Source organism: Juglans regia, chromosome 2 (assembly GCF_001411555.2).
Source record: "Juglans regia cultivar Chandler chromosome 2, Walnut 2.0, whole genome shotgun sequence".
Taxonomy (NCBI): Eukaryota; Viridiplantae; Streptophyta; class Magnoliopsida; order Fagales; family Juglandaceae; genus Juglans; species Juglans regia.
The window spans coordinates 35,618,489-35,760,587 of record NC_049902.1 but is presented as its reverse complement, the minus strand read 5'-3'; the positions used below and the strand labels follow the sequence as shown (position 1 = coordinate 35,760,587).

Sequence of the window (142,099 nt, the reverse complement as noted above, 5' to 3'; positions counted from 1 at the left end):
TCTCCTCTCTTTTCATCCTCAAGAGATCAAAGCTTCATCTCCCCTTATCCAAGCCGTGCGACCCACAAGCAAGAGAGGAAATGGTATCCTTCCTTCCTAACCGAATGATGCTCATTTGTCTTTACCCATTTTCAGTTTATTTCCAAGTTTAAATCCAAGGTTTTGTTCACATCTTTTCAAAGGGAAATCCTTGAAGGTAAGACCCTTTTGATTCACTTTTTATTATAGTTTTGAAAGGGTTTCGATTTTCTCCAAGTAACGTTACCTATTGATTTTCGGTTTAGCATTTTTTTTTTCATGCTATTTGAGTTCTTTTTTTGTGTGTTGTCAGTACATCGGTTTGTTGCTTCTCTCCCTCTCTCCTAAACTGCGAGCAAATCGGAAGATTTCCTTACTGAAGTTATGAAAATCAGAAGATTTTATTCATTGTGATTGGGTTTTTTTTGGTGTGATGTATATCCGTATGGATTTATTTGATTTTGTTGCGGTTATTTTCTGTGAAGTACTAATCTACTTGATCAGATGTGAATATGCAAATATGGTTTTAATTTTGTTTGGGTTTTTTTTTTTTGTCATGTATATGCGTATGATGTGATTATAGCGTAAGAAATTCACTCTGCAACACTGAGAGAAGAAAGAATAGGAAGCATACCTAGCATTGCCGAGATTCAGAAGAAGAGCAATTCGAAATACATAGAGATTTTTGTTTTTTTAAAGAAAGCGAGAATAGAGAGAGCACAAACAGATAACAATATTTGAGTCAGTTTTAGTCTGTGGAATGGATAAGATCGTAAAGGTAAAAAGATTATAATATTTAGGCGGTGAAGCAAAATGAGAAATAGAAGTTGTAATTTAAGAATACAAAGAAAGACAAAATTAGAAACAAAAATATTAGACTAAAGTAACTCGGCAAACAAATTCAAAGGAAGAAGAGTAGAAAATTGAAAAATTGGAAATAAACCGAGGGATAAAAACGTAAAAATAGCAATAAATGAAAACAAATGAGAGATAAAGACAAAAAAGTTATCGGCAAAAGAGAAGGGTAATACTGTAAAAATACAAACAAGATAACAGAAATCAAGGACAGGAATGGAAAATAAATATAAAAGTAGGGGTAAAATTGAAAACAAATATATTAGACGAAAATACTGTTCATCCAGCATTCGCACTTTATATATAAGTAGATAGATATATAGTCCTCTTCACGTGTTTATTAAAAAATAAAAATATATATTTGAAGTAAAAAGATGTCCAAAAACACAAAAATATGAAAGACTGAAATTCGAAGTTTCGTTTGTCACTTTTGTAGTTGTATCAATTCTCTAGCAGAAATCCTCCAACATATTTGAAAAGCACCCCCGTCACCTGGGTGGAGCAGGCAACGCCGCCCACCCATGCGGGTGATGGTGACCCCTGCCCCACAAGGGAAACAAAGGCGAGCTAGGCATGTATATATATATATATAGAGCTCTTCTACCTACAAGCGGATTCACGAACTAATCTATGCACCAATGTTGACGTAGACTATAAATGTTTATTTTCAAATCCACACCGTTTCATTAAAGTCTACCTTTCCACTTAGCATTGGTGCACAAATCCACTGACAACCAAATTTTTTCATATATATATAAAAATAAAAATAATTTCGTTGTCAAAACGACATCGTTTAGAGGCATTCAATTTAACCATAGCCCTCTCTTCCCAAATCTCTATACTTTCCCTTACTCTCAACCTCGTTGCGGCCCATGATGCCTTCTCTCTCCCAATCTCTCCCTGCCACAATGTCGTCTCTCCCTTAGTCTCTTCCTCTCTCAACTTTCTCCCTATGAGGCTCTGTCCCTCACTCTCAACTCTCAGTCCCTCTCTCTCTCTCTATTTAATTATTTTTTGTGGGTTGATTGTAGATATGTTATGAATTTTTTATAGCAAGAATTCATTCGAGGAATGGTATAGGGGACCTCACCTCCACTGTGTGGGGCTGGGTTTCGAAGGGGGCTAACCCGTCTCATAGGGTGCGGGTAGAACCCCTAATACCCCACGCTTTGGAAGCATGGAACAAGTGTTAAAATAATAATAAAAAATCTGAACAAATGATCAGATGGTCCTTGTGATTTTGTTTTGAGATCAAATGATGATCAGTCTTTGGCGCCCAAGAGAAGGAAAAATGGGCTCAAGTGCTTCCCTTTTTCTCAATGTCTCTTTTTCCGTTTCTTTTTTTTTTTAATTTCCCAATTGCTTGATATATTTAGCCCCGTTTAGATGTATAAATGGGCTCAACTCATTTTATCATTAAAAATTTTTTAAATTTTCACATAAAATATAATAAATAGTTTAACTTCTTCAAATTCTAAAACAATAATAATATTAAAAAATAATATTTTAATAATATTTTGTTCAACTTTCAATTTTCATCTAAAACTATTTCATCTCATCTCACGATCCAAACGAGCCTTAATCACATTTTGTTATTTATAGTCCGAGTGCAAGAAAAGTAATTAGATCACCTAGTTAAATTTGTTTAATATAGACCTTAAAATCTAAGACAGGGTTCTCAAATACTGTAAGGTATCGTTTAGATTGAGAAATGATCTCAACTCATCTCATCAGAGTATGTTTAGATCATCAACTTATCTCAACTCATCACTACAACTTTATCAATTTTTCACATAAAATATAATAAAAAATTAACTTTTTCAAATCTCAAAACAATAATAATATTAAAAAATAATATTCTAAAAATATTTTATTTAACTTTCAATTTTCATCTCAACTTATCTCATCTCAATTCTCAATTTAAACTGGGCTAAGTTACGTGGTATTTAAACACTACGCATCGAGTTCTAATTGGTTATCATGTAGCAAATTAATCTCGTTATTAGACAAACTCCTTATCAACGCTCTCATCAATGTCATCATCCAATTCCATAATTAAAACTAGAAGAAAATTCGGACGGTGATAGATGTGAGACCCCTCCGATTTTTATTTTAAATCTTGATAAGCAGTCCCTTCAAAATTTTAAAAAGGCTGCGGTACGCATTCTCATTTTTATTATTTTTTAATAGAAAAATTATATTCTTAAATTAATATGTAGAGCATAAATAATAATAAATTTAAAATTTAAAATTTAAAATTTAAATCTTATAAATTATTTATAGGATATGAAATATATGTTACACCACTGATAATATAATAAATTATTTTTAATATAAGAAAAACAAGTATTAAGTTGTGTTTGAATGTTGTAGTGAGTTGAGTTAAATTGAGATGATAAAATATTATTAGAATATTATTTTTTAATATTATTATTATTTTAAAATTTAAAAAAATTAAATTTTTTATTATATTTTATGTTAAAATTTAAAAAAATTATAATAATGAGTTGAAATGAATCGAGAGAAATTAAAAAACCAAACGAAACCTTAATGTCTAAAAACTACCTTAATTATACAAATTATCAAAAGAAGAAATCAGCAAAAAACGGTGGCGTCACTGCGCGAGATTTGTTTGGCTCTTACCTGAGCACTCAGATTTACTGTGTTTACGTAGAGAGACGGAGAGAGACCAAACAAGCCTATTCGCTCCCCCAACCTCCAACAGATCTGTTGTGCCCTTGTATTCTGGGCTTTAAGCTTCTTTCTTTCTCTCTCGTTCTATTGCTCTCCCTCTCTTCTGCAAATCTAAAATTTGCCACCATGATTTCCGCCAAGAAGATCAAGTCCGTCGACTTTTACAGGTCAGATCTCTCTCACACTTATATTCAATTCCACATTTCCTTCACTTTTCTTTGTACTTTTTCATTTTTGCAAAATCTCTGCTACAAATGATAACTGTTTTTCTGTCTATCGTGTGTGCATGGGCTTGGGTTTTTTGTATTGTATTAATACGAAGAAACACTCGTACATGCATCTATGTATGCATATTTCGATGAATTATATATATATAATGCTCAGAACGTTGTGAATAATGACTGGATCGGGTCGATTGAGCAATTGAGATATGAGCCGGTTAATTTTGTTTTGTAGTGTTCTCAACCTCTTGGATTAATGAAATCAGTGTGTTTTTGTTGGTATATTGAGAGTTGTGTTTTTTGTAATTTTAGTGTTTGTCATATCTGCATATGTCGGCATGTACGCATTGGTATGACTTGTGTAGAATTATCAGAACTTTGGCTGGCTCTGTGGAGAAAGAATTTGCTGTTGTAAGGTTTTCTAGGGTTGGGAGTTTTGGCTTTTGTGAATGAGCTTAAAGATGTAATTGGTACTAACTTCGGTTCTAAGTAGTGAAAGCCCGAAGTCCCATGTTAATCACTCCCCATATCTATTAGCTATTAGTCATGTCTATAAATATTCAATTGCTTGTTGGGCCATCACCAGACTCACTACACTACAGCATAGTGAAAGCGTTGAGGTGGAACTGCTGGTCTCTTTTCCTTTCTGCTTTACAAGTTGCATAAAAGTTTGTATACATTATTCCCTCTGCGAGTCAGTGTGATTTTATGGAGTTATTATGCCACTTATTCTTTACCCTCTACAGGAAAATTCCAAGAGATTTGACAGAAGCATCATTATCAGGTGCAGGATTATCCATAGTAGCCGCTCTGTCCATGATGTTTTTATTTGGAATGGTAGGTACCTCCTCAGCTGGTTATTTATGGGCTTGATATGCAGATGATACAATATTCGTCACTTTTTGAGGTTGATCATTAATCCATCTTATACAGATACTAGTTTCATCTATTTTGGGTGTTCATTTTAAGTTTTTAACTTTTTAGACAGCAGTAAACCTATTTTTTCCATTTTTTGTTTTTTTATTTGTGCCAATCTTTTATTTAAATAGTTTGCCTTTACTGGTAACTTTCGTTTCTTGACGTGAATCACAATGTTCACTTTACAGGAATTGAATAATTACTTGACTGTCAGTACATCTACAGCTGTGATTGTCGACAAAAGTTCTGATGGAGACTTCTTACGCATTGATTTTAATATCAGGTAAAGCGCTATGGAATTGGTTTTTTTTTGGTTTATGAAATTTGTACAAGTGATCTTGAGATTATAGATGTATGCATGTAGGGCTCAAGACGTGCACACACACACACACTATGGTTGTGTTTGGATGTTGAAGTGAGTTGAGTTGAGTTGAGTTGAGATGATAAAATATTGTTAGAATATTATTTTTTAATATTATTATTATTTTGAAATTTGAAAAAGTTGAATTGTTTATTATATTTTGTATTGGGATTTAAAAAAGTTATAATGATGAATTGAGATGAGTTGAGATGAGTTTGGGATCCAAACTCACCCTATATCTCTGCTGTTGGTGTCATAGCTTTTTTTAGACCATTTCTGAAATATAACACGTCTTTATGCGTGAATGCATAGATTATAGATGAGTTGTTGTTGATGAGATACTGGGATCGTTTACTTGTATACAAAAACTTATGGTGAGGGGTATTGACATCATAAGAAGATGTGCAATGAATTTAAACATACGAAGGTATGGGCAGGTGAAGCTAAAGTCTCTTGTTCATGATGTATCTGAGTTTGGGAGAGCTTCTAATAGATTAAGGTTCCAGTTCGTTAAGCTTGTAATAGATTTAAGTTTCATGATGTTTTCCTACAACGTTGCCAGCCATGTTATATGTCCGTCTTAGTTTCTTGGCTCCTAATGATGTCTACTAGTATGGGGAACTTCTGTGCTTGCATGCGTGCATGTCTCATTAATTTGGTTTACTCATTTCTCCTCAATTGTCTTGTAGTTTTCCTGCCCTTTCATGTGAATTTGCATCAGTAGACGTGAGTGATATCTTGGGAACAGTAAGTTTCTATTATTCAATTCAATTCAATTCAATTCATCGATTACTTCTGTAAATGAAACTTTATTTACAGTTATCTAATTTTTTTTTCAAACAATTTATTTAATCAAGATGTAGTTATCACTCTTATCTTATAATCTACTAACTTGTTTAACTTTGTTCTTTTACACATGCTTTTATACCTCTGATGTTCTATTGTTATCCATGTAGAATCTTTTCATAAAAAAGGAGCAAACATTTTCTTCTTTCACTAAGGAATAAAATTAGAAACTGGAGGAAATAATTAGTTTTCATACAAGATTAGTGTTATTTAGGGGCATTATATGTTGATAGTCACCAATTGTTAATCAAAATCACAATTCATAATGACTTTGAAAGTTGAGGCAATTTGAGGAGAGTTTTTATAGGAAGGGCTTTGCACTCTTTGCGGTAGATATTATTTATGGTTTAGCATGCTCAAGTAGTCCAGTCATAATGCACTACTTCAGCTAATAGTTCAGTTATGATATGCTACACTGGCTAACTTGAACCAAAATATAGTACTAAGATTGCATAAACTGGTTTGCACCTTGACTTCAAAATTTATTTTCAATGTAAAATTCTTTTTTGTGTGGCTGTGACAGTGTTGAGATCTCAATATCATGTATACTTTGTTCTAACTTCTCTATTCAGGGACTGCCCTTCTATATATTTCCTCTTTCCTCAGGTTACATTACACTCTTTAGGACTCAGTTGCTCTTTTTAGGTATCGATTAATTCTCTAAAGGAATTTAGCCATCCGTTTCTGCTCCAAATTGCTCCTTCTTGGGTCTTTTTATTTTATTAATCTATTTTTATTTTCTTAATATGGTATAATCGGTCTGATTCTGTGGGCTTTACTTTCAGAACAGGTTGAATATAACAAAAACGATTCGCAAGTTCTCTATAGATCCCCATTTAAGACCCACTGGTGCTGAGTTTCACTCAGGAACAATTTCACATCACATTAAGCATGGGGATGAAGTTGATGAAGAACCTGTTGAAGGCTCTGTTCCACTAACAGCTCAGAGTTTTGATACATATACTCATGTGTAAGTGGGTCAATTCTGAGTTTCAGACCTGTAATTCTTTTTCGTTTTAATTTTCTGATTTTTGTAGAATCTCCTTGTACCAACTATGGCAGTGCCACCACTTAATTTGCCCGCAACAATTCATCTGCAGGTATCCAATTTTGGTTGTCAATTTCTACGCTCCTTGGTGCTACTGGAGCAATCGCCTGGTATCATACTTAAATTTCTCAGCTTTTATCTTGAAAAGTTGTGATTACTTCAGTGGTGCTTAATTAACAATTGCTGCCGTGTAATAGTGGAGAATTTAGAACCCCATTAATGGTGCCTTTTCGAAGGTTTGGACCCTTAAGTATGTTACAGTGGTGCTTACAGAGGGCTGAGTTGCCTCAGGCATATCTTATCTGTCACCAAATATATAGTTTCATGAGCCTAAGGGAAAGAATAACTAGAATTGAGGGACCTAATGTTAGTCAACTCCCCCAAATAGCTAGTTCTTAATAGACCATGTTATCCATCTCCTTCCTCTACAGGAACATAAAACAACCATACCTCTTTCTTGAAATTTGTGGTTTCTTATGTCAACATTGGAAGAGAACAAGCAATGGAGAATGCATGATCATATACCAGTTACAGCAAATACTAGTTGAGATGTGTCTGTCTTGGTGGGTTGTTGGCAGTTGTACCTCCTGACTGGAGCACTTCCACCTAAAATTTCCTCCAAGAAGCTTGTTTTGCTTTCATTTTCCTTGTTAATCACTCTGGACACATGGTTTTGCATCATTGTATGTGCAATTGGGATGTTGTAATATGTTGAACATCTGTGGGAATTGTGAAACAAGAAAATTGTAAAATATCAATTGTATGTTGTAACCAATGCTCTCCCCTCTCGTAATTCTCGGTAAAATTCTCACTTGTCTAATAGACATTTGTAGTTTGTCAATTGTTTGCTTGTCAGATCTGATTAATTTATCTTGTTATTGCTCTCCCTTTTTAATTGATGTCTTCAATAGTTGCATGCCTCATTTTACTTCTTTCTGTTCAGAAACCAGCATGGGAAAAGGCAGCTAAAGCTATAAGGGAAAGGTTTTTCACTCTTCAGCTTATATTGTTCCTATAGTTTTGATGAATTTTGCTTATAATACCGTCATCTCATCCATGACATTGGTCTAGTAGCCTTGTTTTCACTCCATGGTACCCAGAATCTCATGTGTGCACTTATTTATTCAGATATGATCCAGAGTTGGATGGACGGATTCTTTTGGGAAAGGTAGATTGCACTGAACAACCTGACTTGTGTAGGAGGTACTTTCTAGATTTACATTTTCTTCTTTGCAGGTTCTTTGTTGCTGGTGTTTTTATTTAGTTTTGGCTGCATACAGATTCATTACAGAACCTTTTTTTTTTTTTTATCAAAATTAAATTATGTTAGAATAATAACTCTTTTGGACGGTTCTGCATACTATCATGATCAGAATATTTGTTACCCATGCTATAATTGCTATCAAAATTCTCCATTGCTTCTTACTAATAACAATGCTTTTGATGAATGATTATTTTGATACTTTTTCAAAAAATATTTTAATTCCTCTTTTTGTAAAAAAAAAAACTTGGGGGTGCGGTTGTGGGTGGTTTTGAGGATTAATTCGTTAGTAGGTTTTCAATGCACGTTTATTCCAGACATTAGGGTCAATTGCTTAATTTTCATTGGTCTTACCTAAAAAAAAGAATTCATAGGTTTGATTGCTTTTGGTTTTAGTGATCCCATATTTTTGTGCCCTTTTTGTTTCCCTCTAGTACCTTATCTTAAGTACCATAAGCACAATATGCACAAAGACATGGCAACTTCAGTTGTGATCGTCTCACCTAGGGTTTCTAGGTTAATTCTAGTAAGATGGAGGGTTTTTCCTTGTATCTCCAATGTAAGTATAGTGGTGATTTCTATACTTCAAAAAACAAAGTGGTGACTTCCAAATACTCCTGCTGTTCACAGTGCCACATTAGAATAAAACTTTGTTTATTTCTGTCTTTTCCTTCGAATAGTTTGTCTGTTATCATCTTTTTGCTAACTTCACCTTCATTGTTCAGGAACCACATACAAGGGTATCCATCTATTCGTATTTTTCGGAAAGGAAGTGATGTTAGGTAAATAGCTTATCTTTTTTGTTTGTGTCCAGCATTCTCAACTGATGTTCTTCAGTGATTTTTATATCTTGAATAACTTTGCACATTTTACTCCGTGCTTTCATCTGCTTCATATCTACGTCCATTATGAGTGAAATTAATCAAATGATTATCACTGCATCTTCCTCCTGAAATAAAAATGGGTTGGAGATTGTTTAGCTTTGCAATGAGAAAAACAATGATCATAGCATGTTATTTAACTTACCAATGAAAGAAAAAACAACAATAATAAAAGATTGTGTACCTTTTCATTTTTCTTTCTTTCTTTCCTTTTTTTTTTTTTGGGGGGGGGGCGGGGGCGGGGAAGGAGTTGTTCTACCTGTCTCCTGCAATTCTTGCTTCCTTGTTATTTGATTTTTATTTTTTTGTCACAGGGATAACCATGGACACCATGACCATGAATCTTATTATGGAAATCGAGATGCAGATAGCTTGATTAAGGTACAGAAGATTCAAGGAGTTTAATCCAACTTTCCTGCAGTTAATACCCATTAAGGGTGCAACAAGGCCTGATGCTAAGTTTCCTCCCTTGCAGACAATGGAAGCTTTGGCTGCACCTATTCCATCGGAGTCTCAGAAGCTAGCTTTGGAGGGCAAGTCTGAAAATACGACAGAGAATATGAAAAGGCCAGCACCGTCAGCAGGAGGATGCAGAATTGAAGGGCACGTGCGTGTGAAAAAGGTAAGTCCTATAAAGTGGAGTTAGTATTTCTTGAATCTTCTAAGTGCTCTATAAACAACTGTTGTTGGCAAGAACACACACAAGCGATAACATTGGCGATACAGGGTCTCTTTTTACATTCTCACAATATGTTGGAAATTTCTTTGACCTGTAAATCGTGCATAAAGGGAATACTTTGCTTTTTTCTCTTCGATGTTAAGTTTCAAACAAAAGTTGTCTTGTTCTCTGCAGGTTCCCGGAAACCTTATCATCTCAGCTCATTCTGGAGCCCATTCCTTTGATACTACTCAAATGAATATGTCACATGTCGTAAACCATCTTTCGTTTGGTCGGAAGATAGCGCCTAGGGTGATGAGTGATGTGAAGCGCCTTATACCTTATCTTGGTGGAAGCCATGACAGGTTGAACGGGCGATCATTTATTAATCATCGCGATTTAGGTGCAAATGTTACTGTAAGTTTTTAAAGTTTATCCGATCCTTCCATCTTATTTATTTCATCTTTGCTTCACTAATGTTCTTCACATGCCAAAATTAGTGGATAATTATTCCATTTGATAATGTAAAACAGATTTGCATCGTCTTGCGCTCACAGGGAGAATAGGCATAGACTTGAAGAATATGCCAAGCACATTGATGGCAATAAATTTTTACTTATAAAAAAAATTATATATATATGTTTATATGTGCCAAGCACCGAGAACATAAAATTTATAATTTCCAATATATTGTACATATCAGTTATGTGGAAATTGGTGGATGAAGATGGTTTGCACCCCTTGTTTAAATTAACATTGAAGTTACAATGTTTTCTAGGACTGGAACCAGTTTGAATCAGTTTGATCTACATATATCATTCGAAATACTTATTGGCTCTCATCTAGTAGAAGTTACCTTACTAGAAATACTTCCCGTCTCTGATCATCAAAACGTCCTTTTTTTTTGGCCTACAAGTGGATAAAATGTTTAATGAACTGTACGAGCTATAAATGTGGAGAATATTGTGATGTTCAAACTCTATATAGATGCATATTTATCAGTTGATTTCGTTTTCAGATAGAGCATTATCTTCAAGTAGTCAAAACAGAGGTGATGATAAGGGGATCCCATAAATTAATTGAGGAGTATGAGTACACAGCCCACAGCAGCTTGGCACAGAGCATATACATACCCGTTGCAAAATTCCATTTTGAGCTTTCTCCAATGCAGGTTTAGTATCAAACTATATGCTTTCATGTATTGAGAGTTTTTTCCCTGCTTCTGATTTTCCATTTTGTCTTCTCTCTTCTTTCTGTCAGGTTTTAGTAACTGAGAATCCAAAGTCCTTTTCACATTTTATCACAAATGTCTGCGCGATCATCGGTGGTGTTTTCACGGTTGGTATCCATTGCTTGTTTTTTTAATGCTCACATCTCAATGGTGGTTATCACCCAAAAAGCAAAAATGGCTGGCTATTGTTGACTGTACTTCATTTGCGTTTCAGGTTGCCGGAATCTTGGATTCCATTCTGTACAACACCATTAAAATGATGAAGAAGGTAGAATTAGGAAAAAATTTTTGATAGATAGGTCAAATTTTTATGCCTTTAAGAAATTCTGATTTATCCAAGACTCCCACTTACTAGTGAGGACCAATTGCAAATTATTCCTTTATATATATATGCAGTGAAGCATGAAAGCTGTTAGTTATTGTAGTTGCTATAACATTAAATGATTTTAGAAAAAGGAATCTGAGCTTTATGGTTGCTTGAAATGTTGAGCCTCATTATTTTTTCTTGTTGCTTTCTTTCCCCCCCAATCAAATAAAATAATTGGATAGTAGGATAAGTTGATGGTCTAGACTGTGAAAATCAAGATTCCTAATTCTCATCACCTAAAGAATAAAACAAGGAACAAAAAAAAAAAAAGGATTTAAAAACCGAAAGAAAACAAGGTTATGTTGGACTAAACATCATCTGCACACAGTATAAAAATCCATTTTATTTCTTTGCTTACGTACAGTTGTTTTTTTTAAATAAAAAATAAGCACACCAAATAGCATGCCAATATCAGCTTATTGCTCAACTATGTAACAAGCCATTCCACCTTTGAAAACCCAGTTGCACTGAGCACAAAGGTCTGTACGAAGATTAGTGGTGACAACCAAAAAAAAAAAAAAAAGGAGCGGGAATCAAACTCGAATGATGCAAACACAAACGCATCAATGCTTAAAATAGTAGAACAAGAGATGCAGCAATGAACACTCCAAGGGAATTAATAGAGCCGATTATCGAGACCGAAGAAGCTCCACTTGGAGGAGGAGGAGAAGGTTCACTGACAGGAGCTGGTGTCGGGTTTATCTCCACAGTATCAACAGGCGGTGGCGATGGAGACTCTCCATTGGCAGGTGCTGGAGCTGGAGTTATCTCTGTTGAACCTGAAGGTGGAGGAGAATCTGTGCCTGTTTTGTTGCTTCTATCTGCCAACACAATCACCACCAACTTTTCATTTTTGAGACAGTGGTCTTTGTTGCCACTTATGAAGTAGAAAGACCCAGATTGTTTCAGGTTGAAGACAGTATGACCATCGGAGAATTTCTCGATAGGAGATTCAGTATTGCAATTGGTGTAGTCTTCCTGGGTTACATGAAGCAACGAGTCTTGGTCGGGTGGATAGACGAACACTGCAAAATGTAAAACAGTAAAGTAGAACTCATGTAAGTTATTTAAGAGGATAGATCAAATGCTATATTTGTTCCCTTTTTTTTTTTCTTCAAAAGATAAGCTTCATTAATAAACTGTCCTTAGTACATATAGTCCTTAGTATATATATACATGCAAATAAAACAAAAACTAGATATATGAATCTTTCTCATTGTGAAAGTTCAAAAGACATTGTGGAATTTTGATCAAGAGTATGCTATCATACAAGTTGTTGGATACTGTCTATTGTGTAATAGAATGCACGTATCGATTATGAGAATGATGTATTTTTACTGCTTGACATCGCTCTCAAAGCTTTGTAGCAATATTTTTAAATTGGAAAAAAAAAAAAAAAAAAAAAAAAGGAACAAAAACATACCCAGGGAGTCTCCTATTTGAAACCTGTGATTTTCTGCCCATTGATTGTAGTGGACTTCCTTAGGATCAGTTGGAACAGTCCAGCCCTTAGAGCCTCCAATTGTAAACTCAGTAGCACCTCCCTCATGCATCAATAGCATGAGACAGACGAGCCACACTGAATGCAATGTTTTCTTTTGGTGATTTGACAGAAAATTGTTTTTAGCCATTGCAAAAGGGAAAAATAGTTTTGATTTTGCCTGCCAAAGAAGAGAAATCTCTTAAACTTAAGGAGAGATTAGTTGGGTGATGAGAATGGCTTGGTGATAGGGGGGGGTTTTTGTAGGCCGAAGTTTAGAAATTGTGGCAGGGAAGCTTTTGTAACTTTTTCATATTCTCATTTCTTGGGAGTTTCTTGACTTCTGGTGCATAGCATATGTGCACCTTTATGCATGGTTCTCACGCACTTTTTTTTTTTTTTAAATAAAAATAAAAACAAAATAATAATAACTTGGGTGTATGGATTTATACTTTGCTTGACCATTATCAGGAATATTCATGTCTTGTGCCCTCGGTTAAGATTAACATTTCATTTCAAGAACAGTATCCACGCAAAAACCTGTCTTGGCATGATCACTCTCACCGCGAGAGCTACAAATTTGCACGTAGAAATAGGGTTCGTTTAGTAATACAACTGTTCTAAATTCTTCTAAAATGTTTTCTTTCTAAATATCACTTAAATGTAAAATACTTTCAATTTCAAAATTTTAATTTTTCCATCTAATCGTTATTTAATCATTACAACTTTAACAAATTTTCAAACAAAACATACAAAAATAATACAAAATTTTAAATTTTAAAATAAAAATTATATTAAAAAAAAAATTGAAATAATTTTTTTTAACTTTATAATATTTTATTCAATATTTTTTCTATAATTTTTTAAAACTTAATCAAATATTTTAATTTAAACTATTTTATGTATCCAAACGGCCATAATCTTGACTCTCGATTAAAAAAACAAAAAAACAAAACTAGCCGGAATTCATATATCATTGATGGGCTTCCATCAGAAGGCCCTTTATATTTCTTTGATGGGCTTCAATCTGTCACTCACTTATATTTTGGGCTGCAAATGAATAGAGCAGATTGTGACCAACTCGAGCTTCTCTTGTATATACCCGATTCGAACTTGGTTAATTTAATAAATCAGATGTTTGTAAATACTAATATAGGTTTGAATATTAAACGAATAAAATTCGTATTAACTTGGCTCGACTCAATTTAGACTTGTAAACAAAACTTGTATAAGCTCAACTTGACTCGTTTGAACTTATTTTAAAGCTCGTAATATGTTTTATATATGTATGTGTTATATATATATATGTTATGTTCCCAAAATGTGTATAGGATAATTTGTATAATAATATATCATACAACTACAATTATTGATTTATTATATTATATATATGTATTAAATAGTTTAGTTTATTACATTTATTTTGTGTATTATTCTTTTAATTTATAACTCTAAGTTATTTTTATAAAAAAGTTATACCATAAGAATTTTGAATCAAAATTATTTGGTTGAATAGTTAAATGGTTTGAGTTTTTTTTTTTAATTTAAAAATATTTTATTAATCAAAAGATATTCAAAATAAAAAATTGAGTTCAAGTCGTTTGTTTATTTTTAGTCGAACTCGAGTTGAATTCGAACAATATTAATGGTTAATGAACCTAGTTTGAATAAGGATATTCGAGTTCGAATGAGCAAACATGTTAATAGTGCTCGAATACTCTTGTTTGAATTCGACTCACTCGGTTCGTTTGCAGCTCTACTTATATCCATCTAAAATGTAAATTTTATCTAGATATTAAAAATATATCAGATTATCTGTGAATAGTAATAAAATCGTTTATAAATAATAGTGAAATATTACTGAATAGTTTATTATTAATAATAAATTGTGAGTGAATAATAATGTGAAATTAGTTATATTTCCCAGCTCTGCTACGTACAGTCACGAATGGGAGTCGGCGTGCAATCGTCTGACGCAGGTGTCATGTCAATATTAATGAAAAATTAAAAAAAAAAAACAAGAAGAAGATTGAAGAAGAATTTGAAAACCCACTTCGCAGATCTCTCCCGCGGGTTCGTAATCTACAAATCTCTCAAACCCAATTTCAGTTCTTAATCAAGTCCTCTCCATTGTCTTCTTCTTAGTTTCAAGTCAAGATCGAACCCGACAATGGTGTCTCTTTTTCCCTCAAGGCATAAAAGCTTGAGCCAGATATCACCAAAGATGTCAACTGCTTCCAAATTGCGGTCTTTCTCTCTTTCAAGATTGGCAACCAGATTGGTGTCTCCGTTGAGGAGCAGAAAAGTTATACAGAAGAGTGGTGGGCTAATAAGTGGATTGAGAAATCGACCAACTTTATCATCAATGTGATTCTAAACTCAAGTGGTATATAAGGGAAACTTGTTTGAAAGCTATTGATTTCTTTTGAAGTGTTTGGTTTGTGTTATTGATACACTTTATTCCTGTCCATAGTTATATTTTTCTTTTTCCTTCTTTGTGTGGTGTGAGTTTGTCCAGTCCAGTTTGATGTTCTTGTACAAATTTGCAAAAAGAGTTATCAAGATCTCAATAAATCGTTGATTCTCTCTCTCAAGAAAAAAAAATGAGATAGTCGAGTTCACATTGATCTAGATGCTGAGGGAAAGAGAGAGAGGTTGGAGGAGAAGGGGAGAGGGGGCATATATGGAGAGAGATGGGCCACGATTGCACCACGGTTGCATAGGGCGATTATATTTAACTTTTTTCTATATTTCCAAATACAATCTAAAGGCTTGATTGGAAAAAGTTTCCATCATAAAATTCTTATCTCATTTCATCTTATCCTATCACATTTCTTTTCTAAATATCACTCAAATACAAATATTTTCAAACTAATCATTACAATTTTTCAAACTTTCAAACAAAAAATAAAAAATAATGCAAACTTTTTCAAATCTCCAAATAAAATTAATATAAAAAATTATATTTTAACAATATTTTAAATTTATCATTTTTTTATTCATTTTTTTTCTTATTTATCAAAATTTCATAAAATATTAACTTAAATTATTTTATTACTATTCACAAACTATATTATTACTATTTATAAAATTATTATATCATTTTCATCTCATTTTCAACTTGTCCTAAAACTCTATTGACAGTAGACCAGTACGACGATCTCATCCTTTTATTTCCTCAATGCCAATGCCGGCTGCCGATGGCCTCCCTCCTCTTGTTCTAGTAGAGCTATAGAGCAGTCTACTGTAGTAAATTAGTTATAGCACACGGCGTTTTTTCTTTTTTGAAATGTGTTGTGTATTAATCGGAAAGTACAGCACACCTCATGAATATTTATTTTTATTTTTATTTTGTTTGAAAAAATCTTTTTCACACTCTACGGTTGGTAGAGGCCCCAGCACACCTAATGTGCTGAGTTGAAAAAAAAAATATATATACGAGATGTGTGGAGAGTGTAAAATACAGTAAATTGATGTCTAATATTTCTTTTTTTTTTATTCATTTTTTACTCAGTGTTGGGTGTATAGAGACTTCAGGCTGATATGTATATATATTATTTTTTTCATCACATTAATTTACTGTAGCACATCAGCCTGTCCACACGTCAGGTGTGTTGCGACTGCAGCGAAGGCTGATGTACAGATTTTATTCATTCCGAAATCGAACTTGTCAAGTTGAATGCCCGATCATTGGTCCCACGTGAGTTTAGCTTTCTTCCTCCACCATCCAATCAAATCCGAGTTAAATGCATCACTCTCAATTGATATTTATTATTTAAGAACCTTTTTATCTATTATAAACCAGAAATAAAAAAAAATACCAACTATATTTTTTGATAAGTCTTTCTTTTATATTTTTGAAAAATGTTTTGACTACAAGATTTTTATTATAAAATAAATCTAGACTTGACACGATATATTATATTATAAATTATTTTTATTATAAATTATATTTAATATATGACATAAATTTATAAACTTATTTTTATAAAATTCTTTGCATATCACTTCCCTTTATTATTATATTTTGGTTAAAAGGAATATTTAACTGATTAGATTAAAATAAACGTGAAAGAAACACAACATAAGGTACAGAAACAAAAATGAAAACGATTTTTTTTTCCTAAATAGTTAGATTATTTGGGAATAAGTTTAATCTCATCTCAATTTATTTTTAAGGAAAATACTTTAGTCAAAAAGAGTATAAAAAAATAAGCAAATAAACTGATGTAACTTGATATGGTAGGTCAGATTGTAAAATTATTTTTATTATAAAGTAAACCTAACAGATTCTATGAAGCCACGTCAGTTTGTGAGTTTACTTTATGTAATTTCTTTGTATTTGTAATAGTTTTCTTTTCAAATATTACTCAAGTATAAATACTTAACAATTTCAAATTTTTAACTCTTTTATCTAATTATTATAATTTTTATAAAATACAAACAATTTAAATATTTTTAAATCTTAAAATAAAAAATTATATTATAATAATATTTTAAATTTATAATATATCGGATGTGGATGTGTCTCAACATCTTTGAACCTTTTCCACTATTCTTATTGCATGTTGGGAGTGGTTGGAAGTGCGGAATACGTCCACGACAATATTTATTTAATTTTTTTTATCTGATTTTTCAAAATTTAATAAAATATGATAGTTAAAACTATTCTATTAATATTTACAATTTCACTATTGTTTATAAATTTATCGTTTCATATTTTGTAAGCATCCCGGAAATGTTCGAAACTAGAGGAACGTTAAAATAACGCATTAAACGGCCCACTCATTAATGTCTGTGAGGTGGGAAACCACCTCATGAAACCCTCCTACTTTGACAGAGTAATACAACGTGACCGTGTCCATGTCTCAAACCACCACAACTGCCCCCACAACTCCAAATTTAAAGGGGAAAAAACTGAAAAATAAAAACCGAAACGGATTTTGTCCACTTTTTTGTTCTTTCGTCTCTTTTTATTATTTTTGGCTTTGATTTGGTCTTTTCGTGCTGGTCTTGCCCAGCTCCTGATTGGGTCCCCTTGAACCTTCCGCCCATGAGCCTGGGAGAAATATAACTTTTCTGGGTTTTCCTTAGGTTTTTGAAGGGTTCAGCTTCTGGGTTTTGGTGGTGGTTGCTATTTCTTGGTTTCGAAGGCAAAGAAAGTTCTTTGAGTTTCTGGTTTTTTTTTTGTGTGGTGTTACTGGAAATGTGGAGGGGCCCCGGAGCTCCTGCTGATTCTTTCTACCAGGTCCGCCCCGAGTGCACCGATGTTCCCAAAACCCACTTCAGGATCAAGGTCCAGCGATTCTTTGTGATTTTTATTTTTAGTATTTTAGACACCCTTTTGAATTTTTTGGATACCCATTATCTTGATTTGGATAATTTTTCTTTGAATAATCGATGTATTGTGAAATGTGCTTTCAAAAGTAAATGATATTGATTTTTTCACCAAGAATATGCGTCAATGTTGACTCCGATCATAATTTGGAGTGCGTGCATTATGCTGTAATTTGGAGATTCGTGAACAAGAACAAAGATTGTAAATAGTTCTATGTTTGAAGGCGTGTATGATAATGTAATTAAGGTTCGTTCGGTTGGTGACCTCGTGCTCATTTAATTCTCATTAAAAAACTAATATTTTATGAAAATTTCTCATTTAACCCCATCCTTTTGACACGCAAATAGAAATTTCCTTGTGAGGCTAATGCCTTATCGTTATTATTGGCCAGAAGTTGATGCTGTTATTCGAACAACTTTCTTGCTTCCAGTTTGGAGAATATTTTATATTTTTATTATATTTTCCTTATGAATGGTGTGGATGAGAGTCTTTGTAAGAACTGAGCAGTCGAAAAAAAGCTTGTCACATGCATTTACCAGTCTATCAATCTTGGTACTTTGTGATGGATTGCAATGGAGATCTAAGGATACATCTTTTCTATTTCTTTGCTTCCCACCAAAATTTAGTGACGTTTCCTGCTACCATAAAGACGTGCTGTATGTAAGAAGAAGCCCTATTTATGAATTCGCACAGAGTAATACATATTGAATGAAATTACCAATTCATAATGAGTCTGTGTGCTTTCAATGTGTAATCCTAAACCTTCTACTTGTAATCTGCTTATGCAGGCCGGTAAAACTTTAAGTGTAAGAAGATGGCATGCTGCATTTACTCCAGAAGGGTATCTGGATATAGGCAAGACTCTAAGTCGAATCCATCGTGGGGTAAGTGCCTCTTCATTGTTCACAACATGCCAAAAAGTATGTTTAAGTTCATTGTTATGTCATGAAAATTAGATTGCACATCAGCATGGCTGTCGGTCTTGTTTTGTTGATATCTATAGTTTGAGATTTACAGGAAATCTCCATTCTTATAATTTAGTTTTCACTGTTGACCTGAAGAATTAAATCACTGATTTTGTAAACACGACTCACAGAACCTTACAGAATAGCCAATTCCTTATAATGCAGTTCCTTATGTCGGAGATGCCATTTGATCCAAAGATCATTGCATTGGATAATATGAACACCTCAAAGCTTAATGTTGCTTCTCCTATCATATTTTGCTATCCTGCTGCACACTCATGACTATGAAGAATTCAGCAATCTGGCTTACTAGTTCAACATAGAACTAGAGAGACTATCTAATGAAGTTAGTATAGTTATCAAGTAGTTTTACACATCATGACAATTATGCTTCCTTTTGGACTTCTGAATACTAACTTGAGATAGATGTTATGAATACGAACTTCAACTTGTAAGGGCTGATATTTAGTGGTATTCTTCTATTATTTGCCAAATTAGGGGATCCATCCATCAATTAGAGGAGAAGTATGGGAGTTTCTACTTGGTTGTTATGATCCTGGGTGTACATTTGATGAACGAGAGCAGATACGGCAACGCCGGAGGTAATAGACTTCTCCTCTTTCATGAAATATAAAAATTTCATGCATCAAGGTTGTAATGAGTAGCACATAGGGAATAAATGGTGAAGGGTTAAGCAGAGATTTAGGTTGGTTGTTACTTGAAGAGATCAAATGATTGATTATCCTCACTATTATTTTTCTCCAGTTACTTGTCCTTGTCTTTTAATGAGCTCAATGATCAATATGTTCTCTTATTCCTATACATGTGAAAATATAACCACCAATTCATGTTTAAGATAACTTGTCTTCTCCCCAAACAACCAAATCAAATTGAAAACAGTACAGTATGCTTATTATTATCATCATCTCGTAATTTCTTTATCCATGATAATTTTATCCTTTTAAGACTTCAAATTTTGCTGCTCTATCTGGAGAAAAAAAAAATGAAGTACAAATCCTATCAATTCCTTCAGGATACAATATGCTCGGTGGAAAAAAGAGTGTTGCCAAATGTTTCCTGTTGTTGGAAGCGGTAGGTTTATCACAGCACCTGTAATCACTGAAGATGGTCAGCCCATTCAAGATCCGTTGGTACTTTTAGAAACAGCCCCAGAAAGGGGACCGGCCATAGCTACTCAAGAAAATGCTGGAGCTGATTTTAAAACCAGAGATAGTTTAAGGACAAACACAGCCAATGGTATGGAAACAGTAAAGGATAAGAAAGTAGTCCAGTGGATGCTCACTCTACATCAAATAGGTTTGTGGCTTCTTTTATATAGAAAGCCCACTTTTTTCTGTTAGGGCAAAAGTCACGTTTATTTTTATGTAAAGCTCTGTTTCCCTTAGTATTATCACACTTAATTTAGGATGTAAACTGTGAAGTACTTATTTTTAACTTGCACCTTGCTCATAGAAATCGGGTTCAGCGCCCATAGAACCTTCGTGGAACATAAAGCTGCATGTCATGTTACTCTAGGGTAGTTAGATGCAACCATCTTGGGCTTGAGATTGATATCTGAAAACCCCTTGTCAGAATGCAAAGAAATGTCATCTATTTAGTAAATTCATTTTCTTATTTACTTAACATCAATTTCAGGTCTTGATGTGGTTCGGACTGACCGGACATTGGTATTTTACGAGAAGAAAGAAAACTTATCAAAACTCTGGGATATTCTTGCCGTTTATGCCTGGATAGATACAGATGTTGGCTATTGTCAAGGTGGGTGTTCAAATGGACATTTAATGTCTTATTCAGGGCATGCTAAAATGATAAATAACATTGGCCTATTAGAAATCTGCTCAATCCATTATACTTCCACCGACGTCTACTTTCAATGGCTTTTGCCACTCAGCTGTTAATTATTGATAGGGAATTATAGCCTGCAGAATTTATCATGGAGAAAAAGATCATACATGAATGCTTGAATTATGTGGTAAGCATTCAACATGAAGGATGGGGATACACATCTAGTGGCCTCTAGTTATTGTACAGTGTATAGATATCTAGCTTGATTGACTGTGTGATCCCTTCCTCCTTTTTGGGCTCATTGGTGGCTAATGGGCCTAAAGCTTCACAATGCTCTCCCACCCCTTATTATTGTCTTATGGTGCAGACAAGATTTGGTCCTAGGTTTCTTATACGACACCAAGAGATTCAAAGCTAAGCTAGCTTATTGACCATCTTTTTGCAATGTTCTGATAAATGTTCCTTGTTTGTTTAGAACATTTGAATGAGGAAATAAAATTGCAAAAAATTGTTATAATGTTGATTATTTGTGCGGATGATCTGCTAATTGTGGTCCATTGGACTATGGGTCTTAATTATTTGTTTCTCCATGATCTCTTGGCATTTCATGACATGAAATTATCTGTTGTTAGGTCTAGGAAGCTAGTTAGGTCCAGGAAGCTAGTTAGGTCCTTCTTTCTCTGTCAATATGTAGAGAGAAATTGCCTAGAGATTCAATTCTTCCTCAGATTTTCCTTAAATTTTCATCATTGTATCTAATTAATTGCCCCTTAATCGTTGTATGTTTTTTTTTAATGGTAGAACTAGTGGTATTTCTAAGGTTCAAGAATCGAAGGACCTTGTTTATTTCACTAATTATTAGGCAAAGAATAATAATATATTTTTTTTTTATCGTTCAAGGAAGAGTAATAAATTATAGTCTAGTTACATTGTTTTTTAACAGATGGTTCTGGCATACTTTTCAATATTTATACTTTATTGAGATTCTTTTCATTTACGCTATTTTCCTTTCATAGCAAGAGATGACAACAATTTGCTTGTTCTGCTTGCAACATAGTGCCAATTATTCTATCTAAGCTTTATGACAATGCTGAGCAGGAATGAGTGACCTTTGCTCCCCCATGATAATTCTTCTTGAAGATGAAGCAGATGCGTTTTGGTGCTTTGAACGGTTGATGCGCAGATTGGTACTTTTATTCCTATAAAATATTTTGTAGGCCATGATATTTCACTTTTAATTAGTTTACTTTTTTATTTTTAGTTATATTTTGTATTGTTGGATGTCTTCTACTTGTTTTTGATGATGTAATTAACTTAAATAGCTTCTAGGGATAATATTGAATTTATTCCACTTGGATGGACCTTATTATTAGTTGTCCTTAGAGGGCTTGAAAGCCTTCGCTGCCCTCGTCCTCCCCCGGGGGGTAACAAGTTTCTCACTTTGGTATGAGCTGCCCACGAATTACGGCTCTCCCTACGCTATTAAGGGCTACAAAAGAGCCTCATACTCGGCAGCTCTAGAGAAGTGAGGACTCAATAGTGAGTGAGTATGTCGGGAGCTTTGAGGATGCTTATATAGAATAGAGTTAGGGGTGGCAATATGTGACATGATCCGTAAACCCAATACGAACACGACACGAAACTAACGGGTTTGTGTTTGACATAAATGGGTTCAGGTCAAATCAGGTTGACTAGTAAACACAATTAATAATGGGTCAACCCGCTTAACCCAAAATCAACTTGCAATAACCCGTATAAATTTTATTTCAAAATTACAATTTTATTATTGTTGGGTTGTAATATTGATATTTCATAATATGCTTATGTTTTTATTGTTAAGATTGTAATTCTGGACCTATACTCATTTGTTATTGTTGAGTTTGTAATATTGATTTTATTATAGGTTAAAAAATCTGAAAAATATTGATATTTTTGTTAGTAAGCAGTCTTATTGTTTTTTTTTTAAATTTATAATTTTAATTTTTTTATAATAGAGGTTTTAACTTTTATGTGAAATTATGTTAATCAGGTCAAGTGTGTTATGTGGGTTCGTTCAACACATTTACATGAAACGCCAAACGGGTTGAAATGAGTCGATCATGTTGACCTATTTCTAGTTACTTATTATACAGGTCAAAACAGGTGGCATGACATGACATATTATTTAAATGGGTTGTGTTATGGTTTAAGGGTTTGAGCCGTTTAACTTAAGGGGTCGTGTTTAACTTAAGGTTTACCCATATAGTTTAATGGCCATTGACTTGACACTACATAGACATGGCCCGCGAACACGAATTGCCACCCCTAGATAGAGTGCTATTACTTTTTTTCTTTGATAGGTTAGGTGCTATTATGACAAGGGTTTTCTTTTATATCTGGAAATGTTTGTTTTCGCTCCACGCTCTTAACTATTTCTGGAAATTTAACACAAATTCCACCTTGGCTTGTCAATGCCCATATGCAAGAGGATACTTTTGCCTGTAAATCTTTAATTTAACATAACATAGCATCAAACTACTACAATAGCTTATAATGATGTTAGAAATTAGAAAAGTCAAAGTTTGCCAAGAAATTAGAGAAGTCAAAAGTTTGCCAAGTTGATGTATGTGCTTGCTTGGCTGCTTCTATCTCGTGCATTCTTAATCAATCTTTCCACCAATTTTTTGATAAGTGATAAGTAGAACATAGCCATAATTTTGTAAAGAGTCACAAAGTTTTAACCTTTTTATGACTTTAGAGGGGGATTCGAACCAGGGACCTCCATGATATAGATTTTCCCTTCAGCTCAAAAGTAAACATGCTTTGTACCATTCTATGTAATCAGTTACATATGATTCTTTCAGGGCTGCCATTTTTTAACTAAGTTTTTTTATTTTAAATTTAATTCAAGTTTCTTATTTTATGCATTCTTATTTAAAAATATATAGCGAGGAAATTTCAGATGCACTGATAGCTCTGTTGGGGTGGAGGCACAACTTAGTAATTTGGCTGCAATTACACAAGTACTAGATCCAAAACTTCATCAGCACTTAGGTATTTGCTTAATATTGTGTCTTCTCATTCTGTGTCCTGTCAATATTACCAATTATATTACTGTTAATTGTTTTGTATCTCAGCCTTGTTTATGATAAATTTTATTTTATTTTTATCAATAAAGAGAAAAATTATTGTCAATAAGAGCATGGTGCAAGAATTCTCAACCATTGAGTTGGGTGTTGCTTTTTTTTTTTGATAGGTAAACAAAACTTTATTGATCAAAGAATAAGCATATCCAAATACAAATAAAAGAACACTGAGTGCCCTAATTAAGAAGGCGCCAAAGAAATAAGAAAATCATGTAGGTCATGCCATTGAAATCAACAACAATGGCCTAGGTACATAGAGTACTGTAAAATAAAGCTTTAAGTTCCTCTAGTGATCTCTCTCTGTCTTTAAACGTCATCGCATTATGCTCCTACCACATGATGCATGCATATAGGGATCATCTTCCAAACCGCTTTCACCTGCTGCAAGCGTCCTATAGTTGTCCAGCTGGCCAACACTGCTACTACAGTCTCCGGCATAACCCAAGCCAACTCTACTCGACCGATCACCTTATTCACAAAGCCCTTGCTGTATCACAATGTAATAGTAGATGGTCCACCGACTCTACCCCTCCCCTACACATGCAACACCAGTCCGCTATGATGACCCTCATTTTCCTCAAATTATCAGTTGTGAGGATCTTACCCAACGATGCTGTCCGCACGAAAAATGCAGCTTTGGATGGTGCCTTATGTCTCCAAGGAAAATGAGAGTTAGGCTCTTGGGTGAGAATCTTATAAAAAGAGCGAACTGAAAAAGTTCCTTTCCCGGCGGGTGACCACCACAACCCATCTACTTGTTGATTGCTCGGTTTAACGGAGTACAAGATGCTGTAAAGATCAACAAAATTGTTCATCTCCCAATCTTGAGCTGCTCTACTAAAACTAATGTCCCAGTGTATCTGTCCACCCGATAACCCTATGACATCCACCACTGTAACATCTTTAGCAATTTGGAAAAGCGAAGGAAAGGCAACTTATAGTGAACTATCCCCACACTAAATATCTTTCCAGAATTTATTTAATCCTGGAGCCCTCCCCCAATTGGAGTCGAGTGTGTCGAGTAAAAACCCCCCATCCTCTTCTGATATGTTTCCACAACCCCACTCCATATGCTCCTATAACTTCATTAGTACTCCAACTCCCTTGATGGCCTTGCATTTGAGCTGGGTATTGCTACCGAACATATGCAAGGGTAGCTGAATGCATGAGTGTTATAAAAAAAAAATGAGGCAAATGCTAGAATCTCAGCTCCAGATCTCTATTGGCTTGAGGGGCAGTGGTGAAATTATCATGAGAGTTTGATAAGAAAATTGGGAAGTTGACCCTAAACAATTAATTTTATAAGATCTTCAGATTGAAGAGTGAATACAAAGCTCTCACATGACTGTGGACCACTCATGCCAATTTTCTCAGAAAACAGATTTTTCTGTAGTTGGGTTTCTAAAGCCATCAAAAGTACAGTTCCTTTCTCTCTGAGATGCCTGCATGAGGAAAGGAGGACAAGCCTCCCAAATGATGCTATTTTTGTGATGGCCAAACAGCCCTTGACAACTAAAGACCACATCTGCCACCTTCTTTTGCATGACCCATCAAGCCCAAATGCAACATTAAAGAGAAATTCTTAGAAAATGGCGGGCTTTGCGTACATAGTTATTGAAATACTAATTCAATTAAGAAAACAAAAAGAAGAGTAGTAGGGGAAAACTACAAATGATTTTTTTTTTTTTTTTGTTGAATTATTCTTGGGAGGCATCTCAAATGTTTCAAATTGCCAGGAGGCCTATATGGCTGGTGGCAAAGATTTTATGAAAACTGTTAATTCTAGTTTTCTTAGATATGGAAAAAAAGTGGTATATGTGTAATTAACAGTATTGCTAATACGATTGATACCTAATAAATTCAAAATGTTGGAAGCTGTTTTATTGAACTCATATACCAACACAGAGAATAACAAGTTTACATTCCCCCATTTAACGATTTATGATTTGTTATTAATAGTTGCCGTATACAACTATATTGATAGTTGGAGTTATTTTCTGTCTGATAATTTATTATGCATTCCTATATTCTTGCACATCCCTTGATTTAATTCTGAAGAAAAGAAAGTAACAGTAGAGCCTGTCTTTTGATCTTGGAGCACAGAGACACTAGGTGGAGGTGATTATCTATTTGCTTTTCGGATGCTCATGGTTTTGTTCCGTAGAGAATTCTCTTTTGGTGACTCGTTGTACCTTTGGGAGGTAAATCTTTTTTCTTTTTTTGTTGAATTTATTGATGATACATAGATTTAATTGTTGACTGAAGTTCTTGAAAACCAAATTTAACTTCCAAAATTCTCAAAACTCAGGTTCTTCTTCCTCTTTTTTTTGTTGTTTTGTGACTCATATAAAAGAAATTTTTTTTTTTGATAAGTAAAAATAAGACTTTATTAAATCACCAAAGTAACACGATACAAAGAAAATGCCCTGTTTATGTAGGCATATTGGAAACTAGGAATTTGTGAAAGTCCATGCCATTTAAGTCTACAGCTATGGCCCAAGTACAAAGAGTTCTAAAAAATAACAATATAAGCTCCTCCACAGATCTCTCTTTGTCTTCAAAAGTCCTCTCATTTCGTTCCTGCCATAGACACCACATAATACAGATAGGGATCATCTTCCATACTGCTTTAATCTGTCTCGCCCCACGGATAGAATTCCAGCAAGCCAATACATCCAAAACTGTTTCCGGCATCACCCACGCCATATCCATCCTTATAAACACCGCGTCCCAAATAGCCTTAGCTATCTCACAGTGTAAAAGTAAATGATTTACCGACTCATCCCCACTTTTACACATACAACACCAATCTACAATAATTATCCTCCTCTTTCTTAGATTATCCGTAGTGAGGATCTTTCCCAAGACGCTGTCCACACAAAGAAAGAGGCTTTGGGAGGAGCCTTATGACGCCAAAGCTTTCTCTGGTTCTTGTGTGAGAACCTTATAAAAAGAGCGAGCTGAGAATACCCCTTTCCCTGCAGGATGCCACCACAACTCATCTTCCTGCTGGATATTCGGTCTAACAGAATATAAGAGGCTATAGAATTCTGCAAAACTTTCCATCTCCCAATCCTGTGCCGCCCGGTTGAAATTAATGTTCCAGTGAATGTTTCTACCTGAGACTGAGACTTCCATAACCTCCGCCACTGTGGCCTCTTTGTTACTTGCAATCAAGAAAAGAGACGGAAACAGATCGAGTAAAACACTGGTACTACACCATGCATCCTTCCAAAATCTGATCTTGGCACCTGTCCCCAAGTGCAATCTAGTGTAATGCTGGAAAACCTCCCATCCTCTTCTAATGTATTTCCATAACCCCTTACCCGTTGTTCCTCTAACTTCTCTGGAACACCACCCCTCCCCTAGATCACCATATTTGCTTGCAATCACAGTCTTCCATAAGGCCTCTGGTTCCTTGGTATATCTCCACAACCATTTGCCTAGTAAAGCCAGATTAAAAACTCTCAACTTTCTGACACCCAAACCGCCATTGGAGATAGGCCGACATACCATCTCCCACTTAACTAAGTGGAATCTAAACTCATCTCCCAAGCCCCCCCACAGAAAGTCTTTCTGTAACTTCTCAAGTCTACCCGCCACACTTGCCGGTACAGGGAATAAGGATAAAAAGTAAGTAGGAAGGTTGGAAAGTATACTTTTGATTAAAGTAGTCCGACCCCCTTTCGACAAATACATTCTCTTCCACCCTGCTAATCTCCTCTCTACTTTTTCAATCACTGTATCCCATATCAAACGAGATTTCGGAGCTATACCCAACGGCAATCCCAGGTAAGTCATAGGTAAAGACGCAATTTTACACCCCATAATGCCCGTCAAAGCCCTTATATCTTGAACTTCTCCAATCGGTACCAACTCGGATTTATCATAATTCACCTTCAAGCCAGATACTGCTTCAAAACACAGCAGCAAAGCCTTCACCGCCCTCAACTGAGCGTGATCAGCCTCACACATGATAAGCGTATCGTCGTAGAAATACACCATCTGATCCATGACCTCCACCTCTCACCAAACCCAAATGTTGAGAATACTAACTCTGGGTTGTGATGACTTTTGTTGATGCTTTTTGACTTATCAAATCAAATGTTGAGAATACTAACTCTGGGTTGTGATGACTTTTATTTGAAAACAAATGTTATTGGAAATATTAAATGCATATTCCATCAAAGACTTATCCTTCATCTGAATGTGACTGGTTCATGATTAATAAAGCCAAGACATTGCATCCAATGTATGGGCATGATGCCATGTGAAATTTTCCTAACAGGGGATTATTTATGAAGTGATTTCTTTGTAGCATCCATTTGCTTGTCAATATATCACAATAATAATTTGCTCAATTACTATTCTGGTATTGTGGCCAAAGTTTACACATCAAAGGAGAAACCTAACACGTATTGTAACATCCCATTCCTGGATCGAGTATAGGAAGGGCGGTGAATTCCCACATTGTCTGGTTGGAAGAAGTTTACGTACTTCATAATCATTCCAAGAAACACCAGTTGTAATGTGACTTGGGTTTTCCTTAAGTCGTTAAAAATAGTATCACTGCGAGTATCGAGTTAGGAGTGTGGGACTTAAGCGTACCACCTTAGGAATAGCCTGAAGAAGACTTTCTTTTTAAGAGATTGCAATTTTGTTACAAAACTGAATGAATATCCCTGATAAGACATTAGGGATGTGGGATCACATTTACTGAGCTTCATATACTAAATCCAGGCTGTTACAATCTTCCGTGCTCAAAACCCCTTCTCTCAATTCAATCCCAACCCATGAGGTTTTATAGGATCTGTGCAGATAATTTACGAGACGATCATCATTAGGCCACTAATGTGGTGGTAGAATATGATTGTTTTTGCTTGATTCATATATTTATATTTTTTTAGTTTGTATCCTAGGCGAGGTCCTATGGACAGGCACACACCAGGGCACCCAAAAACTTATGTATTTCTTGATCCCAGGGGCCAGGTGTGCCCAGTCAGTTGTTTGTCTGTTCGGTAATTCCTCAAGTTTGGAAGCCAAAAGATGTGAAAGATGTGAAAGGAATTGATCAATGAAATCTTCTAAACTCGGGAGTATTTTATACTGCATTTATTCATTGGCCCTAAGCATGCACGAGAAGATGCTTTTGTGTCCTTTTATTGTTTCAAGTTTTCCTTCTGTTAATGTGTTCATTTTTCTTTGTTGTCACAATGCATGTGTCCATTATGACTCTTGAGAATCACGTGTACGGATTATAGAGTCAGTATGTGTCGTAATCACACATTGGATTATATCTGGTACATTTTTAATGGTTATTTGTTTGGTTGTTTGAATTTGTAACAGATGATGTGGGCTCTGGAATACGACCCTGGCTTGTATTTTATGTATGAAGAACCTAAGTCAGCTAGCGAAAAAGCAGAGGGATCTAAAGGAAAAGCAAAGTCAATACGTCACTGTGGAAAGTATGAAAGGGAAAATATGAAAAACGGAGCTAGGAATTCAGAAGGCCCTCTCCCCATCTCTGTTTTCCTTGTTGCTAGTGTGTTGAAAGATAAGAAGTCAAAGCTACTGCAAGAAGCTCGGGGCCTTGATGATGTTGTCAAGGTTAGCCTCATTCAAAAGGCTCCAATATGCTGATTATTTTTAGATTGGGAATATACCAAATAAGTGGAGAACACAATTGAGAAAATAGTAAAGATGGCCTTTGTGTTAATCCTGCTGGTGAAGGGGTAGGCAGGATTGGCATAGCAGCAGTAAAATTTTCCCACCGACCTTAAGTTAGATTATTTGCTTGGAAGGTTTTAAAGAAACTTCCGTCTTAAATTTTTTAAGTACCATCAGTTGCTGTGTACGGATTCTCTTACTAATGGGTAATCTTGAGGAAACAGTAGTTGGCTGCTGACGAATCATTTTTCATTCATTTAATTATCAAGGTCTATTAGGAACATGCAGGCACTTTGTAATTATATGTTGCTCTATGGCTTGCCTATTTTTCAAAGCATTTTGTCTTCTCATGTCTTATCTTAAACCTTTCCAGATATTGAACGACATAACAGGAAATCTGGATGCCAAAAAAGCTTGCACTGGGGCAATGAAACTCCACAAGAAATATTTAAGAAAGGTAACATTCTTATAAATCTTGAGGTTGAATTTAAAATCTTTCCTGGAGAAGAAACGGGGAAATATGGTCAACCAACTTTTTTCTCTGTTGGGTTCTCTTATTAGTAGGCACACTAACTATCGGACCTTTCATGAAAAGCCCAAGAGGCTATTGAAACATTACAAGTTGCAGAATATCATGCTTGCATTATGTCTTTATTTGGTTCATTTTTTCCTCCAATGGTAAATTTAAAAGAATCTATGCATGGGAAAATCCCAATGTATAACCCGTGTCTCTGTGTGTTGCTTCATTATACAATAAACTTCTGTTAGTTATACCCTGAAGTCACTGTTCATTTATTGATGCTGCAGGCCAAGAAGACATAACCGTAGAGAAAGGACATGATTTTTCGGTTGATCCAGAAATAAAAGGGTGTTCCCTTCATCCTGATGATTTGATTTGGCAAGAGACAATCGCGTACTTTGACGTGTATATTTCTCGGCTTCACAGAATTGTACGATGGCTTGAGCAGCAGATCTTCCACTGAAAGTGATTGTTGTAACTTAAAATGGTCTTTCATTATTACTTATAAAAAAAATGATCTTTCATTATTTATACATCCAAAACAATTGTTTAAAGTTATACGAATCTACTTTGTAAGCGCCTGTTGTTTGCAACAGGTTGCAAAAATACAAAAGAAAGCTTATGCACCATTCATGAGATTCATATCAATGAAACCATCTACTCTTTTATTTTTTGTTCTTCTGGGAAAATATGGTGCAGTCTATCCTTTTAAACATGAGTAGTTGCAATATTTTGAGAAGATAAATGATATTTGGAGTTATAGAGTGAGTAACACTCACACTCTTTTTGAAAGGAGTATAAATATAGAATCTATATAAAAAATTAATTTTTTAATAGTAAATCTCATTTTTTTTTTCAAAAGAAGTGCGTGATATTTGCGTAATCCATGATTGTATATAATATTATTTTTAAGCTGCTAATTTATTGGAAAAATGGAACCTTCACAAATTATTAGGACTGTAATCGAGCCGAGCCGAGTTAGTTTTTGGCTTGCCGAGCTAGGCTCGACTCAAAATATTCGAGCTCGAGATTTTTTTTTATTCTTTGTTCGAGCTCGACTCGATAAGTTAAACACTTAACTCGAGCTCGAGCTCGACCCACAAATGAGTTCGAGTCGAGCCCAGCTCGAGCTCGAGCTCAAATTGTGGATTTTTTTATTTTTTGAATAAGATTTAATAATTAATAAATAAAAAAAATAAAAAATAAAATATTAAATTTATACAACTAACAAGTAGAATCTCTATTGAATTATAAAATTTATAAATAATTAATATCTAACTAGTTGATATTTATCCAAAATAACAATATATTATATGCTTACATATATTATTAGTACATACACTTAATATGATATCATATATCTATTTCATATATTGTTCTCATATACTAGTATATTAAATTATTAAGTTTTATCGACTAATTATTATACAAATTATAAAATATACTTATGAAATATATTCACTATATAGACATAAGTAATTAGATTACATATTATATATTTAATTATAAAATTGGTTTGCTTATATTATTAGTTACTACATATATATGTGTATATATGCATAGGTGTAAGTATATATTTATCAATATATGTCTAAGTTTTAATCGAGTCGAGCTAACGAGTTGATTCAAGCATAAACGCGCGAGCCTTAGTCGAGTCGAGTCGAGTTTTGTCGAGTCGAGTCGAGTTTTGTCGAGTCGAGTCGAGTTTTGTCGGGTATGTGTCATTTACAATTCGAGCGGGTATCTGCTTTCATGAGTGAACTTTTTTTTTTTTTTTTTCACGAGTCGAGTTCGATTCAAGTTTAACCGAGCGAGTACCGAGCGGGCTATCGAACAGATTGGTTCATTTACAGCCCTACAAATTATGAATTGAAGCCAAATGATCTAATTTTAACAAGGTCCCGTTTGGATGTTGAGATGAGTTGAGTTCTTTATGAATAGTAGTGAGTTGAGATGGTGGAGTGAATTTTGTGGGGCCCACTTAAGATGAATTTAGATATGTTTGGATGTTAAAATGAATTTAGATGTATTTATGAAAAATTGAAAAAAGTTATGGGTCCCGCATGTAAAGAATTGTTGAGTTCAAAAAGACTGTGAGTCTCACGCGTAAAAATATTTTGAGTTGAAATGAGATTAAAACATTCCCATCCAGTGCCTTATTTCACTGTTATCCCCAAATTATGCAGAAAAATTTAGGGAGAAGCTAAAAAACCTCCTCCCATCCCATTCCCTGTTTCAGGGTTTTGATTTAGGAGAGCTACAGTGATTCTCCATATATGGGGAACCACTGTACATCCCCAAAAGCTTTCTCCCATCTTTCGGGCAGTTGGTCCCACGTGTTCCTCTCTCTCCACTCTCTGTTGCCCTCTTCGACGTTTCCCTCTGTCGCACCGTAGCCACCATTGATGATGGTTTCTCTTCATCGACCTGAATATATGCAAGTATTTCTCACTCTCCCACTTTGATTTTACTCACTGAAGCCCCCCTCCCATGGTTGGATTCCGTCTTCTCCGTCGCACTATTTTGCATCTCCCATGGCTGAATCTGGTGCATATGACAACTGTATTTTATCTCCTTACCTTTGGGTCTAATTTTGGCTTTCGAAATCTTTGATTTTTGAGACTTGGGCTTACGACAGTGCTCTAGGATTTGGCATTTCGATTCGATCTTTTTACAATGGATTTCGAAAGGCCATGGCTTATGATCTGTGTTACTTTTTGACTTATTGGAGCTATGAATCTTTTGGGGTTTTTTTTTTTTGAATCCGAGTGCTTGGCACTTCGATTGATTGTTTATGATTCGAGGGGCTGTTGGTTATTCATTGTGCTTGATATTTCAAAATCTTCTTTGTGATTTTGGGGCTGTTGGTTATTCACTATGCTGGGCATTTTGATTGATTGTTTGTGATTTTGGTGCTGTTGGTTATACACTGTGCTTGGCATTTCGAAATCTAGTTTGTGATTTTGGGATTGTTGGTTATGATCTGTGCTTGACATTTCGATTGATTGTTTGTGATTTTGGGGCTGCTGGTTATTCACTATGCTTGCTATTTCAAAATCTTGTTGGTGATTTTAAGGAATTCATATTTGTATAATTTGCTGGTCTGAGACATTAAGAATGTGATGTTTGAGGAGTGTTGTGTTAGATATGACCTGCTGTGAGCAATTTAGATAAATTGCTTGTTGGTAGTCTTGTAGAATGTTGTGCTAAGGGGGGACTTCTTGAGTATATCTCCATAAGCATTTTATAGTTATTTGCTTGGCATGATCTTGAAAGTTAGTCATTTGAAAGTTAAGCATTTTTAGTATATCTTTGGTAAGCAACTTTAGTCATTTGAATGGTGGGGTTTATATATCTTATTTGAACAACATTCTCATGAAAACAAGTTATATATATATATATATACACACACATTTTAAATTGACATTTTGTTTTGGGAGGTTCGAAGTAGAGCATGCAATTGACATTTTATTATGTTTACCGTTACTATTATATATATTTTTTTTTGTGCACTTGTCGTACTTCTATAGTAAAGTCGTACTTCTCTATTACTTGTGAGCTCTTGGTTCATTGTTTGCTTGGTATAGACTTATTAACACATGCTTTTGTGCAGGAATTCAAAATGTTACTGTTAGAGAAATGACATAAAATTTTATTGTCAATACGTGGATAGGTATTACTGTTAGAGAAATTGAAAAAAATATTATTGTTTTATAAAAATGAAAAAAATATTACCATTAGACAAATGCAAATCAAATTATATTACTCAAGTATATGCGGAATAAATTATTTTAAAAAATACCATCGCGTTGAAAAATGCACATATTAAAAAAAATTATTATTTTTAATACCAATGTTAGATTGAAAAATAATACTGTATCATGGAAAAAAAATTGTATAAGTATTTATAAAATTATTAAAATGTGATATTTGAAAAGAAGAGAATAAGACAAAAGAGTTAATGGTTAAGAATAGAAATGGAAGTGAGAGAAAAAGTAATAAAGAAATAATAGAAGAATATTATTTTAACAGAATAGAAAAAGGTTAAGGAATGAGATGTAGAATGTTTTTTGAAGATGAGTAAAATTTAGGATAAAATTATAGAGAGTATTTTTTTTAGCTAAAATTTAAGGAACCAGATGAGAATATTCTTAGTGATTTAAGAATTGAGATATTAAACTCAGTTTAAAATTAGATTTCAAACGGGGCCTAAGACTTGCATTCCCTCAATCTGTCAAAACGTTGTGACGTGCATCCTCTGTTAAAGTTGTGATGCGTCAACCTATTTTGTATTCAATCTTAATGGTAAAAAATTGACGAGAGTGCTATGTATTAATACTCTTTATATCTAAGTGATGCTAGAGCCACCGCTGGAAGCCACCGCTGGCTCTAGCATGAGTTTTTTTATGTGTTTTTTTTATAATTATTTTTATATAAATGTTTTTAATAATTTTAAATATTTAAAAAAAATAAAATAAATTTATAATATAATTAAAAAGCACTTCTTTAATCATGAAGTAAAAAAAATTATTAAAAAATACTTCCTTAATCACGAAGTAAAATAAAATATATTTTTTTTTTTACTTCATAATTAAGGAAGTATTTTTTAATCATATTATAATTTTATTTATTTATTTTTTAATATTTAAAATTATTAAAAACATCTATATAAAATTAATTGTAAAAAAAACACATAAAAAAATACATGATAGAGCCCAACGGTGACTCTCAGCGGGAGCCACCAGCGGTGGCTCTATCATTTTCCATATAGATATATAGAAGGTGTAATGTGTCAGTTCGAAATCAAATTACAAACGGCATATAACACCTGTCTATTGAAGGGTGGGATTGTATTGGCAGCTCATTTAGGCTCCGTTTAGATTGAGAGATGAGATGAGATGAATTGAGATGATTTGTAAATAATAATAAAATTTGTGAGTTGAGATGATTTTTAAAAATTTTGTGTGTTTGAATTGGAAGTGAGATGAAATGATTTTAAATTATTTTAGAGGATCAGATAGATGTGGGTCCCACAAATAATTGTATAATATTTATAATAATTTTGTTTTATTTATAAATAAGTAATAATAATTTTTTAAATTACATACCCAATTTTTTTATATAGTATAATTTATAATAATATTATAAGATGAAAATAATTTTATAAAATCAAATTATATAAAAAGTATTATTAACTCAAATTTTTAACATAAAACAAAAATATAAAAAATATTATTTACTCAAAATATTTATATCAAATTTTTGTAAAATCTTGTACTAATAATAAAAAATATTAATATTTTTATTTAACTTTAATTTGATTTTATATCAAATTTTTATTTAACGAAATCGAAATTGTAATCATGCAGAGAGCCTTTCTCTTTCATCTGAAGATGGATTTTCTCTTTCATCTGCAAAAGCAAAATCAGACTGAAAAGTGAATAACATAATACCCATTTTGTCGTTAGTGAACCCATGTGAAAACATAATCTGAAAAGGAAGTAATTGAAGTTTGGATTGAAGATAACTTTACGGTATGAGATGATCTCTCAATTCAAACTGGGGCTTAAAGTTTAAACCCTTCAAAAATAGAGAAATAAAGTAGCCACTATTCCCATGCCTCCAACCCTGATCGTTGTCTAGTTCCTCAATGCGATTTGAGCTTTGGGTGTTGGGGGCACTGTTCTCGACTAACGGGTACTTAATTTTGGATGTTATATAAGAGTATTTGAGATCATAGTAATAAAATAGTTTATTAATAATAATGAAATTATAGTAAATAGTTTGTGAATAATAATGAATTAATATCATGAATTGGTATAAGCAGCCATACACAGCCTTAATAGATTATCATCATTCCTTCAAGGCCGACATGCATACACAGTCGATCGGCAGGTTCCGATATTGAATTAAAAGGTCTAGATCAGCACTGAAAATCAACACGTTAGAAAGACAGTTGGGAGAATTTGAGATCCTCGATCTTATACGTCAGACACCATGCGAATCCATACTTACATAATAACTACTTCCAATTTATAATTCCATACAGATTATCATAACGTCTGTTTTCAAGTTGTTACATTCTCCTTATCTGCAGTACTCGGAACCAACTGGTGATACAACAGGCATTGAAATCATAGACGTTGCGGCGTTCATCATTTCCCATTTGCCCAAGTGCATGCCCTACTGATCATCCACTGATGCTGCTGCGTCACATTGACAGTTATGATATGAGAAAATGCATATATAGCAATTAATTGCATGGATCGAGTTATTGATTGTGTTTAACTGAATCCAAGAAACCGAAATTCTCTCCCAAGGACGGACGTATCTCCCAACTAGGTGGAAAGAGTTAATGAAAAAACCCGGAACGATCATATATGGAAGCGATCTGTCATCAGCATAAAAGTGGTGACGGTGATGAATATTACAGCCAGGAAGTGAACACGAGACTGATGCCCTGCATTTCCTGGCCGGGGAAATTCGAGGGGAAGCGCACATTCTTCCCCATTGAAAAGCACTCTTGACGGGAATCCATCACCACGTTGGATATCTAAACCCGGCGTGTGTTTCTTTGAGAATGATATCACTGATTGCTGCTTTCCGGGCACTCTTGGCTCATTCATTTTAGTCCCATTTGTCTCTCCCATCAAGAAACTCAAACCCTGTAAGCCTTGAAAGAAGATGGTATTGTTGATATCTGGCAGACTGGTGCCGTTGAAGGAGTAGACCTTTTCGAAACCAGGAAAGGCGGCCTTCTTCATTTGAATCGCAGTGTACCAGTCCTCAAAAGGGGTGTCGTCCCAGTTGAAGAGTGTAACTCGAGCTGTCCATCCATTCCTGTAGTCGGTGTCAATATGCCAATTGATGCTAACCCCGCAGTTATCCGGACAAGGTAATGGGTTTGGTACAGGATAGTGTTTGATTTTAGCCCAGGCTTTTGCTTTCTCCGTTCTGTTTGCAAAAGGCACGAGGAGGGCCTCTGCAGGGAGAAACATTGCGCGGGCATTCTGATTGCAAGTGTCTGATTCCTTACAACCGCAGGCGCAAGTGTTGCAAGGAATGACACTGGCATTGTAGTATGCGGAAAACGAAACACAACATCGAGCTTGCTTAACCTTTGGACGTGTAATGTTGCATACCACTTGCCAACTTGCAATTGCAGAAATCGTAGCCTGAATGCCACTTGGGTCAGGAAACTCTGTTGGATCAACCCTAATTGGAGGGCCACACTTATAGTGAGGATTAACAACTCCGACGATACTCCATTTCTGGGGTGGATTGAGAGCAGTCCGGTTCAAGTCGGGAGGGAGCTTATAAACTTGTAATTGGAAAATAGACTTTGCTTTGTTCTCATCCATTAGTTTTGGCAAGATGGTGCCATTTCTGCAGCAATAAGGTAACTTCCCAACTTGGGTATCATTTGCAAGATAGGGAGGGAGATCAGTAATGACTGGCTTTTTATCACAGTTCATGACTTGAGAGAAGTCGAGATCTGAATAGTAAACGCCTGCAGGACCATAGATGCAGCCGGAACCGTCCTTTTTGTGAGTGTAGGCTCCTCTCATAGTGGAAATGAACTCTCCTCGCATCCACTCCCAGGTCAAGTTCCAGTGATCAAGACGGCCTAAGGGGTGATTGTTATCGATGGTCACTTGGGCTAGATAGTTCATTGGATAGGCTTGGAGCACGTCGTATGTCAAAGAGAGGTCGCCATCCTGACGAGGCAAGAATTTCGTCTTTTTTAGTTTTTTGGCCTTGTATTTTGGATCCTTTGTACAGCATACTAGCATCGAGCTAGGCCCTGCATACGAAATTAACAAATTTTGCCAAAACTTCATGCACGAGTCAAATCTTGCCAAAATGTCACCATGTTTTTACCCTTCAAGGGAAATATATTGAAAAGAATTCGTGTGTGTGTATATATATGTATACATAGTCCGTTGAAGAACAACAACGAAGAAAATGCTTTTTGATTGGATTGTTGAAAAATGAAACGATGAAATTTCTGCTGAAAATTTTCAGAAGATCAATATCTATGATTTTTTTTGGAACCCGAGCGAAGAAAACATCTATGATTACATAATGCCAAATTATCCTTCTCTCAATTGATTTTCTTTTTCAGTTTTTGTTTGCATCAAAAGTTTGTTCACGGGAGAAAAAAAAATCAATCGGTTTGATCTTTAGGCCAGCTGATACATGCACCAAATATGAACCTTAGAAATAAACAAACTTACCACGACGACGCGGTGCCGGACATCTATACCCATCATTTTCAAGTCTAATTGTCTTTGGCATCGGCACTCCCGGCGGTTTCACCCCAAATTGCGTTCCGATGATATCGACCTTCACCTGAATCTGATCAAGATCCTCGGCCGTTTCGATCGAGGTCTTCAAGTTTGCCATGGGATATCCAACCAGGTACGTCCCATTCCCGACCGCCGCCGGGAAATCACTCGAGTCTACCAGAACGGCCCCGCTAGCAGACACCAGTAACTCCTTGTGCTGAAATCCTATGAACATCTGCCACGCCTGGAGCTCCTCCTCCCCGGCATTCAATATAGTGGCTATGGACTTAAACGCCCACGCCTGTGCGCTCGCGTTCTTCAAGTGCGGGAATTCCTTCTTGCGGGAAATGAAGGTGTACGAGAGGAAGATCCCATTGCAGTTGTCCTGCTCGGGAGGTGGAGCCGAAGGCACGGTGTCATCGTAGTCTTGTCCATGACAAACCTCAACTCTATAAAACAACACAAATAGCATGAAAAATGTTACGGAAAAAGGCCATGCATGTTGCCATGCAAATCTCAATATTCCTGATGATTTTGTTCTCATTGCTTGCTTATAAGTTTTGTGAGGATTTTCGGGTAGAAAGGGAGTTGCGGCGTCGGCATAAAGACGCCGCAAGAAGAAGAGGAGGAGCAGGGGCAGGAGGAAGAGAGAGTTTGAGGAAAACCCTGGTGAGAGGTGAAATGGTTACAAGAAATTAAAGAGAGACGGAGAGAGGAGACTGAGTCAGCTGAATATCTTCCGCTAGTTTTAGCATGGGACGCGGAGAGTTTACAGACATGATAGTGTATATATAAATAAATAAATATATATAATTAGTGTATTAACAGAAGAATTAGGGGTTGGCTTAATTCAATGCTTGGTGTAGGCCAGCGTTGTAACTGTATTTAACAGAAAAACATCGTCAGATCTATCAAAACATCCACGTCATCATCATGAGTTGTCTAAATTAAACCCAGAGACATGCAGCTTTCTCCCTCTTGCGTTGCATGCCCAGATTATTAATTGTTCGATCCCATGCGAGCAAAGCTTAATTTTTTTTTTTTTTTATATTTTATATTTTAAGTTCGATTCTTCACATTAATGTTTTAGCAGATGATGATGAGCGGTGGTGAGGATCGTTGGATGGAGGACAGACAGTCGAGCCAAACAGGTAGCTGCTGCATGCAGTTGCTTCGTTCGCGGGCATCTTCTAATTGCGATGATCCTACAACTTTATAATGTATATATAAAACAAAAGCTAAAATGCATGGCAAATGCTAGCATCCGCACTGGCTTCCAAGTTTCAGCGAAGTCATAACACACACACACACAGAGCTAACAAAAAGAAAAGATACATGAATACGCACCCACATTCTTCATATACATATATATATATATATATATATATATAGTCACATCAACCATCCATGCACCACCACCAGTACACATTAATTCCAGTCAACCTGGATAATTTATTTCCGGCATTTTTTCATTTCATTAATTAACAAGATCACTAAATTATTTGCTTTATGCGTCGGCAGTTTCAACAGAATCTGCAGCAGCAAGGATCAGCTCCGGGTGGATGCTTCCAACATATGAACCATCAATTGCATTGGGAAGTCCCAGCGACTTCAAGGCCAAGTGAGCTGCCTTTTGCCCTGATATCATCATCGCTCCAAAGGTGGGACCCTGCATTACTCCCAAATTATACAAAGGTTACAATTAATTCAATATTAATCACTTCAAATTTTTTTTTAAGATAAATCATAAACAAATCTTATAAAAATATATCCCATACGGTTTTATTAAATGATATATTAGATGTATTTTATAATAAAATAATTTTATAACCTATTGTATCATATCAATTAGCAATATCACTTGATGGGTTTGCTTTTATGAAAATTTTTTATAGCTAAAACATTTCTTTTTTTTTTTAATAATCAATTCCTCGCTTTTAATAATATTGGTAACAATGCTCTTTAATTATTGTGTAATTTTTGAGGACAAAACTATTTGAGGGACCATTACCTTTCAATCTCTATTCTTATCTTTAAAGTGTATAATATATATACATGACTGATAAAAGGGTACTGCAGCAGCCCAACATGCACGACAAATACATGTTCAAAGCATCGCTAGAGCCAGCGTTGAGCCAACTTTACTACAACTGTTCCCCGTTAGCTTGACTTGGTAATGGATTCAGTTTCCGAATCATTTCTACTATAGAAAATCTTAAGAAGGAAAGGAAACAGAGAACAGAAATCCTACATTAATAATAGTCAATGGACGACCTACTGATCGTGCTACCAATAAATCATAAGCCATCCACGTACTGTGGCCTTTCTGTGTGATTAGGGCCTTTCACACGCCTATCACATTCTGTGTGATTAGGGCCTTTCACACGCCTTTCTGTGTGATTAGGACCGAGGATGGGATAGACCACAAGGCCAATTCGCTTATGTTGGGTCCACGCGCGCCCTCTATGATTGTCACGAAGGGGACAGACCACAGCATAATTGGCTAATTAGCCCTACCAAAATAAAGGCTAATTAAGTAGCAGCTAGCTTGTTTTGCGTCCACTTCCTCTAATATAATTGCGGCTGTCATATCAAGTTAATCTAAATCAATTCTAACGAGTAACATATCGGGCGGTTTGCAAAGAGCTAGAGGGTATAAATTTGATGTCCCAAAATACTCGTCCCCCAAGTGAGTTCTTGATGTCCATGTTCAAAGAGATCAGTACCGTATGATTTCAATTTTCAAATGATAAATATAAAATACAAGCATATACGAAAAGGAGGAAACATACCATTCTTGGGGATCCATCAATCTCAGCAACTTCCATCCCAGTGACAATCATCCCAGGCACAATCTCCCTTGTGAGCCTTACAATAGCATCCTCGGCGGCATTCATGTCCAGTGCCTTCATCCCGGGCACGCTGTCAATCATCCCAATACTCTTTAGCCTCTTGACCCCAGTGGCACCGAAAGGCCCGTCGTGGCCGCACGAGCTCACCACCACCTTGGCCTCCATTACGTTAGGATCCATGCACGACTGCGTGTCGTGGTTCATCGACACCAGTGCCCAGTTCGTCACCACCCCACCAACTCTCCCTCCCTTCACGATCAAGTCCTCGGCCGCCACCGCGTTGAAGAGCTTCACGTTGGGGCGAGCCAAGAGCTTGCTCATGATGGTGGAGGTGAAGAGCGCCGCGTGTTTGATCACCACGTAGTTGTCTTGCTCATCATATTCGATGCCCAGCTCGTTAAGGAACACATGCGCTGGTTTGCGCACAACCTATATATATATATCGAGATTCAATAAGGTTTAGTACTTAGCATGGGCGTACTCAAAATCTTTCACAAAACAAATTTTTTATTTATAAAATATTTTGAAAAAAAAGGACTGATATTAACAAAGAAACCGTCCGAAAGATCCAAATAATTAATGTACATAACAACAATCGCAGCATCCAGATGTTCTAGCTATAATTTTGTTTTATATACATCATTACCATAGCCGAGAAGAGCTGACCGCCAAGCCACGCACCGCCACCTGGGCTGACAGACTGCTCGATGATGGCCACCTGTACAGACGGGTTCTTGCTGAGCTCGTAGGCGCAAGACAGGCCGGCAGAGCCAGCACCCACAATGACAACGTCAGTGTCGGCGTACGTGATCATGTCCATCATGTACCGCCGTGTCATCTCGCGGGAGACGATGGACTCCTTGATAGGCTCGAACCTAAACTCCTTGAGATCGTAGGGTTGGGATGAAGAGGCAGACTCGGAGATGAAGGGTTGAGCGCCAGACTTGACGGAGAGGAAGCGGAGGGAAGGTGGGGCAAGACGGGTGCCATGGAAGGAGGACGAGCTGTCAAATAGAGCGAGTCTCTGTGGTTTGAAGGTGAGGGAGGAGGCGATGGTTGCCATTTGATCGGCCTTTAACGACAAGTCGGTCGTTTAGCTTTGTGGGGGAAGTGTGTGGTTATGGAGGCAGAGAGGCGGGTGGAAGTGTATTTATGGAGGAAGAAGATGATCAGGAGAAGGAAATATGGGAAAAGAGAAAGGGAGACACGTGTGGGAAGTGTTGAGAAGTTTTACTAAGTGCATGAATAACTCATCTTAAATTTCATAAGGAGTTATTTTATTTTTTTTAATTAAATTTGTTTTGAAGAAAAATTAATATTTTTATATAATATTAAAGTAAGTTAATCTATAATTAATGATAAACTTTTACGATCTATTTATAACGATGGTATTGAAAATATCGACCTCTACACCAAAAAACGTGTTGAGAAATTTCATACAATTTAAAAATAAACTTATCCTGAGTTAATTTATAAGGAGTTGTTTCACTTTTTTTTATTAGATTTTTTATAAAGAAAAATTAGTGTTTTTATAAGAAGATTATAGGATATGAAGGGTGTAGAATGGTTGAGCTTAGATAAACAAGTGGCATCCATTAAGCAGTAGTACTACTGCATGGTGCAGTGCACTCAAGTGATCCAGTCCGCGTTGGCTGGGCGAGTACGTTTGGATAGTGAGAAGTGTTGAAAAGTGTTAAGAATATTTATAAATAATAATAAAATATTAAATAGTAATAAAAAGTAAGTAAAAAATAATGGATAATAAAAAAGTAAGTAAAAAGTAATAATAAAATAAAAAATAGTAGTGAGAGTACTTGAAGTATTCTCACTTGCCAAACATAATCTCGAGACGTTTAGATTCGAAGATGATTTGAGATGATTTGAAATGAATTAAGATAGATTATGAATAGTAATAAAATGAATTGTAAATAGTAATGATATTTGTGAGTTAAAGTTATTGAATAGTAATAAATAATAAAAAGTAAATTAAAATGAGTTAAAATGAATTGAAATAATCTGCGAATCCAAACGTCTCTTGAGAGAGAAGAATGCTTTCCACAGTGCGTCACTGTGACTGTGAAACTGCTTTTCAGTACTTTTTATTTAACGTATTTCATGTGTGCTATAGTTTTTGATGGGTAGCTTTTGGCAAACATCTTTTGTCGTTGCCTGCGCAATGAGAGAGGCCAGTAAAAGGAATCAATAAAGAGAAAATGATAGTGGAAGGAAATAATAAAGGGAAATGATACAGTCATGAAATGTAGTGTAATTATTTAAAAAAAAATAAATATAAAATTTATATAAAAATTTTAATTTTTTAATAATAAATAATTATTTTTTAAAATGAATACACAATATTCATACACAATGACGGTATATATCATTACACAACAATAAATATATATATCCATTCATGTACAATCATGATAAGCTAGGCCGATTGGAGCCATGTATTAGGTTTCGGCAATCGTATTTTGGGCAAAAAATATATATTCCTTCATAAGTCTTTGTAATAATTTGAGACTATGACATTAAATATCCAATTAATAAGAATTGTATAGTTTATTTCATAAACCTATTTCACTCTTTAAGGTTGATTTGAATATTTGGAGTATTTTAAAATTTTATAAATAGTAAGAAAATGGTCTAAATTAAGATATTTTATTAAATTTAAAAAAAATTAAATAAAAATGTTATAAAGTTAAGAAATTATATGAATATAATTTTTTAATATAATTTTTATTTTGAAGTTTATAAGAATTATATTAATTTTTGTGTTTAAATAATAATTAAATGTAAAATTAAAAAATACTTTATATTTAAATAATATTTAAAAATAAAAATCTGAAAACTTTTAAAAATATTAAGAATTTCATATTTATCCTGTATCTCTACATTCCTTCCATCACCAAAAATATCTTAATCATTGCATCTTTTAGTCATAATCAACTACATATGCCACTAAAATAAAATAATAATTGCGTATATATTCAGGGAAAAAGAAAATCATTTTGATTTGACAAGTGTGATTGGAATCTGGATTGGCTTTCCATGCCGATTGGATCAATAATAATTTTAAAAATTAAAGCTGCGTTTTAGAGGTTGTCAATTATTAATAATAATATTTTATACATATTATTGAAATGATTTTAATTTTTTTTATATTGAGATAAATTGAATTTTTTAAGTTAAGAAGTATAAAATAAATTAAAATAAATTTAATTTTTATATAAAAAATTAAAAAAAAAAAGAAGTATAATTAGTTATCATATTCATTGGGTGACTTGAACAGTAGGTCTAGCAATGAAAAAACGAATATATTTTCGCAAATTGTTAAAAAAAAAAGAAAATCAAGAAAATGTATGTATATACGCTAGTAGTACCGTTCCACTTACCGATTCTGATGATGATCGATCAAGATCTCTGGCCTGCCTCTCCATGATCATGTCATGCACGGAAAAGGTGTATTATTCTAAGACAGGCTGATATTTATCAACATATATATATATATATATAATTAATTAATATCTAGGAATATAATTTGGGATAAAAGGCATATTCCTTTTGATAATCATTCGTTAAGAAGTTTGGTTATGCAGTTTTTTAGTGGTTCCAAAAGTTTGATAAATCACATAACACAGCTAGCAGTAACCCGATCTGTGCATGTGCATATATGCACCATACATACCACTGCATGCATGCTTTTGCTAATGGACTATACCATCATCCTTATTCAGGCTATGGCCCTGCATGCATGCATCCTGGCCTGTGATCCGTCTCTTGTGTAGTCCAATATTATTGCATGTCAGCAGGCAGGCTAGACCAGGCCTGGCCGGTTCATGGATTAATTAAGTTTGAGAACTGCTACACTCACAGAAGATTTCCACCGAAATCTTCTACCGAAAGGTAAATATATATTTTTTTTTTTTTGCTTTTTTTTCAATCATTTTTTTAAACACTTTAAATATTTTTAAAAAATATAAAAAAATCATAAATTCATTTAAAAACATTCCTTAATCACTAAGTAAAAATAAAAAAATAAAAAATATATAAAATATATTTTCGGTAGAAATTTTCGGTGGAAATCTTCTGGAGGAATAGCATTTTCCATTAAGTTTTCGTTTATTTTTATAGATGAGATGAGATAAAATAAGATAAAATAAAATGAATTGAAATTAAAGTTAAAAATTAAATAAAATATTATTTAAATATATTTTTTAATATTATTTTTATTTTAAAATTTAAAAAAGTTGAATTATTTATTTTATTTTGTGTGATAATTTAAAAAATTTATAATGATTAAATGAGATGAGTTAAGAGTTATCAAAATAAACGAAACCTAATTAAGAACGTGTTTCAGTTTTGCCAGGCATAATATGTATATTTGCTTGCCTTTATTTGTCTCTAGCTTTTAGTTTTGTTATTAAATAAGCATGATTTACTTGGCAAGATCATAACCTAGTACTCATGATGCGTGCGTTATCGTATATATTGTACTGCTTGTTAATTTGATTCCATTTGGAATGATCATTGGAAGTTTTTCCCTCTATGGCATATCGATATATATATATATATATATATATATATATATATATGAGTCATTTTATAGAAAAAAACTCGTGTTCATTTGTTTTCCCATTGTTTTGTTGAGATGCATGGGCCATATATATATATATATATATATATATATATATATATATATATATATCTGTTTTCTAATCCTAGCTAGCATATTCGGAAATCCACATTCATTGATACATGTATCAGACCAAACGTCAAAAACTAATATATAGTAGTTGGCATCATGTAAATATACAGGAAAACTTTCACTAGCTAGCTAGCATTCTCAAATTAGGTTGATAATATTTACATGCATATATATATATATATATATAATATTAGGGCATAAATTACTTCCTACGTACCCTCAAAAGAAGGCTAGGCCAGAATATAACCCTTATAAGACGCGTTAAACACCACATAATTAATTGAGTCGCAGGCGCATGCAACAATATCATAAACATGATCACATGCATACAAGTTTCATGCATGTCTAGCTAGCACCAAACTTTTAAATGCCATTCAAATTGTATAATCGCAACAATATGTCCTTCTTTAATTGATCTAAAGGACGCTTCATTCGCTTTTGGAGGAGTATCTTGAATTCCAGTATTTCTCAATTTCCTCGGCTATTCTTCCAGGGATTCTCCCAGCAATTAGAGACCATCTGTTTAAAACCTCATGCATCATTACGATGATTTAGAGAGAGAGAGAGAGAGAGAGAGTACCTCTCGCCAACAAGATTAAACATTATTACAACAAGCGTCTCCTCATCTTCTGAGAATTGAAGCTTCGATTCGTGATTCATGTTATTCTCTGCCTCAAGTACTGCAAATAAACATTAAATGATCAAATTCAATTAATGGCCATCCATCAATTATAGAGCTTTCATGCAGGAAAAATGGTAAAAGCAAAGCTTCCACCAGAGACATGACATGAGTAAAAAGGAACTAAATGGATGGTCAACAGCAGATCACATGCATGTTCGCCTTAACAATATTACCTTTTTTATTATATTTTTAGGAAAAAAAAAAAGGCATGCAAGGACATGATTATTGAGTCATTGACATTGAAAGCGAGGATAACAATTACCTTCAGAGTCCAAAACAGTTTCAGTAGAACTACACTGATCCAAGTCAGCCATATTTTACAGAGAGAGAGAGAGAGAGAGCAATTAATTAGGACACCTGAGGTTGTACTAAGAAGAAGCAATGGGGCAGATCATATATATAGGTGAAGTGGAGGCACTTAATTAAATACTGGAAAGAATTAGAAAAAACATTCCAAGTACAGGGGATGAAGAACGGAAGGTAAGAAAAAGAGGAGTAGAATGTTAGTTGGAAGGGTCGGTGCGTTTGGTGACAGTAGTAAATTATATATTAAATACGCGCAGTATAAAAAGCATGCAGGAAACATTCCAATATGCTAATGATCCTTAATTAGAAGAATGTCAGTCCTATGCATGTTTAATTAATCTTTCGTAGGACTATGAATTACATTAATAATATGGTTAATATTTCAATAAAATCTCGTTACAGCATGGAATAAAAAGATTATAAAAGATCAGGGTCTCTTATGGCCGGCTTTTAATCCATATTATATATGCAGCCGAACATTGGAGATACATTAATTATTGGTGTGAGGGGATAAAATACACCAGGCTCAAAATAGGTTTAGCTCATCAATAGGCCATCACTAGAAGATAAAGGAAGAGAGAGGAAAATAAGATAGGGAAGGGACAAAGGAAGATAATGAGTAATGTGTCTGGTGAGAAAATGAGTGATTTGATGTAAAGTAAATAGATGTGACATAAAGGGAATGTGATAGGAGATAAAAGGAAGAGATGCCTAAGATTTTAGGGACCTTTTTTGAGACGGTTGGAGAGATTTTTGGGCCAGGTTTCTTGGGAGAACTTCATCTTCTTTAACCTCATAACAGAAAGAATTCAGGAGAGGAGATGAGAGAAATCAGATCTCCATTATATAGTGAGGATGAGAGACCATGAGAGATTGTAAACAAGCATATTATAGTGGAATCTCTCATTCCCAAAATCCCGTGGACGTAAACCTAATGTCAAATCATGTAAATCAGTGTATCCATCTCCCCTTATTTTCTTCGTATTTAAATATTGTTCATTGTCATAGACGTACACATGGATACCGTACAACATCATTGGATCATTGTCGGGGGCTCCATACATCACCGATCGAGGCCCATCCCACTTCAGCGCATCTGAGAATGAATATTTCTCTCCTTTCAGACTGTGTCATTTTTGAGACGTTAACAAGTGGGTTAGTTTATGGATTGTGTGTGTGTATATAATTTGTTCATCTATGCATGAACTTTTTTTATGAACCATTATATATAACCTGATAGAAGTACCATATATATTGTACGTTATAGGGCGCTCATGATTGACGTTAAGGCGATCTTGAAAATATCTGAAGCTTTTTCAGTCCAATTACTTGGTTTGAATTTACATCACATTAATTAATATTCAAACAAGTTGTATTCCTTTCTTGGAGCTAGCTAGCTTTTTATGTCCGATCTCCAATCATCGTCACATAATCATAAATTATTATTATTGTTATTATTATTAGCTCATAGTTCATGTGTTTCGCATGCATTCTGATTTCACCGGCCACAAAAGGCAGCTAGCTACCTTCCTCATGAAGTCCTGCAAGAATTCGATGAAAGTCTAAAAGATGGCATGCATGTCAGCATCATGATTATGTCCCATGTTGGGTGCCTCTATAATATTCTCGTAAAGTAATCAGGCACAATCTTTTTTGTCCAAGATGAAGCTAGCTAGCATGCGATTAAAGCAAACTGAATAGAAAGAGAAAAAATAGATGGACGTGATTTGGCACTTTAATTGGTTCATAAACAAATATGCATCATGGTCTGATGATCCCCAGAATAAGAAGAAGAATAATAAAGTTAACATATATCTTCTCAAATCTCAATCAATATAAAAGTAGGAGCAAATTTAACTACCAATTAAGGTTAAACGTATGTCATGATTCATCATATGTAGATATTATTGAGAACACGACGCTATACAGGACAAGTAATGCGGCCAAGGCTCAAACATGGCAAACTATATTCAAACTTTGTACCACGTTCCTTTTTTAAAACAATTTTTTTGAAGAGCCACGGCCCAACCCAAACACACAGCTTTTATAACAAGCAGTAATGTAAACGTATATCGATTTCCTTAGCTGCTGCTGGAGTGCTAATAATTCAAAAGACAAATTCGCAACTTGACATCAGATTTTTTATAAGAGTGATTGTTATTAAGGACAGAGACACAAGTACTCATCATGACTAATTCCATGATCACCACACAAACACGGATAACTAGAACACACCAGAAGAGAAACACACCAAAGTAGTGAACACACTACACCGTTAAGTGACATAATAGGACCATGACCATACTAGAAGTCCGATAACATGTCTGGCACTAACATATAAGGGCATAACCATGCATGCAGAGAGAGAGCTTTTTCAGTTGCTGCAGCTCAGAAACCATGAATCTTTATATGTTCTTTTTTCACAATGCCTGCCTGTTCTCCACAATCAAAACACACAAAAATTAGATACCAGCAATGAATCACACTAATATTTTTTTGGTAAGTAACAATGAATCACACTAATATTAAATTACAGGAAAGCGCTTTGGTAAGGAAAAAAATAGGCAAGTATTTCGTATGCAAAGAAATATTCATTATAGAAAACGGGTTCAAGTATAATATTGATAAGGCTATTCACAACCGAAAAAAAAGGATAAAAAGTACTGGGAATATCAACATTTAACCACATCCAGACAAATCTAAAATGTGGTAAGTAGTTACCTGGACAAGGAAGGTGGACACATTCTTTCGCTGATCGCCTTGAAGTTGAATAACCTATACACAAAAGAATATCAAAATTTTGCATAACACACAAGTGTCAGCATTTGAAGAAGGCAAACAAAAGCAGAAAGGCACCAACTAGGTAAAAGACCTACCTGTCCTAGTTCTGGGTCTTGGACAACTGTACCATTGCAGCAAAACTCCTTCTTGAGGTCCTTGAGTATCTTGTTATAGCTGTATTCTTTCTTCAACCCCTGCACAGTGGTCAGGCTCTTCCTACCATTCCGCTGCTGTATACGAATGTGCACATACTCTTTTGAACCAGCACCAGAGTCCTCAGCATTTGCCTCGGCAAACGGATCTATACCAACCCATATGGACAACAAACTAATCATAATCCCATTCAATGAAGAAAGAAGGGGGAACATTTATATTGGGGGGAAGGGTAGTACATTAACATCCTCACTCCCACCATTCCTAAAGGGTACATACAATTGACTTCTTTTGATCCTCACACTTCTTCAGATGTCAGTTTGTGACTTTGTTACTTAGTGACAATTAGAGGGATCCGGCCATCGTGTTCTGTGTCTCCTAACTTGTCCACCTTGTCCAAGGATGTCAAATTATCGTGTCTTTGTCAATGGCCAATTCTGTTGAGATGCAGACTGAGTGTTGCAAGTAAGCAAATTGACTCTAACAAAGAAACACTGACATCCTTGATCAGGAGACATCGAGGGAGAAGAGCAAGATGACCAGTAGTACCCTTTGACAAAAACAAAGTCAAGCAGACATCTGATGAAGCAAGGAGCAAAGACAGACACTCCCTTCTGAGAACAAATGGGTTCCAACAAAAAGATCAATCAGAGGCCATAAAAACCCATCACAATGGAATTGAGAGTCTAGTAGTTCAGATTTTCTGATCTAGGTTTATAATTCTGAGTTTGAATGTCTATCATGGCATTTCACTGCTGGTTTGGTTACACAAAACCAAATTATCTCATCTCATCTCATATATTTATTATAACTTTCTCCAACTCTTACACAAAATATAATAAACAATTCTACTTTTTCAGATCTCAAAACAAAAATTATATTATAACATAATTTTATTCAACTTTCAACAAAATATCTCATCTCATTTAAACTGCGTAACCAAACGAGGCAAGTTTGTATTCAGGAAAAGAAAAAACACTATAAAGACAAGATAGCCATAGGCAAATCACATGACATGCAAAATAAAGCACAAATCGAGTCTAGAAGGAAGCAAACATACCAAAGGTAGTGGGAATTTGGGCGTCGAGTTCAGACATGAAACTTGGCTGATTTTAATAGAACTGCCAAACGACTGGATGATAAGCCCTGGATTATGAGGTGAATGCATATCAGACCATAAATTGATAACTAAGACTCCAGTGCATACATGTAACCTACTTCTTTTTCTTTCCTAGTAAACAAAAAAGTACATAATTTTAATAATGCACTAAATGCTCCATAAAATTGGAAAGACAAATGTCATCAACTTTTTTTTATTAGTAAACAAAGTTTTATTGATCATAAGAACAGGCAGGAGCCCAAGTATACGGGAAATATACAAGAGCATCACCTATGTGCGCTAGTTTAGTGATACAAGAAACGGTAGTGCTACTATGCCTCCCAAGTTTGCCCACTTGGTGGGCACCCTAGTGCAAATTGCACTTTTTTTTTTCTTTTAAATATTTTTTAAACATCTTTAAACATTTAAAAAAAAAAAACCAATAGATTAATAGTCACTTCCTTAACCATCAAGTAAAAATAAATAAAAATAAAAAATATGAATTCAAATTGAGGGGGCAAACTAAGGCCGCATAGTATCATTTTCCTACAAGAAATTCATGAAAACTCATGCCGTTAAACATGTCATCAACTTTACCAACAATGTATAATGAACCGTAGATACACCTTCAGTGAACTGTTTAGGGGATGCTGGGGTTATGAAATTCTTTCTCTCCTTTATAAAAAGAATAGCATCCCCAACTAAATGTCCCTATATCTTGAGTAATATTTAGAAACTAAAGCCTCGTTTGTATCCAATGGCCTTCATCACGAAGGAATGGTGGGCAAAATTCAAATTTCAAGTAACAAACCCTTGGATTCCCAGAACTTCGCTCCAAAAAATAAGCCATCTCATTCACTAATTAACAGGATTAGGCAACACATATACAAAACAAAGATAAACAACTAAAAAGATTTGCTGGCGTGTTACGAAAAGAATATAGCAGAGGCCACATACTTTGGAAATTTTTTTTTTTACTTCAAATAAAAGTATTTGGTCCCAAACAGTACATAAAGACAAAGGACTTACAGAAGTCTTGAACTACCTATTAATTGTAAACATATATTTCGATAACGAATAAAAAATTATAATGATCTATATAAGAATCAAATAAGAACCATGATAGGACAATTTCATAAACTTTGATACGAAAGCCAAGTTTGGGCATCGAGCATGGAGAAGAAAAAGAAAATAACATAGAAACGAATCTAATTACCAAAAGCCAATAGATTTTAACAAATAGTCCATTGTTTCCAGTGAAAAGACTATGATTAAAATAAATCAGATAGAATCGGAACCCTAAACATTGATTGGATATGAGATCGGATCGCGAATAAATATAACAGTAAAAGGACGGCAAAGCACCTGATCCGAAGCTTAGGATTTGAAAATTGGGGGTCGGTGATAGGATTAAACCCTAGATCGGATCAGTCAGGGCTTTCTCTCCCGCGCTCGCGCTCTTCCGTAATGCTATTTGGCGTGAGAGAAAACTGAAGGGAAAAGGAAACTATCATATAAAATCTAAATAAGATGGGAAAATTTGGGATCAGAGTGTATTATATTCGTTGTATGTGCGCTATGTGGTGGATCATGGTGTGCCTTGGAATCGGGCGGCGTATTGTGTGTCGTGCATTTTATTGGACACGTGTCTAGGATCGAGGGATGTCAGCCTACGAGTCCTTGTTTTCCTCTCTAATTTAGAATTTGGGATGATACCCAATGTTTTTCTTTCGAGTTCTTCTATATAGCATTTACAATAGCAGTGCATACAATACACATATTACGTAGATATTTCTAGTCCATATGTGTTTGTTTTGGTCTTGCACCAGACGGCTTCTCCCATTGTCTCTCTCTCCTCGACTCTCGCTCATCAGATCGATTTTCTCTCTCATCTCGAGCTCTCTCTCTCATCGTCTCTCGCTCCTCAACTCTCTCTCATCAGATCGTCTCTCTCTCTTATCTCGAGCTCTCTCACTCATCTCGATTTCTCTAATCGTCACTCTCTCTCTCATCTCAGTCTCTTTCATCGTCACTCTCTCTCTCATCAGCTCTCTCTCATCTTCGCTTTCTCTCTCATCATCGGTCTCTCTCTCTCTCATCGTCACTCTCTCACATCTCGGTCTCTCTCAATCTATAGTAATTTCGAATTTGGGAGATAAATATTGTAGGGTATTTTTCGTCATTTTACTTATACCACATAGGGTGTGCAGCAACTGCTTCCATTACAGTGGCTTCTCCCAAGAGTTTTTCTTTTCTTTTTGAATTGTGAAGGTGATTGTTTTTTGTGTTTTAAAAATATATGTTTTTTGTGTTTAAAAATGATTTTTAAGTATCGAACTCTTTATAAAATTTGGGACTAGAGCCATGAGATAAAATAAAATAAAATTTAAAAGTTGAATAAAATATTATTAAAATATAATTTTTATTTTAGAATATGAAAAAATTAAATTTTTTTATCATATTTTGTGTGAAAATTAAAAAAATTATAATAATTATATGAGATGAGATAGTTTGAACTTTGTAACCAAACCAGTTAGTTCTAAATACTAACATATATAAACCTAAAGAAAATTGTTTTTATTTTTATTTTTTCCAATATCATTATTGCAAAAAATGTTTGGGAACTAAAATTAAAAATTAATTTTAGTAGAGGGAAGGGGAGAGGCTGTATCGATTGGTTAAATACACTTACGGTTGTTTCTTTTTCTTTTTCTCTTTTCTAATGGATGGTCCATTCATGATATTTCTTGTCAAGAAGCTAATTTCCCACATAACTTAATTCTTATAAAGTTTTAAAATTAATTTAGGAGAAATACTTTAGCTAGAAAGAGATTACATAAAAAACTCACAAACTGACGTATTACAATTTGACGTATTGCATCTGACATATTGTAAACTCACAAACTCACAATCTGACGTATTGTAAACTCACAAACTTTGCAATCTGACGTATTGCATCAAGTCACGTCAGTTTGTGAGTTTATTTTTATTGTAAAGTAGATCTAACGAATCACATAAAATCACATAAGTTTATGAGTTTATTTGTGTATACTCTCTTTGTATATGTAGGCACTTCTCTTAATTTACTCACACACACACCCAAGTGATTATGTCTTGTTGAAACTATCTTAGAAACAAAAAATCTTGCTAGACATCATGATGGTCAATCTTGGACCCTATAATTTCGATTTGGATTCGATAAATTATATATGTAATTGCCATATCCGCTATATTTTAGCTAGCTAGTTATTGTTGTTATTTGTTTGAACAATATTAATATGGAGAATTATTTTATTTTTAAGCTGATATATATTTAAGAGTAATGCTATACACTACATTCTCATCTCACTTTCATCCTACTATGTAAGATGTGGCAAGCTTATCATCATTGGATGATAAAAAATCATCTAATAAAGGATCATCCAATAGTGATAAACGTGCCACATCTTATATAGTGAGATGAAAGTGAGATGATAATGTGGTGTATAGAATTATATAAAATCTTGCTAGACATCATGATGGTCAATCTTGGACCCTATAATTTCGATTTGGATTCGATAAATTATATATGTAATTGTCATATCCGTTATATTTTAGCTAGCTAGTTATTGTTGTTATTTGTTTGAACGTATTAATATGGAGAATTATTTTATTTTTAAGCTGATATATATATATTTAAGAGTAATGCTATACACCGTATTTTCATCTCACTTTTATCCTACTATGTAAGATGTGGCACGCTTATCATCATTGGATGATAAAAAATCATTTAATAGTGATAAACGTGCCACATCTTATATAGTGAGATGCAAGTGAGATGATAATATGATGTATATAATTTTTCATATATATATAATATATATTTATAGAATGTGGACAAGATGTTCTCACCCCCCACCGGGTTGGGCCTGACTCATTCCTGGGAGGCCAACAACCAATACATAATTAGCCCACAAGACAGAATAAGAGGAAGCCCAAGGCCAACACGGGAAGAGGGTCGATGTAGAACGATGGTATGACATCCTCTCTGACATGACCCTACACACGCACATTGTAGCAAAGTCATGCCGCATTAAAGGGTCATATACAAAACATGGGTAGAGATCCCAGCGAGGACCCTTGTCCCTGACAAAATGCTTGAAATTGGTTATACTCATCAACCTGCCACATAGGACACGGCCCAAGGAGTCATGCAGCATTAAAGGCGACGACATGGTACCCAATATGGAGGATGAGCGCCTCCGATACAGGATACGGGAAACCACCTTAATTGGTAGGAGGTATAAAAACCAAATGCCAAGTTAGAATGCTTTCTTATGTTCTTTCATATACAAAAAATTCTCTATATGGATAAAAATTAGGCATTGAAGGTGTTTTACCAACTTCGAGCCCTCACTTTCCTTGTGTTGTAGGAGATCAAGCCTGATGAGTAGTGTGCGAAACACGTCATCAATAAAACACATCATTCACATCACCTAAAATATAAGATTTGATTTGTATTAAAAACCTACTTTCAATCAAAATCAAACAAAATATGTTAGTTCTTGATCTAAAGCATAGTATTTGGCAACCAAACAAACCGATGCATGCATATTATGGAAGCATTTGCAATAGATAAGTATGTGGAAGCTTGAAATCACCCATTCGACCACACACGAAATATGCCAATCCAACCTGACCATCAATCCTTACACGTACTTTACATGCAAACCCTAAAATCCACTATAAATAAAACCATCACCCCGACTTAGATTTTCATCGAAACATTCAGAATCACCAAGTGGTAGCACTATTTCACAGCAGAATATAACAATGGCCAGGCTCACATTAACCCTAGCTGCTTTCTTTGCTGCCCTTTTGTTCTTTGCCCACACCACTACCTCCCGCACCACCATAACAACGGTGGACATCGATGAGGACATTGGTCAGAACCCGAGATGACAAGGAAGGAGCTACCGCAAGCAGATGCGACGCCAACAATTCCTTAACCACTGCGAGCAGTACATAAGGCAGTAAAATATGTCCAGGAGTTACGATGAAGACAACCACCACCAGCATTTCCAGTGGTGCTGCCAGCAGCTGAGGCATATGGACGAGCAGTGCCAATGTGAGGGTTTGGGGCAAGTGGTGAGGCAGCATCGAGGTCAGCTCCGGACTCAGGAAATGCAGGAGATGATGCTGTGTGCTAGGAACTTACTAAATGAATACGGCATCAGACCCAACCGCTATGAGATGCGCGGGGCCAGTCGTCACATGATCAGTTAGCTCTAGTGTTTTCTGGCCCCAGGAATAACTGGTGTGACTGGTTCTAATAAGCACATCATCGTGTGTACTATAGTACCCTAGTATAAGTAGTTTTGGGTAATTATATTGTGATCTCCCTTGAATAAAATAAGAACCTTTTAAATCAAACGCCTCTTAATTTCTTGGCCTAGCAGCTAATTATTGACTCCAAATTATCTAACAAATTGCGGCTTTCTTTGGTTTCATATTTTCGTTGCTAACCATATGACTGGATCACTTCATGATGTCAAGAAACTTTGCCCGCGTGCGAGCCATTACCTTCAGAACAAGGAAAAATACATGTATTTGTGAGAGAAGCAGAATATATAAAGCATTAATCCAATAATTTGTCCAACATACCATTCCAAAATTCGAATGTTCCAAGATTTTAGCCTGGTGCCTCACGTACCACCTTTTAGGTATGCACGTTCGTGCACATTGTATCAATTATCATACTTTTTAAGGTCCAGTTCATGTCAAAATGTAAACCTCAAATATAAATTTACAATCCCAATAATCATTTCACCCAAATTTTTGGTCTTCATATATATAAAATAGCAAAATAAACTCTCCACATAATATGACAACCTCATACCCAAAGAAAAAAAATACAATTCTCCAAAGTCTCAAGTGTCGTTTGGACAGTAAGTTGAGATGAGATGAGTTAAAATGAAAATTGAAAGTTGAATAAAATATTATTAGAATATTATTTATGATTATTATTATTATTATTATTATTTTGAGAATTGAAAATTTTGAATGATTTATTATATTTTGTGTAAAAATTTGAAAAAATTGTAATAATGAGATGAGATAAAATGAGACATTTTCATTATCCAAACGAGTAAATCTCACACTTGATTTATGAAGGTATCTGATTCATGGGCCCTAAGAATCTATTGTTCCTAATAATCCTCAAAAGTGTGAAAATCCATAGTTGAGATTTAAGTCGTGGGTGATCTCAAGGCAACTAATTTCCAAACCTTCACAAAGTTCACTCTCAACCCATCATGCCATCTCCCGTTGCAACCTCTAATAATTCCACCTAAATGCTTAAGGTCAAAATCTCATAATTAAATCATTGTTGTAAATAATCGACTTCCACATCTACCATGACAACTCTTACCAAGCTTTATCAAAATAAGTATAACATACTCATATATAATTCTAGATGATGATCTCTTTCATCCTTAGTCATAATCAATATACATTCTCATCAACCCAACCTTTCATCTCCTATAGCAACCTTTCATCTCCTATAACACCAAATTTTAAAGTAATCCGTTGAAATAAAAGGAATGAGTAGTCTTAAAGTTAAGTAACAATGTCCTTTCTTGGAGGGAAGAGGAAATGTACCTATTTCCATGTCGTTGTTGTCCTTGGCCTCTCTAGGGGTTAGTGCATAAACTCGGGAGGCACTGCATTGTGCTGGGTAATGGCTCATGTCGCTAGTCCAATCCTTTGGAGCGCGCTGGATTTCTTATTGCTACCTGATTGCCCTAGATAATCTTTGATGAAATTACCATATTTACCATAACGAAAACACTGTCCAATTTCCTTTCTGCATTCCATATAGTGTATGACCTTGCATGACTTGTATGGGTTATTTCATTTATTGTCCTATACCGATCTTTGGCCCGAGTTGTTCACTTCATTCCTTCTCTTCCATGGTCCACAATTCTTGCTAGAGGGGAACCCCAATGGCATCGACCTCTTCCTCTGCTCTTGAAGTTCAACGCTTCTCTAGAGGCATTGCTCGAGTATTATGGCCTTATCCATTAACTCTACGAAATTCTAGATCTGAAGGGTCACCACTCACTCATATATCTTGTTATTTAGTCTCTCTTCAAACTTTTGGATCTTCTTCTCCTTATCGGGGATCAGATATGAGGCAAAGAGCGACAGTTCAACAAATCTGGCCGCGTATTGGTGCACTGTCATGGTCTCCTGCACTGAGTTGGAAAACTCCCTGGCCCTAGTGTCTCTGATTGATCTGGGAAATAAGCGATCAAAGAAAAGTTGCTTGAAGTGGGGCCAGCTAGTAACTCCCCTCCCATCAGCTTTCCTGATGGTTCTATTTGAAATCCACCATCTCTTAGCTTCTTTTGTTAGCTTGAAAGCAGAGTACAATATTTTTGCTAATCAGTTCAATTCAGGATGCGGAGCATTTCTTCAATGTCTTGGATCCAATCTTCTGCTAGGGTACGGGTGGCCACACCCATCAAAAGTGGGAGGGTGCATCCAATTAAATTGATCCATGGTGCAACCGCCCTCATCATTGGTTGCATTCAAGTTCGAAATGTTTTAAATCTGGTGACGAGATGCCATCCTGAAAAACTTATACCTGGTTAAACGTTTCAAGGGGAGTGCTCAGAAAAATTTAGATGTAAAAGTAGTTATAACAATATAAATATAACAAATCAGAATTCCTTGTTTTACCTATTCTTACCCATATATTAAATTATTGATCAAAGTCTATATACTGAGATTTATAGAATCCAAGGCCACCAATCTTGTCCAAATCCTTCTTACAATCTATAATTGTAAATCTAGCATCATTTTAAACTTGCGTACGTCTTCAGAATCCAAACCTCAACTCATTTTGACATTAATTCATACAGTCTGCAAAATTTCAAACTTGGGATTTGATTTGACCTACATGCATCTTCAGAATATATTAAAAAAAAAAGATTTCATAAAATCCTCAAAAGTTCATAACTTCATACTTGACGAGCTCATATGTTAAAGTCTACAGAATTTAAAACCTAGCACTCAATCAAGTTTATATACACCTCCAAAATCTAAACCTTGAATCTTATAAAAAATATTTGCTAAAATCTACAGAATAAACTAACTGGATCTAAACCCTCAAATCATAAAAATCATTTTTTAAAATATGCAAGATCTAAAATCTCAGATTTTGTAGGACACATTTCATAGGTCTGCAAATGTAAAACCTTAAATATCATCTAAATCATATCTTGGAGTCTGCGAAACTTTAGAACCTTAAATCTCACCAAAATCATTCTTAAAGTATGCAAAATCCCTAAACTTCAAATTTCTAAAAACTCAATTTATAAAGTACGCAAAATCTAAAACCTTAAATTTTATCAAACTCATTATTATAACCTGCAGAATTTCAAACCTGGCTTTGATACCAACTCTAACGTCTCAATAGAAGATCCAAACAACATGACCTATATTCCAAAAGGACTAGTTAATGATATAATTGGAGCCCCATTGGAACTTTATAAGGAGTAAGAACTTCTCATTCCTAAGTAATGTGAGATCTTATACACTACCTAACCTTATTATTATCATAGAAGGTATCACAACTCTATATAAAGTACCTACTTTCTAGTTTTAAATAGGAGTATATGGGTGTGTAAGTGGATCACGACCCTAAGCCGAGGTGGGGTATTATATTGGTAGAGCTTCTCTGGTTACTCAGGAGCGTCTAAGAATTGGGTAGCGTCCATTGGGTTGTCATTAGGCGAGATGGTAATGCTCTCAAATCGAAGTCGTCACCTCTCAGCTACCGAAGGCTAGAGGATGCGTGGTCAAGAATGGGGCATAAAGCCAAACATCGCTCGTTACGAAATAGTAAGCATGGTCATTATCCATGGTGCTGCTAAGGGAACAAGGGTGTGCACATGACCATTCTAGGGGGAGAACGTGGTGCACACTTTAATCAACCGAAATGGTCGGTATGATGGTTTTCATGTTGTTGAATAGGCTTGACATCTTGGATAAATATATTATGTGATGTTTTGGGTATTGGATGCCCAGTAACGTTTTGTAGTTTATTAATACTTTATTTGTTTGGAGCCTAGCGTCTCAGTATGTATGATCTTAATTCTATTTACTTTGAAAATCAATTTTTTTTATATTCATCGTCATTACTTGCATTATTAGTTGTTGTCATGAATTATAACTTATTGAGATTTCTTTAAAATCTTACTGTGGAAGTCCTACTACGGTTTTATTCCTCGAAACTGTAGGTTTTGATGCAGATGTAGGCATTGAGGTGGTTTACAAAGAAGAGGATCCAGTGTAGCCTAAGCACTAGTATGGGGGTTTGTCTCGATTTAAGTTACTATATATTGTTTTGAAGTAATTGATGGTTATTTTATGTTGGGTGATTAACACATATGGTCTGTAATATTATTATAGTAGCGGTAATGGTATGACTTATGGATATTATTTTGGATGGATTAAGTATGTTTCTCTCATATTGATGCATGTTATCATTAGCATGAACTTGCATTCTAACTTTTCAGTTACGATTATTTTGTATACATATGCCGGACATACATACATACAATGCTCCATAGAACGTAAGGGGTGTCGCCCAGGTGGCATGCATCCTGACGCGTGAGCTTCTAACACACAGATCATTATCAAAGTCTTAAGAGTGACATATGTGAATATGGAGTTAGAATCTTGTTGCTATGAGATAAGAGGTTTTATATGTCTTTAATTGGGACCCTGTGGAAGTTCCAAGAGTACGAGGTGGCCAGGGGACATTCCCCTTTTAGATAAGCAAGTGTTGGGATTTGCCTAGCGCCACATCAGCACATTTTATTCATAAATTTTCTTATTTAAGTGTTTAAATTAAAAAATAAACTTCAATTCTTCATCAACTCCCACCATGTAATTCTTTTTCACAACGTACAGATCTATCAACTGATCATGTCATGCATGGTATCAAGAATTGAATCCATTCCATTTCTATTTATGTTTTTGTTTTTAGTAACAAATAACGAATGCTCTCTTAATTTTGATATGATCAGATGGCAAGTTTCATTCTCGTACGTAGTGTTTGAATATTTCTCCAAATGTAGACATTGTGATTGGTCATATATGGCTCTGGCAAGGTTATAATTAAGAGTAATTCTACGCACAGTCGTGAAATGCACAAACGTCGTGTAGTCGTTTTGAAAAATAATGAGGTCTATTATTAAAAAATTAATTTTTTTTCATGTATGTCACATATTTATTCATTTTTTTTAAAGTGATTACACAGCACGTGCACGTACACTTGCACACTCACGATTACAATTATCATTTCTCTATAATTAATTAGTACGTAAACCAAGTCTGTGCCACATGCCAAGCTGGTTATTGCTAGAGATCAACGTCTCTATGCTTTATATAGGATCTCAAAACTTTTTCAGTAAAAATATTTACTAAGCAGTGCTAAAGCATGTGCTACCATGCATGTATAGAATTAACTACTTCATTTCAATGATAATTTCCTTATAAGCTAATAAATTCTGAATAATGAAAATGCTGAATCTTCATAAACAAATAAAAATAAATAAAAATCAGATTTAGTAACTTTGTGCCCCAAAATAACTGAAAGTTTTTCTTCTTTTTAAAATAACTCAAGAAATTACCTTTTTTTTTTTTTTATAAAAATAAAAAAGTTTACAAAAATAATAAACAAATATGTAAAACGTTTTTCAAAATTTAAAAGTTCTTAAAATGCCCAAAACTTATAAAAATATTTAGGAATCAGATTACATGACCAACTGGAAAATGACCCTTTTCCCATCGTTTTAATTAGTTTTTTATTTTTATTTTTATTTTTTTATTTTTACAATTACAATTTATATTTGTTGTTTTTCGATCCTTTTTTTTTTTTTTTTTTAATATTTTGAGTTTGCAGTTTTTATAAACTCTTTAAAGTAAGAGGCTCTAAAGTCTAAACGGATCATAGCATTAATCTTGTTCGATCACTTTAGATGGGAGCCCGAAAAGAATAAAAAATAATAGAGGAAGAGAGGCAACTTTATCTACGAAGAAAATTTAGCCATGAGATCAATCAATTTTTCATCAGTTTCGTAGAAAGAGGGAAAACAGTTCACACGAAATGGTCAAGATCGATCATACCCAAGAATACTTTAAGAATATTTTTGAAAAATAGTCATAATTTCCAGAAATCCATGCATGGCGACGTGTACTCAGATATATATATATATATATATACAGCCAACTCTTACGTACGCAGCAAGAAGGAATCTCCCCTCCCCCGGCTAGCTCTTCTCGTTGCCCAAGTTTGCACTTTTTGAGTTCCTCTCAGTTCCATCGTTATTCTTCCCATAATGGAAAACAAAAGTAACACTGCCACAGAAGGCTTAGAAAGTCCGAGTTCCCAATCGTTTTCCCAGACTTGGAACCCAAACAAGAATATATTAAAGGGTATGGATTATGGAAACGTTTGTTATTTGTGAACTTAGTAAACAAGTGTTATAAAGCTATTAGGTTCGTCAATGTTGCTTCCTTAGAGAGCAATTAGATGCTGCCTCTTGTCACTTATCTCATCGAAAACAAACGAGGCCTTAGAGTGAGGTGGGCTCCTCAGCCCATGCCTACGTTAGCTTGAGTATACTTCGGCTAGAAGTAGTTTGTTAACAGTACTCATCTTTTGGCGCCGGAGAGTAGAGACTGCTCTCTCTTTACCCTCGTCTATATATAGTTGATCATGAGCCTTGTTTTTTCCCACACCAGCAATTCTACACTCAGTGCTTTCCTTTCAGGTCAGGCTCTCTCTCGCTCTCTCTAGTTCTCATTCCCTTCCCATTGAAGCCTTTGTCAACCTGGTGGTTTTGAGTATATATATTGCTTTGAAATCAGAATGCTGGGTCGTTTCAGATTGGCTTGAATTGTGCTTTTGCTTTTGCTTGTGGGTTACTTTGTTTTTGAATTGTAGTTTCTTTCAAATGCAGTAATATGCATTGAATTGTGTAATGCATGTGTTACAGTTTTCTTGGTAATTGTCGGTTGACTCTGTTTGCTCTGCGTGTAACCTACTGATATAGTGTTTGTATACTGAAACTGCAGTTGAAGCTTGCGACTTAATTTTGAAATTGTACCAGAGCCAAAGATCTTTCTATATATCATGAATAAAATACCGCTGCACTTTGGAAATCAGGTTTCGGGGGACAGTTTTTCTGTGCTTTGGAAACTGGAAGATGTCTCTGGGAAATTTGATTTTGAAAACAAAAACTTGTGCTTCATTTTTTCCCATCTTTCCGTAAAGTACAAGTTTGAGATCTCTTTTGAGAACATTTGGAAGATTGAGCTATATCTTCCACGTGGTCAAGCAACAAACTTTCTTCTCATTCAGGTTAGCTGGAGAAAGATTTCATCAATATCTCTCAATATGCATAGGTTGCTATAATCTTTCTTACAAGCATTTTTTTATAATATTACAGTTACTGATATTAATGGTTTTTGTTTCGAAATTGCTACCCTTTTTCTTCTAACATAATGAGTTCTATCTTCTTTATTTTGCTAGTTACTAGGTGCTCCAAGGATATATGTGAAAGATGTATCTGATGTTGGTCGTTATGAGTGGGTCAGAGAAGTTGATTTCACTCCATCCAGATGCATTGGCCAATCTTATGCTCTATGTTTGGAGCTTCCAAAAAAGAGGCGGCTTCAGAAATTACATCTTGATTTTTTCCATTATCAAGAAAATAAAAACCAATTTAGATTGATAGAAGGTTCTCCTTACTCATTCAGTTCAGTTCTTGTGCCCATTGTGAATCCACCCACAGGCTTTGACCTACCATATAAAATCTTGTTTAAGATCAACTCTTTGATTCAGCATGGATGTGTTCCTGGGCCAGCAATTGTTGACGATTTTTATAGGTTGGTCGATCCAAAGAAAATCAAATTCGAGAACATGATAGAAAGTGCCCTGGACAAGCTTTTTCATTTGAAGGACTGCTGCTATGAACCTGTGAAGTGGCTCATGGAGGAGTACAAAAGATACGCAGCATCTACTCGATTTCAAAAAACTCCTGCTATTTCTTTAGATGATGGGCTGGTATATATACACAGGGTTCAAATTACTCCATCTAAAGTATACTTCGGTGGTCCGGAGGTGAGTCTCTCCAACAGAGTCTTGCGCCGTTACCCTGAAGATATTGATAATTTTCTGCGTGTTTCTTTTGTCGATGAGGACTTAGATAAAATCCACTCAATAACTTTAGCTCCACGTTCATCATCTGCAAACGAGGACAAGCGAACTAGAGTTTATGATAGGATACTATCCACTCTCAGAAATGGAATAGTTATTGGGGACAAGAAGTTTGAGTTTCTTGCCTTTTCATCCAGTCAAGTACGAGAAAATTCTGTTTGGATGTTTGCTTCAAGACCTGGCTTGACTGCAGCAGATATTAGAGAATGGATGGGTGATTTTCGAGATATAAGGAATGTGGCAAAATATGGTGCCAGACTGGGTCAGTCTTTTGGCTCTTCTAGAGAAACTGTCAGCGTTGGCATAGATGAAATTAAAGTTATTCCCGATGTAGAAATTAAGAAGGGACAAGTCACATATTGTTTCTCAGATGGCATAGGGAAGATATCTGAAGAATTGGCTCGCAAAGTGGCAACAAAGTTACCCTGCAGCTCTGTTCCATCAGCATTTCAGATTCGACATGGAGGGTACAAAGGTGTTGTGGCTTTAGATCCGACATCATCGGTGAAGTTGTCATTGAGAAAGAGCATGTGTAAATACAAATCGGATAACACAAAACTCGATGTTTTGGCATGGAGTAAGTTTCAGCCATGTTTTCTCAATCGTCAGATAATAATTCTTTTGTCTAACCTCGGGGTTAAGGATCGAGCTTTTCTAAAAAGGCAAAGGGAGGCTATAGATCAACTGAATGCCATATTAATAGATCCTTTGGGAGCACAGGAGGCACTGGAAATGATGTTCGCAGGGGAGATCTCAAAAGTTCTAAAGGAAATGCTTATATGTGGTTACAAGCCAGATGCAGAACCATTTCTTTCAATGATGCTTCAAACATTCCGTGCATCTAAGTTGATGGACATGCGGTTGAGAACAAGGATTTTTGTTCCAAATGGAAGAGCTTTGATGGGATGCCTTGACGAAACCAGGACATTGGAATATGGTCAAGTATTTCTGCAAGTTTCTCGCTTTAGTAGGGAGCTCAGTAACTTCATCTGTGAAGGTAAGGTGGTGGTTGCTAAAAACCCTTGTCTACACCCAGGAGATGTGAGAGTCCTCGAAGCTGTGAACGTGCCAGTTCTACATCATATGGTGGATTGTGTTGTTTTTCCACAAAAGGGAAAGAGGTAAGATCAGTTTAATATCCCATTTATATGAGACTTTAATCTATAGAAACATAAGATCAGTCATCACATACATGCAGACATACATGTGAATGTAATATTAATAATGACTGCCTATTTGTACTTAATTTAGACCACATCCAAACGAATGTTCGGGAAGTGATTTGGATGGAGATACGTACTTCGTCTCTTGGGATCTTGATCTTATTCCTCCTCGTCAAATTGAACCAATGGAATATATTGCAGCACCAACTAAGCAAGCTGATCATGATGTTACAATAGAGGTATTTATGCTTGCATTTCCAACGAGAATATAAAAGTATTTCGTGATCTAAGAAGTTCATGTTTCCATATAGATATCTATATCTAACACAGTTGGTGACACAACATTTCATTCCTCTGATCTCCTATTTGCATGTCCTTTGCAACAGCAACTTCCATCCATATGCACCTAACATTGAAAAGCATGTTATTGTTGTCTTGCAGGAAGTAGAAGAGTATTTCACAGACTACATGGTCAACGACAATTTAGGAATCATCGATAATGCCCACGTCGTCTTTGCAGATAGCGAGCCCAGGAAAGCAATGAGCCCTAAATGTATGGAGCTTGCGAAGCTTCACTCAATTGCTGTTGACTTCCCAAAAACTGGTATTGTAGCCGAAATACCTGATTATCTACACGTCAAAGAGTATCCAGACTTTATGGAAAAGCCTAATAAAAAGAGCTACATATCAAAATCTGTTATCGGAAAGCTTTTTCGAGAAGTGAAAGACATTGCATTGCCCACGAGTCCTGCGGAATCCTTCACTTTGGATTTAGCAAAACAACATTATGACCCTGAAATGGAAGTAGACGGCTTTGAGGACTACCTCAGTGATGCTTTCAAATACAAAAGTGACTATGATTACAAGTTGAGGAATATGATGGAGTATTATGGAATCCAAACTGAAGCCGAAATTCTCAGCGGCAATGTTTTGAAAATGTCAAAACATTTTGATAGGAAGAGGGATGTGGATGCAATTAAATATGCTGTAAAGTCACTAAGAATGGAAGCCAGGAACTGGTTCAACGAGGGGAGTGATGCAGACAATATTACTGATAATGCAAAAGCAAAAGCATCAGCCTGGTATCATGTCACATATCATCATACTTACTGGGGTCGACGCTACGCTGAGGAAACTCAGGGAATGGATAGGGCTCATTTCCTTAGTTTTCCATGGTGTATCTATGACAAGCTTCTGCAAATCAAGAAGGATAAAAAGAGCAAATCAGGTTTTTGGTTTTGTGTTATTTTCTTAATTTTTGCTTTCTTGGTGCCAATTGTATTGTGGTTGAGTTTATCTGGTTTTTTTGGAGGCCTGATTTTGGTTTTTTATCGATATTTGTAGCCTCAGGTCTGGGGTTGTAACCACGGTATTCCTCCACCACAAGTGAGGGTTTATTAATAAAATTGGGACGGGACTACTATATAGGTGGCTTCCGGCTCTTCCTAAAAAGAAAAAAAAGAAGCATATAATTTCCTCACAAGCACTGTCGTCGTCCATGATTAATTGCATTTCTCTAAGCAACTTACGTATATTTGATAGCAGTTTGATATGCATGGCTACTATATATTTTAACTTTGTGTACTGTTATTGGTATTTGCTTGTAATTAATGCTCCAGGCAGATTTTTGGAGCTTGAGAATATGTATTAGTTTATATTGTATTTGAATTAATAGATTTCCAGTTGTGCATCTTTTTATATTACAATTGGTTTGGAATGATTGTATTCTTTTAATATATTAATTTTGTCGTGTTTATTTATTTGAACTTGCTTGCTCCTAGTTGGCTTTGATTTATTTCAAAACGATTATATATGGGATCATAAATCTTAATGTAGAGATCACAGCAAATCGATCTTCATGATTAATGACTAATTTGAGAATTGATTCTATTTTCTTTTCTTTTCTTTTTTTTATTTTCAAAGCATATATGTCTCAAGTAAAATTACCAGGATGAGATTCCTTTCCTCTTCTCTTCTAGCTGTAAAATATATTAGCTCAATCTCCAGGCTGTTTGCCTCTACAACCAATTTCTTGCCATCGGGTTAAACCTGTATTCAAAAGAAAACTGGGTGTCCCAATGGGGAAGCCCCCGAAACTCAAAGTCAGATCTTAAAACAAATAATTTAGAGGAAGAAGAGATCTTAAATTCTGTCATCAGCACCACGACTATAGATTGCAGTGATCCTTTCTTGGTTGTAGCATCAAATTGCATCCGAGTATATATTTCCTCAGTTAGCTGAACCTATCAGCCTAGATTGAATACTTTCTACACAATTCATGTCAAAATTACTCTCTTTTATACCAATTTTATGAATAATGCAGAACACATAATTGAAGTTATTTTTGTATTTCTTTTCAAAAGATAACATGCATTTTTTTTTATAAATTCATTTTCTTTTTATGCAAAGTTTAGTATAGGAACTCTGCTTACATGGATTTTTTAACGTCTTTGAATTTTCTCACAACATGGCACAAGGATAATCAATCATCACCTATAAAATAGACACGTAACTTACTTTAAGTCTGAAATATTAAAGTAATCTATTTTTCCAAAAATTGTAAGATTCTTGTAACTATAACTATCATCAATTTCCAAATTAATCGATATCCCCTTAATTCTCAAGCTATTAAACTCTAAATTATTTCAGTAAAATAAGGTGTATGACTAGCATAAGTAGTACTCAATTATAACTAAACCCATGTAAAATACATTTTCATCTTAACGCTCTCTTAACACACTACAATATAATTACTTTTTAGTGACGATTGAGAAATTGTGACAGTCTCCAAACCGTCACCAAAAAACATTTTATGGAAATCTACACTAAAGACAGATGTGATTTTTTTGACATTCAAACGGAGGGAAAATTTACGTTCAAACGTCACATATATATTCGAACATTGTGGCTACTTACATGCGAACGTGAAATGTTTTGGCGCCAACGTTCGAACATTAATAATTAACGCTCAAATGTTAATTGTAAATTTAAATTAAATATGACTCTAATTTAAAAATTATATGGTTTTTATAGTGCATAATTTGTGAACAAGTCTAAAAAATTGTAATATATATTTATATATACACAATTTGTAAAATATAATTATATATTTATATATATTTGAAGTGCAGTGATTAAGTATTAAAATTGAAAAATCTAACATTAAAGAAGATTGAGAATTGAAATTAAATAATAATATATATATTAAATAATATTGTTCCTTATATATATTAAAAGTAAAATACAAAATATGATAGAATTTCGTAAACAACACTCAGACGAACGCCTTGTTCACAAAATTCATTCTTTGTATTTCCTCATTCAAGGTATCAACCTTCTCGTTGAGGATACATATACGATGGACTATCTCGGAGACAGACTCCTCTACAGTCATGATCTGTCAATTGATATGCGAAGTTAGCAGTGAGATCACCGTATCAATCCAAGCAGGCTGCGCATCTCCAACAGATGTACTCGTTGGTTGCTGACTATAATAATATATACTATATATATAGAATATAGTGTATTATATATATAATATATATGTGATTTAGCATAAATATGTTATATTATTATTATATTCATAAAATTATTATTGTTATTTTTATTAATTATGTCGTTTTGGCCATTAGCAAATCTTAATTCTCGGTTAGCTGTTTAATACTAATATTAATATTACTATATGGTATATAATACTAATGTTAATATAGTAATTTAATTTAATAATGAGTTAAGAAAACAACAATTTAATATATACTAATACGTATTAATGTATATATAGTATTAATGTATAGAATTAGTATATAAATATATAGTATTAGTGTATAGCAAGACATACAATCATTTTTATAATCTTTTTATAGACCATATTTTAAACGATGAATATTTTTATAAAATAATTTATAAAAATAACCATATTTTGCAAAAATATTCTTAATTTAAAAATAATTATATAATTAATTGTGCGGAAATACAAAACCGTTCGAATGTTATTGTTGACATTCAAACGATAAAATGCTATGTTCGAATGTATATGGAGTAATGTTCGAACGTAAATGAAAAAATGGTGAGAAATTTCCCTCTCGATTTCTAGGAACCATAATTCCACCAACGTCCGAACGTAAATAGACTACATTTCAAATGTTTTTTGTGATGTTCGAACGTTTAAATGATATGGACAAAAATATATGGATTAACGTTCGAGCGTAAATAAAAAAATGGTAAGAAATTTTCTGCTAGATTTCTATGAACCATAATTCCACCAACGTTCGAACACAAATAGACTACCATTCGAATACTTTTGGTAACATTCGAACGTTGAAATGATACGTACGAACGTGTATGAATTAACGTTTGAACGTTAATGAAAAAATGGTAAGAAATTTCCCGCGAGATCCATTGGAACCATTAGGGTCTCAACATTTAAACATAAATAGACTAACGTTTGAACGTTACGGTACTTGATGGAACAACTTTGCATTTAAAAAGTCGTTGCAAGAAGTATATTTAATAAACAAAACGTCGTCATTCTGTTTAATAAAACCTATTGCGTCTAGGTATAAAAAAATATAAAAAATATAGACGCCTCATATAAGTCTGGGGCATGTTTAGGGAACGGGGAAGAAGTATTCCTTCTTCCAACGGACAAAAATATAGCTAATTGGGGCAGATGGGTTTGCAAAACTAGGAAGAGCAGGAAACTTAGGAAGAGCTAGCTAGGGAAGTATGGTAATAAACTACCTTTTCCGAAGTCGAACACATAAGATTAATTAATATATAATGTGCAGTATAGATTTTAGCAAATTAATAGTATATGTGCAGTTTATCCGACGTTTGAATTGCATGCGCGCAGCTTCTTGTTTACCCGACGTTTTGCTGTTTGTTATTATTCCTAGCTATCATGCATATATAGCGCTTCGCGGCCATGGCCGGGGGCATGATCGCGACTTTTCACATATATATATATATATTTTTATCAATTTCTTTCATCTTTATGATCCATATATTGTACTCTTGAATCCATAATTTCACTCTGCATGCGTTCCTTTTTTCCTGAGAAAGGGAAAATAAAAGGGTTTCTTTTGAGCATTTATGTGAAAAGTACGAAGAGAAAGTAAGCTCCATTCTTAAATATGATGAGTTACAATTCAACTGACTCGATTGATTGTGTAAATTAAAAAAAAAATGAAATGTGATGATTTACAGAAACTCACTATGCAATTCCTGTCAATCAACTAATTGCCACGAGTATATGTAGCCCCATCAAAATAATAAGAGAAATTATATATACAAGTTTAATGCACAAATTTCGTATAAATCTTTTGTAAAAAAATAAACCTCACCATGAAAAAGTCTAAATAACTATTTTTTTTTTAAAATAGAGCATCCACTATAGTAGTGCACACAATGCACACCCTACGTGGCTTTTGATTTTTTATTTTTAATAAAACATGCGTTTTGATTCTGTCCCTCCTACTCTCTCGAACCAAAATGGCATTAGCGTCTCCGCCATCGCTGTCTCTACAACCAACGCTGACAGCCGGCTCCAGGCATCCGAAGACCGCCTCTGCAAAGCCATCAAGGAGCTCCAACGACGCCAACGCAAGGCCCATGGCCGTGCGAGGCCGTCACCGTCACCAGCACCATTAGCATTACCCTCTCGTAGGGTGTGCCCAATGGGGGAACCAGCTCACTTGTCAATGAATCCGGTTTGCCACCACAGGTATAGGGTGTGCCCAATATACCTGAGTTGTTCTATTTTTCCTCATGTTTTTAATAGAGGGGTAAGCATTAAAATCCGTCGTTTTCCTAGACAGTGGTGGAACAGAATAGTTTAACCAAACATTGCCTCCAAAATAAATTAAACAGATGTCAAACAAATTAGTCGTTTGCACGAACATGAACTGCATCGGAACACGAGTACAGTGATCAGAAATACCCGTCACCCAGCCCATCTTAAATGCCGAAACGTAGCACTCCGCAGCTTCCTTTCCACGGGGGATGCGGCCTAAAATCTTCTATAAATACCCGTCACCGCCACCCCACAACCTCTACTAGCACTCAAAAAATGGGGGTGTGAGCAGCAGTTGTAATGCTAAACTCACTGTCGTAGCAACTACATATTTTATCGCATTTAATCCTCCTAGTCATTGCCAACACGTTCGCAAGCAATGCATTAGAACGCTAAATTTCTTTTTCCCTATAGGTAACCAAGAATTTCTGAAGGAAACTAAAAAGTAACTTCATTCAAACGACTAACATGACCAGCAAACCAACCATCGAACAGAGTCTTGCAACAACAATCGCAACAAGCGCACATTAAAACCAGTTCAGAACATATTTATGAGCCATTAAAAAATGGCAAGGAAACAAAGGGCAGATCTACAAAAACCATAAAGAACACCAGCAAATTGAAGGCCCGTGACACTAGACTTCACCATAGAACCACCACCCGGCTCAATAACCACCACGGAGGCGAAGAACAAGGTGCAAAGTAGACTCCTTTTGGATGTTGTAATCCGCCAGAGTCCTCCCATCTTCAAGCTGTTTCCCCGCGAAGATAAGCCTCTGCTGATCCGGAGGGATTCCTTCCTTGTCCTGAATCTTTGCTTTCACATTATCAATCGTGTCAGAACTCTCTACCTCCAAGGTAATGGTCTTCCCAGTCAATGTCTTCACAAATATCTGCATCCCACCACGCAAGCGCAGCACCAGATGTAGGGTAGATTCCTTCTGAATATTGTAATCTGCAAGAGTCCTCCCATCTTCTAGCTGCTTGCCTGCAAAGATAAGCCTTTGCTGGTCTGGAGGGATGCCCTCTTTGTCCTGTATCTTTGCCTTGACATTGTCGATTGTATCCGAACTTTCAACCTCGAGAGTTATGGTTTTACCAGTCAAAGTCTTCACAAAAATCTGCATTCCGCCACGCAAACGCAGCACCAAGTGCAGTGTCGATTCCTTTTGGATATTGTAATCTGCTAAGGTCCTTCCATCTTCTAACTGCTTGCCAGCAAAAATCAACCTCTGCTGGTCAGGTGGGATACCTTCTTTGTCTTGAATTTTAGCCTTCACATTATCAATAGTATCGGAACTCTCAACCTCCAAAGTAATGGTTTTTCCAGTCAAGGTCTTAACGAAAATCTGCATTCCACCACGCAGCCGAAGCACCAAGTGCAAGGTGGACTCCTTCTGAATGTTATAGTCAGCAAGAGTCCTTCCATCTTCTAGTTGCTTCCCAGCAAAAATCAACCTCTGCTGGTCTGGTGGGATTCCCTCCTTGTCCTGAATCTTTGCCTTCACATTGTCTATAGTATCCGAGCTTTCAACTTCCAAGGTTATAGTTTTTCCTGTCAGCGTCTTCACAAAAATTTGCATTCCACCTCGGAGACGGAGCACCAAGTGGAGGGTTGATTCCTTTTGGATATTATAGTCGGCAAGTGTCCGACCGTCTTCAAGTTGCTTGCCAGCAAAGATCAACCTCTGTTGGTCTGGTGGGATACCCTCCTTGTCTTGGATCTTAGCCTTGACATTATCAATGGTGTCCGAGCTTTCGACTTCCAAAGTTATGGTTTTTCCCGTCAAGGTTTTAACAAAGATTTGCATACCACCACGAAGGCGAAGCACCAAGTGAAGGGTGGATTCTTTTTGGATGTTATAGTCAGCCAAAGTGCGACCATCTTCGAGCTGCTTACCAGCAAAGATGAGCCTCTGCTGGTCCGGTGGAATGCCCTCCTTGTCCTGGATTTTGGCTTTTACATTGTCAATAGTGTCCGAGCTTTCCACCTCAAGGGTGATTGTCTTTCCGGTTAGAGTCTTAACAAATATCTGCATCTGTTCCATTTCAAATAAAGAAAATTACAAGTAAAATAAATGTTTGAAGAACAGGGTCTGACAAGTTTGCAAACTAAAAAGACAATAATTCATGCACACCTCAGAAATGTAAGAAATAAAGAAGTTGTGCAAATATTGCAGGCCTCGATCGAGGAATTTTACAGAATTTTCAAGCATAATAAGTCAATATATTAAATCCTCTTCCATCATCAAACATGGCCCCCACCTACCTCAATTCACAAGTTCGGGAAAATTATTTGACATCTTGTCTTTTTTTTTTAAAATAAAAATTGATCTCCCAATCTCTCAAAATGAATCACAAAATATCCCCGCGAGAAAAGAAACATCATCTTTGACGCAAATCATCAAAAGTAATTAACCAATGAATCCATAACGCGGCCACTCTGATCCTAACCTTGAGACGGAGAGTTAAATTAAAAAATATATATAGAAAAAGGTATCTAGCCAATAAAAAACCATACTTTTGTTTAGACACAGGTCATATCACGTTTATTTTCTCAAAATTTTCAATAAACACAAACGAAATTCATTAATAACCTAACAAGCAGATCCGCGGAAACTAAGCCGCGGATTGGATTTATAATATAGAATCTTCGAGATGAATAATTAGATTACAGATCAGGAATAGCAAATCAACAAAACGCATCTAACAAGAAAAAATTGATAGATCTGGCAAAGATCGAATTTAACGAAGCGACCCGGAATAAGATTCTAAAAGAGATAATCTTTAACGCATAGCTTTCAATATTTCTTTTCTTTTTCAAACAAAATTAACCAAAGCAAAAATATATAAAGAAAAGCGAATCGGTAAATACCTTGAGAGAGAAGTTTGGACAGAGAGCTTGAATCGAACGAACGCCTGAGACTTCCAAGATTTTCTTTTCCTTGCAATTGTGAAGGGGAAAGGTTCCGGAGGGGCTAAATTTATAGGTGGGATTACCTACTCAAAGACCGAGTCGTATGAAGAGGAAGCGAATAGGATAATGCCACGTGCCAAGTACGCCAAGATTGGATTCGTTACCTAATATTCCAGGCTCTTCCACGCAAATTTCTCTTAAAAGCATTGGTATTGGTTTAATAAAAAACTAGCTAAACGTGAAATAGATAAATTTTATCAAAGAGTGTTATATTGGATTAACTAAATAGATAAATATGAAATTTTAAGTTATAATAAATATATAGATTTTTTTTAAATTTAAAAGATTATTATTTATTTATCAAATTTATTTTTTATTTATTTTTAATCTTTAATAATTTTTTTATTTATATTTAATCTGTCTTATAATAATAATGTAATAATTAAATTAAATTATTAATTAACATATGATTAGTATAATTATAAAATATGAAAAAAAATATTATTATTAAAAAAATATTATATTATTATTTTGATGAATTCAATAGTTAATTCAATGTGAAGTTATAGATAAAGAAGTTTTAGATATATAAAAAATATTTTTTTTTTTATCAAAATTTAAAGTTGAATTTGATAAGTCTAATACTAGTGCTCTTAATTAAATTCATTTACATTTACACCACCTAAAATGGATAATGTGATGAGAGGGACAATAATGGATAGGTGCCGGTGGTGTTAGGTTGCTTTGGGAGTCAGATTAGCATCCTTCAAAATATTTCGAAGATAAAGAGTTATTTTATTTTTAAATTTATCTATTTTATTAAATTTAAAATTTAAAATTTATCTTTAAAATTAAATTATGTTATTCATACAAATTTATAAATATATTTTTTATGGCAATAACAGTTTTTTTAACCATAATCATTATGCATAACATATAAAGACAAATCAAAATATTATACTTTAAGAGTATGCTGTAAAATCCACTTTTCAGGGGGTGTGATTATGTCAGATTTTTTTATAAGAAAATTTATAATAAACTTAATATTGTTTAAAGTGAAGAGTGCAGAAAAGGAAAATCAATAATCAAACCGTAATGGCTATGGGCCATTATAAAAAAAACCGTAATGGCTATAGGCCCAGACCCACAGACTTCCATCGTGAGATAAAGTTTGGCCCAAGGCCCAAGCGGTCTTACCCTGAAAGTTGAAACCTCGGGGCGTGGTCACTGTCGCTCTTTAACGAACCAAAACAGCCTTTGGAGCTCAATTCAGATCCAAATGGCTCCTCTTGCTCCTCGATCCGGCGACGCAATCTTCGCCAGCGTTGAACGCGTGGTAAGCGAAAACCTTAATTCCCATCTCACCCTCTGTTTTGTCACCCAAAAACCCTGGAGAAAGAAATGGAAAGTCGAGCCCAAGTAGCACTCGATTTGAACTCAGAGCGATCATTTCGTTTGTTTTTTTATTGGATGGAATTTTTTGTCTCGATTTTATCGGGAACCAAACTGAATGTTAAGGATGCGACTATCCGTTGAAGTTCTTGATCTTTTCGATTTCCGTTGTTGATTCTGATTTCTGATATTTAATTTATTGTTCGTCTCGTAAGGTTTATGAGCAACTGATCATAATTTCTTGATGAAATTTACTCTGTTTTTTTATTCATTCTGATATTGATCTATGAAATTTGAAATGTTGTAGAATGCGGAGCTTTTTACCCTGACGTACGGAGCGATTGTGCGCCAGTTGCTTACCGATCTGGAGGAGGTTGAGGAAGTGAACAAACAGCTTGAGCAAATGTAACCTTAGCTCATCATTAGTGATTTTCTATTTATATTCCGTAGTTTTTATGTGCTCTTTTCAATTTATGGTTTCGTCTAAAGATGAATACGACATGCAAGCTGGTAATTCGATTTGTTTGTATTATGTAAGAATCCATCTTGACTAAATTCCTGTTATGGAGGCATACTAGGCAAGAGTTCTTCTTCCTTTTGATGTTGAAAGTGGGGCATGTAATGGGCATTGGCCAAATAACTTCGGTAGGATTTTTTTGAATTTCTATATTTATTTTAAATTAGAATGCATATTTGAACAAAGTGGAACCAGTTTTCATTGAGGTATATGTTAAAGATATAAGTATAAGACTTGATATCATTAGATGCGGTTCAACTTTATTGCCTCGCACAGAATATGTATTCTCTTAGCCAATTGCCAAAGCAGCCTGGAAAATTGATGTATCTGGTCATGTGTTTTTTACGAGAAATTTTCAGCCATAGTTAATCAATTTTTGGCGGATTTTTTTTTTTTTTTTTTTTTGCCTTTTCTTCCTCTATTTTCACCCTTTTATTTTTTATTTTTGGTGGGAGGAAGAGGGGTTGTTTGATAAATGCCTTGACTGAATTATACCCTTTTAAATGCTCTAATACTGGATTACCACTCTCATGCTTCCATTGTTTCTGTCAGTAATCTCCAGCTGCCAACAACTAGCAAATGTCCATATTAGAGCATCTCATCCAAAATTGTTGATTAGCTTATTACAATTTTTTTTTATAAATATTATAAAAAATATTTAATTATCCTGAAGCATGTTAACTGAAGCATTTAATTATCCTGCAGGGGTTATAACATTGGAATTCGACTAATTGATGAGTTTCTAGCAAAATCTAATGTCTCTAGATGCACCGACTTCAAAGAGACTGCTGAAGTAATTGCTAAGGTATGCTATCACCGTTTGTTTAGATATATGTATGAATTAATTATTTTTTTCAGTTATCCTCATAATTGTTTGAAACCTGCCAAATGTTCTTTAAATTGTGACCTCTATAACTACTTATAGTCATAATGCGTGATTCATTCCTCAAAAAATGCTTCTTTTCTTTACACAGCTTCTTAAACTGAATATTATTATCATTTTTACTCTTTCCCTTTTGGCCTATTCCTGTTTTCTGGATTTTTTTTTTTTTTTTTTTTGTGGGGGGGAAGACGTTGCAGTCAGTGGCTTGGTAGATGAAGACAATCAGACTTGAACCATACATTTGAAGTAGGAACTTCCAAATAGGATAATCACTCAAATGGATGGAATCTTCATGTTGTCCATAAACTCAGAACAGCCCTTTGATTGCGAGATTTTATATCTAATTAAGAAATGAAGACTTGTTAAAGTTGTATGGAGTGGTGTGGAAAATGGATTTAATAACTGACATGGTGAAGATAGTGTGTTCACCAGTGGCTTGTGATGTGGTTAAAGTCCGAGGAAGCATGGAAACAGTGGATTTGCACTTTATTTGAGGAACTATTTTAGGGTTGGTCTATCAAAAGGCATTAGACATGCAAAGCATTTTGTTGGGAATGATACATTTGATTGTGAACTATGATTTTAGCATGATCTTTGTTGCTGTGAAGATCGTCTAAAAATATTGTTTCTAGACTCATTTCTCATCATGTATGGCTATGACTTATTTTGTAGTTAATTGCATGGGATAGTCTGGCTGTAACTTCCATTGGTATTGAGGTTTGTGAGAGCAATACAATATGCCTCTCTTCTTGACATGTTTTGCATTTGAGGTTTGCGATGTTGGAGGAGATAGGATAGATGGAGATTAGTAGAACTAGAAGTATGAGGTTAATTATGATCATGACAATCACTTATTTAAAACCTCATAAAAAATAAAACTTATGTAAAGCTAATTCGTGTTCATTTCCTATCTCGGGGATAATTCTTTCCACTCTGCATAGCCCTATTCAAAACTTTTTTTTTTTTATAAGTTAGCCATATTCAAAATTATGGTATTAATGAATGGAAAAAGCTTGCTGAAGGATAAGTATTCTCTTTTCCAATTTATAGCTATAGCTAAATATTTCATAGATCATTTAAATACAAAGCTTTGCTTCATCAGAAGAGCTAAAGTGTCTCTAGAAGTAAAATACCGAGAAAGATTCTTACAGAGAAAAATGTCACTAACAATGTAAAGATCATAATTATCTTTGCAAGCAATTTTATCTCTCTGGTGATGTGAGCTAACTCCATCCTGACTTCATGAGAGGGATTCCAAACAGGCAGTTCAGGGTAGGTCATAAATGGGCTGGGTATGAAATAAATTGTTTTTGTAAGAATCTTATTAAATAGAAATCTGGGCAAATCCCAAGTACACAAGACGTATACAAGAAAAGACACCTAGTTAAGATCAAGGGCTGGGTATGAAATAATTAACCATTGATACATTTATTCAATTTGAATTACCCAACCCAACTCATTTATTTAGGGTAGGGCCTTACCTACCCACGAACCCAAATATGCCTACACACATCCACACATGTAAATAAATATGCCTACACACATCCACACATGTAAATATATACACACATATAGAGACATGGAATCATACATATACACGTCTTGTAAAACTTGCATATTAGGTGTGTATTTCTTTTAATTTTTTGCAATTATTTCCTGAATAAGTACTTATTAGAATAGGAAAAGCATCATATGTAAGGTCAAACCACCACATCTTTGACTACAAACATAATTCAAATAATGCAATTGCAAATTTAGGATCTACCCAGTACACAAATTTGCTCAAGAACTAAGTCTACCGCCTATTTAGTACACACTCCCAACTTGATGTACCTTTGAAAATCACAAAAAGAGGTGCACAGTGGGACAAATTTCCAATTAAAAGCCTGCAATTTCTAGAAAATCTCAAGACATTCATAAGAGTACACGCAGGTTACATTGGATTTTTTATTCTGTGAAATAAAAGAAAATTTTACAATTCAACACGCACATCAAAAGTGAAAAATGAAAACTAAATTTAGGGTTTTGGCACTTGGTAGAGGGGGGTTGTAATAATTGGTACATGAGGAAAGGGCAGAGAAGCTGACTGAGCAATTGTGTGAACCATTTGAGACCTTCGGTTGCGAAAAGCAATTGTGGGAAATCATTTATTACCCATGTTACCTATTTAAAAACGGGGTACTAAGTGGTTCGATGCCCATTGGAACCCACTCCGCAAGTGGGCAGTCTATTACCCACCCCTTCTTAGCAAGGTCAATTTCATATCTGCCATCCCAACTTTAATTGGCAACCCCATCCCTGCATAGGGATGACTTGGCCTTCTGATGACCTGTTCAACTTCTGGTTGGCCTTCAACCTTATGCAATCCAACGGGATTGCAGCTTTAGGCTAATCTCTGGCTTGCATGGATCAATGTAAGGTCAGTGGGGTGGGCTTTGACGGGATGTAGGTTGCACTCCTCTAGTTTCGTTTTATAATGTATCTAACTGGCTCCCTGTAACATGTTTTGTCTGGCATTTTTATAGGGGAGCATGCTTCTCGTGTTTTGCTAGATTTGAGAATATTTTCTTCATCGTGTATGTGTGACTGCAAGATATTGCGCTCCTATTTTCTATCTTGTGTGAAACACGTTTTGGTCCATACAGGTCCTCATGATACTTTTTTGCAGGTTGGTTTTAAAATGTTCTTGGGGGTCACTGCATCTGTATCCAATTGGGATGCTGATGGTACATGTTGCAGTATCATTTTGGAGGATAATCCTCTGGTAGACTTTGTTGAGCTCCCTGATACGTGTCAAGGTCTATATTATTGCAACGTCCTAAGTGGAGTCATAAGAGGAGCGTTAGAGATGGTGATTTCCTCCTCGTCCTACTGCACAGCTTTATCATTTATTTTATTTGTTTCTTTTACCTTGGCACAATCATAATAATATATGAGATATATTGTGACATCTACACGGTTCCTCCAAAAAAGGGTTTCCCATCAAGCATGGCTGGAAAAGCTTGATCATTAGTTGACTATTTTGTTTTTTTAGTTGTGTGGAGCGGCTAAGGCCACACACCTTGTTTCCCCTTTCCATGAGAAGAGGGTGGATGATGGCACCATCATGTTTCAAGACATGAGTTTCTAACTTACAAGTCAGGGAGGAAGGGTGTGCTTGTTGCTCTGTTTTATAGTATCTTGATAAATGTAGCCATGGAAGAAGGCTGTGCTTGTTGCTCTGTTTTGTAGCATCTTGATAAATGTAGCTTGTGGATATACATGGTGCTCAAAATAGTCTTGCAACATTTTCCACAATGTTCAGGTATCGATGAAGACCGAAGTCACATGGGTCCGTGACATGCTTCGGGGAGATGATGCGTTTGAGTTGCAGGTGAAACTTTTGAAGCAAGTTCCTGAAGAGTACCCATACAAAGACGACGAATGAGATGGGCGGGCAACAAAGCTTTGGATTTGATATGTATACAGGAGATGATTCTTGTTTCTTCTTTGTTTTCCAAATTATATAATGAATGTTGGGGGTCGCTTAGCTTATCGATCTTTCATCTCATCCACATTTCTTGGAAACTTTTATGTCTGATTTTATTTTCTTTATTGATGACATTTATGTGCCATTGTCAGAGGGGATTATGATTGAGTGTGACAAAGCACCGCCAAAGTTGATATTTCTAAAAATGATTTCAAATAACAACACCAAGAGGTGGACTGATACATGTACCCCATCCTTCTAATCATTTTACATATTAACTGCAAAAGATAGGCCGTCCACAAAGGAATCTTTGGAAATTTTAGACGCTTGGTCGGCTAAGGTCATATTTTGGTTGGGTTTTGGAGTGTTGGGTGAAGAGTCAAGACTTTAGTGACTTCTTGTTGATATTCTTATAATCAAAATCACATGTAGCTCTCTTTTGTTTCCTTTCTCCGATTTGAAACTTATCATTGAAATTGAAGACCCTCATTCTTGTGGTTCTTACCATGCAAGTAACTCAAATCAATCCCCAACGACCCAATGAGGGACGCAGGGGCCTAATCTCCACGAGTCTAATGATTTTGACTGATTTATATCCTACATTGATATGAAGCTAACTCCAGACACAACTCTCCACGTGGCAGTTTCTGCTTGGTTGCCGACCTCACCAATCATTGTTACCATAAATCTCTCAAATGCAATTTACTACCAAACATGATCACTCGATCTTCTTTCATGTGCTGTGCTGTGCTGTGCTGAGGTCGGCCACGAAATCGAGTCTTTAAAGTCTTCACCAGCCCCGTTTACTGCCAGGTTCTCCTGCATTAATGCTGCCCCTCGCTCCATGTGAAAACAAAAACAAAGTTGCGATACAATACAAGACGATCCTATTCTTGGTAAGAAAAATAAAAACAGGAGAATTTCGAACGCATTTGGCATATATATATATATATATATTTACATAATATTCATTATCTTCGGACACTACACTTATTATTATTATTTATTTATTATTTTATGTATTTTATTTTTATTAAATTAATTGAGTTCTTTTATTTATCATCTATATATTACATATTTAATAAAAAAATATAATTAAAAAAAGTATATGTGATGTATGATACGTATAGGACTATGAGTAGAATTTATATATATGTATGTATGTATGATACGTATAGGACTTTTCAACGTACACCAGATATTTTTATCTGTACCACCCCTTATGTGCATTTGTGGGCAGTGGGCACACCACGACTGTGAATTTGGTGCACCACGTCTTTCGTCATGAACAGTAAAAACAATTTGCTCACAAACATTAATTCCGTGTAAAGCCCGTGTGAGGATCGATCGGTACCTTTACTCTTTCATTGATACGGCGGCCTATTGCAATGTCCATATTTTGGATACGGCCTCAATTAAATTACACCCAGATTGTCCATCGGTCGGGTAGAACAAACACACACACAAATTATCGTTTACCATTAACAAAAAGAAAATTGCATTGGCTTATGATTTTCTTGATAGCCAACTGCCAACTACTAGTGAGCTACAGCTAGCCATTACGGTACGTACGTGGAGATACATACATGACCAGCTAGCATGCATATTATTCTTCTAGTATATTTCTGTTTTGATCTTGATCTCACACACACACACATATATAATGCAATACAGATCATGATAGACTAGTTTTTAGAATATAGAGCTCTTTTTGGGAGGACGAAACTCCCAAAACTTTATTAACCCTCATTTATGACAAAAAAAAATCTTCAAATAAACAACTCAATTCACCTTAACAAAAAAAATCAACCTCACCCAACAAACAAAAAAAACATAAAATCAAAAAAAATCTAACACATCACCATCTACATCTAACATAAGGCGTGCCCATTTTGTCCAATCTATACAAGCCTCTCAAAGAACGTAGAAGCTGAGAAACATCCGTGAACAAATTATCCTCCCCCAACGCACTGCACCTAGCCAAAGTATCCGCCACTTTATTCCTTTCTCTAAATAAGTGATTGATAGAGAAATCAAAACCTTCCAACAAGCCCATCAACTGGTCCCAATAATCTCAAAGATACCACACTGTACAGTCTCTATCCACAAGCCATGAAACCACCATTAAAGAATCACACTCTATATCAATTAAAAAATGACCCATGCAACTCATGCCGACAAATCTTTATTCCCTTTATAACCGCCCGAAACTCAGCTTCATTATTGGAACATGTACAAAAATGATGAGAAAAAGCAAAGACAAGATTCCCTACATGATCCCATAAAATACCCCCTCTGGCCTCCACCAGGCCCTGCATAGATTGCCAAGACTGCTACCGTCCAGATTCAATTTTAACCTCCCTGGGCTCGATTTCAACCAACAGACAACTTGCACCTTCATAGTTCTCTGTTCCACAACCGAAAGCATATATATATATATAGATCGATAAGGTACTTGATTCCGATCCTTTAGTAGTATATAGTTCGTGGTCACGATCGACCCAATACTAATCATGAATATATATATATATATATATATATATGTAATGGAATTAAGAACTTTAATTAAGTTGCATCTGATCTAGTTTAGGTTACATCGATCTTTAACATCTATATAGGTCATGTTGTTTTAATAGTAATTAAGGCTTACTTTCACGTGATTTGGTAGATGAGAGGTCATGAATTATTCGAGTACCCGTACGTAGACACGATATTAAGGAGATGAAACTTGCATTCATATCCATTAACGTCTTAATAATTAGCTCCGTCTCTAAGAAGCATCAATCACTTCATGATATTGCCTCTTAATTTCGAGTGGTTTTCTCAACAAGTAGTATAAAGTGCTATATATTATGCCACCTTCAATATTAGACGTAATTGATGATCAAATCAATCTTGAGGGCGATCGGCGCCTGTGATCAGACTTTTAGCTAGGGATATAGCTAGATTATGGAGTAGTAGTACTGGATCAGTAGTACTGTATACAACTATTATGTAAAGAATTAATTAAGATGATCATACGATCGAGTTACGTACCAGCTAGCTCTTCCTTTTTTTTTTCTTTTTCTTTTTTATTGCTAAAACTTGCATATATATATATATATATATATTATTAGAGTAATATTATACACTACACTCTTATCTTATTTTGATTATACTAAGTAGTATATGGCACATTCATCACCATTAGATGATAAAGAAACATGCAATAAATAGTGATAAATGTATCATATCTTACTTAGTGGGTTGGTAGTATGGTGTATAGAATTATTGATATTATTGTTATATATTGAGGTTAATTCCCTAGCTAGCTACAACATTTTTCGGGATATTAATGAACAAAAATGAAAATGGAAAACATTAATTATTTTTTAGTCAATAAAGTAATCTATTTTCCTTAACTTTATTTATGCTTTGGAGGATTCAATTTAAACACAAAATCTAGATATAGCATCAAATAATTTTTTTTAAAGAGGACATATATATATATATATATATAGCTCTATCTAGTATAAAATACATATAATGTGGGATCAGCATTAAAAGTACTAATTATAAAATCCCATGATATATTTACTTCTCACCAATTTGAAAATATAATATTCGAGTGTGTGTGTGTATATATATATAACATATATATATATAGTGTTAAGAGGCTTAATTAGAGCATATATTCATCAAAAAATTCGAGTCCGGACTCAAAGGAAAAGGTTATAAGACTATAGATCAGCAAGAAAACAAAAATAAAAGCTGGACCATATATATATGCAATAGCTAAATCCGGCCACGATCTTTGCAATGCTTCCGGCCATAATTGTTTATATTGAAAAAAAAAAAGATATAGAAAATAAAACAAAAGGCCAGCCGAAGGAAAATTAATAAAAGACAAAAAAAAAAGACGCACAAAGAAAGAGATCACTTTAGGCCAATAATGAAGTGGGAGCGGGGCTGAAGATGAGAGACTTGGAGGAATAATATATCACAAGCTTCGAGAATTACCAAATGAAATGAAATAATGCAGATGAGATATATAGACCTGAATTATGATTTTAACCTTTTTAGACTGCACATTTCATCAATATATATCAGAACCTGTCCTTCCTATTCAAAGTTTAAACTTTTAACAACACAAACCTCTTTCTCTCTCTCTCTCTCTCTCTCTGTGTTTTCTCTGATGACATCTTTGGCCGCGTGTTCTTTGCTTCAGCCATAGATTCTCAATCAGCAAAGCCCATCTGAATTATTACTATTCCACACATGAGCATGACTGTCCTTATATATTCAAGTCCAAGCTTCATGACCTGCTACACCCTTTCTTCTTACTTCCTATAGTCCTTCCTTTTTGATCGTTTTCCTGTGACGACCCTCGCTAGTTCGACCCCAATCTACGAAGCACTACTGCCACGGGTAACTACAGCTTTTTTTTTTTTAGGTTTTCTGTGAAAAATATAGGAGAAATCCCATATATATATATATATATATATGTATGGTCCTCAAAGCAATCAAACAGCTCCAGCAATTATATACAGTCCTTCTGCTTCTTTCTCTCATTTGTGTCAAATTTCTCATCCGTGCAGTTTCATGACTGGAATGCACAACCCAAGCTATGACCTTCCTTGAAGAGGGATGGTGGTAAAGCTCCATCAGATGTGAGGAAACTCATTACTTCTTGAAACCAAGTTCATTTACGGTCTCCCACTTATTTCCCATGCACGTTTCATCAATCATCTTACATTGAAAGCAAAGTGCTACTCTTTCTGGAAGGTTATAACTCAATCTATAAGACTTTTCGAACTTTTTCCTTGCAGAATTTGTGTTAAATAACTGAAATTGTGCTAGGGATAACGTGGGCAAGTAACCAAAAGAACTTTTGCCTTTGATTCTCCTTATCACATGTTGTTCTTTTATAGTGAGAGACCAACCTCGATAAAGCCGAGAGGGGCATTGAGCATAGAGTGCAAATGGGAAGAACTCTGCAGAGAAACTAAGCTAGCTAGCTAGCGTTGATGACTTGCAGATGGGAATAATTTACCTAGAAAAACAAACATTGATGTCAACTAGTACTCCCCAAGGATAAGTCGTTTTTTCTACATTCTTAGATTGATTTCAGGTGTTAGCTAGATGATTTTATATTGGGTGAAGTGACTGATCTTATACATGAAGAGAGGCCAAAAAGCAAAATATTCTTGTTGGCCTGCAGGTATCGCATCTCATATAGCCAGATGATCACAACTTTGAATTATTAATTGGACAGACAGACAGACAGCTATATATATTAAACTTGATCTGAAGTACGGGTAGCTAGTCATTAGGCTGTTTAATTTGGAAATGGAGTGCTTAGTTAGTACTACTACTCATGCATAATATAATTATATCCGATATAAAATTGCAGATATGCATGCATGACATATGTATATATGGATGTTATTCTGCAAGTACTTTCCAAGATTGTAGGATACACTCCAATTATTTTCTTTATAATTCTCTCTTAATGATCATTAATTGTTTATTCCTATCTGCAGGCTTGAGAAGACAGCCCGAGGCATTCAAAATATCATCAGCGTCCCTGATCTCTTCCCTCTCCATGGACCATGAACCCCCATTTCAAGAAACATACGAGAACCTTTTACATCTCCCTTATGATCATGAGCCAAAAGACGAAAACGTTTTCATGGTAGAGGAATGCGATCTACCCATGATTGATCTCAGTAGATTAGATCTCGAGCGAGGTAAGTGCATAAAAGAGATTGCTCGAGCAGCAAGGGAGTGGGGATTCTTTCAAGTTGTGAATCATGGGGTTTCTCAAGAGGTTCTTAGCAGCTTGAAATATGAGCAGACGAAGGTGTTTCGTCTGCCTTTTAAAAAGAAGATGGAAGATGACTTTTTGAATTTATCAGCCAAAAGTTATCGCTGGGGGAATTCAAAGGCTACTTCTCTAAAGCAGGTCCCATGGTCGGAAGCCTTTCATTTTTCGATCTCAGATATTTCAAGAATGAATGGATATAAAAGTCTCAGGTACTAATTAATTATTAACAATATTAATTTCTGTTGATGATTTTCTTTTTCAGTCGTTCCAATCTATATATATATGGTAATGCATCAAAACCTTTATCAGGTAAAAGCTAGCTACTTAATTAAAATATAATTATATCTAAACTAGCGACTTAGGATGTCCTCTCATGCATATATACCACTTTCTCTTGGCATGGGGGCCAGATTCTTACTTTTTTTTTTTTTTTTCCTAGTATATAACATATATATATATATATATATATATATATATAGTCGTCTTTAAGTTTTCTCAAGTACTTTCAGCATGCATCATGAGAAACCCTAGATTATACACACACACACTCTAGTACCGGTTGTGATCTTGATCTTTAATTTCTTAATTCTCTCCTTATTTTCTCTTTCTAGTTTTTTCTTTTTCTGTTTTTTTGTTTTAATTTGTTTCACCCAACTGGAGATAGTTCTTTTTTTTTTTTTTTTTTTTAACTTAACTGGAGATAGTACTACTTAAGAACAATCTGCTTGCAGGTTATTTTATATGCTCAACGAATTCGCTTTATTTTATTGGATGAATTTTAGGAATATAGACCTGCAGATCACTGTTCTGATTTGCCATTTTTAGGGCAAAAACTAAATAAAGAAAAATTTACTAAATTGATTTCCTTCATAAGCTGCTTAATTAACCTTAAAAGAAATCTCGTTCAGTAAAGATCTGTTAGCAGTAGTACTACTGGTACTGGATGGAGATCAAGGGACAGGACCATTTGCCCCTTTCCCCTCCCAAAATAAAAGGAGTAATGCTAGATACAGCTTTCAAATAGAGACTGTAATGCAAGTCTAGACTATTTTAATTTTAAAATTTTTTAAAATTACAAAATTATTCATCTTAAAATGATGTTTTCTCTCATTTAATAATGTACCTGCCCCCACTTGAGGACTGCAAATAGAATTTCTCAAATAAAAATAAAAGATAAAAGTAATATTTACATGCATGACTCTCCATGAGCTTTAGCCTTTCTTAAAAAAAATATATATATATCATTATTCTTAATGACCCGCTAATTAGCTGGCTCCTATGAAATTTATAAAGCCCATATGATCTTTTTCTCTAAATATCAAAAAACATGTATTTATGTAATTTATTGCTAATTAAGATTCAAATTAAATTTTAGTCCCAGATTTAAAAAAGAATATTCATAATTTGTATCTGATGAATTTGTAAAATCTTGAAATTATCATGAACAAGTGGTGGCGGCCTTACGTATCATATATTGAGTATTTCTTAAAACTCAAAAGTTTGCCCCTAAAAACTTTCTGATTAAAGCTGCCAAAACCAATCTTAGAGGCCAGGGGGAAAAACTCATAACTAGCTACCTAATATTAATCATGTTAAACTCTAATTAATTAATTTCTTTGTTTTAAGTTTCTAATTCTTTTCTCTATAACCACAACTTTATATGTGCTAATATATAATTAGAATATATACTAATTTTTCAATTGATCAATAGAGAGATCAATCGAACTCATGATGTAGTACTTAATGTGGCGCTGGAAAAAATCTTTTTTCTTGTAGTGTGATCCGTAGTACTAGTTTCTCATTTGTTATATATATATATATATTATAGAATATTGATCTACATGTATATATATATCTATGTCATGAGTAGTGGAAAAAAAATTAATTAATAACATATTTTGCCTCTTGAATTATATTACATGTTGAAAATGTTTACTTATAATAATTATATATGTTCAGCCTAAAAGATTATTTTGAATATACCAATTTGAGGTTTAAAATATACCAATTTGATCAAGGGATCGATGAAATTAAAGACAATAATATTATATAGTACGTACGAATTATAATATATGTTATGATTAGGGAAACAGTAGTACTGATTAATTATTCGTTTTGTGGGTCAAGAAAATGATCACTTGATCAAAAATGGCCAATAAGCGATCGAATTGCGATTCATTTGTTTATAAGATAAGATTAATATATATTAATTCCACAATTAATCAATGGCTAACCAGTACTAGCTAGTACTTTAAATGTTTGACCCTACAAACATTCCTTTTTCATAATCCTTTTAATTAATTAATTGCCTCAAGTTTCAGACAAAACCGTATATATATATATATATATATATATATATATATATGCTTTAATCGGTTGCCACCTAATTAATTAATTAATTAAGAGTACTTTTGAAACCTTTATATATAGCTAGCTAGCTAGCTAGGTTTAGATCAAGTAGTAGTAGTACTGGCCTTTGTCTCCCCTTCCCGACACCAATTAATTAAAAAAAGGAGAAAATTAAATAGTTAAAAGTAATTAATTAATAGTAGAACTATATCGTATTAATTTGCTGATAATTAAAAACTTGATATCAGCTAGGTTTAATTCAAACATATATATATTTATAGACTCATGTACTACTCGCAGTATTTCTCGTCCAAAAAACTCACGTCCGTCCAAGTACTGCATAGGTAGCTAGCTAGTTAATCATTTTTCATGCACGGTATTCATGGCTAGTACTATATATGGCTATGGAGGTTACGACGTTACCAACTCAACTTAATTTGTGCCATACCCCACATGCATGTATGGCCTTCACCCATTGCCATATATAATATATATATATATATATATATATATCAATGGAGATATTTTCCCACACTATTTGTCATGAGCCTAGCTCGCTTACATGTGGCTTTCGAAGGCATGGTCAACATGATGATCTTTCTATTCAATAAAACACTTGACAACTAGACATCATCATGAAGAGGTACTGAAAATTAATGATCAAGAGTGCAATCATAATGTACGTACATGGGAAGATAAACACCCTTAATCAAATTATGATATTGAAGTATGACACATGATTCTAAGTCTTTATTATATATTGAAGTATATGCTAATTGATATTATATGAAACCATGCATTAAAATTTTCTATATATAAGCAAATATGATTGAGAATGACAAAATTTAAGATAAAAAGTAGCAATATTAATGCATATATATGATCATAAAATTTCACAACTGCATGCCCTAATTAGGGTTTAGAAAATTAATTATATTGCATGAACAGTTTGTATAGTACGTACTACTGCCCTTGATTAATTATCACTGATCAATTAATTAGTTATGTATTATTTGTACTTTTATTATCGTTTAGACGTTTTAGTTATACTTGCTCATGGTGTTGAAGGCGCAGCTAGGCATGTGTACGCACGCGTGTATTATTATAACTTGTAGTTTTGCATGTGTACGTACGTACTAGAGTTACACAATGCACATGGAAAATAGATATAGTTTGTTTCCTGTATGATTTGTGACAGGTAGCAGATGAAAAATAAACAGGTAGCAGATCATGTCTAGAAAAGAATACGTACGTACGTACGTGTATGCAGCATTATATTAATTTATAAGCTTATTCAGTACTACTGATTATGAGAAATAATTTCCATTGATCTCCATTTTTTTGGTTAATTAGAAAATGTTACATATCCAGCAACCTTTTTATTTTTTTAATTCTGACTTATGATTTGTGACACACACATATATATAATATGTATATATATATATATATATATGCATCAGATCGGCCATTGAGGCATTCACGATAGTAGTTTCCGGTCTGGCTCAAAGCTTAGCTGAAATTCTAGCCCAGATTTTGGGCATCGAATCTACTTATTTCCGAGAGAATTGCCCTCCAAACATGAGTTATCTTCGAATGAACAGATATCCTCCATGTCCATTTACACCCGAGGTCTTTGGCCTTGTGCCTCATACCGACAGCAGTTTCCTTACAATTTTGTATCAAGACCAGGTTGGAGGATTGCAATTCATGAAGGATGGAAAATGGTTTAGGGTTAAACCTAATCCAGAAGCTTTAATTGTCAACATCGGTGATTTATTTCAGGTAATTCCATATATAGATCATAGTATCACGCGTACTTAATTAGCTTGATCTATTCTTAATTTGATCTGTATATATAGAAAAACTCTTTTAATTTTTTTTTTTCTAGTAAAGGAACGAACTTTATTTTAAAATTAAGTAGGATTTAAAACACACAAACCGCAATGATGATCAGAGCTTTTAATATATCAAACATCGTTCCTGTGTCAACTGTGTTGATCTAACAATAATATTGCTTTTCAACGAAAACACTTTTACGTACGTACTACTCGTTGCAAACTCGTCTTTTAATATTACTTGGATCGACTCTGACAAAATTCAGATCAAATTAATGAGTATTTAACCGGCCATAAAATCATATCCAGCTCTACATGATGCACCTGCACATCATCATGCTTTGATTAATTCATGCAAATGTTATTTATTGACATTTCACATGTGCAGAAAACTTCCGGTTCCGATCGAACAAATTAATTTGCTTTTCCATGATTTCGTAGATCTCTTTGATATTAATGCAGGCATTGAGCAATGATGTTTTCAAGAGCATCAAACACAAAGTGGTTTCCACTCGAGACGTTGAAAGGTTTTCTGTGGCATATTTCTACTGCCCCTTTGCTGAAGCGGTGATACAGAGTTGCACTAAGCCGGCACTGTACAAGCAGTTCAGTTTCGGAGAGTATCAGCAGCAAACCCAAAAGGACGTTCAGGATACCGGTTGCAAAGTAGGGCTCTCAAGGTTTCTTTTATTGTGAGTGATATTTCACCGTAATCGAGCAAATCATGGAAACTTTTACGGTGGATAAAAGAATTACTATCTGATCAATTAAGTTAAAACCTTTTGGACCACAAATATATATGTCGAAATAGATTATCTAGCCCTAGCCTGTCCCTATTCCTTAAAAATCGAATGTTGTTGAAGTTTGAGTTTATGAAGGAGATAATGTATCAATAAAGGTATACACGAATGGATGAATTAAACCTATTTTGAAGGAATACTTTTACTCGTATTTTTTTTCTGTTTTTTTCTAGCAAGAGATCATTGTGATCATGAACTACGAATTGAATTAAGAACAAAGCTATATATAGTTTTAGAGTGTGCAGTCTTCACGTATTCTCTTTAAAAAAAAATAGGAGCTACTATATATTAAAAAAAAAAAATTTATATGAATCTCAGATTTTACCTTCTTTTTTTTTTTAAAGGTGTATGCAGTATTTCACATTCCAAAACTTTTAAACTAAATGCAGATCAGTAGTTTTGTATGGTTGATTGAACATGATAGATATATATATTACTCCCACTTCAGACATTGACCTTCTGTCAAGGCCAAAGTTAGATCATTCACTTGTACTTTTCTAATAACTACCTGACTATAAGAACAGCATGTATATGAACCTATCAAAAAAAAAAAAAAAGAAGAAGAAGAAGAACTGCATATGGAGGATGAGGTGGAGGCTGCATGAGGACCCCCATCACAGCCTTGACTTTTAGCCTGAATATACTGTTCTTGTCTATTTTTTAGTAAACAAATCCACGTGAGCTTATGGATAGGTGTGAATATGCGATTCATCCACTTCTTATGGCCAACTCAGTACGGGCACAAATTATTGTTGGAAACATTATACATGGTTATAAGTAGATGCCAAAGAACGTCGTAATTAAGGTAGTACTAGGGACAAATTAATTGGTACTCAGATCAGCAGATGCTGTAATTTTCCATCAATTACAAGCACTATATATTCTGTCCAAAAAAATAAGGGTAACATGGCTGAACAGCAAAACAGCTGTCGTGCCAGAGACAAATTATAGAAAACGCTATTTCCGTTTTCCTCTGAATACATATATTTTTCCGGCCATGCAGGACCGGCCTACTTTATCGGATAGATGGCAAATCCGTGGAAGCATGCGGCTTCAGATCATGTGCATTCATGGTAGCTACATATTCTTCGTGATCGAGGATCGAGCTCAGTTGCTTTCTATTTTCTACATATAGATAGATAACTAATTTGAAACTCTGTTAGCTAGTTTAAGTGATGTTGATGATCATTTCTCATCACTTGAGCTGAAATTAATGCACTACCAACAGTTATAGCAACCTAGGATTGCATGCAAACATGGGTAGGTTGAACGTGCTGCAAAATATATATAATATATATAAGGGTTTATGTAATTTAATACTTATATATATATATATATATATATATATCGAGCGCTATAAGTTGATGAACACATGCATGCAGGCTGCAAAAGTAGCACTAAATGAATGGGGGACACAAGCAAAGATACGACAAATGAATTGCGCGTGGGCATACACGTGATAATTCTTATGTACAGATCATATCATGTTCATCCTTTGGGACATTAGGTCACGTGGGTTTCATTAAATACAGCAGGCCGGGTGGCTTCTTCCCCGGCCAGCTTTGTTGTTAATTTGCTGAATGGTAAGAGATGATGTGGACCAATATAGTATTAGTTGACCCACTTCTCAGCTAGCTAGTTATCTTTTTCCTGTTTATTGTTTGGTTTAATGTCGTCCTCAAGTTGCCCACTCATGCATCTGTAGATCACAAATACTTCAGTTGTCAGTACGTAGTGTTCATATTATCTATAGATAAGATTTTAGATATATTTATATATAAGAAATGAATAATTCTTTTTTATAAAATTAGTTTTATGAGATAAGTTAAATTTATAAATTTTTTTATAGTATCAGAGTTTACTACAGGACGAATGAATCGAAGGTCTATACTAATTACTACGTGACAAGAATAAAAAAAAAATATTGATCTGTATGTGAGGAAGGATGTTGAGAAATAATCTCATATTATATGTAGACAAGATTTTAAGCATATTTGTAAAGAATGAATAATCATCTCTTATAGAATCGATTTTATAAAATAAGTTAGACCTATAAATTTCTTCACGTAGGCCATGGCATAACATGATATCCCATGAAGTAATGACGAAAAGATTAGAGTACTGAAAACAAAATAATGATGACGAAATGTAAACATATATATAAGAGAGAAGAACAAAAAATTACACACACATATATATATATATATATATATATATATATATATATGTATGAGGATCATGCAGTCTAGTCTCATTACATTTGTGGTCATTTTTGTCTTTGTCAGCATCCATATTCTTGGTCTTCGATCTCTCTGGCTAAGTACTACTCCTGATCTTCGCTCCAATCCAACAAATTAATATTAATGTGATCTTCACCGGTCCAAGTACCTTTGATCGATGCATTGATTATAAATATATATATATATATGTGTGTGTATATATATATATATAAAACAGCCTAATCCACCATGCACGTCTCAAAGCTAATTAACTACCAATTTATATCGATATATAAATATATATATATATATATATATATCTAGTCATGCAGCATGGTCTTATCACATCATGTACATGATTTCAGCATTAATATCTCTGCATGGCTTTGTAAATTTCTTTCCAAGTACTCCTACTTCTGAGAGATAATTGGCTATACGCTGATGCATTTTAAAAGATTTTGTATCTCTATGATCACCTAAACAAAAAATTACTTAAATTTAATTAAAAATGCTTATTAATTGCAATTTTTTCTGTTACGAAAATGACTATTTTTATAAAACAAAAAAGTTTATTCTCATAATTACAATTCATAGTCGTTTTTCTTGTAATGAAAATGTGTAATATCAATCAAAGTATATTGAATTTAGCAATAACCATTTTTTTTATAAGTACTCTCATTTATGGTACTAGAGAAATAAGAATATCTTATACAAAGAAAGCAACGTCGAGGTTATAAAATAAATTTCAAAATTAAGCTCTTATGAAAAATATTATTGAAAAGCACCGATAAAAAAAAATACAATATAGAACTACTACTTAAAATTAAAAACATTAGAAATTAATAGCGAAAGTTAAGGATAAGCATACCTTCACTATCCGTAGAAAATAAATATATAGATTCCTCTTTAATTTAATAGGACTGGCCAACTTGGCCATGATATGTTTAAAGAGTAATGCTATATACAGTTATGAAATATATAAATTATTTTAAAAAAAATGAGATTTATTATTAAAAAATTAATTTCTCTTTATTTAAATCTTATATTTATTGACTTTTTTTAAAGTGACTACACGACACTTATACACTCACGATTGTAAGTATCATTTCTTATATTTAAATTACGTACTACATAGAGAAAAAGGAGAGGACAGCCTAGTCTCTACTCAGATTTATGGGTTGTCGTTTTAGTATAAAAAAAACATCGTACAATACCATGCAGCTTTTAATTAGCTGAAAAAGTTAAAATTTTAGCATAAAAACAGCTAGAAATCGTTGCTGCTCATGGAGGGAGCTTCGCTCGAGTTGTACTGGTGTAAGCTCTATACATTCAAAATGGGCTTACCTTTAATATTTGAATTGTGAACGGGCTGGCTCTTTTAAAATTGCAGTTTAAGGCGGCCCAGCCCTTCAACCATACCAACTGTCTAAGATAATATATACATCACAATGGGATTGACCAATTTTTAATAATCTTTATTTATTTATTTCAATGGACGAGCTTGGAAACCTGGCCACATTAATATAACAAACCTTAGTAGCAATGGCCGCAATTAATATACACATTATTATGGAAACTCAACGATGTTTTGTGTTTATATATATACCTAATTAATTGATCAATATTCTTAAATATATTTCAGATTCATGTATCTTTATGGAGTCTGACTTTTTTAAACTAATATATATGGTCAATCAATCAATGAAAGTCCAACATGATATGTATATGAATTCTTAGTAGATCGAGTTAGATCTGCTGCATACAAGTTGATGTATTGATACAGTAATATTTGACGTGAGATCCATTCAACTAATTTTTAAAAAAATAAAATGGTAATCATCCACTTCATGAGGCTTGATAACTGGTCCTTAATGGCTAGCCAGGGGGTTATGCTAGAGGGACTATTTACATAACCCCTCCCCTCTTTGGATGAGACACTTGGATCAACAATCTCTCTCTCTCAATTAGTTCTCTCTAGTCCTGACATCTAGGTTGTAGTATATGTGGGTGTTGCTCTGATATATTACCACGGAGCATACTCCACTATTGATATGGGAGATTTCGGATGAACAACGACAACAACGGAGAATCTATAGAACAACCACACTAGATCTACGATTTACCAACGAGGTAATATCGCTTCCGCTACGTATTATGATCTAGTATTTCTAACATTTTTAAAATCACCGATCATGCGAAACACCTTGACATTGAGATATAGTATGTTGGATATCTAAGAAAATGTGGTTTAGAAATAAAATATTTATTTTTCATAATAAGATGTTAATTTATTAAAGGGATTAGGAATTGTCTTTCATATGGTGAAGGTAAGCTGGCATGATCACAAGTGTTACATGATCAAGATATTGTTAAAGAATCAATCAGGATTTGAGCAAAGCTTAAAATCATACACATTAATTTTTATAGCAATAAATAATTATAATTCGAGCGTGCGGCTGCTCAGGCAATATTGCTGCTATTAGGTACGAAAGGATTATATAGATTTAAGATAGAACAATAAACGAAGAACCTCATTTTTTTTATAAGATATAAGAGGATCGATGTATGTTCGTATTTCATGCTTTATATTTGAGATTACAGACACCGTTTTCATCACCAATATCTATCCCCACATCTCATCGGCCATGGAAAAGGAGGAACCAAAAAAACATGAGGAGGGCGCCTAATGATGAGGAGCTTACTACCGCCTAGTGCGTCCAGGCCTGTTGCCAGTGTTTTTTCGACTCGATAACCTTTATATTCTACACTTGTCTCGCAATATGGGTATTTGTAAGCGTTGACAACCCCAAATCTAGCATCCAATCCTTATATCTCTCAGCCCTCAACAAAACCAGCTTAGACACTTCTACTACAACAAACAACACCCTTTTCTTTAAGCTCAAGCTGAGCAATAACAATGATTACTGGGGGATTTACTATAGCAACATGAACCTCACTTTTTATGACAACCCAATTAGCACACGATCTCACGTCATAGGGAACTATACCATTCCTCGATTCTACCAGGGTTATAACAAAAAGGCTACGAAGAGAGGAGCTGTCGAAGTCAATACGACGCTGGTTTCTCAAGCGTTTTACTCCCCAAAAGGATACATGGTTTTTCGAGTAGAAATGGAGACGGTGATCAGGTTCAAGATCAGGTTGCATTTCAAGAGCAAGAGAAAGAAGCTGGTGTGAAGGGCAAATGTGGTGGTCAATGAACAAGGTGCTATAGTCAACCAAGATGCTATCGAGGCTTGAGCTCGATGAGTACTCCTACGCATTGTTGTTGTGTGGCTGTTGGGATTTTTGTCAATTTGATAGTCTTCGTTTTCTTTAATTTTCGTTATTTTTAATGTTTTAAAGTTAATCGAATTAGCTAGATTCTGAATTCTTGTTTTGAATAATTAGTAATAGCAAGACGGTCTTATTAAGCTAGATACAATAAAATTAGAAAATAGAAAGTTCTAGAAAAATTGTAAGAATTGTAGACAAGTTTTTCCCTACTGTTATATAATGGTTTTGATACCTTTTTTACGTATATAAATACCTCACACATTGTTAATGAAAAGCAAGGAAGTTGTTCCTCAAATATTCTCTTTCTATTATGGTATCAAAGCAGCATGGCTAGCTGTCTCTCTGATCCATGGCTGAACCTTCCCATCCTCCTCCCCCACCTTCTCTCCCAGCCACATCCATAATTTCATCCTTCTCACATATTATAACTACAAAACTTACAATTGAAAATTACCCTCTCTGGAAGGTGCAAATCAGCACCTATCTCAGAAGCCAAGATCTCTTTTATCTCCTAGATGGCTCACGCCAAACTCCCATTGAATTTCTTCAAGATAAACCGAACACCATCAACCCAGAATACACAACATGGAAACGTACCGATCAGCTAGTTCTCAGCATCTTATTCTCCTCCATTTCTGACTCTATTGTTAGTCATGTCCAACTTACTTATATATCACAAGGAAACCAAAATAGCACCGAATATTTTGGGAAGGTATGTACACTAGCTGATACACTTGCAGCCACAGGGAGTCCTCTTCCTGATAAAGAGTTTGTCTCCTACTTGCTTACTGGCTTAAATTCTTCTTATGATCCACTTGTGACTTCTATGACAACTTGAGCTGACTCTTTGACCTCGCATGAGTTGTATCAAATTCTGTTAGTCCATGAAAACAGGGTCCATCACAAGATCAGCCAGTCAAACACTGAACCATCTACTAATTTCTCCTCTACTAATGGTAGAGGTCGAGGTCGAGGCCCAAACCATGGTGGTAGACAAGGGAGAAACGATCATGGTGGCAGATCTGGAAATAATCGTGGTGGTGGACGTTCCTACAATCCTTTCCAGAATCATACTCAACCCACCTGTCAAGTTTGCAACAAGTAAGGCCATGTTACTCTTCAGTGCAGGTTCCGTTTCGACTACTTTTATTAGCTTGATGCACCACTATCGTTCTCGGCAAATTTCACAGCTCCAAATTCCTTCTCTAACGAAGCTTAGTACCCGAACTCACAGCAACACATCACATCACAAATGACCTGAGCAATCTCATTGTATCGTCGGAACAGTATACTGGCAATGACCAAATTCGTGTTGGTGATGGTACAACTCTGCCCATTCAACACTTTGGTGACTTCTCCTTTTTAACTCATTCTTCCGTTTTTCATCTTCAAAATTTACTTCATGTTCCCTCTATAACCAAAAATCTTATCTCTGTGTGTAAATTTTGTACTGACAATCAATGTTTCTTTGAATTTCATGACACCTTCTTTGTGAAGGACAAGTCCACTCAGAAGATCCTCATCACCGGTCCCAGCCATAACGGCCTTTATGTCATTCCTCCAACATTGTCTCCATCTTCCTCGATCCATCATCCCTCTGCTCAAGTTGGAGAACGAACCTCCCTAGCTAACTGGCATCACCGACTCGGTCATTCATCACTCAAAATTGTGTCCCAAGTCCTGTACTCCAACCGTTTGAAATTTTTTCCTAGTGAACATACCTTTACATGCCCTACCTGTCTGCTCGCCAAGCTTCATCAACTTCCTTTTCGGCTCAATTAGGCCCAATACACAAAGCCTCTTCAATTACTTGTAGCAGACTTGTGGGGTCTATCTCCTTATATTTCTCGCAATGGTTTTAAATACTATATGTCTCTTATTTATGCTTATACTCATTTTACCTGGATGTTTCCTATTAAACTTAAATCGAATGTTCTAAATATTTTCACCAATTTCTTACCATACATTAAACATCTATTCAATTCTAAGCTAATTACGCTACAAATCAATGGTGGAGGGGAGTTCAAGGCTCTCACTCCACTTAGCCAAAAACTCAGGATCACTCATCATTTTTCGTGTCCCCATACGCATCAACAAAACGGACTCATTAAACACAAATGCCGTCATATCGTTGAAACTGGACTAGCCCTCTTAGCCCATGCGTCTCTCCCATTTTCCTTCTGAGCCGAAGCCTTTGAAACTACTGTATATCTAATTAATCTACTGCCAAGCCCAATTCTTCAACATAAGTTACCATACTTTTTAGTCCATAATCGAAGCCCAGACTACTCTTCCTTAAAAGTTTTTGGTTGTGAGTGTTGGTCCAATTTAAGACCATACAACACTCACAAAATGGCCTATAGATCTATCTCATGTCTGTTTTTGGGCTATACCCCAACCCATAAAGGATATAGGTGTCTGGACCTTAAAACCCAACGTTTATATGTCTTTTGGGATGTTATTTTTGCGGAAGACTCCTTCCCGTTTCGCACACAATAGCCCAAGCTCACTCCACCTACCAACCCATCCATGTCTTCCACTCATGTGGCCCATCTCCCTCTTCATCCTTCCTTTATCCTAGGTCCAGGCCTTTCCCTTCACCCACAAACTCTTCACACTCTCATACCTCTAACCCTAATTCTTCTCCTCAACATTCTCTTAATTCCTCTTCCACTTCTACACATTATTCTTCGCCTAACCCTAATTCCAGCTCTTCACGTACTTCTATTCCTCCTCGTCCTCCATTAATTCCTCCTCGTTCTCCCATCATAACTCGCTCTCAATCCAATTCATCTCGACCCTGTATTCCAACGGACGGAACTGTCCCTTATCCTTCGCGAAGCTATTTCACGGCTAATATTACTGTTCCTAACTCTCCTTTGAGTTTTGTAGTTGCCTCAAAATGGCCCGATTGGAGGCTGTCCATGTCTCAAGAGTTTGATGCCTTGAAGAATAACTCTACCTGGAGTCTTGTTCCCCCCGATCCCTCAGCAAATCTTCTTGGTTGTCGTTGGGTCTACAAGACCAAGCTAAGAACTTATGGGTCCATTGAAAGATGAAAGGCCCGCCTGGTAGCTAAGGGCTACCATCAACAACCAGGAATTGATTATAAAGATACCTTCAATCCAGTAGTCAAGATGCCCATTATTCGCTTGATAATTGCTCCTGTCATTTCTCATGGTTGGAATTTGAGGTAGGTAGACATCCAAAATGTTTTTCTACATGGCTCCCTCACTGATACTGTTTATATGTAGTAGCCCCATGGCTTCGTTGATCTTGTTCATCCCTCATATGTTTGTAAATTGCACAAAGTAATTTACGGACTCAAGCAAGCACCAAGGGCATGGTTCGCCCAACTTAGTTTGTGGCTCATTGGCTATGGGTTCACTACTTCTAGAGATGACCTGTCACTCTTCATTCTTCACCAAGGTGATGTTCACATCTATCTGCTTGTCTACGTAGATGATATTGTAATTACATCTCCTGTGTCCTCTGCTATTGAAAAAACTTGTTGCTAATTTGGGATTTGCTTTCCTAGTTAAGGATCTTGGCAAATTATCTTACTTATTGGGCCTTGAAGTTGATTATTTGCCATCTGGATTGTTACTTTCTCAACGAAAGTATATTAAGGACCTCTTGCTTAGAAGTAACATGCTTAACTCTAAGCCAATCACCTCACCTATGGCAGCATTTGTGAAACTGTCTCTTTTTTATTCCCCTGATTTTGATGACATTCATCACTATCGTAGCATTGTGGAAGGGTTACAATACATGTCCCTTACACGGCCTGATATTTTTTTTGTCGTGAATAAGATATGCCAGTTTATACACAAACCTAAACAGCCTCACTGGATAGTTGTTAAGAGAATTCTTCGGTACCTCAAAAATACCATCAATTTTGGTCTGCTTCTCTCCTCAAAGTCTTCTCTTCAATTTCAAGCATATTCAGATGCCGATTAGCCTGGATGCCCAGACGATAGGCATTCCACAGTAGGGTATAGTATTTTCCTCGGTAAAAATCTTGTTTCTTAGAGTTCCAAAAAGCGTAAGATTGTAGCGCGTTCCAGCACAGAGCCTGAATACAAAGCTCTTGTTGCCTCTTCTGCCGAAGTTATTTGGGTTCAAACATTACTTTCAGAACTTGGTATTCACTTGTCTACAGCTCCAATTTTATGGTGTGATAATATTAGACCTACATATCTGGCTGCAAACCTTGTGTATCATTCCAGAACTAAACATATAGAGGTTGATTTTCACTTCATTCAAGACCGTGTTGCTACTAAAAGTCTTATTGTCAAATTTATCAGCTCCAATGATCAGATTACTGATGTATTTACTAAACCTTTAGTTTCAAACAAATTCTTTCATTTTAGGTCGAGTCTCAATGTGTTAGATACCCCCTTGGACTCAATATGACGTATTAAGCTAGATACAATAAAATTAGAAAATAGTAAAGTTCTAGAAGAATTGAAAGAACTGTAGACAAGTTTTTCTCTACTATTATGTAACGGTTTTGATACTTTTTTTACGTATATAAATACCTCACACATTGTTAATGAAAAGCAAGGAAGTTGTTCCTCAAATATTCTCTTTCTATTAGGTTTGATATGGCACGGTACGTACTGGATTGTCTTAGAGGCTTATAAATTCTACCGTATCAAAAGTTTGGCTTGCAAGGATGATTGTTTTTGTTTTTATTTTCTGAAATGTTATTATTTTCTCCGTACGATTGATGAGACCTCGTTTAGATGTTAAAATGAGATGAGATAATTTATAAATAATAAAAAAAATATTTATAAATAATAGTGAAATTGTTTGAATTAAGATATTTTATGAGATTTTGAAAAGGAAACTGATAGACATAAAACTTTTTAACAATCCTTTATACAACTATATTTTAAATGTTGTGCATTTTAGTAAAATAAATTATAAAAATGACATCACTTTACATAAATACCCTTATTTTAACAATGATTATATAAAAGATTGTAAAAATGGTTATACATATATATCATTACTCTTTTGGAAAATTAGAGAAAAAAAAAATTAAATAAATATATTATATAAATAAAATATTATTAGAATACGTATATTTTTTAAATTTAAAAAAATTAAATTGTTTGATAAATCTTTCCATCTTTTAATGGTGAATTTTGAAGGGCTGGCCCCGGACGCAGCATAAATTACATAACTTTACATCTTTTAATGGTTAGTTTGAAGGGCTGGGCGCCGCTCATGAGGCTGCCCCTTGAGCTGAAATTTGGTAAGCACAGCATACAGCTAAGTCCACTATGAGCTACATCGATGTCATTTGGGCCAACTCTAGCTAGGTGTATAATTCAAGCTTCCTAGTCCTCATAGAATTTTTCTATTTCAGTAGAGATTTGAGATAGCGATAAAATTAATTTGTATACCTTATTTGAATTAATTTTTTTTATAAATATATTTCATTAAATAGTGTTATAAAAGAATTTTATATTTCTCATTTATCTCATTTATCTTTATTATTGACTATCATTTGAATTTATTATTTTACTAAATAAGAGTTGATGCCAATGGAGGAAATCACATCAACATTTACGTTAAAGGAATAAGATGAGAGCATAATAACATATCTTTTTAACTTTGGAAAATGATATTATGCTGCCTGAATTTATCTCTTCAATTTGATTGTTTATGCATTTTATTTATTTTTTAATTTTTTTTACTTAATGAATAAAGATCGAAGTCACTATTAATGATTAAAGATGTTTAAAAATTATTGAAAAAAAAATTAAAAAAAAAATACAATTTACATTAGAGACACACCCAATGATCAATCCAACCTAGGCTGCATAATAGCACTACCCTTTTAACTTTTTAGATTAAAAGAGATGTGCGTATTAAAACGACAGCTTATATATATATATATATATATATATATATCCACAAACAAATCATAGTAAACATGTGTACTTTGAACATATTGCCAAGTTGGCCACTCCCATAGGGGGGAACTTATGTTTTGTTTGGATGGAGATTTTCTTATGATTAATTTTAACTTATAGGATCGAGCACTATGTCCAAAACCCACGAAAAGCCAAAAGTTTTGTCCCTTTTGACTTTGATAAAACTCATTTAAGATTTTGCTTGATTTGGTTAAAATGATCGACAATCTAATTCACTCTTTATAATTAGTGTTAACAAAAATATCATTTATTTAACAAATCTGCTATCGAGTTTAATTGAATTGATTCTGAACAAATTATCAAATCATTTTAATAGAAGAATATACTTACGGGCTTATTTAAATAAGAATAAAAAAAAAATCCCCTTCAACATTTAAAAAAGAAAATTACAATATCATTAAAAAACTTTAATTATTAATTAAAAACAAAATTTGCCGAATCTCATAGAATCTTTACCGAGACGGCCTATAGTATTTTCTTTTAGTAATTTACTAATATGTAGGGATAAGTATCCCTCTAATTTGCAAAGATCGAGAAAAAATTATAGTTATAATTATGAGTGTGTAAGTATTATATAATTATTTAAAAATAATAATTACGAAATTTATATAAAATAATTAATTTTTTAATAATAAATTAAACTCTTTATTAAAATGACCGAACTATACTAATACAATTGTAAAGAATTTAATAGAGTATCCGAGTAACTTTTTTAAAGGAAGGTAACGGATGGATAGACCCCTCGAAGCATGCCGGTCCATGTGTATTGTTTTTATTTTTTAATGGTGAAAGAAGGACGGAACTCTAAATTTTATTGATAAATGCTCACATTTGGCAGAGAATACCGTGGATTACCAGACTTTCCAATGAACTTGTTATCAAAGAATTACAGCCAATAAAAATAAACTCTACAAAAACCAAAAAACTACGAGGACGCGCGAAGGGACTGTGTAAAGAGAGCACCAGAGAGTGAGTGCTTACGTGAAGGAGACCAGTGGCGCGTCAAAAAAATAATAAAGAACAGCCGACCATTGTGGCCCTGAATGGCGGTGCGCGAGGATGCCGCCTTGTCGGTGATGACAAAAGGTTACACCAATGACCGCACCGTTAAAAGTGTGAAATTTCAACCTTTTCTGGGATTTTTTTTTTTCTTTGAAGTCCCGACTCCCAAGTGGTGTGGAAGGTGGGTATGGAGAAAGCATCAAATGGTACAGGTACTTTTACCAAAAAAAAATAAGGTTGAGCTAGCTCTAGCTGGAGTCCAATAAAAGAAATAGCAGGTGGCTGGTGCTGGGTTGGTGACGGGACTCAGCAGCATCTGCATCAATATTTTTCACTTTTTTGGGTTCTTCTCCAAAGTGATGTAAGCCGCGTAGTGGGAGAGATAGTAAATATGGGCGTGTGTTGATTGGTTTGATTTGGTTTGTGCCATCCTGACAGCTAATTTTTACAACTTTTTTTTCCCCAAAATCCAACAACTGTTGACAGCTTAGTTGACTGGACCTTCCCATGCACTTCCTCCGCTTTTGATTTCTGGCTCCTACTTCACCTGTTCTTTTTTGTATAAATACCAAACCAAGTTCCCAAGCACATCCATCTCGACCTCTAAAGCTCACTCCAATACTAAAAACCCCAACTTGTTACCACCCATTACCATGGCATCCATGAGTTCTTCCGCTTTTTCATCATGTTCTCCACTAATGCTTCTGGCGCTTGTTCTAATTTTGATCAGCTCTTTGATGGCTCTCACGGCTGGTAATTTCAATCGTGAATTTGACCTCACTTGGGGAGATGGCCGTGCTAAGATACTCAACAGCGGGGAGCTTCTTACTCTGTCCCTTGATAAAGCCTCTGGCTCAGGATTCCAGTCCAAGAATGAATATCTCTTCGGAAAGATAGACATGCAGCTCAAGCTCGTCCCCGGAAACTCTGCCGGCACCGTAACAGCCTACTATGTACGTAATTAGTTCTCCTTCTGTCCGTAACAACCATTTCGAGTTTAATTTATGTTCATATTGCTAAATGTCTGTGTTCACGTACAGTTATCTTCCAAAGGATCAACGTGGGATGAGATAGACTTTGAGTTCTTGGGGAACCTCAGTGGCGATCCTTACATCCTTCATACTAATGTCTTTAGCCAAGGCAAAGGCAACAGAGAGCAACAGTTCTATCTCTGGTTTGACCCAACTGCAGATTTTCACACCTATTCCATCCTCTGGAATTCCCAGCGCATTATGTAAGTTCTCGTTCTCGGCTGGCCATCTGATCTCCAATTAAGCATCTTCTTCCAATATTAATTGACTTACGTACGTTTTTCCCCTGGTACTTCAGATTCTCTGTAGATGGAACTCCCATTAGAGAGTTCAAGAACTCAGAATCGATTGGTGTTCCATTTCCAAAAAGCCAGCCGATGAGGATATACTCTAGTCTCTGGAATGCTGATGACTGGGCTACAAGAGGTGGACTTGTCAAGACAGACTGGAGCCAAGCTCCCTTTACTGCTTCCTACAGAAAATTCAAAGCTGATGCTTGCATATGGTCTTCTGGGGCATCTTCTTGCGGTTCAAGCAAATCCTCCTCCACCAAAACTTCTTCCTGGCTTTCACAAGAGCTGGACACTGCAAATCAAGAGAGGTTGAAATGGGTGCAGAAGAACTACATGATATATAATTACTGTACCGATTTAAAGAGGTTTCCCCAGGGCATACCTCCTGAATGCCGCACCTCCTAGAGATCAATTATCCATATAAATATGACATATCCATATTCTTTTGTTTTAAAATGTTGATTCATTCATGTAACTCTTGGATCCATTTAATTCTTTCACTCCTGCTGCTTTTATCAACACTGTAAACGGCAACATGGGTTTCGAAGTGTGACGTATGAAGACCTTTTCGTCCTTTATATTTCTTCCAAAGTGGCCCATGAAATGGGCAAGCCCAACAAGCTACTATCTTCAGACTTCAGTAGGCAAAAGCCCATTTCGGATGTATTGAGAGTACGCACGCATTCATACCAAGCCCGCACATTAGCTTCAGCCTTCAGGTAAACTACTGACAAGCGACATGTGAATCTACACACGATTCATAACTGTTGTCAGTTGAGGCTTGTCGTGTCTTCTCCAATCAGATTCACATCCGCGTTCACGTTGACCCAGAACTGACTTTGTTTTTTTAAATAAACATATATATATTTTTAAAATAATATTACATATAATTATAAAATATAAAAATATTGTACAATCAATTTAAAAAAAATAAAATTTATTATTAAAATATTTTTTTTTAATATAAATCCCATAACATTTATACATTCACAATTATAACTATTATTTCTCATTTTATTAATGGTTTTGAATAAGCTAATATTATTTTTTTAAGCTAATATAAAATAGAGTTTTGCTCTCCACCATATTTTACATTCTAAAATTTTTAAAATTTTTAATATTATTTTTAAAATTTTTTTTAGTTTATTTTTTTAATTATTATTTATTATTTATATAATAAATATTTGATAAAAAATAATAAAAATTAAAAATAATAGGAAATGTAAAGTGTTAAGAAGTTTAAAAATCTAATATTTGCTCTCACTATTATTCTTTATTTTATTATTATTTTTTATTTATTTTTTTATTATTAATTATTTTTTATCTACTTTTTACTACTATTTAATATTTTTTTATTATTTTTTTATTATTTTTTTACTATAATTCATAAACATTCTCAATATTTTTTAACACTTTTTATTACCCAACTTGTTATTCTATGTTAAAATAACAAGTTACCCAGAAATGCCACGACCGCGTATTGACCAAGCTCTCCTGTTTTCCATGTCCGTTTCGCAAATGCAGCTACCGCGTGGTCCGCGTACCATTTCCCGATTCACTTTTTGTGAATGGATATCTTATACGTAAAATGATTTGAGATTTACTAAGTATAAATATATTTGCGTATCAATCTATATATTAATATTATTATATTTATATTTTAAATTTAAATTAATATTATTTTTAATAAAATTTACTTTTTAATCAATCATATTAAATGAATACACATATTAGTATACAGAATTGCTTACAATTAAATTTTTTTAAATAATTTACACGTAATATTTTTTATAATACTTTCGATAACTATATTTTAAATTAAGAATATTTTTATAAAATATCTTATAAAAATAATATGATTTTATAAAAATAATATAATTTTATAAAAATATTTTTATTTTATAACATTATTGTATAATATATTATAAAATATGTTATATGTATATCATTACTCATTTTATATTTTGTTATAAGAGATTCTATTTGCAATGGAACTGTAGGTCTTATTGATGAATGATGAAAAAATGAAAAAAAAAAATTTAAAATAATTGTAATTTTAATTTTTTTTAAACATAACTGTATGAGTTTGTATGGGCAGTCCACATTTAGACACTGTTTATAGACTAACTTTTTGTTATTTATATCTAACATTGCCTAAACTATTTTTGAAAAAAAATAGTATTTATAATTTTAAGATATGTATGTCATGCATACTCTTTCAAAAAAATAGATAAATTTAAGACTCATATAAAAAAAATTATTATTTTTTTAATAAGTGCAGGAGATTTATATATTTAGTATTTTTTTTTTAATTTTTTCTTTTGATAAAGAACAACCAACATGAATTGACATGTTTATCCAATCTGACAATTAAAATGAAATTAAATAAACATTTAATGTGACGATTAAATCATAAGGATGGCTATTATTTAAAAGTGAAAACGTGTTATTTTCTAAGAAAAGGGAAACAATTGTGATTATATCCAAGTAATTACTAATTTCATACCCCTTTCTAGTTGAGAAAATTAATTGCAATCGACCGACCCCAATGTCCCAACTCCAAGTCCACCATTGATGACCATCCTAGTAACTTCATTCTCCTTTTCCGTTGGCCAGCTCCAAGGAAGCTCATATTCCTTCTTAAATAAATAAATAAATTAATTAATTAATTAAATAAAAAAAGCTCATATTCTCCATCAAAGAGCAATGATAAAATCACAAGCCACCATTGTACCTGTTCATCCTATCATACTAAATCTAGCGTCACCAAGAGAGGAAAGAAGGAAATCTAGCGTCAAATCAAGTCCATTGTCCACGTCAACCCTACATCCCATTGCCCCAAGACATCACCCAAAACGCCTTATGTGTAACGATATCAAATCCTCACCCCCACCCAGAAGAAAAGATAAAAATGAACAGAAAAACTTAGATAAATAAGGCTGATTTAATGAATGAGATGTAATAATTTTAAATAATTTGATGAAAATATATTAATATTATTTTTATAATTTGAAAAAATTAAATTATTTATTATATTTTATATAAAAATTTAATAAAATTATAATAATAAAATAATAGATTTAGGACTATTTCTATATCCAAAGTCCAAACACCTGCGTAATTTCTCGGACAGACCGTACGTAATTTCTCGGACAGCCCACGACTTTATAAAAGAAGGGAAACACTAGGAGGGTACAATCATATTCTCAAACGCTCGGAATCTCCTGCAACAAGAAGGCAACGACTAGATCTCCTTCATCTCTACTTTCAGAGAGCAAACCCCTGTACTGTACAAGGTTTCATCACTGGAAAACAGCGAAAAGAAGATAACTTTCGTCGCCGGCGAAGAACATGACGGAGCCCGCGGGTGGGTGTTGCCGGTGCTGTTGCAGCTTCATATTCACTCTGGGCCTCACATCCCTCTTCATGTGGCTAAGTCTACGAACCAACGACCCCAATTGCTCCGTCCAAAACTTTTATCTCCCAGCCCTCAACAAAACCTTGAAGACTCCAAGAAACAACACTCTAATCTTTATGGTCCAGCTGGACAACACCAACAAGGATAAGGGGGTTTATTACGACAACGTGAGCCTCACTTTTTACGACAGTCCCAACAAGTCGCAGTCGCACCTCATAGGGAATTATACCATTCCTGGGTTCTACCAGGGGCACCACAAGAAGGCCAAGAAGAGTGGGGATACGGAGGTCAACATGACACTTGTTTCCCTGGCAGTTGCCCCTAATGGGACGGCTGAATTCCGGGTGGATTTGGCAACGGCGGTGAGGTTCAAGATCCTGTGGTGGAAGACCAAGAAGCACAGACTAATAAGAAGGGGAAGTGTTTTAGTCGATGACAAGGGCGCTAAAGTCAACCCGAAAGGTATCAAGCTCAGGTCCGGCGCACCGGAGCGTGGAAGCTATTGTGCGCAGGTGGGAGTTTTGGTTAGTTTGCTGGTCCTTCTGACCTGACTTTCCTCAATTTTCTGAAATTTCAGATTATTTCAAGGTATTTGGTGGTTGATTTTTGTTTATTTTTTTGGGGGGGGTGGGGGGTTGGTTAATTTTAGGAATGTTTCGATGTTGAATGGTCAATTTGTATACCGATATTGTGGATTTCTCTGAAATGAATTTCTGCCATTTTGGTAAATTTTGTTTTGTTTGTGGCTGATCTCGTTTGCAATCTTTCCAATGGCAGCTGATATTATTCTATTAAGCTGAATTTTCCTTTATTTGTAAATTGTTACTATATTTGGTACTGTTTTTTTATTTTTTTGTATTGTTTTTATTAGAATAGTTGCCTAATTATAAGAGCTGTTTAATAATTAATCTTATACATCAGTCACTATTTATTTTCACTTTATATTTATAACTTTTTTATAGAGTAAAAATTTTTTCATAGAATGTATGAATATTTTTTTATAAGATGTAGAGTGTGAAGTAACAAATAATGACAAGAAGAATTTTTCTGATCACGAATGCTGGGGGTAAAATGTTCACAGTTTGACAGGAAATTTTGAAGAACCCATCCGTTTGTTAATTAACGATTGGTTTGGATTTAAAGATGAGTTGAGACAGATTGTAAATAATAAAATAAAAATTAAATTGTTTATTATATTTTATATGAAAATTTAAAAAAATTATAATGATGAGATGAGTTGAAGTAGATTTAATTCAAACGATGCCAGTAGAGATTATCAATGTGGCAAAAGGAACAGTTGACCTCGAGTCAGATGATGATTGCCCTTATCAATTCTGATAACTGAGAAGCAAATCTTAGAAATGACGATAAATGAAACTTTAGATGGACCCTTTTCAACCCCCCCCCCCGGGGGGGCGCCCAGATTCGTTTTCTCTTCTGGCATTGTCAATTAAAAACAAAAACAAAAAACAAAGGGGCAATGATAATATTTGCTCACATTCTAGAAATTAAAAATGGAATACTACTGTGTTGTAGTATGTGACTCATAATGAGTGGAACACGTATATAAAGAAAGCAGATTGATGTCGAGAGTGAAGCGGAGTGGAGTGAGGAGAGCGTAGCGTACCGAGTGAAGCTGGGTGTTAAATATGAATGTAGGCACACTGCCGAATTATGTTAAACCTGTGTTTTTCTTATTTTCTCTTTTCTGTACTATTCATCGTAATTGTCGCACGTAGCACAACATACTGTAATCCTGATAAAGTAGGGAGGGACTTGGTGCATGGCGGGGTGTTAGAACTTAGCAATGGCAGTGATTATTTGTCAAGTCTGAATATAATCAATTTAACATCGGAATTGGAACAGTGTAATGCTAGAATCCTCGCGATATAATCACAACAAAACTTAGATGACTAGCTTTGTCTTCTGAGAAAGAGTAATGGTATACAACACTCTTAATGTCTAATCACAAATCAAAATTGATCTGGTTCACCCGCTAGGGAGCTGCCGCCTTGTAGTTTTATCAGAGAGAAGTATGCTCCACCAGGACCTAAGGAAACAAGGTCATTATGAGAGCCTTGTTCCACAACCTTTCCATTCTTTATCACAGCAATTGGCTTTCTGTATTGTAGACAGGCGGTGAGCAACAATTACACATGTTCTGCCATCCATCATCTTCTCAAGCGCCTCTTGAACAAGGTTCTCTGACACACTATCCAGTGCACTGGTTGCTTCATCCAACAGAAGGATTGAAGGGTTCTTTAGTATTGCACGTGCTAGTGCTATCCTTTGCTTCTGACCTCCTGATAGCTGACTTCCTCTTTCTCCACAGTTTGTTTCATACCCATCGTTCATTCCACTGCAAAAAGAAAGGAAAAGAAGCATGAATATTTTATCAACAAAGAAGTTGTTGGTTTCCCTTTGCTTCCAATACGGGTAGCCTTTTCCTGGCTACATGAGGTTATATGATTAGGTAGTCCTTTGTTTCTTTTTCAAAATCTCTTTCAAGATATAAAGGCAAAAAGGCTCCAAAAATTTCTGCCATTGTTTAGGGTAATATGTGTGCAATATAGACATGGCTTGGGAAGGAAAAATTTTGTATAGGATATTCAGTAGTTGGCATACCTTATAAATTCATGAGCATTGGCAAGAACTGCAGCTTTTCTTATCTCAGATTCTGTAGCATTCTCTTTTCCATAAACAATGTTTTCGCGTATGGTTCCAGCAAAAAGAGTTGGCTCCTGACTGACTAATGCAATATGCGACCTCAACATTCTCAAATTATAGCTCTTAATTTCCTGTTCATCTATATGGATGGATCCATTTAGAGGATCATAAAACCTCTCAATAAGCCCGATGATGGTAGATTTTCCAGAACCGCTCTGCCCCACCAGTGCCACTGTTCTCCCTGCATCAATCTTAAGGCACAGGCCCTTAAAGATCATTTGATCAGGTCTTGTTGGATATGAAAAGAAAACATTCTTAAGCTCGATACGCCCCCGTATTCTCCTTTTAATGTCTAAACCCCATTTGCTGTCTGGATCAATCTCACTTCTCCTGTCAAGGATAGCCAAAACTGATTGAATGGCTCTGCTTCCTTTAGATAAATCATTAGTCATGCTCCCTGCTTCAGCGATAATATAAGCGGTGAATAGCAATATAAAAAATGCTTGAAAAAGAGGCCTCGGTTCTATTTCTCGTTGAGTCAGGAGCCTCCCACCATACCAGAAAGCTAAAGCTGTTGAAGCTGTGTTAAAAAATTGGGAGCTAAACAGGCCAAAACCCGAAACCCAGGACTGTTTAACACTAGCCTTCCTAGGACCTTCTAAGGTTGATCCAAAGAGCCCCAATATTCTTTTTTGAGAAGAGAAAGCAGTTATAGTTCTATGGTTAATGACTGCTTCGCTTGCTAGTTGGCTTCCTTCCTTCTGTGCTTTCCGGGCTTTCTCAGCCATATTCTTCATCAAGACACTCCTCGAGTAAAAACTCCCAATGACTAGTGGCTGCACAGAAATCATTACAAGGGATAGCTTCCATGTGAGCACAAGACCTAGTATGTAAGCAAAGGCTGCCCCAAAAATTGTTTGGACCAGCAGTGACATCCTGTCCCCAACAAGCGACCGAACCATGTTTGCTTCAGTGGCTAACCTTGCACAAATGGCTGCACTTGTGTTCTCATCTTGATCAAACCACCCGATCTCAAAGGTCATCAGTTTTTCTAGTAGATTTTCCCGTACTCTTTTCGTCAACCTTTCTCCCATAATTGCAAAATTGTAGTGTTGGAGGATATTGGTGAAAAAGTTGAAAACGCCAATACCTAAGAAAACAAGTGATAAGACTCTGGACTTGGACTTCATTTCGGATTCAGAAAGGAAATAGACTGATATAAGTAATCCCACACAGTAGGCATTTATGGGTTGTACTGCTCCGGAACCTAAGGCTCCCAGGCACCCTAACACAGCTTTTCCCCACTCAGGCGTGCTCATTTTCAGTAAACGCCACTGAGAAGGAGCATGGCTAGATTTTTTGAAATATTCTTCATCACAATCATCATCAAGGTCATTTTGGATGGAGTAGGAATAGGGTGTGCCCATGGAAAATGCCTGGCTGAAGGGATATAACAATGGACTGCTGTGAGTGCTTGATCTCACACTGATTGGGCTGGGAGGGATGCTCATTTTATGATGGTTTCTTCCATCTACTGAACTGGGAGTGTCGGGAGCTTCATTTTGCATTGCCACCTGCTGCAACTGGACCATCTTGGAATATTCACCACCCTGTCCACCATTCATTTGCATCAGTTCATTGTGTGAACCTGACTCGACCAGTCTGCCAGCTTGAAGAACCACAATCAAGTTCGCTGTCCTGATCGTTGACAGGCGGTGAGCAATGATGATTGTTGTCCTCCCTTTTGATGCCCGATCAATTGCCTCCTGCACCATCCTTTCAGACTGTGCATCGAGAGCACTAGTGGCTTCATCGAGCAGCAGGATTCTTGGTTCCCTGAGTAGAGCTCTCGCTATTGCAATCCGTTGCTTTTGACCTCCAGACAATTGAAATCCAAATTGGCCAACCTAGGGAAGCCATAACATATTGAAGTATTCGCCGAGCGCTTGCAATTTGCAAAGTTCATGATTCATGTCTAAGTGGGTTAAATCAAACATCTCATTGCCATTGAAAGATTTGAGAAGCCATTATAAACGCTAAGTATGATCATCAGAAATCCGAATTTCTTAAAGTAGCTAAACAAAAAATACATCAAGCGTGGAAACAAAGAAAATATTTTGAGCAAGGAATGTTGAAGTTGTCTTACTTGAGTTTCATATCCATCTGGTAACTTGGTGATGAAGTCATGCGCATTTGCTGTTTTGGCTGCATCTATGACACTGTCCATAGAAGCTCCTTCTTTCCCAAATAGTATATTCTCTTTAATGGATGTTGCAAATAGAACAGGTTCCTGATTTACTAAGCCCAGTTGGGATCTCAACCATTTCAGCTGAAGTCTACTTATTTTGTATCCATCCAGGATTATTTCTCCTTCACTGGGGTCGTAAAATCTTTCAAGCAGTGCAATGACTGTGGACTTCCCGGAACCACTGCCCCCAACAAGACCTACTCTTTTACCAGCTGGGATTTTAAGATTGAAGTCTTGTAAGACTGGCGTATCAGGTCTTGATGGATAACTAAAATATATGTCTTTGAATTCAATTTCTCCTCTCACATGTGACAAAGCCCTTCCCTTTTTATCTTCCAAGTCTATTGCAGGAACTCGATCAATCATCTCGGAAATCCGGGAGGCAGCAGTTTTTGCCTCTGTAATCCCAGTTAGATTTGGGAGTGCACTCAAAACACTCCTGCAATGATCAAACCAGAGTTATTAGTTTTAAATTGAAATCAAGGAGCTGAAGCCTAAGCATGTAGTGAGAAACATAAGATTAGCTATAAGGAAATAACTCACAATCCTCCCATGAGCACGTTAAACCCAGCTACGAATACATGGCCGCCCTGTTCTCTTTTTTCAGAAATTAAGTAAGTCCCCACCCAAGCCTGAAAACCCCAACCTACGTATATAATTCCCATGCTCCCCAACAGAACACCTTTCACAAATCCTAATTTTACTCCAAATTCCAAAGATGTCTGAAGTGCACGGCCGAATCTTTCCAGTGTCTGACACTCTCCCACATAAGAATATACAGTTCTTATTGAAGAAATTGCTTGCTCTGCAATCCCTCCAGCTACTCCATAAGATTCAATCATCTTCATTACCAGGCCCATCATGATATTTCCGAACACAAGTCCTGGAGCAATGAACATGATTGAGAGTGGTATAGCTGCGAGTGTAAGTCTCCATGAAAGTATGAACGCGAATATGTGGCAGAAAAAGAAAGTCGACATGTAAGCAAGGCAATCAGGTATCTGCAAATAGAAATAAATCCAGTTTCAACAAACAGCACCAATATGAAGAAGACTATGATGTAATCATTTTCTTTCATTTATCCCTCAGCCTATGGCCCTATGCTCTCAAGTGACTCGACTCTCCAGGCTCCAACTTCTCCCTGATGGTATTCTGTCATTTTTGTACTCGATCAACATCGCAGATATTCAGAGCTAACCTTTTCCCACAGCTTTCTTTTTTTAGGAAAATTGGGAACCGTAGGGCTTTTTGTTCAGTGAAATATTAGAATATCATTTTGGGAACTCGTCTGATTTGTTCGTGCGTAATTGGTCAAATAAGGGAAAGGTAGAAACTAAACCTTCTCACATAAAGCAACTTGGATTGAATTAGCGTCCGAGGAGAGGAGTGTCACAACTTGGCTAGTTGTTGAAGCACCAGAACTTTGGGTATCAAAGAAAGCAACGTCTTGTCTAAGGACAGATTTCAGGTATTCCATTCTCATCCGAGAGGACTGTCTCTCGGCAGTTCTTGCCCAACATAGCCCCTCTGTAAGAACAAATACCGACCGCAATTGGTTAAGAAAGATACGTTTGAATTTCAGTTCTTTTAAGCCGAAAATTATACCTGAAAAGAATCTAGGAAAACTTTCAAAAGTTCAACATACCCACAAAAGCGGAAAGTCCAACTCCAATCGCAGCATAAAGCAGCCTAAGTGCATGCTGGAAAAGGGAAATGATAGTTCATAGTAGTAAGTTCATACGTTCAAATTGCTTAAGAAGAGAAATCATATATTCAAACACACAAAAGGGACAATCAAGGGCATTAATTACATTACATTTACTTCATTCTCAGAAGAAACAAAAGAAAATTTGACTACCTTTCTGAAACAGCTTTCGAACATTTTTTTTTTTAATCATTTGGCTACTTGCTTTGGAGAACAAGTGCATTAAGAACACCGGTGTTTGGTACTTTAGCCCTATGATTTAGAAGGTGTAATCTTCCATGCAAATGTTACTTCCCAAGCACCCCGGAATGGTGGCAGCATATCCAAAAACAGATTATACAAGGGAATTCAACGTGCTTACCTTGTCTACAATATCGTTTGTCAAAGAGTTATCCTTGACTCCGTAGTCATTGATCACATCGCTTAGAATGAACATCGTCAGAGGGGTCTGCAACCCATCTCCAATGCTGCCCAAAGTCCCCAACAACATCAACAACATGTCGACACCATCTGCATACCGGAAGATGCTATCTTTGGCCACCATTTCCGGTGCTCTTTCTAGCGGAGGTGGCCAACTTTTAGAGGGACAATGAACTTTCACCTATATGCTCTCATCACAAATAAACCTTATATACTGCATACGCATATCTAACTTCCCGTTAAAAATCGACAGGCTATTGGTATATGACAATGTCTTTTTCGTTGTGGCCAATGCAAACATTGTCAATGCCAATCAGAACGAAATAGTTGGTTTTTCAAGTTAGCCGGCGTGGATGGCATATCTTGGTAGGCCACGAATGTTTGTTGCCTTAACTCCAACCAGTACATCAGGTATATCTATTTGTTCACTGTTTGTTTTGTCTGCATACAGTTGCATACACTTTCATAAGCATTATTCGGCCAATTGAATCTTACTGACGACAATAACCGAAAACGACGTTGGATTTGATGATTTTGAGGCACCTCGTAGTTTGTAAAGAGCCAGCTTCACTTTTGGTTGGCATGTTATGGTTGTTTTGTTGATAATTTTCTGTGTGGCTGCCTGTATTTTCTCCTGCCAAAACTTTGAAAGCAAATGGGCATAACGAGGGTTGATTGACAAAATTATAAAATACCGTTCTCTTTAAAAAAAAAGAAATTGCCGGACCAAGTCTCTGAACTCCCAGTGGACCCAATCATGATGACTTGGTAAGCTGAATCAACATCAATTTTTTATTCCAGAATACTTTAACTATAAAGTGATTACATAAAATAAACCTACAAACTAATGTGACTTGATATAGAACGTCAGATCGTAAAATTATTTTTATTATAAAGTAGATCTAACAGATTCCATGAATCCACATCAGTTTGTGAGTTTACTTTATGTAATCTCTTTGTATCTGTAGCAATTCTTTTCTGTTCCTGTTCTTTTTAATGTATTGTTTTTTTTTTTTCACTTGATTTATAAAGTCATTCAAATCCCAAAAACTCTCCAAGATGCACCCTCATGATCCTCTACAATCTAATTCATTCTACACCCCCCACCTTTGTGTATATTCAGTTGTTGAACCGTGTAAAATAATACCATATGACAGATAGTTCCAAGCACTTTCAAGAGGAAGTAGTCCTTGAAAAGTGCCTCGAAGGGATGCCGACAGATAAAAAAAACCTCAAAATTTACACCACCGCTTCAAATCAAAACAAGATTAAAGCTCCATTTGTTGCAATAGGAATACTTTTCCACCGAATGGATGGTATATAATAAATGGTTTCAAACGGTATCTACAGGCTGTAGACTACAGCAATAAACCTGCTTTCTCTTCGTGGCTCACGCTACCGAATAAAATATATAAACAACCTTGACAGAAACAGAGTTTTTGTTCCCCAAGTTTAGCTTTGAGACAGCTTGTCCATTGAGGTAAACAAACAAACATGAAATTTTACCTTTAAATGTTGTACAACGCAACCAAGACGGTCTTAAGCTAGCTGGAAATTTATCATAGACCCCTCAAAGTACCTGGGGGGAAGGATGTATCTTTTCAGCAAAATTCCTTCTCAAGGAAGTTTTTTTTTTTTTTTTTTTAAAAAAAAAAAATCAGTAGCTATCCATCCTCCTTATTCCATAGCAAAAAGCCACTCGATGGCAGACCTCCATATTCCCCTGTTGCCTAAGAAAAAAATCCCTTAATTAAAAAAAAAAAAAAAAGAGAGAGAGAGAGAGATCAAGTTACGTCTATGATATGGTAATGTCCTGGTTTTTCCTCTTGATATTCTATCACAAGAACGAAAGGTAATATATGCTTACAATTATTGTTTCGCCAATGGAGAAGACCTTCAGAACTACAACCGATTTTTTTTCTTAATCGTCACCCTCTTGTTCAGAACCCAGGAGTCCACAACCTGTTTAAAAAATGACAAGACAAATAAAAAAAATGAAGGGCCTGTAAGTTAAGATAACATGAAAATCGCTTAGCTCAAGCCAATCTACCAATTTACCAGAAATGAAGCATTCTATGTTTAAAGTTTCCCACTTGATTCAGACTTAAACAGGGATCTGAATGGTATATGTCAAAGTTATAAGTTTTATGGGATAAAAACTAGCTAGAAAAAGGTCGAATGCATATATAAGCAGTGGTATTTTGTCATCAAATAAAATTACAATTTGAAACCAGTTTCAGCACTTACATGGGAGGAGTGATTCAGTATAAGGAAAAGCAACAGGAGAATTCCTTTCAAAAGTATCTGCTAAATCAAGTTCCGTCCAAGTCCCATAGTCGACATTATAGATTAGATAATGCTCCGTGGTTATGAAAAAAACTTCATTCTTTCGTGCAGTTACGAAGTCAACACATTCCATACTTGAGAAGGCAGTATCAACACTACATCTTATTTCCCAATTAGGCTGATTAGAATCATCTAGAACCCATATATTAACAACTTCATCCCCATCATGTACAGCAACTAGAGATAAGCAACCTTCAAGATCAACCAAGAATGAGTGCTCCGTGACTTCCTCTGGAAGATTGATGGTTCTAAGATTTTCCTCGATATCAATTGAAAGAATGGAGCCAGGGGTGTATTGATCTTCTTCTAAAGCAACAAACCAGTACACTTTTCCATTAACAAATACATGATTTGAACCCAAAGGGCAGTGCCGGAAACCCATGGGATGGTGCTGGACAACACCTATGCCTCTCCAGGATCCAGTACATGATGAATATATCTCACACTCAAGATGGATATCATGGGACTCATGTTTGGAATGGAAAAATCGAAATACTTTATACTCAGTGGTTTTGGGGCAAAAAGCAACTCCAATAGATATTTCTGTTTCGGATGGACTACCCTTTGGAAGGAAAAAGATTTCTCGAGTAGTGGGATTGCAGATACGGATTTCAAAGTCTGTCAAATCCACTTCATCCATCTTTGAGTTTGGAATCAAGGGATAATTGATACAACAGATTAATCCGCTATAAGAGCATATCAGGCTCTGAGAAGAAATATTTTCACAATCACGAAGAGTAATCATTTCAGTGATTTCCCCAATGCTCTTCATCAGATACAAATTCATTACCTCATCCATGTATGGATAGATTATGTAAGTGGGGTTTTTTAGGGTCTGGCTCAACTGCAACTTGATGAAATTTGGACTGTGTATCAATCTATACCAGAGTTTAGAAACAGACTTGAAAACTAGAAGGGAGTTCACAGGAACCCTTGAGAGAATATTGGCAAGGATATCTTCTGTAGATTCCACATCAAACCAACTAACATTCCTATTTCGCATAAGCATGCCACCAATTTCAACCATTTTAAAATTCCTCTCTAACCTCTTTGTCTCACACCCGCTAGTCCAGTTCAACAAATTGGCATCCCAAATCTATCTGCAGTATGAAAGAAATCAAATTTATTTTTCTAACATGCATAGCTCATGGTAACAAATGTTGATAACACTACCAAATGCTAATTATTTTAATTCTCAATTTATTTCATTCCTGTAGAAATTTAAGATTTATGTTTCGCTGAATTTATCTTATCACCAACTTCAAATTTTGAAACCTATTGGCAGTATCTAGAGGGAGAGGAGAAGGAGGGGTGAGAGAGACAGAGAGTCAAATACTCGTACAGCAGATACAGACATACTTACCACCCTTTCATACTTGAAAAAACATAAGAATTATTTAACCATTCAAGGCTCAAACAGCAAGCACATCACCAAGAAAAAAAAAACAGAATGCACATGTAGGCAAGTAGCATTTCCTTTTCCACAAGTGCTATCTTTTCTTTTTTTCATTTTCCTGATCATAAATTGTACTACATAGTAAATAATCGTTGTTTTAACACATATCTCTCACAAACCTATTTTCTCATTAGAAAGAAATAAATGATTATTTATAAAACTATATAAATAATGGTAGTAAAGGTTTGTTTCTATTACTATAAATATACGATTACTTTGTAACTGAAACAAGAAGCTCCGCATACTAAAAGACCACAAATTATGTGATATACAGCTGCATCTCATAAAAGACCAAACATAAGGATCTAGCAAAATCATGCATATTCAGTAATGGAAGATTATGGTACGCGTAGACAGCAGGTCCTTTGTTTTAAGTTTAACCTAGTGACTAAGTAAAATTGTTAAATTTAGAAAACTAATGAGATCACTTTAATCCAGCATCCATAATATAATAGCTGCTGTTAAACTACCATAATAATTTGTTCTTGTACTAATATGCTGTACAAGTCTATATCCCTACCATTCATGCTTGTTAATGTGCATTCATATATTAAAGACCTAAATGAGCAAAAATGATAGTCCTTTTCAGCTAGAAGAGCCATAGATAGCTGCACAATTGGCTTTTGGAGGTAAAATTCATCTATGAATACACTGGTGTTAGTCATAGATAACCTTTTCTATAACAGTTGTTGATGATTCCTAGCCAAGTTCACATAGTCTAGATACTTTTGGCCATCTACAGGTATAAGATAAAAATAACGTATAGTCCACTATATCTTCACTCTAAGCATCCAAATCTTGTCACCACATATATACCTGCACCCATGTGTGTGTGTATTTCATATACCTGTACAACTGAGACAAACAGACCTGAAAAAGTAGTGTATTGAATGAGTTCTCTAATATGTACCAAAAATCAAAATAATATTCAAATTATTGTATAGAATGTCTTTTTCTTGAAAGAAAAAGGAAAATGGGAGAGAGAGAGAGAGAGAGAGAGAGATGAATCAATGATTGTAGTTGAAATCCCATTTTTCCATACGACACACAACAAGGCATAATCTTTTACATATCTAGAAAATAATGTGCAATCCATTTAACAATACATAATACACTAAAAATTTTGAAAGCAGAGATTAAGGGAACCCCTTCCAAGAAAGGACAGAAAAATATAATAGAAATAGGATTAAAAACTTCATTTTCGAAATGTTAGCCATTCAAATCGACTAGCACTACGAGCAGCATCCCAACTAATGAGATTGCATGATCACATTTTTTCTATGTAGTTCACGAATAATTTCTGAATATATTCTGGTTTTTTCCTCAATTATAGCCCCAACTGTCACAAGTCATGTTGCAAGTTTTAACCCACAAACAACACTTAAATTTTTTCAATTCTGGTAGATACTGAACACTTTGTTGAATTACATTTTTTTCAGTAAAAAATATGAAAATCGTGATAAAAATGAGCAAGGTCATGCCTCATTTGCGCCATATAAGCTAAATATGGTCAACCACGTAAAAGCTGTAATAAAAAAGAAATGGACTTGTAGCCTAGTGTCCATCTCCTCCTTTTACCTCTGGTTGCATGACGGGTGAAGTCAATGACATTCTGTTGTTTCCCAAAAAACAAAAGGAAATAAAACAGTATAAAAATTAATGCTATGCCCCACTTGAGTCTTATCAGCTTTTTAGCTACAAAAATTGCCTTTTACATTTGAGGTTTCTAACTCTCTTCCTTTCCAAATCAGCACCTAGGCATTAGAGAAAAAATCAACAGCACCATAGCATAACCATGTAAATTACATACTAATAAGTAATAACCCCAAAGGGAAAAATTAGAAAAAAATAACAGTCAAACTGAAATGGAACCATAAAGTGTTTTTCTTTCTCTGCTTTGCCGAAACGGAGCATATTTTGGAATAGGCAAGCAATCCAAAAGGCTCTAAACACGCATGCAATCGAAGAATATATGATATCAAACTCACAATACGCAACCAACTGTACCTTTTCGGGGGTTCTGCAATTGGGTAATACTCAAATTGTACAAGTTGTACGAAGACTTCCTCCATACAATGCACCGGAGAGTGGAAAAGCTGGCGTAGATGGGATTTGAGCATTGAAGGGCTTTTTCTCGGACGTGGGATAAACGAAGGCTCAACTGAAAAGAAATATTCAAATTCGGAGGACATTGCGGAGTACATGAAGGAGAATATAGAGTAAATGATGTTTGTTATAAATGCCGAGAAACAAACAAGCATGATGGAGATTGATCAATTGTCACTACAATGACTTCTTCTTCTTTTCCTCTTTCCCTTCTTTCCTTTTTTTTCTTTTTCTGGCCACAATGGCTGATAGCCTAATTCCAAACAACAGAGATGGGAAAAGACCGGTTCAACCAGTTCGACATGTACGATAAATTTATATATATATATATATATATAATAAAACAGAGAAATATATGACAGGTGAGAGTAGCGGGACCAGAATAGGTGAAAGTAGCTTTACTCTTTAGTTAATGTTTGCCTTACATTTTATTTATAATTGTTTTATTATTCAGTTATTTTTTCTGTTAATCTTTGAATTTAGATTAAAAATCTCATAAAATGATCTTTTTGTATAATTTTAAAAAAAAAATTAATTTTATAAAAATTGACATTCTTTTACTTTTTAAGATAATTTTTATAAAATTAAATTTATTTTTAATTAAATTACATGATTACGTTAGATGATTGAATTTGTTTTTTTCTAAATTATGCAAGAAGGTAATTTTATAGGATTTTCAATCCAGATTCAAAGTGCAAAGGGAAAAAAAAAAACTGGATAGTAAAATAATAGTAAATAAGGTGTAAGTGTATCATTACCCTTCAAACTTTATTTAAACCCATCCCGTTGATCCATCTCGACTGTACCGAACAGTCTCAAGCCTTTTTGTCAGTTTAGTATTGTTTCGGTTTTGTTGATTTGGTGTTTAGATGTTAAGATAAAATAAAAAATTTGTAAATAGTATTGAAATAACTTATGAATAATAGTAAAATTATTTGAGTTGAGATGATTTATAGGGTTTTTAAAAAATGAGAAAAAAATTAAATAAAAATATGATAAAATTAAAATATTGTTAGGATTAATTTTTCAATATAATTTTTATTTTTAAAATTTTCTTTTAAAGAAAAGCAAGAAGTTTTATTGATGATGTCTCTACAAGAGAGATAAAATACAATTAGGAGCTTCCTCCATATCAACGACAACATCTGAAATAAACAATGCACATTTGCTTAATATATGTGCTATATTGTTTGCTTCCCTTTTAACGTGAATCACTGACCAGCTTGCAAATTGAGAGAGCATGTGTTTTGCATCAGAGATGAGCAAACCTTTGATGTTCCAGCTTTCTTCCATGCCATTGATTGCCTTGACAACAAGTAAAGCATCACCTTCTAGAATGACCCAATGAAGTCCCAGCTCAATTCCAAAAATGATAGCCTGCATAGTAGCAAAGGATCTGGAAAAAGAGATCTATACATTCTCATTCCTTCTTTTTCATATTCTCCAAGTTATTACTGCAAATTCTTCCAAAATCTCGTTTTCGAATGATCTAATCACAGCGAGCACAATATCTTTAAAGCTCTCGTTTCCAGTTCTGCATTTCTGTAATTTCTTTCAACTATGTCCCCCATACATCCCCAGCTGAAGTACATGTCCATAGAGCATGCTCAACAGTTCCTTGATCCTAATTACAGATGGGACACCTTGGGTTATCCACAATTCTCTTCCTGCACAGATTGGATTTGGTGGGTAATGCATTATGACACGTTTTTTTACAAAAATAACTTTTCTGCGTTTGGAACAACGTGTGTTTGGATGTTAAAGTGAGTTGAGTTGAGATGATAAAATATTGTTAGAATATTATTTTTTAATATTATTGTTATTTTAAAATTTGAAAAAGTTGAATTGTTTATTATATTTTCTGTTGAGATTTAAAAAAAGTTATAATGATGAGTTGAGATGACTCGTCTCCATAACTTTTCCCATTTCTCCTCTTGAACATTCTTGTTAGATAGCTGGCCTTTTAAGATCTTTCACTTATTTCCTGTTGTAAATAGGGGTGCAAATGGTCCGGTCCGATCCGATGATGGACTAAATATTTTCAGTCCATCATTTTTCCAGACCGGACCGGACCAAACACCCTAATGGACGATCTAGTCCAATCGGTCCGACCTAATTTTTTTTCTTTTATATTTTTTAAATAATTAATAAAAAATTTATATAAAATACTAAATTAAATTAAGTGACTTATTAATGTGAATTATGTAACAAACTCAATAAAAAAATATTTTTAAAAAATATACTACATTTTTACTAGATTTAAAACTTATTTATAAGTCTAAAAATGATTAAAAATACATTTTTAGACCCAAATTATAAATTTAAAATTTGTAAATATGACTATAATTTAAAAAGTATGTAATTTTTAAATTTGCTAGTACATATTTTGTGTAAGTTGTAGTGTATTAATTTTTAAACTATGTAGCTTTTAAATTTATTAGTACATATTTTGTAAACAAAGTCTAACAAATTGTAATATATATTTATATATACACAATTTGTAAAATATAAATATATATTTATGTTTATATAATATATATATATATATATAAATGTAAGTGGGGGCAGGGTTAGGCCTTCCCCGCCCCCTATAGGGGCTCTAGATGCGGGGCGGGGGGCCCCACCCCCGCATGGGAGGAGCAGGGTTGCCCTCCCCGACATGTGGGGGCGGGGCCCTGCTGCCCACCCCTACGACTTATTCATCAACCAAAACTGCTAGTGTCGTGTACTGCATAACTAATGCTAGTATTTGTTTGGGCTGTTTTGTTTAATTATAATTTTATTATTAACTAACATATGATTTTGAGTATTGTAAAATATGATAAGAATAAATTAGAACAAAAATTATTATTAGATTAATAACATTTTATTTTATTTTAGCTAATAGATGGATAATCCAATATGAAAATCTCTCTTAAATGAAATAGAAAAAAGATAAAAACATGTGATTTTAGCTTTGCCTTTGCGTATTGGTGAAATTTTTTCGGTCCGAATTGAACAGTTCGGTCTAGACTGGATTGGGCTGAAATGCTTAATGGTCGATTTCGATTCTAATTGCGTGGAGATTTCGAAAATCGGTCGAGTCTCAGGTTGAATATTTTTCACCCCATACCAACCGAATTATAAATAAATATATTTTTATAAATTATTTTATATAGTAGTTGCATAATTGAATTATGTAATTCGTATCTAACCTATCACCATCGACAATATAAAATGTTCAATATATAATTATGAATATGTTACCAATTAACTAATATATCATATGACTCATGATAAATCATAAATTCACAATATTATATGCAAATATACATTTTCTACATTTTCTTTTATTTGGAGTTTGGATGATATTATATTTTTAATTTGGTATTCTCTACTTTTTTAATTAAGGTCTCGTTTGTATTCGTAACGCATCTCAATCCACCTCAACTCATCTCATCTCATCATTACAATTTTTTCAAATTTCTACACAAAATATAATAAACAATTCAAATTTTTTAAATTTTAAAACAACTTTCTCAAATTCCTACACAAAATATAATAAATAATTCAATTTTTATTCTTCTATTCACAAACCATCTCAATTTATCTCTGAATCCAAACCACTCCTTAATAATCTTTCAATCTTCTTACATTTTTTTTTAAGTACAAAATGTGCAAATAAAGTTAAATAGTTATATTATTCAAAATTATAAACATTGTAGATATTTTTTATACTAATGGGCCTAAAATACACATTTTGGATTTTTTTGTATACTTATATAGTGATTAGCTTTTTGTATGAATGGACTTTCGTTTTAAATTGCCCAGACCGATATGGACCAATAATTAACGGTCCGATCATGTCTAAAAAAATGGTAGACTAATTTTTAGTCATTGACCTCCCGACTGAACTGAACTGGATTGAACCAAATCATATACACACGCATATACATATATCTCTCTATATATATAAAGAGCCTATGAAACAGAATTTTCTTGTTTTAACAGAAATTTCTTGTTTTAACAGAATATGCTGGTTTTTATTAACTTTCCATTCGTTTGTAATAATTACAGAACACAGGGATACAATTGTATTTTCATTTACATTCTATTTATGACTACTTTTATGATTTCTGTTGGTTTCTATTCCCCTATTAATATATTTAAATATGCTAATAAAACATATTTATTATAATAATAATCATGAATTCAATTTCTAATTTGAAAATACGTTATAATAGAAAAACAGATTTATGTAAATTTATCTTTTCGTATTCATTATAACAGAAAAGCATTATAATAATTTACAAATAACCTATATTTCAATAGCTTTTAAGATGTATATTAGTAATAAAATAATAAGATATATGTATTTTATTTTTATTTTAAAAAAATATATTAATACTTTGAACTGCACATACGTACCTCAGGCACGTAACATCTTACTAGTATATATATATATATATATATAAACACACACACCTTTGTTGATACATTATCTCTTTCGTAAACTCAGACTTGCCCAACATTCCCTCTCCTTCGTAAACAAACTCTCCCTTATTGATACCTTTATTGATAATTCCAATGCTATGCTCGAACGTAATGCTACGGAACTCATTCTACATGAGTAAGAGAAGTCGCATTAAATGCCAGTGCATCTTTAAATTTTGAAAAAGTATAACTTGAATAATCTACATTAGAATAATCAAATAACAGAGATTTAAAATATGAGCTACAGTATTTGTGAGTGTTTCTTTATATTTGAAGATGTATTATTCATCTTCAAAAATAATATTCTATTTTAAAAAATTAGATCCAACTACTTTGATATTTTATTCTAAAAATTAGACCCAACTAATAGTTGATAAATAGGTTGAAAAATAATAATTTAAGTAAAAATTAAATTATTAATTAATATATAATTATTGAAAAACTTATTATTAAAATAAATAATATTATATTGTTATTTTGACTAATGAAGTTATTACTTAAATGATTTTGAATTTTATGAAAAATATTTACTTTTAAATCCATCCTCTCCAACATCATCTCTCCATGCCAATCTGCCTTTTAACTTGGGCGCCTTATTCAAGATAATATTATTTTGGACCAAGAAATATTTAGTTGCATAAAAAAAAGAAGGGGAAGAATAGGTCAAATGGCCATTAAGATCAATATGGCTAATATGGCTAATATGGCTAAGACTTTTGATTTTATGGAATGGTCATTTCTCATTGATATCCTAAAATATGCGGGTTTTAGACAACAATTGATCAATTGGATCAAATAATGCATCACCACGGTGACCTATTCAATCATCATCAATGGCTCCCTACAAGATTTCTTTCATCCTTCCAGAGGTCTACGACAAAGTGATCCGTTATCGCCCTTCCTCTTCATTTTTAGTACCGAGGTCCTGTCTAGACTCATTACTAAAAAAGAACAATCCAATGGTCTCAAGGGTATCAAGCTTTCTATAGATGGTCATTGTATTACTCGTCTTCTTTTTGCTGATGACTTGTTTTTGTTTGGGTTAGCATATGCTATTAATGCTAAAAAATTCTCTGATTGCCTGAAAACTTACAATAAATGGTCTGGTCAAAGAATCAATGAAACCAAATCCTCTATCCACTTTAGCAAAAATGTCATTCTTGCATCCATCAATGATGTTAAAAGCTTATTCAATTTTATAATTTCCTCCCTAATTCCAGATATCTTGGGCTACCCCTCTCCAATGGAGCCGATATGAATTTTTTTTTTAAGGATTTAATGGAGAAAGTTCAAAACAAGCTCCAGGATTGGAAATCTAAGATTCTATCTCAAGCTGTAAAAACAATTCTCGTAAGAGCAGTTGCAAGCTCCATTCCTTCGTATGTGATGTCATCCACTCTTGTTCCCAAAACAATAACAAAGAACCTGGATTATATTTTTCGTATATTTTGGTGGAGGTTGAAGATAGGGAGAAAATGAAATTCACCCCAAAATCTTAGAATTCTATTTGCATTCCTAAATCGATGGGAGGACTTGAAATCATAATTATGTCTTCTTTTAATCCTGTCCTGGTTTCAAAAAATGTGTTGTCTCTTCTCAATGAACCAAATAGTTTTTGGAAAGAGACCATCTCAAAAAAATACCTTGGCTCTAAAGCTTTATTGGAATCTACTCTCAAAGCTTCTGATTCCCGATTCTATAATTTGGACTGACCCCTAGATCCCCACCATTCACAACTTCATCCCTGATCCTAATCCTGATAACAATCTTGAGCCTGATCTAAACTTGCCTGTTTTGGAACTCATTCTAGAGGAACCAAGACGTTGGAATGTTATTCTCCTCAATACTATTTTCTCGGATCATTCCTCAAGAGAAATCCAAAAAATTCCTCTGACCAATCATAATTTTCAGAATGTTCAAGATAAGATCAATTGGACTCACCATTCCTCCGAAAAATTTTCAATCAAATCAACATATGTTGCCCTTGTCAAGGACAATAATCCTCCTAATCCCAACAAGAAGTCGCTCAATTGGAAGACTTTATGTAAATTGAAAGTGCAAGATATATTGAAATTATTTTTATGGAAAATAAGTCATGATATCCTTCCTACTAAAGCAATGATCAACAACGTCATGCATCTCGATAAAGATCAAATTCTCTGTCCGTTATGCAACATAGAACCAGAAGATATCTCACATTTCTTCCTCAATTGCATTTACTTTAGAATTATGTGGAGTCATTATAAATTGGCCATTTGACATTTATTCTTTCTCAAGATAGCCCATTCTTATTTGGCTAAAAAAATCCTCAATCCTTCAACTGCCCTTCAAATCTCTGAGGAAGAATGTCACTCTTTTCAACTTTTTACTCTTATAGCTATGGATGGTATCTAGTTTATCAGAAATAAGAAAATCCATAATCAGGTTCCCTCCTCTCCAACACCTTTTTTCCTTCATAGAGTTTGTTTCCTCAATTTTCAATCAACACTTAGCTGTTTGGGTAAATATTAAAGATCAATCACTCAAAATGGAACTAAGGCATCATCCAACAGGCAATTTTCTTATCAGATTCGATGTTGTAGTTCGAGCCCAAGGTCCTATAATAGCAGCCATATGTTGGAATGATTTAGGAGAAGCTATCTATACAATTACTGATTTCATATGCAGTGTGAGCCCGAATTTAGGAGAAGCCAAGGCAGCCTTGATGGTAGTTACTGAAGCAAAAAGATTGGGTCTACAACAAATTTTATTGGAAGGGGATTCAAGCACCACCATAGAGGCAATATCCAACTCTGATGTTGTACAAGATTGGACCATGATTACAACCATAGGTGACATCAAGCATCATCTCACTTATTTCAAATAATAGAAAGTTAGGAAAATACATCGTTCAATTAATCGATATGCGAACAACTTGATGCAATAGGCAGCAGCGACGCAAGCCTACGACAACATCCCACTAATCCAAATTTCCCATTCTCTGTTGTTAGTTCATAGTGAAAAAGATCCACATTTATATAATTAAATTTCTTGGTTTTTAGACAACTTCTGATGCACTGGGTTTTTGTTTTCATCTATAAAAATAGTAGTCTACTTGAACAAAAAAAAAAAAAGAACTAAATTATATTTATCACTTCGACGAAGCTAATTAGAGCGTTGGCATTGGTTTCATCAAAACTCTAACCAAATGTAAAATATGTTGAATTTCATTAAAGAGAGCTGCATTGGATTAACCAAAGAGATAAATGTGAAACTTTGAGTTATAATAAATGAATATGTTTCTTCAAATTTGAAGGGCTACTGTTTACTCATTAAATCTATTTTTTATTCACTTTTAATTTCCAATAATATTTTTTATTCACGTTTAATCTTCAACCGTCTTGTAATAATAACGTAAGAATTAAATTAAATTATTAATTAACATATGATTGGTATAATTATAAAATATAAAAAAAATATTATTATTAAAAAAAATATTATATTATTATTTTGATAAATTCAATAGCTAATTCAATATAGAGTTACGGATAAAAAAGTTTTAAATATATAAAAAATATGTATTTTTTATTAAAATTTAAAGATAAATTTGACGATTCCAGTCTCGCTCTAACTTTTTAATTTCCGAATGAGAAAAAGAAGAACGAGAGGAAGCGCAGAACAGTAAACAAACCATCAAAGCCGCCACCCAATGCCCGGCTCCAAGGCCAAAAAGCTAAGCTCCCTCTTCCGCTCAGCCGTCAAAATCACCACCTCCAAAGCGGCCTCCTCACCTGCAGGGGACGCAACCCTAAAACACTTCGTCTCTTCGCTCGACACGTCCTCCCCCACAGCCTCCGCTTTCAAAGTACTCAAACGATGCTCCGTTATGTCCCCCAAACCCCCAGCTCTGTCAAAAAAATCTACGCTCCCCAGCCTCGAGCTCGACGCAGCCTCAGATTCCGGTATGCATATCCAAGTTTTATAATTATATCCAACTTCTTGTTTGGTTGCTGAGAAAAAAACGGGGTTCGGCTTTAAATCATTCTATAACTTTTGAAAATTTGTAATTTTTTTTTTTCGTTTTCCTGTAGTTTTCTGCAGTTAAACACATTACATTGAACAGTATTTGTGCGGTTCTATTGTGCTTATGTTTGTTTTCTTTTTGTTGCAAAGTTGAGGATTCGACAAAGCAGTTGTCAGAGGAGATATCTCATATATTGTGCGGTACGTATTTGTTAAATGTACTCCGAGTATGGAAATTGTCATTCTTTTTCCTTGTCTTTGGGACAACAGAGTACGTTGGAAGTCGAAGTTTGAATCAAGTAGCTGGACTTGGTTGTATCCATATCATTTTCTTGGGAATTAAGCCAACCTGCTATGGTACAAATAATGGCACTTCCTCCCTTCTAAAGAACAAGGTGGAGGGTGAGTTCAGGAGGCATTGTGTGCATGGAGTGACTTACCAATATAAAAGGAGGGTATTGTCTTGGGAATCAAACAAAGCTTATTATTTCTCTCGTGTTGAATATTCTTTTTCAGAGGCTAGTTTCATTAAATTATAAACATAAGAGAAACCTGCAAATTTCCTATTTTTGTCTAATGCAATATTTTCCTAAATCACTGTCCCACCAATTACGTGCTGAAAAGTGTGGGCGACTTGGACTTTCACCAAGGTTAAGAATTTGATATTTCCCTTATGAATGATTTTCGAATTGACCATTTTTTGTGAATTTTCTTCTGTTCATATTCGTCTTTTCTTTTTAGTGTGATTTTATTTTGGTAGAAGGGCGTTAAATTCGTTTTCTTTCTATTTGCAGGTGGTGCTTTAGATAGTTCAGCTGATTTGCAAGGAACTGATGATGTACACTCTTTAAAAAAGGTTCTGGATATACCATGGTTTTCGAAATTGTCTCACCATGGCATATCACGACATAGGAAAGATGTATCTCGTGCAAGGAAACAGAAATGGATTTACAAAAGCTCCCATGGGAATCGCTTTAACCAGTTAGTTACAATGTGCGGACAGAAACTAGGAATGGAGGCTACTATGCAGGTATTTGTTAAATTGGGACGAGAAACAGGTGTCAAAGAATATAACACATTGATAAGAATATGTATAGAAAAGGCCAGGACAAGTAATGATGAAGACATTACATTAGAACAGACACACAAGGTGTTTAGACTTTTTGAATCAATGGGAGAACAGGGTTTCCAGATAGAAGAAGCAACTTATGGTCCATTTCTTATGTATTTAATTGAGATGGGTATGGTACAAGAATTTCATTTTTTCTGTGAAGTTTTTAGAAAATGGAATCCTCACCCAATTTCAAGATTAGGCTACTATGAGATGCTGTTGTGGATAGGAGTAAACAATGAAGAAAAGATTCGTGAGATTTGTAATTACATTGCACTTGATGACGGGGAAGACAAGTCCAATTTACGAGGTATGTGGTCCCACCTGGTCACCTGCCATGGTGGTTATGTTTTTGAGGATTAGTTCTTATTGAAGATTGAGTTTTAATCAAGGAAAACACTTATAAAAAAAAAATTTTAATTAAGGAATAGCTTTTTAGGATTTTTTGAAAGTTATTTTAGCATTGCAAACTCTCAGATAACTGATAGGGAAATACAAAAGAAATAATTCATAAATTATTGTTGCATATATCTTAGCAATTTGGGACCCTCTTTGCAGACAACCCTCTCGAGTTCAAGAACCAATGATGTCTAGGAACTTGATGGTGTCTATAGACTAATTTATGATCTACTTTGTTTTTAATATTCTAGGATGCCACATTGTCTTGAAACTGGTGATTGTATATTTTTCATATAGCCACTACAAATGTGGCCTTTGCGATCATGATGTGGATTAATATTGGTGCTTTATGGATGCTACACTACTTTTATTTATTTTTGCCTGAGCCAATGGATGGAACATAAATATCGTCATAGGACTTTATGTAGAAAGCTGTATCTGGTTTGTGCCTTTTAAGAGTATGTTATGTTTGTATGCAAGGGTAATTACAGTGCATATGGTATCATGAAGTTTTAAAATGGATGCGGTTCTAAGATCCTTTTAGGACATGGTTAGCTTGTTCGTTTGGTATTGTTGAGAACTCATCATATTGCACTCATGTTGCAGATAATTGTTTGTTAGCACTTTGTGAAAGCGACAGGAAGACGGAGCTTTTGCAGCTATTGGAAATTGTAGACATAACAAAGCTTTCACCCCCAGATTATGTCGCAAATATATTTAAATCATTCGGAAGGCTATTATTAGAGTCTTTTGCTGAGAAATTCCTTGTGGCATTCAAAACCTGTGGTATGCACATTAAATATCAATTATATCATTTTTTCTTATCTCAAGTTTTTCTTGAACAAATCTTAATTTTGCAACAGAATGTTTAATAAAAAAATTACAGCAGATTATGTGTTGCTGGTTCTTCATAATATAGGTAACTTGGTGCGGTTATCTTAACAAATGCAGATCGTGAAGTAGAAAACATCTCAAAATTCATCTTTAGTTATGCTGTTAGCATTCCAAATTTAGTGGTGAGTAACTTCTCATGAATGCTACTGGTAATGTCCTTGAGGCCATAATGCCATGAGGCATTTCTGCTTCGCATGCAGTTTACTTGTTTATAAAAACTCCATTTGATTATGCTGTTAAGGCAGTTGAATTTTGACTGACATTATTTATCATAAAAAAGAATTTTTGATAAGTAAAAAAACTACATTGCTCAAAGAATAGGCCTAGCCCATTATATACAATAGGGAGCCCTGGCTAAGAGGGCGTAATAGAGACAAGAAAATCATGAAGGGCCATACCATTGCAATCAACAGCAATGACCCAAGTACAAAGAGTGCTATAAAATGATGCTAACAGTTCCTCTAACGATCTCTCATTGTCTTCAAATGTTCACGCATTACGTTCTTGCCACAGGCACCACATGATACACATTGGAATCATCTTCCAAACCGCTTTAATATGATGCATACCTCTAATGTTTGGCCAGCTGGCCAGTGCTGCCACCGCATTCTCCGGCATAATCCAAGCCAACTCCACTCTACTAAGCACCTCATACCATAAAGCCCTTGCAGTCTCACAATGCAATAGAAGATGACCTACCGACTCTCCCCCTCCCCTATACATACAACACCAATCTACTATGATAACCCTCCGCTTCCTCAAATTGTCGGTAGTGAATATCTTGCCCAATGATGTTGTCCACACGAAGAAAATAGCTTTGGGGGGCTCTTTGTGTCTCCAAAGCTGTCTCCACGGAAACTGAATGTTGGGCTCTTGGGTGAGAGCCTTATAAAATGAACGAATTGAAAATGCACATTTCCTGGCAGGTAACCACCACAAACCATCTTCTTGTTGATTGCTTGGCTTCACAGAATACAAGAGGCTGTAAAAATCATCAAAACTGTCCATCTCCCAATCTTGTGCTACCCTACTGAAGCTAATATTCCAGTGAATTTGTCCACCCAACATCCCATAACATCCGCCACTGAAGCCTCTTTGACACTAGCAATTTGGAATAGTGAAGGAAAACGGTCTTGTAAAGCATTATTACCACACCATATATCTTTCCAGAATTTAATCTTGGAGCCATCGTCCAACTGAGTACGACTGTGTCGAAGAAAAACCCCCCAACCTCTTCTAATGTGTATCCACAAGCCCACTCCATAAGTTCCTCTAACTTCTTTAGTGCTCCAACCCCCCATATGTCACCATATTTATACCCAATCACCGCTTTCCACAAGGCATCCGGTTCTTTACTCTATCTTCACAACCATTTGCCGGGTAACGCCCAATTGAAAGTCCTCACATTTCTAATACTCAAACCACTATTGGATATAAGGCGACATACTGTCTCCCACATAACCAGGTGTAATTTGAACTCCTCCCCCAAACCTCCCCACAAAAAATCGCGTTGGAGTTTCTCAATTCTGTACCCCACACTTGCAGGTACAGGAAATAGTGAAAGGAAATAGGTTGGTAAGTTAGAAAGTGTACTCTTTATCAATGTGAGCCTACCACCTTTCGACAAATACATTCTCTTCCAACTTGCTAATCTCTTCTCTATCTTCTCAATCACTGACTCCTATAAAGATGGCGTCCATGCTCCTACCCCCAACGGAAGTCCCAGATACGTCAAAGGGAGGGAGGCTATCTTACAACCCAACGTACTGGCCAGCTGTTGTACATTTGGCACCACTCCAATTGGCACCAATTCAGATTTGTCAAAATTCACTTTTAACCCGGAAACTGCTTCAATGCACAACAACAACGCCTTCAACGCACGCACTTGATTTTGATCTGGCTCGCAAAACACAAGTGTATCATCTGCAAACAATAAGTGAGATATGTTAATGATCCCCCTATCCGGGGTTCCAATCGAAAAGCCCTCCATAAAGACATTATGCGCCAAGGCCAAAATCATCCTGCCTAACCCTTCCATCACAACAACAAACAACAAAGGCGACAACAGATCGCCTTGTCTCAAACCTCGCGAACTATGGAAGAAACCCGTTGGGCTGCCATTTATCAATACAAAGAATTTCGCCGTTGAAATACAGCAACGGATCCATGTTCTCCCCCTCTCTCCAAAACCACATCTCCCAAGAAGGTAGAGAAGGAAATCCCAGTTGACATGATCGTACGCCTTCTCCATATCTAGCTTACAGATGATCCCTATTGTGCCTCCCTTCATTCTGCTATCTAGACATTCATTAGCAGTAAGTATCGCATCTAGGATTTGCCTACCTTTTACCAAGGCATTTTGGGGCTTGGTTATAATCTTCCCCACCACCTCACTTAGCCGGTTTGCTAACACTTTGGAAATGATCTTGTAAATTCCACCACCAAGCTAATGGGACAGTACTCCTTTACCTCGTTTGCCCCCACCTTAAAAAAGAATAATTTTAACTGACATTGATTCATTATGTTTTAGCATTGGATGTTTGTTACAATGTAGTATGAAACGAGTTCTTCATTTTCAATGGGAATCTAATAGGAAAAGGGGAAATGATATTTGTCGTGAAGTCCATTATTTGAATAGTTTATTAAAAAATGAGGAGGTGAGAGGATTAGCTATTTCTATCTGGTAAATTGACAATAGGGGAAGAGAGAGAGAGATGATTAATTAAGAGCTAATGGGTTGTACAGAATAACTTTTAAGTCGTTTATTCTTTCCATCAAATTCCCTCACCTGGAGGGAATTGAAAAATGGGGATACAAGGGGCTCCTCTCAAATCCTGTCCTCTCTCCCAAAAAAATCATCTAAACAGGGCTCATCTCTAATCCTGTCCTCTCTCCCCAAAAAAATCATCTAAACAGGGAGATGGAGGGCTCCCCATCCTGGAAAGGGATAAATAGATTGCTGGGAATTTAACTAAGGACGGGTTCTGGATAGAGCTTGGGGATACAAGGGGCTCCTCTCAAATTCTGTCTCCTCCTCCCAAAAAATCATCTAAACTTGGGGGGTGGAGAGCTCCTCATCCTGGAAAAAGGATAAATAGATTGCTGGGAATTTAACTAATCATGGCTTCTGGATAGAGCTGAATGGTTAAAAGTATTCTTGTTACTAAGACTAATCAATTGGATTTTGTTTTCTATTAGTAAGTCATTTTCACTATGCGTGCAAAGAGAACCCAAGTACAAAGGGTGTATACAATGGAAGCACTTTTTTGAGCGGTGAAGAAAACATAAATCACCGTCCTGACTTATTACAGATCTCTGTCACTGTGGACCTAAGCTCATCCGTTGCCTCATCACAATCTTCAAACTTCTGCATGTTGCATTTCTTCCACACACACCAACCCAGTAACTCTAAACTTCTACGCTTCATTTACCTACATCTTGACTTCTCCAACAAGCCAATAACTCTACTACCCCTTGGGTCATCGCACACTCCACACTACATTAGACTTTTATTAACGTATATCCTAACTTCTCCAATAAATCAATAACTCTATCACCCTTTAGTTGACATGAAAGGACACATCTTTTATTCTTCTGTTGAATAATAATACTCTTTTGTTGTAAAGAACTATGGAGTACTAACTAGTTGAAATTGATGGTAGGAAAAATTAAATGTGTAAGCCACCGCAATTAGAGCTTTATATCTTTGCGTCTTATAAAGAGGTCTCAGATAGAAGCAAGGCTTGATGCTTTACTTCAATCAAACTATGTATGAATTTGAGGGTCCAAGGCATGAGTCAATTATTTCTTCAACACTTCTATAAGGACGATTCGGATCCACAGTATGGCTGCAGCATAATGTTGCCAAGATAAGCAGCATTTGACATAATTTTTGGGCTATAATTCAACATATAGTTACTTTATGACTGCATCAGCTTATATCTTCTATTAAAAAGAATCAACTGCATCATTACTTGCTTCCATATTGTTTTGCATGGTCAGTATGTCCACTAAATATATCAAATACTAGCGAGACTCACACGTGTGTTTGAATATTGAAAGGTTGAGGATGTTGTTTCAAAATTTAAAAACTTCCATGTGAAATTGGAAGTGGCACCTTCATCCACAACATATGAGGAGCTCATCACATATTGTTGTGATTCACTCAAGGTATGATTGATCTGTTGATTAAAAGGAGAAAATTATTAATTGATATATTAATTTCGTTGTGATTCACACAAGGTATGATTGATCTGTTGGCTAAAAGGAGAAAATCATTAATTGATATATTAATTTCTTTCTTATCATATAATATCCTTTTGTTTGGTACCTAATCTTTTTTTAGTTTTGATTGCTTCATGAGATAATTTTTGTGCTTTTTTAAACCATTTGTTATTTTGGACTTTTTTCATGTATTTATTTCTTCCAACTGTCAGGTGCATGCTGCTCTTGATCTAGTTGATGAAATGTGTGAAGTGGGGTTGACCTTATCGCTGGAGGCTTTACACTCTGTTTTACATGCTATTGAAGAGAGCTTTGACTTTAATTTGGTACACTGTATCATTCCATCCATCTCCCCTCTCCCTCCATTAAAAAAGAAAAAAATCGTATGTAGTTGCTGTGCTCTCTTGTCAAATGCTGATTTTAACAACTTACGCTTAGAGCTTATGTTATTTTGATGAGTAAATGTACGCTTAAAACTTCTTTTGTTTACAAATAGTGAATAGATGGTGTTAAACCATATCAATTGAAGAAAAAGAAAACGTCACGTTATTATGTTCCTTCTTTGTAATTTATAATCCTTTTGACATGTATCAATCAAGGACAGGGGACAGCTATGATATGAAAATAGTTAATTGGGAGACTTGTTACATTTCTGAGATGATTATATGATCTTCTGCTACATTTTTTTTATAAGCATCTTCTGCTGCATGTTTTTTTTTATAAGTAAACGATTGTATTAATAGAATAGGCATAGCCCAAATACACAAGATGGTATACAAGAGGAAACACCTATCTAGGATGAAGAAAAGGAAACAAGAAAATCATTCAGGTCTAAACCATTAAAATCTATAGCTATGGCCCATATGAATAACATTCTAACTCAAAAGATCTCTCCTTGTCTTCGAACGTCCTGTCATTTCGCTCCTGCCATAAGTAGTTAAGCACCATAGAATACCAATAAGAACCATGTTCCACACGGCTTTGATTTGTGGAATACCTCATAGATTTGTCCAACAAGCCAAGAGTGCCTCCATTGTGGTGGGCATAACCCAAGCTAACTCTAATATGTTGAACACCTCAACCCATAGTGCTCTAACAACGTCACAATGCAGTAGAAGATGATCCACAGTTTCACCACTCTTCTTGCACGTGCAGCACCAATTTATTATGATCACCCCATGTCTTCGAAAATTATCCGTCGTCAAGATCTTTCCCAGTGAAGCTTTCCAGCAAAGAAAGTCGCTTTGGGAGGCGCCTTATTCCGCCAGATCCTCTTCCTTGGAAACTAAGTGTTCTGCACCTACGTGAGAGACTTGTAAAACGATTGAACTGAGAATGTGCCTTTACCAGCCGGTACCCACCACAACTTGTCATTTCCTTTGATGCTCGGTCTCATAGAATACAAAAGTTGGAAGAACTCCTCAAAACTACCAACTTTCCAGTCTTGAGCCGCCCTGCTAAAGACGATGTTCCACTGTATTTGATCTCTAGCTATCACCATAAAATCAGCCATTGAAGCTTCTTTCTCACATGCAATCTTGAATACCGAGGGGAATAAATCTTTTAGTGTATTATTTCCATACCATATGTCGCTGTAGAATTTTATTCTAAAACCATCTCCCAACACAAGTGTAGTAAGACGAAAAAACACCTCCCATTCCCGTCTAATATGCTTCCAAGTCCCATGAGGCCCATTTAACTCTCTACTACACCCCCCCCCCACTTCCATATTTATAATCAATCACCGACTTCCATAGAGCTTCCGGTTCCTTGTTATCGCCACAACCATTTCCCAAGTAATGCCCTATTGAAAATCTTTAGATTTCTAATACCCAACCCTCCCAAGGGAAGTGGGGAACATACCCAACCCTCCCATGTTAATATAGATACTAGCAGATATCAGGTGAAAATATGACCTCACTCCAAACATATGCACAATACATCAGGTGACATGACAGTGATGGTACTTATGAATGAGATTAAACTGTACTTATAAAAAAAATGGACAAGATTAAACTTTCTTTTGCATTTTTTTCTGTGTTGACTCTGTTTTATAGTTCTCATGTTCTTGTACTTTTTCCCCCCCCCCCCCCTCCCCCTTCTCAGGTACACCGTATCTATTCAGTGATTTGTCGCCATGGTATGAAGCCAAACAATGAAACCTTCAGGATCATGATAAGTTTGTGTGCAAAAATGAAAGATGTAAATTTTATTTAGTTCCCTTTTTGTGTGTGCAAGTCCACTCATGCCTTGATTTTTCTTTTGCTGCATTTCACCAAAATAATTTTATACTCCAATAAATTACGTAGTTTGAGTTGAATTATACCACAAGCTCATATTAATCGTCCTATCCAATGCAGTTTAATTGTGCATATGGCATGCTTAAGGATTTGGAGAAAATTAATTTGACACCTACAGCTGGCATGTACAATGCTATAATGGCAGGATATTTTCGAGAGGTGACTTTCTTAGTTTATTTAGATACTCGAGCTCTGTTTTATTTTTGATATCTTGATTTCCAGAAAAATGAGTTCTCTTTCTGAAAATTCAATATAGTTTTTAGTTCATAATTATTTTCTGGCTTGCGATCATTGGTACTTCAGCTGGTGAAACTATGTGAACAATCAGTACAAAAACAGTAGAAGCACTCATGCACATATATTTAGTAAATATGCACGAGTATGGGGGCCAAAGTTTTTGCTTCATACGGACTTGAGAACCCTACTCAGGGTGGACCAAGCACTGCTTACCCTATGTGATATCCCATACTGACTGATAAGTAGTAAGGGGGGGGGGGGGGGGGGCATGGGATCTGAGTCCCGACAATGCTTGGGAAGGAGAAGTTCTTCCTCTTTATAATGGTTCCAATGGGGCTCCAACTATATCATTAATTAGTCTTTGTGGCATCAAGGGGTGGTGGCGCCAGCCAAACAAAACCAACCTTAATGGCGGTAAGTCAGTTTGGGGAGACTAATCCCCTAAATTATGAGTTCATATTCAACAACCAACAAAAATCCAAAGAATTCCTAGATTCAACTACCAAACCTAATGAGAGAGAGAGAGAGAGAGAGAGAGAGAGATGAGGACAACAGCGGTGAGACAGTCTGATTGTTGTGACAGGCAACACGTCACATGACAGTGAGTGGAACTATAAAGTGAAGAACTGAAAAGAGAGCGAGTGAATGGAGGAAGCATGAAGAACCAAAGGAACTGGTGATTCCTTTGGTTCTTAATAAGCTTGGAACTTATGACTGACTTGTTCCGGTCTGGTTGGTTCTCTATTTATTTGTTCAGCCTTATGACTTGCCACTGACAAGATATATTATCCTGGCCCAAAGAATAAAAGAAGAAATTAAATGCATTTTTTGAATGGTCAAAGTGGCACCTATGACTGAGTAACAATATAGGAGGGTCTCATAAAATCACCTGGCCGTGTGCATTGAAAACTTGTCTGATTGCTACCATAACAAGCAACATAATTCAAGCCAAAACAGCTTTAAGGAGGTGATGAAGGCCTGCCAAGAATTTGGATTGTGGTGATAGAATTTTGTAGTCAATAATTGCTGCGTTCTCTGGGTATACATGGCTGCAGATTATGATGATGGTGTAATCATAATAAGTATTTGTGATTGTTGAAGCTTTAAATTAATATAGCTTCTGCTACAAATATTTTTCAAGCTTACTTTTTTTGCTCAATGTTCTGCAGAAAAACACATATGGAGCACTGATGGTTCTCAAGCAAATGAAACTTGCAGATGTAAAACCAGATTCACAAACATTCAGCTATCTGATAAGTCATTGTGACCGTGAAGAGGATATCATCAAGGTAGTTCAAAATTTATGTTTTGTCCAAGGCTTTGTGTTTAACTTGCTGTCACATAAAGTACATACCTATCTATCCCATTGTTGATATTTGTATCGGTTTTCATTTTCACGGCCAAAAGCTTGCTGTGAGATTGTAACCTCCTTAATCTGCCCCACCTTTTTCTTTGTTTTCAAAACGTGAAAAGTGGTATTGACTTGTTCTTGCAACTTAAACAAAAGCAAACAAAAAAGTCAAAAGCAAAAACAATGCAGAAACAAAATCAAGAGTATTGAACCTTTTTTTGTTTGTTTAGCATGCTTAGATATACAATACTGGTGAGCTCATTGGTTGTCTAATTTGGTAAGGACAATATTGTTGAGTGCAATTTTGGAGTGCAATGCCATGGAAATTACATGAACCATCTCATATTTTCTTGGGACACGTGTCTGTATGTTGCCCCTTGCTTATGTCTGATGAACAATTCATGCAGTAACTTAATAGCTTTTTTCGCATCCATGCTCGTGTGATGAGTGGCTGGGGGAGGGGGTGGCATGATACTTTTCTGTTTCTTAAAATTGTGAAAGCTAAACATGTTGTGGTCTGATTATCTTCCTGTAGTATTATGAAGAACTGGAGTGTGTTGGAGTTGCCGTGACAAAGCAAATTTTCATGTCACTTATAAATGCATATGCAACTTGTGGACAGTTTGAGAAGGCAAAGCAGGTATTTGTCAATGTCACTAGTTGCTTATACTGGATTCTGTTGGTTCAAGGGTAACAGGGAATTAACATGCAATTTGGGATGTACCTTAAATTGTGAGAAGTTCATATATGACTTATCGTCATTATTATTATTATTTTTTATGAATAAGAAATTTTATTGAGACAAGTAGCGAGCGTTCCTTGTTTTCAAAGCATCGACCCTTCCTCTCATCCCAAATACACCACTTAAGGCATAAAGGGATCATATTCCAAACAGCACCGATTTGCAAATTACCCCTTGAATCTCTCCAACAAGCGAAAAGATCCACCACCCTCTTAGGCATCACCCAAGCCATTCCACTTCTATTAAACACTTCATACCATAACACCCTAGTCACCTCACAATGTAATAATAAATGATCCACCGATTCACCAGCTTTCTTACATAAGAAACACCAATCCAAAACAATAAATCCACGCTTCCGTAGATTGTCCAAAGTCAAAAGCTTCCCTAAAGAAGCAGACCAGCCAAAGAACGCCACCTTTGAAGGTACCTTAGTCTTCCAAACACCGACCAAGGAAAGGAGTATATCCCATTTGGCCTAAACAACTTATACAAAGAATGAACTGAAAACTGCTTGTTACCAGAGTGTATCCAGACCATCTTATCACTCACATGCTGCCCAAGCTGTGTAGCTTACAGTAAGCCAAACAATTCAGAAACAACCTGTATTTCCCAATCATTAACGGCTCTAGAAAATAGAACCTTCCAACGTGGTGAACCACTGGAAGAGTCCAAAACCTCAACCGCCGAAGCATCTGGATATTGAGAAATAAGAACAAGGTCTGGAAAAACAGTGCTAAGAACCCCTACCACCATACCATGGATCATGCCAAAGACGAATTTTGGAACCACCACCACCACCAACAAAAAAAAACCTGCTTTACAAAATCATCCCACCCACTCCTAATACACTTCCACACCCCCACACCATGAGTACCTCTAACCT

At 35.1% G+C, this 142,099-nt stretch overlaps 15 protein-coding genes and 1 pseudogene across 18 annotated transcripts in view; 8 read left to right on the top strand and 8 right to left on the bottom strand.

The window, feature by feature from the left end:
* Positions 1 to 3,478: 3,478 nt before the first annotated feature.
* On the top strand, positions 3,479 to 11,497 carry LOC108983708 (protein disulfide-isomerase 5-3-like). Its single transcript, XM_018955441.2, has 15 exons — positions 3,479 to 3,734; positions 4,535 to 4,625; positions 4,895 to 4,989; positions 5,757 to 5,814; positions 6,699 to 6,883; positions 7,014 to 7,071; positions 7,905 to 7,945; positions 8,090 to 8,164; positions 8,948 to 9,004; positions 9,418 to 9,484; positions 9,579 to 9,725; positions 9,957 to 10,178; positions 10,780 to 10,932; positions 11,022 to 11,099; positions 11,207 to 11,497. The coding sequence occupies exons 1-15, from the start codon at positions 3,694 to 3,696 to the stop codon at positions 11,282 to 11,284; spliced, it is 1,446 nt and encodes a 481-aa protein (XP_018810986.1). The 5' UTR covers positions 3,479 to 3,693; the 3' UTR covers positions 11,285 to 11,497.
* Positions 11,498 to 11,664: 167 nt separating this feature from the next.
* Positions 11,665 to 13,084, bottom strand: LOC108983093 (early nodulin-like protein 3). Its single transcript, XM_035687418.1, has 2 exons — positions 12,783 to 13,084; positions 11,665 to 12,384 (listed from the first exon to the last, which is right to left on the bottom strand). The coding sequence occupies exons 1-2, from the start codon at positions 12,988 to 12,990 to the stop codon at positions 11,930 to 11,932; spliced, it is 663 nt and encodes a 220-aa protein (XP_035543311.1). The 5' UTR covers positions 12,991 to 13,084; the 3' UTR covers positions 11,665 to 11,929.
* Positions 13,085 to 17,586: 4,502 nt separating this feature from the next.
* On the top strand, positions 17,587 to 30,933 carry LOC108983699. The gene is made up of 11 exons (XM_018955427.2): positions 17,587 to 18,135; positions 18,966 to 19,061; positions 19,641 to 19,744; positions 20,176 to 20,459; positions 20,799 to 20,921; positions 22,047 to 22,135; positions 23,876 to 23,981; positions 26,177 to 26,274; positions 29,420 to 29,680; positions 30,114 to 30,197; positions 30,548 to 30,933. The coding sequence occupies exons 1-11, from the start codon at positions 18,046 to 18,048 to the stop codon at positions 30,560 to 30,562; spliced, it is 1,350 nt and encodes a 449-aa protein (XP_018810972.1). The 5' UTR covers positions 17,587 to 18,045; the 3' UTR covers positions 30,563 to 30,933.
* Positions 30,934 to 36,507: 5,574 nt separating this feature from the next.
* On the bottom strand, positions 36,508 to 39,330 carry LOC108983686 (COBRA-like protein 10). Its single transcript, XM_018955417.2, has 2 exons — positions 38,498 to 39,330; positions 36,508 to 38,064 (listed from the first exon to the last, which is right to left on the bottom strand). The coding sequence occupies exons 1-2, from the start codon at positions 39,090 to 39,092 to the stop codon at positions 36,635 to 36,637; spliced, it is 2,025 nt and encodes a 674-aa protein (XP_018810962.1). The 5' UTR covers positions 39,093 to 39,330; the 3' UTR covers positions 36,508 to 36,634.
* Positions 39,331 to 39,880: 550 nt separating this feature from the next.
* LOC108983682 (thiamine thiazole synthase, chloroplastic-like) lies at positions 39,881 to 42,616 on the bottom strand. The gene is made up of 3 exons (XM_018955405.2): positions 42,047 to 42,616; positions 41,341 to 41,829; positions 39,881 to 40,217 (listed from the first exon to the last, which is right to left on the bottom strand). Exons 1-3 carry the CDS (start codon positions 42,461 to 42,463, stop codon positions 40,056 to 40,058), a joined length of 1,068 nt encoding a protein of 355 aa, XP_018810950.2. The 5' UTR covers positions 42,464 to 42,616; the 3' UTR covers positions 39,881 to 40,055.
* Positions 42,617 to 46,349: 3,733 nt separating this feature from the next.
* LOC108983351 (MYB-like transcription factor ETC1) lies at positions 46,350 to 47,134 on the bottom strand. Its single transcript, XM_018954954.2, has 3 exons — positions 47,053 to 47,134; positions 46,689 to 46,788; positions 46,350 to 46,627 (listed from the first exon to the last, which is right to left on the bottom strand). The coding sequence occupies exons 1-3, from the start codon at positions 47,102 to 47,104 to the stop codon at positions 46,537 to 46,539; spliced, it is 243 nt and encodes an 80-aa protein (XP_018810499.2). The 5' UTR covers positions 47,105 to 47,134; the 3' UTR covers positions 46,350 to 46,536.
* A 2,065-nt stretch (positions 47,135 to 49,199) lies between these two features.
* Positions 49,200 to 52,656, bottom strand: LOC108983673 (protein translation factor SUI1 homolog 1-like). Its single transcript, XM_018955393.2, has 5 exons — positions 52,495 to 52,656; positions 51,091 to 51,176; positions 49,973 to 50,178; positions 49,818 to 49,871; positions 49,200 to 49,529 (listed from the first exon to the last, which is right to left on the bottom strand). Exons 2-5 carry the CDS (start codon positions 51,125 to 51,127, stop codon positions 49,485 to 49,487), a joined length of 342 nt encoding a protein of 113 aa, XP_018810938.1. The 5' UTR covers positions 51,128 to 51,176; positions 52,495 to 52,656; the 3' UTR covers positions 49,200 to 49,484.
* Positions 52,657 to 55,341: 2,685 nt separating this feature from the next.
* Positions 55,342 to 66,950, top strand: LOC108983627 (probable RNA-dependent RNA polymerase 1). Its single transcript, XM_035687755.1, has 7 exons — positions 55,342 to 55,409; positions 58,297 to 58,483; positions 63,128 to 63,187; positions 63,350 to 63,544; positions 63,716 to 65,523; positions 65,654 to 65,804; positions 66,007 to 66,950. The coding sequence occupies exons 1-7, from the start codon at positions 55,342 to 55,344 to the stop codon at positions 66,907 to 66,909; spliced, it is 3,372 nt and encodes a 1,123-aa protein (XP_035543648.1). The 3' UTR covers positions 66,910 to 66,950.
* Positions 66,951 to 71,781: 4,831 nt separating this feature from the next.
* On the bottom strand, positions 71,782 to 74,316 carry LOC108983635 (polyubiquitin-like). The gene is made up of 2 exons (XM_018955341.2): positions 74,232 to 74,316; positions 71,782 to 73,395 (listed from the first exon to the last, which is right to left on the bottom strand). The coding sequence occupies exon 2, from the start codon at positions 73,393 to 73,395 to the stop codon at positions 72,022 to 72,024; it is 1,374 nt and encodes a 457-aa protein (XP_018810886.1). The 5' UTR covers positions 74,232 to 74,316; the 3' UTR covers positions 71,782 to 72,021.
* Positions 74,317 to 75,429: 1,113 nt separating this feature from the next.
* Positions 75,430 to 80,776, top strand: LOC108983662 (trafficking protein particle complex subunit 3-like). Its single transcript, XM_018955375.2, has 5 exons — positions 75,430 to 75,609; positions 75,973 to 76,070; positions 76,888 to 76,987; positions 79,734 to 79,916; positions 80,370 to 80,776. The coding sequence occupies exons 1-5, from the start codon at positions 75,553 to 75,555 to the stop codon at positions 80,490 to 80,492; spliced, it is 561 nt and encodes a 186-aa protein (XP_018810920.1). The 5' UTR covers positions 75,430 to 75,552; the 3' UTR covers positions 80,493 to 80,776.
* Positions 80,777 to 84,657: 3,881 nt separating this feature from the next.
* LOC108983647 (gibberellin 2-beta-dioxygenase 8-like) lies at positions 84,658 to 91,463 on the top strand. 3 transcript variants are annotated; one of them, XM_018955355.2, is made up of 5 exons: positions 84,658 to 84,941; positions 85,112 to 85,183; positions 86,057 to 86,549; positions 90,150 to 90,471; positions 90,987 to 91,463. In XM_018955355.2, the coding sequence occupies exons 3-5, from the start codon at positions 86,119 to 86,121 to the stop codon at positions 91,218 to 91,220; spliced, it is 987 nt and encodes a 328-aa protein (XP_018810900.2). In that variant the 5' UTR covers positions 84,658 to 84,941; positions 85,112 to 85,183; positions 86,057 to 86,118; the 3' UTR covers positions 91,221 to 91,463. The 3 variants fall into 3 exon arrangements, with proteins under 3 accessions (XP_018810900.2, XP_018810908.2, XP_018810894.2); XM_018955363.2 differs by having other exon boundaries at positions 85,112 to 85,298; positions 90,291 to 90,471; XM_018955349.2 differs by having other exon boundaries at positions 85,112 to 85,298.
* A 12,926-nt stretch (positions 91,464 to 104,389) lies between these two features.
* LOC108983621 (xyloglucan endotransglucosylase/hydrolase protein 22-like) lies at positions 104,390 to 105,570 on the top strand. Its single transcript, XM_018955326.2, has 3 exons — positions 104,390 to 104,743; positions 104,831 to 105,024; positions 105,120 to 105,570. Exons 1-3 carry the CDS (start codon positions 104,444 to 104,446, stop codon positions 105,517 to 105,519), a joined length of 894 nt encoding a protein of 297 aa, XP_018810871.1. The 5' UTR covers positions 104,390 to 104,443; the 3' UTR covers positions 105,520 to 105,570.
* A 2,669-nt stretch (positions 105,571 to 108,239) lies between these two features.
* Positions 108,240 to 109,343, top strand: LOC108983610 (protein NDR1-like). The gene has a single exon (XM_018955314.2). It carries the CDS (start codon positions 108,466 to 108,468, stop codon positions 109,081 to 109,083), a length of 618 nt encoding a protein of 205 aa, XP_018810859.1. The 5' UTR covers positions 108,240 to 108,465; the 3' UTR covers positions 109,084 to 109,343.
* A 683-nt stretch (positions 109,344 to 110,026) lies between these two features.
* LOC108983601 lies at positions 110,027 to 114,576 on the bottom strand (annotated as a pseudogene).
* Positions 114,577 to 116,811: 2,235 nt separating this feature from the next.
* Positions 116,812 to 121,739, bottom strand: LOC108983589 (F-box protein At5g49610). 2 transcript variants are annotated; one of them, XM_018955294.2, is made up of 5 exons: positions 121,382 to 121,739; positions 120,191 to 120,244; positions 117,820 to 119,018; positions 117,440 to 117,534; positions 116,812 to 117,302 (listed from the first exon to the last, which is right to left on the bottom strand). In XM_018955294.2, exons 3-4 carry the CDS (start codon positions 118,943 to 118,945, stop codon positions 117,494 to 117,496), a joined length of 1,167 nt encoding a protein of 388 aa, XP_018810839.1. In that variant the 5' UTR covers positions 118,946 to 119,018; positions 120,191 to 120,244; positions 121,382 to 121,739; the 3' UTR covers positions 116,812 to 117,302; positions 117,440 to 117,493. The 2 variants fall into 2 exon arrangements, with proteins under 2 accessions (XP_018810839.1, XP_018810833.1); XM_018955288.2 differs by lacking the exon at positions 120,191 to 120,244.
* Positions 121,740 to 129,588: 7,849 nt separating this feature from the next.
* The window catches only part of LOC108983570 (pentatricopeptide repeat-containing protein At4g04790, mitochondrial), a 15,885-nt gene continuing 3,374 nt past the window's right edge, over positions 129,589 to 142,099 (top strand). Inside the window, exons 1-11 of the mRNA XM_018955250.2 lie at positions 129,589 to 129,894; positions 130,106 to 130,156; positions 130,750 to 131,376; positions 132,072 to 132,251; positions 132,417 to 132,481; positions 136,422 to 136,529; positions 136,796 to 136,909; positions 138,690 to 138,785; positions 138,944 to 139,042; positions 140,290 to 140,409; positions 141,007 to 141,111. Of these exons, the coding sequence (XP_018810795.2) occupies positions 129,642 to 129,894; positions 130,106 to 130,156; positions 130,750 to 131,376; positions 132,072 to 132,251; positions 132,417 to 132,481; positions 136,422 to 136,529; positions 136,796 to 136,909; positions 138,690 to 138,785; positions 138,944 to 139,042; positions 140,290 to 140,409; positions 141,007 to 141,111 (1,818 nt within the window). The 5' untranslated portion in view covers positions 129,589 to 129,641. The remainder of the gene's footprint in view (positions 129,895 to 130,105; positions 130,157 to 130,749; positions 131,377 to 132,071; positions 132,252 to 132,416; positions 132,482 to 136,421; positions 136,530 to 136,795; positions 136,910 to 138,689; positions 138,786 to 138,943; positions 139,043 to 140,289; positions 140,410 to 141,006; positions 141,112 to 142,099) is intronic.

What these genes read in the sequence shown, in the direction of transcription:
- LOC108983708 (XM_018955441.2), top strand. Translation starts at nt 3,694, where the DNA reads ATGATTTCCGCCAAGAAGATCAAGTCCGTCGACTTTTACAG. An exon ending in CGGAAAGGAAGTGATGTTAG is followed by an intron (nt 9,005 to 9,417) that starts GTAAATAGCTTA and finishes TTTTTGTCACAG; the next exon opens with GGATAACCATGGACACCATG. An exon ending in TCATCGGTGGTGTTTTCACG is followed by an intron (nt 11,100 to 11,206) that starts GTTGGTATCCAT and finishes TTTGCGTTTCAG; the next exon opens with GTTGCCGGAATCTTGGATTC.
- LOC108983093 (XM_035687418.1), bottom strand. Translation starts at nt 12,990, where the DNA reads ATGGCTAAAAACAATTTTCTGTCAAATCACCAAAAGAAAACATTGCAT. An exon ending in TCAAATAGGAGACTCCCTGG is followed by an intron (nt 12,385 to 12,782) that starts GTATGTTTTTGT and finishes TACATTTTGCAG; the next exon opens with TGTTCGTCTATCCACCCGAC.
- LOC108983699 (XM_018955427.2), top strand. Translation starts at nt 18,046, where the DNA reads ATGTGGAGGGGCCCCGGAGCTCCTGCTGATTCTTTCTACCAGGTCCGC. An exon ending in AAACCCACTTCAGGATCAAG is followed by an intron (nt 18,136 to 18,965) that starts GTCCAGCGATTC and finishes CTGCTTATGCAG; the next exon opens with GCCGGTAAAACTTTAAGTGT. An exon ending in CAGATACGGCAACGCCGGAG is followed by an intron (nt 19,745 to 20,175) that starts GTAATAGACTTC and finishes CAATTCCTTCAG; the next exon opens with GATACAATATGCTCGGTGGA.
- LOC108983686 (XM_018955417.2), bottom strand. Translation starts at nt 39,092, where the DNA reads ATGAGAACAAAATCATCAGGAATATTGAGATTTGCATGGCAACATGCA. An exon ending in TCCGGCACCGCGTCGTCGTG is followed by an intron (nt 38,065 to 38,497) that starts GTAAGTTTGTTT and finishes TTTCGTATGCAG; the next exon opens with GGCCTAGCTCGATGCTAGTA.
- LOC108983682 (XM_018955405.2), bottom strand. Translation starts at nt 42,463, where the DNA reads ATGGCAACCATCGCCTCCTCCCTCACCTTCAAACCACAGAGACTCGCT. An exon ending in GTCAGCTCTTCTCGGCTATG is followed by an intron (nt 41,830 to 42,046) that starts GTAATGATGTAT and finishes ATATATATATAG; the next exon opens with GTTGTGCGCAAACCAGCGCA. An exon ending in TTGATGGATCCCCAAGAATG is followed by an intron (nt 40,218 to 41,340) that starts GTATGTTTCCTC and finishes GGAGTAATGCAG; the next exon opens with GGTCCCACCTTTGGAGCGAT.
- LOC108983351 (XM_018954954.2), bottom strand. Translation starts at nt 47,104, where the DNA reads ATGGCTGACTTGGATCAGTGTAGTTCTACTGAAACTGTTTTGGACTCT. An exon ending in AACTGTTTTGGACTCTGAAG is followed by an intron (nt 46,789 to 47,052) that starts GTAATTGTTATC and finishes GTTTATTTGCAG; the next exon opens with TACTTGAGGCAGAGAATAAC. An exon ending in TTTAATCTTGTTGGCGAGAG is followed by an intron (nt 46,628 to 46,688) that starts GTACTCTCTCTC and finishes GGTTTTAAACAG; the next exon opens with ATGGTCTCTAATTGCTGGGA.
- LOC108983673 (XM_018955393.2), bottom strand. Translation starts at nt 51,127, where the DNA reads ATGTCTGAACTCGACGCCCAAATTCCCACTACCTTTG. An exon ending in CCAAATTCCCACTACCTTTG is followed by an intron (nt 50,179 to 51,090) that starts GTATGTTTGCTT and finishes GGGTTGGTATAG; the next exon opens with ATCCGTTTGCCGAGGCAAAT. An exon ending in TGTCCACCTTCCTTGTCCAG is followed by an intron (nt 49,530 to 49,817) that starts GTAACTACTTAC and finishes TGTGGAGAACAG; the next exon opens with GCAGGCATTGTGAAAAAAGA.
- LOC108983627 (XM_035687755.1), top strand. Translation starts at nt 55,342, where the DNA reads ATGGTACCCAATATGGAGGATGAGCGCCTCCGATACAGGATACGGGAA. An exon ending in ACCACCTTAATTGGTAGGAG is followed by an intron (nt 55,410 to 58,296) that starts GTATAAAAACCA and finishes ATCGGGGATCAG; the next exon opens with ATATGAGGCAAAGAGCGACA. An exon ending in CAAACTTTCTTCTCATTCAG is followed by an intron (nt 63,545 to 63,715) that starts GTTAGCTGGAGA and finishes TTATTTTGCTAG; the next exon opens with TTACTAGGTGCTCCAAGGAT.
- LOC108983635 (XM_018955341.2), bottom strand. Translation starts at nt 73,395, where the DNA reads ATGCAGATATTTGTTAAGACTCTAACCGGAAAGACAATCACCCTTGAG.
- LOC108983662 (XM_018955375.2), top strand. Translation starts at nt 75,553, where the DNA reads ATGGCTCCTCTTGCTCCTCGATCCGGCGACGCAATCTTCGCCAGCGTT. An exon ending in TCGCCAGCGTTGAACGCGTG is followed by an intron (nt 75,610 to 75,972) that starts GTAAGCGAAAAC and finishes GAAATGTTGTAG; the next exon opens with AATGCGGAGCTTTTTACCCT. An exon ending in TAAGAGGAGCGTTAGAGATG is followed by an intron (nt 79,917 to 80,369) that starts GTGATTTCCTCC and finishes CACAATGTTCAG; the next exon opens with GTATCGATGAAGACCGAAGT.
- LOC108983647 (XM_018955355.2), top strand. Translation starts at nt 86,119, where the DNA reads ATGGACCATGAACCCCCATTTCAAGAAACATACGAGAACCTTTTACAT. An exon ending in AATGGATATAAAAGTCTCAG is followed by an intron (nt 86,550 to 90,149) that starts GTACTAATTAAT and finishes TATATGCATCAG; the next exon opens with ATCGGCCATTGAGGCATTCA. An exon ending in ACATCGGTGATTTATTTCAG is followed by an intron (nt 90,472 to 90,986) that starts GTAATTCCATAT and finishes ATATTAATGCAG; the next exon opens with GCATTGAGCAATGATGTTTT.
- LOC108983621 (XM_018955326.2), top strand. Translation starts at nt 104,444, where the DNA reads ATGGCATCCATGAGTTCTTCCGCTTTTTCATCATGTTCTCCACTAATG. An exon ending in GCACCGTAACAGCCTACTAT is followed by an intron (nt 104,744 to 104,830) that starts GTACGTAATTAG and finishes GTTCACGTACAG; the next exon opens with TTATCTTCCAAAGGATCAAC. An exon ending in TGGAATTCCCAGCGCATTAT is followed by an intron (nt 105,025 to 105,119) that starts GTAAGTTCTCGT and finishes CTGGTACTTCAG; the next exon opens with ATTCTCTGTAGATGGAACTC.
- LOC108983610 (XM_018955314.2), top strand. Translation starts at nt 108,466, where the DNA reads ATGACGGAGCCCGCGGGTGGGTGTTGCCGGTGCTGTTGCAGCTTCATA.
- LOC108983589 (XM_018955294.2), bottom strand. Translation starts at nt 118,945, where the DNA reads ATGGTTGAAATTGGTGGCATGCTTATGCGAAATAGGAATGTTAGTTGG. An exon ending in TACTGAATCACTCCTCCCAT is followed by an intron (nt 117,535 to 117,819) that starts GTAAGTGCTGAA and finishes TTTTTTAAACAG; the next exon opens with GTTGTGGACTCCTGGGTTCT.